This window comes from Lygodium microphyllum, chromosome 22 (assembly GCF_053477565.2).
Source record: "Lygodium microphyllum isolate KBCC chromosome 22, Lygodium_microphyllum_v1.1.10, whole genome shotgun sequence".
In the NCBI taxonomy this organism is placed as follows: domain Eukaryota; kingdom Viridiplantae; phylum Streptophyta; class Polypodiopsida; order Schizaeales; family Lygodiaceae; genus Lygodium; species Lygodium microphyllum.
This window is the reverse complement of record NC_141156.1, coordinates 116529375-116650823: the sequence shown is the minus strand read 5'-3', so window position 1 is coordinate 116650823 and position 121449 is coordinate 116529375. Positions and strand designations below refer to the sequence as shown.

The 121449-nt window shown below is 41.1% G+C and overlaps 1 protein-coding gene across 6 annotated transcripts; it reads right to left on the bottom strand.

Moving 5' to 3' along the window:
- Positions 1 to 8520: 8520 nt before the first annotated feature.
- Positions 8521 to 94752, bottom strand: LOC148017535 (uncharacterized). 6 transcript variants are annotated; one of them, XM_087663157.1, is made up of 7 exons: positions 94404 to 94745; positions 93803 to 93971; positions 93451 to 93707; positions 19269 to 19492; positions 10781 to 10915; positions 10432 to 10656; positions 8522 to 10359 (listed from the first exon to the last, which is right to left on the bottom strand). In XM_087663157.1, the coding sequence occupies exons 1-7, from the start codon at positions 94659 to 94661 to the stop codon at positions 10107 to 10109; spliced, it is 1521 nt and encodes a 506-aa protein (XP_087519283.1). In that variant the 5' UTR covers positions 94662 to 94745; the 3' UTR covers positions 8522 to 10106. The 6 variants fall into 6 exon arrangements, with proteins under 6 accessions (XP_087519287.1, XP_087519283.1, XP_087519284.1 ...); XM_087663158.1 differs by having other exon boundaries at positions 93451 to 93695; XM_087663162.1 differs by having other exon boundaries at positions 93803 to 94003; positions 94404 to 94539.
- Positions 94753 to 121449: the final 26697 nt, after the last annotated feature.

Here is a 121449-nt window from a genome sequence, read left to right as displayed (position 1 = left end):
AACAATCGAGGAACTAGAAGAGTTGAAACGGTAAGTCTGACTCTTCCTTTCTGCAAAAATGATATGCTCTACATCTCCAATGGGAACAAGAGGACTGCCAAGTTATGACCAACATTGAGTAGAGACACACAATCAAAACCTCTGTACAATCTGACCTATGTGGCTCCTGCCTTGTTCAACGTATTGGCCATAACACGTAAACAACCTTTGGAGAAACATGTTATGGGCCATCCCTATTTAGATCGACTTCTAACTAAGAAGAACTGCACGTCACCAATAGGATGAACTGAGGAGACTTCCTAACTGACATCCTGTCCTACATTGCACACATAGGCATTAGGCCTCAAAACATGGACCATCATGCCCACTTAGAGTATAACCCACAGTTCTATGCTTGGCTCATGAAGAAATAAAGCATAACAAGCAAGTGCTTCACACCCTTAACCTTTCACCCTCCAATCTTAGGAAGGATTTTCATCATTCTCAAGGGGGGGGGGGGGGGGGGGGGGTTAAGGTGGAAAAGAAAATACGACTTAAACTTCAGAACTTCAAACCGAAATTCACAAGCAAAAAGGACGAATAAAGAGAATCGGTACTTGAAAAAAAATATTTTATGGAATTCGTGTTTGGAATGTGTGGATTGCTTGAAGTATAAAAAGTTCTCATTCCTTACTGGAACATCGTACCATTCCATTATGTTTGATCTTATACTTTTCTTTTTCGCAAAAGGTACTCTCAAATGAGCTAATTGTAAGTTGTTGTGCCATAACAGGAACTCAAGATGGTAGGCCAACTTCCATTCTTAGAGGAAGAGCACAACAGGTACTAACTGGCCACACTAAAATACAAGTCCACAACGAGCTAAAGTATTGCAACATCAATGATTTGGAAGAGCTGGTGAACAAGAAAGGCATGGTGAGACAAATAGTTGACCAATGCAGAAAATTGACCATGATAGGTGCACATAGTTCCTGCGAATGTTTGATATGCAAGAAAGAACAGTGGCACGATGACCATCGAGAAGGAAGGCTCACACAAAAGGATAGAGGTTGTGCTCAATCTTGAAATAGTGGAGAAGGCTTCAAGGTTGGCCAACACACAAGGGAAGAGACCAAAGAGGGATGTCTATGGCATGTTGAAGACAAAGGTGCACACTAACAATGGGATTGGTCTAGCAAACATCCTTGACCCTGTGCAATTATCTTAGGGTACTTAGGATTTTTCTCAAACAAAAGCCCACAGCGGAAGAGGCTCGAAACTTGCCACTCTTTTTTTATTTAAAATGTAGGAATTTATAGCTGTACGATGGTCTGTCTAATGATGAGGGCCACGCTCCACCGGCCTTCTTTTTGCATGGCCATCCTGGAAGATATGAATGATAGCCACTTCACCAGATGCAACCACCCCTTCTTATCAACAACACCTCTGAATGTAGGTGTTAACATAAAGGGCTACCTACATAGTAGACCCTTCCTTACGAAGTCCCTTAGGCCCCCTTGTAGTACACCTGAAGAGCATAGGGATGATGTCGTACTCCCTCTCCATGTATTAAGTGTCGAAAAAAAGGGGAAAAAAAGAGAGAAAGAAATTTAAAAAAAAAAGAAAATGATGAAATGAAATTCTCATGAAATGGGACTCATCACAAGAAAATGCCAAAATGGGATTCTCATATACCATCAGAGTGCCATAAACATTGCACCTAGGGGTTAGGGACAATTATATCCCTAGCCCCTTCCCCCCACTTCACATACTTAGGGCACATCAAGGGGGCATGACACACCTAGGGAACTCACTCGCCTACGAGACCTATCTCCCTAAGTCACACCCACAACACCTCCCCTTGTATATGGACTAGGTCCTCAAGTGTGGGACAACACCACAGGCTTGCCTAAGGTTCACAACCCAACTCCCAGTTCCATTGACACAGACACCATGCAGTGCACAGTGAGGTAGACACGCCCCCAGATAGTGCACTTCCTTTTTCTTTTTAGGTATATTCAGCAACCCATGATCAACCACCAGTATCTGAGGCCCCCATTGCCCACTCAATCTATCCTTAGCCTCCACAACCTCTCATCCATTTTGTTATACTTCTTTTCCACATCCAATCTCCCCAAAGCCCCATCATCAATCCACATGGAAAATCTTCAACCACCCGAGCCCCCACCAACAAGTGCGATGGAAATGGCACTTGGCTAAGAGAGGGACAATGTTAACCTCGGTGCAAAGAAAGCAAAGAAAATTAAAAAGACACAGAGGATAGAGCAAAAAAAGGTGGTCCAATGAAAAAAAATAGGAGAAAAAGAGCCAAAAGCGTAAGAAGCAAACTCAAAAGTCCAAGGCAAGTGCAAAAGGGAAAGCCACATTTTACATATTAAAGCACACCCTAAATCCTTATAAAAGAGTGCCGTGCTCCCTCTTCTACAACTTGTAAATGTAAACGGGCATGGGTGAAAGAAGTAATAGGAAGGGAATAAGGAAAGAGGACCTAGACTAAAATGGCCAGTCATGTTACCAAAGAGGAGTAGGGCATGTATAAAAAGGCAGAAAGTGAATGAAGAAGCTAATTCTTTCGTGTAGCCAAAACTAGCTCTCTTCTTCTTCTTCTTCTTCTTCTTCTTCTTCTTCTTCTTGCTTGTGCTTGAGAGAGGGAATACGAGGGAGTGAGAGAGTGAATGTATGAGGGTGAGGGACCGTGGTGCAAGAGAAGCTCTCCATCTTCTCCTCTCTTCTTCTTCTCTTCTTTTCTCTTCTCTTGTCTCACGTACAGCAATGGAGCTTGGAGCTTGGAACTTGAGGATCAAGCTTGCTTGAGCTTGCACCTTGGATCGTGAAGCTACTTGAGAACTTGTTGAGGGAGGAGGCAACTCGATTGGGCATGAAGGTAAGCTCACTACACTCGTAGGTATGAGAGCGTGCACGACTATGTGAGAGGTAACCATTGTACTTGGCTTGAAACACTTGAAATAATAAGCTATCCATGGGTCTTAGTGGCTAAGTGAGAAGCTCCCACAACAAATAAAAGAGTGAAGTGCCCAATGATAATGCAAATAGTCATGATACTTACCAAGGATGGAAGCTTGATAACTATAACTTGAGGATAAAGTGATTTATAGATACGATGGTATATGGGCACTATGGAGAGGAGCGAGGATTGAATCAGGTAATGGGAGGCCAAAGAGGAGAAAGGTGGTTGGCAAGAGTTGGTGGTGAAGTTTGGCTTTTAGATGCTGGATGATAGTTCTTCTTATTCCTCCATTCTCTATCCTCGATTGCCAATTGGGCTAGCTATAGTAGACCCCACATTAACTTTAAACACCTTCTTTGTTTGCCCATCATTTCTTATAAAACCTTAAAAACTTATCATGATGTTTGTTCAAAAATGCATAACTTTAGTTTTTAGACATATAATGCTTTTCAAATATGAAGAAAGGAGGAATTGAATTGCTAAAAATGTGTACCTTGGAGGTTTTTTTTAATGTATCACTTGAACACACATGAAATAAGATGCCTCAATAGTGGATCCCTTGAGAAGCACTTAAGGGTTGTTTGTCGTGATGCTTCAACTTAAACTCCAAAATGTAGTGAATTTGAGATTGCACTGGATAATAACAAAGGAGATAGATGGCGGCAACAACATAAACAAAGCCCATCAATGGGGATAGGATCTATTTGAGTGTTGAATCATATGTAGGCAAGAATGAGCATCAAGGGTCACAAATAAAAGAGTGAAGTGACCAATGATAACATAGGTAGTGTCTTCTCACCAAGGATAAGAGCTTGAAAATAATAACTTGAGGATGAGGTGATCTATGATACAATGATACATGGGCATCGTGAAGGGGTGATGATTGAAGTGGATCAATGGGAGGATATAGATGAGAAAAGTGGTTGCCAAGAATTGGTGATGAAGTTTGACTTGTAGATGCTAAATGTAGTTCTTCTCATTCCCCCTTTCTTTATATTGGATTGCCAATTGGGCTAGGTAGAGTCGATTCAATCCCCACATTGACTTTAAACACATTCTTTGTGTCAAAACTTTCTTATATAATCTTGAGAACTTATCAAAATGGTTGCTGCAAAATACATGACCATATTGGTGAGACTTATCAATTTTTCAAATACGCATACTTAAATCTATAAGTGGGGTGATTTAAAACACTTTTGTCAAAGCATGTAAGTTAATGAAAAAATGGAGGCATTTTATCAATAAAAGTATGTATCCTTCAAGGGGTTCTTATTTGCCACTTAAACACGCATGAAATAGGATGTCTCAATAGTGGATCTCTTGAGAAGCATTTAAAGGTTGTTTGTCATGACTATTCAACTTGCTAGCTTTGAAGTGTTATGAATTTGAGATTACACTTGATAACACCAAAGCTCAAGAATCGTCACCTTGATGAGCACTTTTTGAACCACTTAGAGCTTGAAATATTCTTTCAGTTGAACCCTTGAAGCACTTCAAGTATACCCATTCATTATGAGAATCTTGTTTCAAATGTTAACAAAGGTAGTGACTCACAAGTTTGATTAGGTGGATGTAGTTGTTGTCGTGTTTTCTAGCTTCTAGCTATAGCTAACTCATTGATGAATAGATGAATAACTAATCAACAAGTTGTGTAGGATAAGGACACTTGAGTAATTTAAGCATATCATGCTATTAGTCTAGGTGCTAAAGACGCTAACATTATAAACAACATATTGCTATGTAAATAGTTATATGGCTAGTGAAGATAATAGGAGGATATGGCATAAGCCAAAAAGATAATGAAGAAGAGTTCTAATGACACTTGATACCATGTGAAAATTTGGTGAAAATAGTAAAAATGTTAAAGAAAGAAAAAAATAGACAATGGATTATACAATTGTATTATACATACATATGTAAGAGGTTATAGATGTGGCCTGGGGGATCCACTAAGGTTTACCGTATGGTACCAGGTGAGTGTAAGGGAGGGGGGTTATTTAAGGAAAGGAATGTATATTTTATAAGATAAGGTCCCATAAATAAGGGGTAGATAAGGGGTATTTTCATATATTTCTTGCACGCAGGTGACATCGCCTTATTACTGCTAGTGAATCACCTGTGAGATGTGGTGGATGAGATAGGTGAGTCCACTTAACAAAGATATAATCAGGTGCAAATATGTAAACCTCATAAACTCTAAACTAGATCATTATGGATGATCTTTTAACAATTATCACTTATGCTCAACATGTTCTAAATCCTAGACCCTAGAGTCTATACCATAATATATGGATCCTACCCCTAAATGTGAGATTCTATATTTTAAGCCCTTACCCTAGAAGTAGACCTTAGAGCTTTAGAGCTTAGCCAAGCTTCAGAACATAAACCCTAACACCTTGATTCCAAACCCTAAACCCTTAATGCTAAAGTACTATTGAAACAAATGCAATAAAACAAAAATTACCTCATCAAGTCCCATTCCTAATCTGTCACAAAAAAACTTTAGGTAGCTTGAAAAACTAAAGACGTCTTTCAAAACACTCCACAAACCATTGAATTTTTTAAAATCAACAACTAAACTATAAACTTTACATCTTATATGCTAAACCCAAGATCCCAAGCCTTTCTTTCTATGCAATAGAATCTAGACCCTAGATCATTTAATATAAACCCTAGACCATATACTCTAAACCCCAAACCATAAGCCTAAATTGCAAATAGTAGACCCTAAACATTGAAACCTAGACTTAAACACAAAACTTTACTCCTTATGCCTAAAAAGATGAAACAAATGCTTCAACCCCTAAACCATAAGCAATAGAGCCTATACCCTACACCTTAGATTTATATCCTAAAACCTAAACCCTAGATGTTCTAACAACTTAGGGGGTTAATTTTTTACTCAAGTGTCCATAGTTTAAGCTGAGTGGTAGAAGATTTTGGGAAATTTTTACATTCAAGTGAGTGACCACAATCTTAAACAAGCAAGAAAACCTTCTTTGAAACTCTTGGAAATTTAGGTGAGTGGCCACAATCATAAAGAAGCAACAAAACCTTTTTTGAAAACTCTTGGCAATTTACATGAGCAGAATTACATGGGTAGATATATATTTGGGACAACATTTTGAGTGATCCTCATGGAAATATGTGTTTAGGGTTAGGTCACTTTGAGTGGCCACCACAAACATTGTTAGCGTTGCTCTTGTATGCTTACAAGGCCACACGACCCAACATTCTCAGTAGAATTCACTTTGATAGAATCCACCTTTGAAGAATTGATGTTCCTAGAGCACAACCCCATGAAGGATTGGCATGCATTAATAAGTTCATATCCACCTTTGTCCTAAGTGGAGGTAACGGTATGTACATAAGATATGAGAAAGAAGACATGTACAACTTCTTAAAGGTCACACCACCACCTGAACAAGTTGTTGGACCATAAATATTGTCTACCCAACACACCTCTAAGGTTACTATAGAGTCACAAATGGCCCCTTTAACAATGTTAACTCCCTCTCCTCCTAAAAAATGGGGTCATATTAAAAATTTTGCAAACAAACTCAATATTTGGTACTTATTTCACATCACTTGAAGATTTAAACACATCAAAGGGTCACATCAATTTGAAATCTTCTCAAACATGAAAATGTCATGGTGTGATGTAGATTAGTAGAGAGCTTGAATATTCTAATTGTTGAAGAAGTGCCAAACAAATATTCTATGCTTCTTTCACACATCAAAAGGGTCACATCAATTTGAAATCTCTTCAAACATAAACATGTCATGGTGTGATGTATATTAGTAGAGAGCTTGAAGTTTCTAATTGTTGAAGAAGTGCCAAACACCATGTTTGTTTGCAAAAATCTCTCGTGGTCCTATTTTTAGGAGACAGGGGAATCCTTAAGGACCATTTTTTACTCTAAATTTTAACTTATGCACATAAACAAGTTATGCATCGGTTAACCATAATTCAAGCATAACGGAAGAATAAGATTTGACTAAATTGCAAAAATGACATGACCATTAATCATCTACTTTTTACACAAACTAAAAGATGCTTGTCTCCAAACTTAGCAAAATCAAAATCACAATTGTACAACTTGTTTGGATCTCTCACTACTATTAATGTTTTTCTTTTAGGTGAAACTTCACTTTTTAGGCTAAAAACATGAATCCCTAAACAAATTAGGCAAAAAAAAAAAGACTTTTAAGCCCCCAAAATCATAATGAATGCCTAAAATTGAAAATTTTGACATAAAATTTTAAATTTTAATCGACTAAGGTGCCTATATTTGTAAAGAAAAAGTATGAATATCCATAATCATCCATACAAAAGTATATATCAATACATGATAAGACCCCTCTCAAATTGAGGATTTTGTTGCCAAATAATAATCAATTTTCAAATAGATGTCTTTGAAAAAAAACAATCACAAATTTTTATCTTATCCCTAAACTCTTTCTCTAGTTTGCTTTTATTTTGGTAGCATGTTAGTACATAAAATTGTAACACATAATAAGTTGTACATTTTCCTACAATCTATTGAGCACAGAATAATATATTTCTCTCTAGTTTGATTACCTAAGTGCCTCTAAAGATAATTCCCGCTATACTTATTTTGTACTATACATGTAACACACAATAAGTTGTACATTTCCCTACAATCTATTGAGCACAAAATAACATAGTTCTCTCTAGTTCAATTACCTAAGTACCTCTAAAGATAATTACCTCTATACTAATTTTGTACTATACATGTTGTGCACTTTCAAACCCATATTATTTCTTCATATGTTGGTTCTTGAATGGTGGTCCAATCCTTTAAAATCACATTTCATTCTTTTTTGGTCAAGAAAGGAAAACCAAATAGCGTGTGGTAATAGGTTATAAAAATCTCTATATGCCCCAATATCTTTGAAAGTATTAAAAAAGTATTATCCTCCAAGCTATATCTCTAATACCAAGATTGCTCCCTTTAAACTAAAATTACAATTTGGCATTTGCTCCATTAATTCAAAATCCTTTCAAGTTTGCCTAAAACTTACAACTATGTATCTACCATTCAATAAGAAATATTTAGTTGGTTTTTGTTTAAGACAAAGCATGACAATATGATTAATGCTTCTTATGGCATCCATTCCCTTCATCCAAAATCCTTCCAAGTTTTTTAAAATAGTGACTCTACATTACTATTCAATGACACATGCTCATTTTTCTTTTGATTCAAGCATATTACATATGGAAGTAGGTAATCTATTTGAGACAAAGTAATCATGGAAATTTGGATCTCACTTCTTTCAACATACCTTCCATTTATCCAAACTTGTTTAAAATAGTGATACTACAATATCATATGATAACATGTTCTCAATTTTCTTGAGTAAGGAATATTACATATGGAAGATCACATTCTATTATGCCATTTATAAATTCACAAATTTGTTTATGAACCAAGTAAAAGCATAAAGAATAACCAATGAGTTGCAAGTGGTTAGATCTCCCCCGCAAAAAAGTGGGCTTATGCAAAATGAAAATCCATATTTTTGTACAAGGCAGACAAAAAAACTTTTTACACTTTCCCATAAAAAACACAAATTTTTTACCCTCCAAATTTACAGAGTTAAGTTTATTTCTCGTCATTTTGAGAAATTACATGGCGCATCGAATAGAATCTGAGAAAGAGAGAGAGCACACAACAGATAAGAGGAGAATTAAAAAATTTCTTTAGCTTCAAACAACTGATACAAAGACGGGTTTGTCCACCCGTGCGCTTCCACTGTGAAGCTCAGATGACGATCTAGACAGAAAATAGGTGAAGAGCTTAAAGCTAGCTAGAACAACTCCGATTGGGTAAAAGATAGATGATCAATGTCTGTTAAGGGGTTTAGCTTTTATAGCTCGGAAATATTCCAAGGATTTGTCCAAAAATCACGCACATAGTGATACTAGATGGGTGCACCAAACATCCAATGTTTCACGCGCACATCAAACTATAGAGATCTAGTATCACTATGTGCGTGATTTGATGGAGGATGAAATAGTGGAACTGGTCTACTGTCCAACAGAGGAGAATGGAGCGGATATATTCACCAAGGTACTTACAAAGGATCTGCTTCAAGTTCATATTCAGAGACTTGACATTGGATCAAGGAGATAGTTCATCTATGGTGGACATTGAGGAGGGAATGTTAGATATGCTCAATGTCCCATCCTCATAAGGTACGACCAATGATCCATGGTGCTCAAAGTTGTAAGGCCCCCATTATGAGGAGAAGCCAAATGTGAGCCCAGATATTGATTAAGTCCTGACTTGTATATCAGATGAGATCTATGCGACCGGATGGCAAAAAGATGGCCATTGTGGGTCTAATCTTTGGGTTGGACTGAGTAGTTAAGCTAGTAGCAACTCGAGGCACATTGCATCGGGTTGTGAGGTAAGGGAGTTAAAAGAGGCCTCTATTTCGGGGTCCGAGGGCCACAAAACCAACCCTTGGCTGGGGGGGACCAACGGCCCCCTTAGCGGGGATTTGAGGGTAGCGCCCTCAGTCTGACGGTAAAGGGAATATTCCCTAGAATATTCCTTGGCCAACTAGTAGAGGTTCATATGGTAGGTCGGTCACGCCGACCTAACCGCCTTCGTGGGCTATAAAAGCTAAACCCCTTCACAGTCATTGATCATCTATCTTTCACCCAGTCAGAGTTGTTCCAACTAGCCTTAAGCTCTTCACGTATCTTCTATCTGGATTGCCATCTAAGCTTCACAATGAAAGCGCACGGGTAGACAAAGCCATCTCTCTATCAGTTGTTTGAAGCTAAAGAAATTTTCTAATTCTCCTCTTATTTGTTGTGTACTCTCTATCTCTATCTCTTTCTCAGATTCTGTTCGCTACGCCGTGTAATTTTTACAGTTTTTACATCCCCAAAATTACTGGTAAAATTAGATATAAAATTTGGGGAATTTGACATTGTTAATACATACAAAATCCTCAAACCCCCAAAACAACTTTAACCAGGTGAAATAGTTAGGGTGAAAATACTTGCATCCATTGTGAAAAAAACTGTAAGATGTTTTACCCCCTCGATCCTTTCAAGGCTTTCAAAAGCCCCGATGACCCAAAGTGCCTTGAAACCCTCAAATCAATGTTTGAATATAGAACTTAATTTCCTCTCCAACAGCTGATTTTCAGCTACTACAGCATTAATGTCAGCCTGTACTTTGTCCAGATCCACAGGGAATTTCTCCAAGGTCTCTAAGCTTGCCTGTAATTCCTCAAGTTCACGATGGACTTTATCAATCGAAAAAACTCTCTCATAACAATCCGCAAAATTCTCATGGATGCTGCTCAACAACCTGTAAGCTTGGCGGCACATTGGATCCCTTTTTGCATCCCTACATGTGCACTGGCTATGTGTTAGTTCTCACTGTGATTAAAAAACCAGAAGATCAAAAGAATACCCTTACCTAAAGATCAGTTCATCCACAAGAGCATGTGTTCGCTTTAAGCGTCCCTGGTTAGCATTACTCTCACGTTGCAAATCATGCAGCTCATCAATAATGTGTGCAATATCATTTTCTTGTTTTTTGCTGTTTTTTGTCAACTCTGTGATGCGCAGCACATATGTACTTCTAGAGGGTCCCTTCATAACAGTCTCCAGATCCATAGATAATGCAGCAACTTGCTCTTCCCTAATAAGAGAGTTCAGAGATGTAAGTTAGCCATTGCCCCTTAGTTTTGACATTGATGCTGAAGGAATGGGAGAAAAATTCAAAGTTGCTTATTTTTTATTCTTTTGTTCATGTTGAAGAGGACCTGCACTTCAGCTCAGAAGAAACATCCTTGATCTGCTGTTGTACTTCTTTCAGCTGTTTCAATTTTGTTTGCAGTTCACCTTTTTCACTTTGAGAGGCTGTCTCAGACAAAGACTTCTTTTCCTCTGCTTCTTCACTAAACGATTCCTTATGAATAACACACATTCCCACAAATTATGTTGATTTTGTAGGTGAAATAAAGCTGTAAGAAAGGGTGCCAAAATCACAGTTGTGTAGCAGTGTGCATGAAAATTTCCAAATTATTAATTTTACGTATAGCTAAACATCCTAGCATATGTAAATGTCCAGAAAATAAGTTGAATAACTCAGCACAGACAGCAAAGTATAACCCTTACCTTACAAAACATAACAAAATGAGTGAAGAACTTTCCTGTGATGTTGCTGTACCAGTTCATCACCACCTCATGTATGTTGTTCTTCCTGCATGCACAAATCCCTTCTCCTAGGAAGAGGAGGGGATCTAGTCTGATCCTTTTCACCCACACCATAGTTCACGACGAGGAGATGCAGGATGAAGATGATCTTCCCGTTGACAAAGTCTATGTCAAGAACAAGCTGATCAATGTCCATTGTCATCACACCCAGTCATGTCACAATTGACCATCGATCCTCTCCAAAAGCGCCCCACAACCATTCCAATCCGTCATTACATATGTTTTTGTTTGTTTTAAGAAAAAATAAACGACATAGAAAGATTTTGAAGGAAATCGGTACTCCAGCTGGTGGTAGCATCTAAAATGACTTGCATTTGCTTTCTATTCCCAACCCTAGTTCATTCCAAGGGCCTTTACCTTAAGAGGGGTACACAACTAGCATAACCTCTAAGATAAGTCTAGTATCTATCTTTACAATGCTAGTCTCTCAATCATGTTATGGACAATTTCATGTGCCCAACTTCATTCATTTAAAGTCTCCAAATAGTGACCAGGTGTAAATAGATTAGACATTGATCCTAAAGTAGTGTAAGACCTTCCCTCTTGCATTTTCATCCTTAGTTGGAATAAGACCATTTGATATTCAAGTAAGATCTTCCCATATGTTTTTGTATTACTATTCCATGCCATAGGTTCAGTCACCTATGGCTCAAAAGGAGATTTGTTAGATCTTGATTCTCCACCATGGGAACACACTTTAAAAATGTACACGAGCAGCAAAGCTGCACTATCTCCTGCACACTGAGTATTGAGCTCGATACTCTACCTTTGTCGATGAAAAAGTAACGGTAGGATATGTTAGGTTAGGATTCAGCAACAAGCACATACTTACACACACTCACAATGAATAAGTGAACATCAAGAGAAAAGAGAGTTGTTGGAATATCACATCCACTATGTGAGAATGATCATGAAAGTACAATCCCTAAGGTATTAAAGTACCACACCCACCAACAGGTGTTCAAAAAGGAGACAAACCCTTCTCTAGCTAGAAGATGAAAAGTGGCCATGGATAAGGAGCATTCATACTAGAACTATGGAGGAACGTGATAAGTGTAACAAACCCCCCTCGAGTGAATGATGTGAGTATATATAGGGAATTGATAGATCAATCCCCACACGGTAATAAACCTAAATGCTTGTCAAAGTCCTTCAACTTTTCTCTAGAGAGAATTTTTGTAAACACATATGCCAAGTTGTCCTATATGTAGGGACATAAACCAAGTAAATCTTCCTTGCATGGAGCCTCTCTTTAGCATAATGATAATGCACCTCAATGTGCTTAGCACGAGCAAGACAAAACAAATTCCTCGCAATTGCCATGGCACTCTAGTTGTCTATAAGGGTAGGAAAGATGGTGAAATTCACCTCGATTTTGATTATTAGGACAAATTTCACAAAACCGTGCCTTTTCTTTTACAAAATTTGATGAAATTTAGGCTCGAATGTGAAAGCCCCAAGTTTTTAAATTGAAATCAAGCAATCTTCAGCTCCGAATTGAAAATCCCCAAAATTCCAATGAAACTTGATGGTTGAGTGAGAAAGCCCCAAACTTTGGGTCGATTCAAATGAAGGATTTAGTGCAAATGTTTCGATCCGTGTGTGTGTCGCATAAACAATGGCTTATTGGTGGAAATAATGCAAACTAAGAATAAAAAGGAATAGAAGTAACATTAAATGTTACTTGTGAAGTATCAAGAGCTATCGAGTCTTTGTCAGATTGGCATGACATGATTGGTGGTTGCAGGTCAACATGACATGGATACAAACGCAATGCAGATAGAGTGACATGGTTCACAAATAGTTGCCGACCGGGTGCGAAGTGGACCACGCCTTTTGCATAGAGCAAACAAAGCATCAAATGGAGCAACTGTAAAGCGCCAAGCTTGCAAACAAAACGAGCAAATGCTAACAAGGCCAAAACAAGCGTGAACAGGTTTTAGCTATCAAAAATAAGTAAATGGCAAGAAGGCTGAAGCAAGCACTAAATAGGCAAGTCCAAGACTTGATGCACCTGAGGCAGTAGAAACTTGCAAGTTGACCGACATGTGAAAAAGAGGTATTGCTCTAATATTGCTATTAGGTTAGGATTTAGCAACAAGCACACACTCACAATGCACAAGTGAACAACAAGACAGAGGACAGTTGTTTGAAGGTCACATCCAATGAGGTACTAAAGTACCACACCCACTAATGGGTGTTCACACCACAAAAAAAATCCCTTCTGCAACTAGAATATAATAAGTGTTTGAGGATAAGGGAGCATTCACACAAAGCTATGGAGGAACATGATAATTGTGACAACCTGCTTCTTGTTGCTCTGTGAAATGGCATCAAATCCAAGAGATGGAGCATTTTTTATGATACATCTTTGAGTGCAACGTCACCAGCCAAATCTAATCACTCCATCAAATGAGAGCAGCTCTCTCTCAAACAAAACCCTGTAGGAACAAGTCCCGTGTTAGTACCACAATACACGGCCCAATTTGATCACTCCCTCAAATGAGAGTAGCCTGTCTCTCAAACAAAATCCCAGAGGAATGAGTCCCTTGCAAGTACTACAAGATGAAGAGAGTGGATTGCTAGCGAGCCTAAAGGGGTGTCCTCATGAATGAAGACTGTAAGGCTACCCCTTAAGCAATCCCCAAGGTGATGGCCTAGAAAACATCAATTGGGCTCACAATAGTAAGGTTGTGGGTTCAAGTTTCATTAGGTGCATCACTTGGCTAGACACCTATATTCACATGGCATGTTCATATAAGACTAGGCTCTTACCCACTCAAACACTTGGTTGGTCCGCAATAGGCTCATGGAGGAGGAGAGTCCTAGTGTGATCAAGCTCCAAGTGTTCATTAAATGTGTATGCTATTCTATCTACACATGGAAAAAATACCAATGTGGCTCTTAACCGCTTCAACTAATATATGAAGAGGAGACCACACCCCCCATATCCATTTTTGCATACACGTGTGTGTGTGTGTGTTATCTCAAAAAAAAGGCTACCACATAAAAGATATAGGGGCATGTACAGATGAGCCATATGAGAGACCCAACAAAGTTCTAATAGCAAGTAGCATCCACCTATTGAGAAATTAAGTTGATTGTATTCCATCAGTTCCTATTTTGCTCTCCATTTACAGCCCCAAAAAGGCTTTATTTGTAGCATTTATTAGTGTCTAGACGCCATTTTGAGAGAGTCCCTGGACAATTAAGTGACTCATGTGCTTATAAATAGGGCATGGCCATTCATCCATCTACACTTACTCTCTTTTTCATTCTTCATCATTCCCCCATCACACCTTCAACCTCATCCCTCTACCACTATTGTCCACACCCCTATCCCAGCAAATATCTTAGTTCGTGGTGTTGTCCAACTGATCATGATGCCCTACCAATAGACATTTTCATTCTGGAAGTCTTTTCACATCACCATCAGCTACAGACACTCCAAATTGCTGCATTTTGAGTCCACACAGCCTAGGGGACCTATTCTTCGTCATTTTCACTGCTGCGTTTGCTGGTTTCACTCCTCTCTAAACTGGTACAGCAGATCATCGTCATCAATATTGTCTATTTTCAACTCCTACTACCACCCAACTCCCAAGCGATACTTCCCAACCATCACCCACTTTATGGAGGCTACATTTGCAGTAGATTCAAGCCGTCTACAGCAGATTACACCCTCTTTATCAGCTCTATGTTAGATACTTGATTTTTTGTGTTTTCTTCACTCGTAAAGGGCTGCCCAACAGTCATCTCGACATCAACCATCATCTCAGAGGAATTTCAGCATGTTCTTCATCTGCAAAAGCTCTTGAGGACTACATTTCACTCCCTTGGTATCATTTTCCAATGTCTACTCCAACATTCCACTGCTCAAAGGACTGCATTTTCACTCCCTCCATAGAGCAACTCTTTTCCTCATCATCAACCCCTTTGCCCAAGAGACTGTGCTTCACTCCTTCATAGTGCAGATCCCTTCCAAGTGCTGCCACCTTATCAGCCAATGCAATATTTATTAGTTTTTTGTCTCAATGTTTGCCATGCACTCTGTGTTCCTCCCTACGAATCCCACCATTTCTCAACATGACATCAACGCATACCCTTCCATCTCTCAAAACCACCAATGTAGAATCACCTACAAAAGACAATCACATTCTAGGTCCACACGGCATCAAATAGCATTGCATGAAATGAAGCCATGCCAAACTCTATGAGAAGCTCAGCTATGTATCAATGCTGAGAATTGACAGCACTCTGAGATAGTTAGAAAACCTTGAGACTAAAGAGAATAGTTGGAACCATCCAAACATTCTTCTCAAGAAGAGAAGGAAGCATGGGTACTTGAACAAATGGTGCTATAATAGCTAAGCAAGGTCCCTTGGGTCCTCGAAGGGGAGAAATATGAAGAGATTGGGATGGTGTGGAGCTTGATCATGGTCCAAAGTACACTTTGATTTTTAGTGTCTTTCCAATCTTTGCTTTTATCTTTGCAATGATCCTCTTGATTCCATCAATCTTGACAATCTTCACAACAATCATCTCAATCTTGGCAGTTGAAAAGCCGGTCTTCACAATTACAATCATTCCTATGTCATTCCTCACATTCACTGTTAGAGACAATCTGTCCAATCTTGCCAATCATACCAGATAGCCGTTGTCCCTCACAAAAACCTAAAAAAACGCAAATGGACACCTTAAAAATGCTATGTTTTGATGAGGGGAACTCTTGAAAGTGAAGTCTTCTACATAGGCTGAGAAAAGAGGGCAGCCAGTTTTAAATGGTTCATCAGGGCCCGAGGGGTCAAAATCATGACCAAAAAACTTGCATTTTGATGTTTGCCTTGATGTAGAAAGCTATAAACGCAGCAAATCAGGCTTTAAAATAGACATTCAGTGTAGTCTCTCCTTGGAGGCCACTTCGATTCCTCTTATTTGACGGCAATACCATGTGAGAGTGCACAATGGAAGAGAATCATGAATACAGAGAGTAGGAAAGACAGTAACAAGATGAATGCAGAGAATGAGGGAATGGAACTGCATTCATCTGAAAAACAAAGCTGAATAAAAGGCTGCACTGATCAGCCCTGCACACTGCTGGTATGCATCAGTGAGGTCACTGGAACAAGCAGAAGTATGGTAGGCTGAAAGCAGGAGTGGAGGCAACTGAAGCAATGTGTATGTAGGCTGAATATCAGCAGCTATAAATAGCTAAAACTCCAAAACTGGCCAACCAGCTGATAAAATGGCTGCCCAGCCTGCCACGTGGCAAAATCCCAATGCACTCAGCCTATACAATGTGAACACAGCTTCAAACTAACTGATCGAGCTGGAAACTGAAGTGTAAATGCATGGAAGGTTATCAGAGCTCACCTGTCTCCATCAAGCTCTGATGAAGCTCATAACCAAAGGACCACCAGAATGAATACAAGTGCTAACATGAATATATGTTTCAGATAATGGTGTATGGTTTCCCTCATTCAGTGAAAGGGGACCATTTACCTCTGATTCTTGCTTGCAAGAATTCTTGTGTGACATGGATTTTGGGAAAAGTTCATGCTCATGTTCAACACTATTTTCAAAAAGCTTTTGCAACAACTGAAATTAAAGGCTAAGAAATTTTAGGAGAATGTCCCAATAAGTCATGACAAGGCCTGGTCATGGAAGTGTTAATACTCATATCCAGTGATTTGGCAGGCATCTCTGAAAAGAAGATCCAATTTAGTGGTGGACAGGGTTGATTCTCCTTTTAAAGATCTTTCTGTGGCTTGTCATAGGGAACTCAGTATGAATAAATTAATGCCCCTCTCTCACACAATAGTTGTACTAGAGGATTTGAATGACTGCAAAGATAAACCTTGCTACTTTGGTTTGATGTAGAGGCACTCTAGAAAGTTTGCTCTTCTCCTCTCGTACTACTACAATCCTCAAAGTAAAAGATAGAAAGCTTGAGAATATCCAGGTTTAGAATATGCTTTCGAGTCCCTTTAGTATTGTATCTTCTAATAGTTATAGAAGACCTTATAGATGGGCTTGGAAGCTTGAAGGAATTTGTTAGAAATGAGGAAAGAAAGGTGGATCATAGAGCAGCTTTATTTCTTGAAGGACATTTTTCCTTGGATGAATTAGAGGCGGACTTCGGTTGTCTTCATCCCAAGAAGAACAAGGCAACAAGGAGGGATGGTGATCTATTGGAACAAGGAGCCCCGGGTTTGGTCAATTTGTTCCCCAAGCCATTGGTGAATTCTACTTGGAGGCCTATTTCTCATATGGAAGTTTCTTACAAGTTTTTTACAAAAATGTTGGCTATTAGGTTGAAGGAAGTTCTTCCAAGTATCATTCATCCCAAGCAGAATGTGTTTATGAAGAGTATAATGCAATATTGAATGTTCTATTTGCTAGCTCAGACCTAGCAATGAGGATTTAGACAAACTAGTAAGAGAGACTTTTACTAGTTGACATTGATGCTTGAGGCTAGGGATAAGATCTCTAACAGCTGCACAGCATTATCCAAATTAGCACTATCAACATGCAGCAACAAATAAGTGCTATAGCAAGAGCTTCCTCAATAGTGTCTACTTCTAATGTCTAACCCCTTAATATCCCTGCTCTAAGCAGCCCTCTCAAAGGAACAGAGAAGAGGATGAATTGCAATTGCAAAGCGGAGAGGGCTAAGAGGACACCCCAGCCTCACTGCTCTATGAAATGAAATCCCCAAAAACATTTGCCATTCATTTGAAACAACACCACTAGCCTCATGTGATAATTAAAAAATCATTTAGAAAGCCTGAACCCAAAACCCTAAAGCCAACATGACTTGCTGAATCCAGTGCCATTGAAAATAATCAAATGCATTCTCCAAATCAAGCTGTCCCAAAACTCTAACCTAAGCAGGATCAGATGCAAACTGCACTGCCATATGTGGCCACTCCTAAAACTCCTGGGACATTGGTATATTGAATCTGGAGTCTCATTTATATTGTAGAGAACACAGATAGGAGCAGCAAGCATCAAGATCCAAAGAGACATTTTCTTGTTTCTTCCTGAAATGACCAAATATAAAACGCCCTTCCGTCCCTGTATTTACTACAATTCAGTTATTGTTGAATGAACTATGGTTACATTGATAAAGCCAGGCCTCCCTGAAGTTGCAACAAAATATAGACTATGGTCACAAAACAGAACAAGTACGTAGTTATCACTCTAAATGCTACTCTGAGAATATTGCTGAGAAGTGGGTGGCCAAACAGACAAAGATCAGTAAGCATAACATGCAGATTTGCTATCAGCTTTTGGTGATGAAGTGGTTAGCTAGGAGAGCTGCCAAGATATGGGGGACTGCTTTTGTTGAAAGCAAATGGGCCTCATTATTGAAGGATATATGGAAGACTGCTATAAGTTGAAGTTATTTATGTGGAAGATGTCAGTTGGGCCTTGCCTTCTAGGGTCATGCTCGCAAACTCATCCTAAAAAAGCATCCTAAAAATTCCAAGCACATCTCTCCAGTCGTTCATACAGTGAGGCTTCATGGAGTAACCGTCTGCTGTTTCTCAATAGAGGCTTTAGGTTGAGGCTAACTCCTATGAAGGCAGTTCTGGGCCTCTTTTATTTTCTTTGGATAAAGATGTTGGCATTATGCTAGTCTCTATGGCCTGATAGAAATGTTGATGCATTCCAAGGATTACTTTGTCCCACTCCTTAGGTCAAGCATTCACTTTTTGAGGCTTGTTTTACAGTTGACTGGCCTAGAACTTATCAAAAAGGGGCGCGTGTATTGAGAAGCTAATGATTCTACAGGTTTGATGAAACATTTCACTTATTGCTCCTGAGTATATAAGGGAGTTCTTCTGTAGACTGTTGGAATATTCTAATATAGCTTGTTTTTGGTTTTTTGTTTAATAAATACAACCTTTAGTTAAAAAGTATGGGCAGAAAATCAAGTAATCATCAAACTGAAGCACATTGCAAAAGGTTCATAAAGGTATCAAAGTTAAAGTGAAAGATTAAGTATTAGATCATTAAGGGTGCACTTACCGTTCAAGTTTCAATCTATCTAATTGTTCCTGACTTGCTCCAACTGCAAGCTTTAGCTTTTCAAATTTGGACTGTTCAGAAAGAGACGAGTCAAGAGCAATGTCGGCAGCAACTTTCAGGCTTGCATATTCTCGATTCAATGCTTTCAACTGCTCGGATGAAGTTTGAGTATCTGCCTCCATCAATTTGGTTCTGGCTTCCAAGTCGGTGGCATCTCCTTCAAGCTGGTTACCAAGAAAAACCTCAAGCATCAGCAAACCTGATTAGCTGTTTAGTCAGCCCTTGTGTTGTGCTCTTTTTTCATCTTTGATATAATTTTGTAAATTGAAGTCCTGTACCAGGTTTATCTTTGCAGCTTTGCCTCAGGAAGGCTTTCTGTGAGACACTTCTTTTTTCGTGTGTGTGTGTGTTTTTTTTTTTTTTTTTTGGGGGGGGGGGGGGGGGGAGGTAGTGTTATCCATGGTCCCATCCATACATTGTAATGATGTGGGCTGGAACACCATCCTTCGCAGCAGGAGTTTGGCTCTCAACGGGATATCCCCACTAGAATCCATGCCATGTACATATGATTTACATTCTGCTGTCCCCTCTTTTATTACTTGTACTGAAGTCCAAATTATGGGAATAAGTTACCATAGAGACCCAACCCATACCAATATGTGAATATGAGAAGAGATGGGTCTAGAGGTAGAAAGACAAAATTATCTTCTCAAACACATGCTTATTCTAACATTCGCTCATGCACCTATTCCAAATCACACCACACCAAGGGTTATTATTCCGTTAGACATATACCCCATAGGTTCTATCCCTATCACACCGGGTGATGAAGGTGTTAAAGTGCAACATTGCAGAAGTAAATGCACAGGCTGAATGAGAGAGATGAATGCAGAAATAGAGAGAAAGACATATATATATATATATATATAGAGAGAGAGAGAGAGAAGAAAATATATCAATGTCTAGTAAAGACCAAATCATCCTATGAGACAGATCCATGTACAAAGGAACATCCTCATGATGCCATGAAAGTGTGAAAATGAAAAATGAAAAATCCTATCTAAATCTGCAATAAGCGTAGGTATCATCATCTAGGCAAGCCCTCAATGTATACAAGTATGTCCATCTAGAAGCATGAAGCTATGTGCATGTGAGATACAACGATGCCATGCAAATCTAACACCATCTAGTGATTATAGGGGGATGTTAAATACGATAATTGTGTGTGGGCTCTTGGAACAAGCTCCAGAGTAGCCTCTAGGGGCCACACTAGATCGGTGGGCCAGGTATGTCTCATGCCCCTATCCAATCTAGATGATCTCTCACTGGTGGAAGTATGGTCTCCTCCTGCTAAATGCAAATCTTGTTGCGGAGAACTTGTGGGACTATGTAATAGATGATTTGCAACAACCACAAGATATTACACCTCAAACACCTCAGGGTAATGCTGAAGCATAGGTTGCTACTGTTGTTGTTACTGCCCCTCCTATGGAGAATCGAAGGAAATGGGATTCGAAGGATGCATAGGCTCTTTCTTTGATTGCCTTGTCAATTTGAAAAGGGCAATTATTCAACACATTCGGTCTTGTAAGACCTCAAAATCAGCATGGGATATACTTGAGCGTATGTTTGCACCACGCATGAGGCTAAGATATTCTATCTCCATAGAGAGTTGGCCAATGTAAACATGCATAAGGGTGATAGCATGACAAATCACCTCACTCACATACAGGATTTGCATGAGTAGCTACTCAATGTTGATGAGGTTATTCAAGATGCTGAATTGGTGAACATCACATTGAACTCTCTTCCAGAGTCATATCTTGGTTTCCACACCTCTTTGATGTTGACTTTGGTGGGGGGGGAGCAACTACCCCTTGCATTTGTGGAGTTGGAAGGCCTCCTATTGCAAGAGGAATAGACTCGGAAAAATGTTGCATTAGTTCACGTGATGTGGCTATGCTTTCCAAGTTCAAAGGCAAAGGAAAAGTCGGACAAAATGTAAAAGATCAGCAAAAGGGTGATGATGGACAGCCATCAAATAAGGCTATCCAAGACACAGAAAAAGTCTATAAAAAGAAAGGGAAATGTCATTATTGCAAGAAGCCCTATCACTATATTGATGAACGCAAAAAGAGATTAGCCAAAGAGAAGGAGGACTCCAATTTAGCTGTTCAAGAAACAACAGACAACAAATCTATTGATGATGATGCTTCAACAAACTTTGTGGAGGAGGACTACACATTTCTCACATGCAATTATGATCCTTCAATGGCTGATTCAGCATTTAATGCTGAATCAACCTTTGAATGCTGCTGAAATGCAACAAACATGGTATTTTGAAGGTGGGGCGTCAAAGCATAGCAGCTCTAGGAAGTGTTTGTTTACCTCTTTGCATTCAGCCCCTGCTATTGGGAAGTGTGTTACATGTGCAAACAGCAGCAATTATGATGTATGTGGCATTGGGACAATCACCATTAATGCTGCAAATGGTTCTGATTTCATGCTTCTAGATGTCTTGTTTGTGCCTCGCATTACAAAGAACTTGTCGTCTATCTTTGCTTTTAATAAGAATGGCTTTCAAGTCATCTTTGAGAATGACAAATGTATTATGAGAGACAAAGAGATGGATTATGCACTCACGCTGTCCGACTGTAGGCCATCTTGTGGGCTACCCATTGATGCCCTTTGATCCATGATCCGAGCTCCCTAGGTATTTAAACTATCATTAAATGCAATTGTTGCCCCTAGTGTAACCTTCCAACTAGAAAAGACAAGGAAAATGATGATATTCATAATGAAAATGATGGTATTGAAAGAGGTCTTGAAGGCAAGAGAGGGTGATGAGAATATGCAGGATTTGTATATGAGGAAGAAAGGGAAAGCCACATAGCATTAGAGCAACTATATGCCTTTAACTCCAAAGAAAAAAAAATGCCTGAAATTAGAAAACAAAGAGTTGAAACAACAAAGGAATGAGTTGAGAAAATAGCTACATGCCAAAAAGATGCAAAGAGATAAAGAGGCTATGAAGAAGATGGTGGAGCTGTAGAATCAACTTCAGCAACACTCCATGAGCATGCCATTCCTAAAGGAGTAGGTGGAACGCGAAGGCCAAGACAAAGGGAAGATGCATTTGATATGGAAAGAACAAGAGAAACGGATAATCATCCTCTCACGAGAGCAAAACCAAAGTCTTGAATAGATGAAAGAGAAAGCTAAAGGATGGGTAGAAAGGAATGGTTCTAGAATCAAGGATTTAGTAAAGTGCCTAGGTGCTATCAAAAAGCAAGTGTATAATGGCTGAAGGAAAAGCAGAAGTAATAGAGAAGGGGATGCTAGCACAACAACATGCTCTCTTAAAACTGTGCTGAATATCACTCAAGTAAAAGGAGAAGACATAATTGATGGGCTCTAACGGAAATTAGAACTCACATGGAGAGCATTAAGATATGGTAGGGTTTCATATTTTATTATTTAAAGATACTTTGTGCCTCATTTTGCACAAGAGTGGTATTATTAAGTGTGATTGCCTAGAGCATTGTACTCTCTCTCTCACTCGTTAATTCATTACTTCTCATTCGTGATCGAGTATTGTTGTGCATCGATCAATTCTTTCATTCTCATTCATTTTCCATTTAATTAATTGCACAATCACTCCACACCTGGGCCAACAGTGGTATCAGAGTGAAGTTTCATAATCGCCCTTGCCATTGCTCATGACCATTTTTTCCCACAGCCATTGCCATTGAGTGTCACACCTCGGTCGGCTGCCATACGAGCCATTTCCCCCATGCCAGCTCTATTTTCTTCACTAGCGATCGCCACCTTTGCCCACTGTCACTCGTGTCTTCATCTCATGCGCCTATCTCGCACCTTGACAATTTTACAATCTTTCTCATTTCGTGTGCAACCTGGAGCCTATGTATGGACACTCTCTAACTCTAGAATTTTAGAGTGTTGTCCTGTCTTTGCTGAGTCACTGGCCAACAGCGGTGACAATTTGAATGTAGTGCTTTTGCCATCCAACACCACTTCTGCCCCTTGCCCGTGAGCCAATTCCCTGTGCATCACCTTTGGCTGGTGACTTGTTCACCTACACGGCATGAGCTGGTCCGCCAACCACCTGACTGGACACGCTGCTGCTGCCAATCAGCCCACACTTGTTCACCTACACGGCACAAGCTGGTGCACCGACCACCTGACGGAACACGCTGCTGCTGCCGATCAGCCCACGTCAACACACCCTGCCCTTCAGACTCGTTGCCAGCCCCTCACTCCTAAAGTGCCACCTATCCATCTTGTCACCAGCCTGGACACGCAAAACTGTCATCTCTGCCCGTCACACCTTGTCACTGACAATCAATCGACAGGGTGCCACATCAACTCGGCGGCTGCCGCCTTTCCACCGACACACCTTCCACGTGGACACAGCAGTCTTGCCACCTTGGAGCTGACACACGTTTTTTTTTTCAAAGCAATTGTCTATTTTTCAAATTGTTATTTCATTTCAAAAAGGCCTCTGTTCACACGCCAGCCCCTCTTAAGCACGATTTAGGGCCGAATTTAGGGGTTATTTAACAAATTCACCCAATTTGGTCCAACTTTCAATAAAATTCGGGGATCCTCCATCAATTTCACCAAATTATTCATCAAATTGACGAAATTCCGCAGTTTCATCAACAAAAATTGAGACTTTCCAACAAATTGATCGAATTTCACTCCAATTTTGCCACTAAATTTGAGTCTTTTTGAGAATTCAGCATTCTTCATTGACATTGAGGCAAAATTCATCATTAGGTGAGGCATTCGACACCTTTTGGGTAAAAATTTTACAAAATTACCAAATTTCTCTTCAATTTCCCTATAAAATTTAGGGCTTTTTGTCATTCAAGACCAATTTCACTCCAATTTCATCAAAAACTTTAGGGCTTTTTTGAAAATCATTAAATTTCATCAATATTGAGGCTTCATTAAGCTTAAGGCACAGCATTCGGTATCAATTGGATAAAAATTTTACCCAATTTCTTCAATTTTCGGGTAAATTTTGGGGCTTTTGCCCAATTCCACCACCGAGGTGCCCAAAAGTTGGGGCTTTCGACTCAGTTCATTTTCTTGGCCCTCGAAGTGCTCCAAAATCATACTATTTGGCTGCTGGCCCTGTTCTTTCCTTATATTGAAGACAAATCTGATCATTTTGGAATATTATTAAGTGAATTTTCAGTATATTATACTGTTGTCCGCATTATTCAAGCATTTCCAGCCTTTAATCTCTGATTTCAGCATATTGCTGATCACTGCCTTAATCGTGTAATATTTATTTCTAAAATTAATTATTTTCAGCACATTTCTCTCCTCAACAGAAAAAACAATTATTATTATTTATATTATTCGACTTCATTGAGGCATAAAAGATCTTATTGAGTAAGTATTAAGTATTGATGAAGAAGTTTCTAATAACCAACTTGTCTCCATCAATCTTAATGGTCTTCCAGAGTCATATCAAGGTTTTGCTACCACCTTGCGGTCGGTAACTATGGGCAAACAAGCTACCTACAACTTCGACCAACTTGTGTCTCTTTTGTTATAGGAGGAGCAAAGCCGTCTCAACCGCAATGCTACCATGGCAACCGAACAAGCCTTTTCTACCCATCATCGTGGAAAAACCAAACCCAAGCTAAAAAACAAGGTGGTTGTTCAAAAAACAGCAGACTTTCATGCTGGTCATCCTTCTTTCTCCACCCCTTCTACATTAAAGACACCCTTCCATGCTGGTCCATCCTCTTCCAATCCCTCCAAGGGTCCAGTCAACAAAGCTAAGAGGTGTAATTATTGCCGGAAAACAAGGCACAACATCACTGAATGGCGTAAGCCCATTGCATCAGAGAAGAAAAAGGAGTCCGGTCTTGCTCTTACACATGAGACCGCAAACTATTCTCAATTTAAGGATTTATACATTTTTCATTTAGTGTCAATATAATCCTTCTATTCATGATGCTTGTTTTTCTATTATTGATAGGGCTTCTACTTGGTATTTCAATAGTGGTGCATCTAAGCATATCACCTCTTGCCAAACATTATTTTCATCTCTCTTTAATGTACCTAAGGGGCGTATAGTTATGTGTGCTAACAATGCCTCTTATGCAGTTAAAGGCATTGGACATGTACAGGTTGTCTCTGTCTTGGGCACTCCTCTGGCATTGCATGATGTTCTCTTTGTGTCTGGCATCAAGAAGAACCTTATCTCCATTTCAGCTATTGCTACTTTCGAGCTTCGCATTATTTTTTCTGGCCCCCGATGTGTAGTACATGATGATCATATTTCTTCTTTCATTGACTTGACAGCCACCCTCACTAAATATCTCTATTGTCTTGATACTTATGGTCAGCAAGTTGCTGAAAATCCTATTGACAATGCCTAATTTACAAAAGGAATCTTTTCATGGTACACATTTATGGCATCAGAGGCTTGGTCACATAAACTATCGAGCATTGATGAAGCTCAAGTCAAAGGATATGGTCAAAGATCTTCCAAAAATTCACTTGCCATCAAATCACATTTGTGAAGGTTGTTTACTTGGTAAGATGCATCGATTCTCCTTTCCTAAGGATTCTCATGTTCATTCAAAATCTATTTTGCATCTCCTTCAAAATGATGTTTGTGGTCCTATGCCAACCAAATCCATTGGTGGATTTTTATGTTTTGTCACCTTCATAGATGACAAATCCCAATTTACTTGGGTATATGGGCTGAAATCTAAGTCTGAAGTCTTCTCTTGCTTCAAGAATGTTATTGCTATGGTGGAAAACCAAAGTAGCTTTTGCATTCGGACCCTTTGCACTAACAAGGGGGGTGAATATCTTTCCAAACACTTTTCAAAGTATCTTGCATCTCAAGGAATCCATCATCAATGCACCATTTCTTACTCCCCACAACAAAATGGAGTAGCGGAGTGGAAGAATAGGCCACTCATGGAGATGACAAAATGCATGCTGAAGAGTAAGAATTTACGTAATTCCTTTTGGTTCAATGCTATTCTAAGTGCCGCTTATGTTTTGAACAGGTGTCCCACAAGAGCTTTACGCACCGTCACTTCTTATGAGGCACGAACTGGTTCCAAGCCTTCTCTCTCTCATATAAGGACTTTATGATCATTGGCATATGCTCATGTGCTTTCTTAGAAAAGGCATAAGCTGGATGATAAGGCTGTTCACTACATATTTATTGGATATAGTCCTAAAAGTAAAGGGTACTATCTTTATCAACCCTCTACAAGCAAGGTTATTGTCAGTTGAGATGTTATCTTTGCTGAAAATGCTTCTCACCCCTTGCTGGACTATCAAAAACAGCCTACTATTGATGCTTTAGACATCTTTAACAGCTTACTACCGCTTTTTTCATAATGGTCCCACAGCTAATCCTTCTTCTCAGCCTTCACAGGCTACTATTGATGCTTCAAACATCTTTGACAGCTTACTACCGCTTTTTCATAATGGTCACATAGCTAATCCTTCTTCTCAACCTTCATTTCCACCATCTACAAATACATTACAGCAGTCTATTCAACCTGATTTACAGCAACAGCAGCATCATGATACCTTGTCAAAAGAGCAGCACCCCCGTTTTGGATCAATTGGAGCATAGAAGGGCCGAAATTCAGCAGCCTAAAAGAGTCCCTTGCTGGCTGTTAGACACTCTTCAAGACAGCAAACAGCCTCTTCCTTTGGCTGCCCGCACACAAGCCTCAAACACAAGGATCAAGGTAATCTTCTTACATGTGCATTGGTGGCTGCAGCATGCAATGAAGAACCTCTATGTTATAAAGATGCTTTCTCAAATGATCGTTGGGTGGAAGCATTGAAGGTAGAGATTGATTCCATCCATCAAAATGACACTGGGGAGCTATGTGACTTGCCTCATGGCAAGCGTGCCATTGGTACCAAATGGGTTTACAAAATTAAAAGAAATTTAAATGGTTCTATTGACAAGTACAAAGCCCACCTTGTTGCCAAGGGCTATGCAACAAGGAATTGACTTTACTCAACTTCGCAACTGGAAGTAGCGATTGTAGTTTGTTTCTTGCTGAACCAAGAAATGAGATGTATCCAATAAGAAGCAGTTGCCACTATGAGAGAGACGAGAATTTGAACATCTAGCCCAATCACTATTTGAATATCCATGCAAAGAGAGTGAAGAATCAACCTTGTAGAAAAGGATAAGATCCTAGGTGCCTTTAAGATACCGAAAGACACGCTTCACTGCTAACCAATGAAGATCTATCATGGCAAGTGTTTGTTGTAAATTAGCCTTCAATGCTACAATTTGACTAGCATTGGTCCCAGTGACAAGCATGTCATCAACATAAAGCACAAAAATAATAAAATCAAATCCCTGATGTCAAATGTAAAGATTAGCCTCGGTAGGACTATTCTCAAATCCAAGATGCAATAGATGAGAATGTATGCAAGCATACCAAGCTCGTGGAGCTTTCTTTAAACCATATAGAGCCTTCTGGAGACGACAGACTTTGTGCTCAGAGCCTTTAAGTGCAAATCTTGGAGGCTAGGAAACATATACCTCTTCAGTGAGATATCCATAGAGAAATGCTGTCTTGATGTCCAACTGATGAACAATGGTGTGTTTGGCTCCACAAGTTACTTGCACATCTTCATGTGCACCAAATGGCTCCGACACTTATCTATACTGACAGCCAAAGTGCTTTGGCCATTGCACGGAGCCCAATGTTCCATGCCCACACAAAGCATATAGAAGCTTATTATCATTATGTTCATGAGTGGATGTCAGCTAGACAAATAGAGTTGTCTTACATACCCACTGAAGACAACTTGGCATATTTTTTCATAAGGACTCTTCCTCAACCAAAGTTGCAGGCTTTTCGGCAAGCCTTGAAATTGATTCCATTTGTTCCATGATCTATCATGCTCTATATTAACATAGGTTGCTATATCCACTTGGAAGAACTTGTGCAACCATGACCTTATATTTTCCTTCATTTTCTAGGATTTTGCTATTTTTTTCCTAGATCAGTTTGGCCATTTTATGAAGAGGGGTTTGTAGGCCATCTTGTGGGCTACGCATCGATGCCCTTTGATCCATGATCCGGGCTCCCTAGGGATTTAAATTGTCATTAAATGCACTAAGTGACACTAGGGTTAGGGTTTCCTATGACAGTTAAGCCGTTAGGGTTTCATATTTTATTATTTAAAGACACTTCATGCCTCATTTTGCATGTGTGGCATTATTCAATGTAATCACCTAGAGCATTGTACTCTCTCTCACTCATTAATTCATTACTTCTCATTCATAATCCAGTATTGTTGTGCATTGATTAATTCTTTCATTCTCATTCATTTTCCATTAAATTAATCGCACAATCACTCCACGCTTGGGCCAACACCGACACCTTGTGTAAGGGTTTATTTTTGTTAGATACTTATGATAGATAGTCTCAAGATGCGTTGGCAATCACTACTCTTTCATGCACTATGCAAAATGCACAGCTATGGTATACCCGCTATGAACATTTGAGTTTTGGGAGTTTGATGACCCTTTAGAGGTATCATATGGTAGATGCATTGCCTCTAGTAAAAACCCCTCCTCATGCATGTCAGGAATGTACTTTGGGCAAAATGCATAGGTTTGCCTTCAAAAAGGATGGTGCAATATGTGCCGTCCGAAATTTGCAGCTTATTCACTTTGATGTTTGTGGTCCCATAAGGACACATGCAGTTGGGAATCATCTTTACTTTGTCACATTTACTGATGGCTACACTCGATATACATGTATGTATGGGCTGAAGGCAAAATCTGATGTATTCATGTATTTAAAATATGTGGCAAAGCTTGAGGCTGAAACTGGCTTAAAAGCGCAAATACTTCGCATGGATAGAGGGGGGAAGTACATGTCTCGTGCTTTTGAGACATGTTTGCTTCATCATGGGATTATGCACCAAGCCACCATTAGGATGACCCCTCAACAAAATGATATTGCTGAAAGGAAGAATCACACTCTCATGGAGATGACTCGTTGTATGTTAAAAAGCAAGGGGCTGCCTCATAAATTTTGGCTAGAAGGCCTTCAATGTGCAAATCATGTATTGAATCCTACACCCACTAAAGCATTGAAGACAATCACACCGTTCAAAGCTTGGCATGGCAAGAAACCCAAAGTTGACTACTTTTAGGTATTTGGATGCATAGCCTATCCACAATGGTGTGCATAAACCACTCATACAGAAATCCTTCTGTTGGGGCCCTATTGAACATGGAAGCAATGAATGGTGCAAGAACCTTGACTGCATATATGAGATGCTCCCACTCGATATCTATGTAATCGAGTGTCTGTCCATGCTATAGCCTCCTAATAGACTGCTCCATCATGCTACTAATGAAGAAAGTCAATGATATGGGGTATGGCTCGGATGGCTGTGGTATGAGGCTGATATGGTACATCATATAGTCGCTCTCTATAAGCCGCCCATGTCCCTAGGTCCTCGATACTTGTCTGTAGTTTGGGCTTTCTAAAGCTCCTCCACGCTACAACGATATCTCTACTTCTAAATAGTAGACAAAGGTCCCAATAGTGTGTCTCCTCATACTCTCACCATTTTCGACAAGTAAAGCAGTGCCGCTCTCTCTAAGCCTCACTCTCTATGATCTACGCAAGTGCAATTTGCATCCGAAGCTATCTATACTATGCCTTGCACTCATCGTACCAAGTGTTTTGAGGGGTAATCCCAAACCTTGTAATGTGTGTTGATTGTATGCGATGGGAAAAGCTCAAGGTGGTTGTTGAGTATAGAACCAAGGTAAGCTATGAGGTGAGTGTAGCCAGTGATGCTTATGGATCCAACTCAAGCAATCCCTCATATACGTATCAACATGATTGTAAGGTATATGTGGCCCACTTCTAAGCCACATTGGTATGTAAAAAGAAGAGACTCTCTCCATGAAAGGGTTGGATCCTAATATATAGTCCACCATACTAGATCTTGTGGGCTAGAAATATATCACTGCTCCTAATGAAGGACACCTCTCCATCCCATTATAAATAATGAGGTAATGTCTTGCTCTCAGCTATCATAAGGACGTGAAATGTTATTGCTTTGCTTAGCATTTGATTAAAAGTTAATCAAATCTGCTAATCTAAACTTGCACATGCAAGATGCAAGTTAACTATTTCACAATATGGGACTAGGACCCTGAAATATCAATTGGTGCCAAAGGCAAAAGTTGTAACAAGTTATGCTTAACAAGTACTAGGTTGTACCCCCTGTTAAATTTGGACCTAGACCAATTTATTGGCTACTAATGTCAATGGTAACATTAGAGACTAGGGATTAATTAATTAATTAATGCCAGTCTAAGAGTCAATAATTGATCACGTATACTTGGAAGAAAATTGGCCCATCCAATTTAATTATTGGCTGGTGGACTAAGCACTAGAATAATTATTAGATTAATTTTCAAAATTAATATTCAAAAATTTAATTCAATAAGTTGGATAATCCTAGAAAATGAGATTAGAAGCCTGCCACTTAGCAAAACTTACCCATGCAAGTAGGAAAAACGTTTTTGGGGACTGGTGGAAGGCTATTCCAACCATTGCCAAAGACAAGAATGTTGTGAGAGAGCAAGGAGATGCTACTGATATAATTTGCAACCACCAAGTGTGAGAGTGCAGAACAGAAAGAGAAAAGTGAACCCGGAAAGGAGACAAAGAGAATGCAGGAGAGAGAAGACCAATGTGACTGCAATGGCTAAAGATACAAGGCTACAACGATCAGCCCCAACATACAACTCTACCCATTAGTGTGGACGCTAGACGGAGGATAAGAGAATGAGAAGGGTTGGTTGATAACAAAGAATCAATGATGGATAATGAGTAGAAGGGCAAGCCGCCTATAGAATCAAAACCCTAAAAATAACCAAAAGTACCCAAAAAGAAATACCCTAATGCACCCTCCATCTAAAGTGTCTAGAACACAAAATGACAGACAAATACAATGTTAGAGCTCCTAATGTCCTCGTCTGACTCAACTGAGGCTCATAAGCAAGAGATGACCACACAAGTCACATATGACCCCTAACATCCCCTCTCAAATCTTGGATGTAGCAAAAGGCCAAAGGAGGTGCAGATTCGATGAAACCAACCTTCCTTCTTGGAATGGGTGGTGATAACCTGATTTAAGAGTTAATTACAACAATAAATAAATGCACATAAAATGAAATACACACTTTACCATAACATTCTTGGACAATAGACACCCTGTTGGTCCCAAAATTCGCGCCCCTTGCGGTATTTCTTTAGCTTTCATTCAATTGGAAGGAGTACAACTCGAGATTCTTCAATCTCCTCCTCCTAACCAATTGCTCTTACTATCATAAATGACCAGCAAGCCTTTTGGGTCATTTGCCCCTTGATTCACCCAGGACTTCTTCTCCAATTCGACCCTTGGCTAGCCAAATGCTGCCCCAAATCAATTTGGAATGGACTGGCTCTTGAAATCCCTTGATAATCTTCAATTATCAGCTACTGATTTCAGTCCCTTGAACCTTCAAACTTTGGCACGGATCCCAAGGTGGCTGCTAAACCCTAATTTCTGATGTAAATTAGGGTTTACTGCAGAAATTACAGATCAGCCCACCAAAAATGACTGAGATCTCCTCCGAATGGCTAAGAATTACTGAGAATGGCTGAGCATAGGCTGAAGGAGATAAGAGAATGCCGTAGAGAGAAAATTCTGAGATTTGTCGCGAAGAACTGATCAAAATCAGCTGCTGCCCTGTTGTACCAGCCCCAAACGGATGCACCAACAACAATAGGAGCAACAGACACTATGATCTTCAAGAGAAAGTGCATCAGCAACAATTGCCAGCTTCCCAAGGTCAAGAATATGCAATCTCCATCACCAAAATGGTCTTCAATGGCTGGGAAATGGCCCCAAAAGCTAGCAACAACAGTCCAACACCTCTTCCCAACAGCTCCAAAATTAAAAAACGAGATTTCCCTCTTCCTTCAGCCCTATTTAGCCTTTCTCCCACTTGCATGGGAAAGTTTTGCCAAGTGGCAGCTTTCTTAATCCATTTTCAGTAATTTCCAGCCATTTAATTAATTTTCAGAATTAATTAATTCTGAAAATTAATTCAGCCCTTAATCCATGCCCAGAAAATTGACCTTGCCCATCCAAAAATTAATTGGCTAGGCCTTTTGCAACCCAAAGTGGTCCCATGCATTAATTGACCCTTGAACAAGCATTAGTGTCACCACTGACACTTAATGGCCAATTAATGGTCCTAGGGACAAACTAACACCAAAATTCACCTAGAATCTAACAAGTGTAACTTGTCACAACTTTTGCCTTTGACACCCATCTTTTACACAAGGTCCTTCAGCCTTCAACTGTGAAAAAGTAGCTTGCACCTCACATGTGCATCTTTTAATTGCACATTTGATTAATCCTTTAATGAAATGTCAATTAAACATAAGCAAAGCATCAAATTTTCACGTCCTCGTGACATTTGAGGGTGGCAAGAAGAGTGTCAATGCCAATGAAGTCCCTCAATGAAGAATGCCACCAAGGAGCAAGACTCCATCTCCATATCATAGTTGTTAAGTACGAAGGCACAATATGGTATGGTACGATAAAATACAGTACTAAATGGTACCTTAAGATTTTATAAGATACAATACGATATTAGTACGAAAAAAAAAAATAACTTGATTATTTTCAACTAAAGATAATAGAATAGATGTTTCATGCTTAAATAGCAATGCTATTAGAGTATATAAGATGAATACTTAAGGGCAACATGCCAAAACCTAATGCTGCATGCGCAACATGCGCTACTACTACCTAGAGCTTACAACTACATAGATGGGAGTGGATACTCATACATGAATGATCATATAAATAAGAGAAGTCTGAGCTTGAGAGAGAGAAGGTTGAGAGAGAGAGAGAGAGAGAGAGAGAGAGAGAGGCTAGAAAGAAAGATATATTAACGCCTACATAAGGCCAATGTGGCCTATGAGACAAAATCCAGAGTACATCCATGTCTAATGTCATCTCATCAGTAAGATAAAGATAACATTACAAATAAGTGGGTGGCCTATAAAACAATACTTAAAATAACTGTACGATGGGACTATACTAGGGTTGAACCATGTGTAGTGTTGTTTCATTGATAGAAAAGGAAAGGAAAGCAAAGGAGACCTAGATCTAATAGAACCGTGTACAAAAGTGTGGTAGAGACTATGGGCTGTAGCTGATCTCAAGATCTGCACATGATCTCAACTATGATGCAGTCCCTAGCTACCTAACTGATATGCCTAGTGGTGAGTCTTCGGTGTCTCGTGATAATGGCTCTAATCCGACTGTGGTGTGGCCTCCTCGGACGTAGTCCAAGTAGACATGGTCATAGTGCTCGATGAAGGGAAATGGCTCTATCCAATGTGACTCCATGGTGTGGCCTTGTAAGGTGTCTGACAGGGTGGCTTTGTCTCTGCTAGGCCGATAGTGTCAGTAGGGTCGGCTCTGTAGAAGAGAAGTCTATCACTGCTCTCTGTGTATGTCCCTCTAGGTGAGCTGGCCTCCTATCTCGCGGTAGTGCAGTTCGGCGCCTCTCGAGCTCCAAGAGGAAAAGACCTAGGCATCTCTAGTCCTCGTACTCCATGATGCGACGAAGGGGTCCAAATCCATCATAGAAGAGGCAATGGTACCATCCTCGTATGTCATAGTATATTGTGCATCTACATATGTAGTGCTCTTCCGTCTCAGACTCTCAACCACAAAGCTGGAAAGTCCTATCCTCTGCTAGGGTATTTGTCCATCTGCATGTCTCCATCTAAAGCCTATGCGAGAACGTGTGAATCTGTCCGATGGCAACCCATACACTATGGGAGAGATGGATGTTCATATATATTGGCCAAATAGTGAAACCATCATCAGAGAGACACAAGAAATGACTCTTGTAGAACTCCATCCTCGATCCTAGAGGGAGCGGTGGATGGATCCATGTCCTTGCTATTTCAATCCTCAAGATATCAACTCTGATCACCTGGTTCAACTCTGATCGGCTGAGAGAAAGTGTAGGAAAGTCAAGGCTATAATCTAGAGGTGGAAGACGGTCAATATCGATCAATATCCAAGCCATGTAGGCTCATCCAAGTAGCCATCTGTGAAAACCAACAGTTCTTTTCGCCTCTTGCTGCTAGTTGCCTAGATGAGGTTGGTACCAATCTAGAGTATCTATTGCATGGAAGTTCCCATAGTCTGTGCCAAAAGGTCACTGCCCTGAAGAGTGCCTCCGTAATTATAGGTGTTGCCCCTAGTTCTGCTCTGACAATGGGATGTGGGGTGGAGGGCTTACTCCTAATCATACATGCTATCATCATGATCAATGGCCTTTCCATGCTATCCGAAACATCATAATAATTCCTCTCTACTCTAATCTGATCAGTGAGTGGGCTAAGACGCATGTGGTACAAGCTGCAACCCCATACCTCTGCTCCATATAGTAATGTAGATGTGACTAGGGTGCCAAACAACCAGAGTTTGGTGCGGGCCTCCTGGAACTGTACACGAGCACATTGACTCTCGAGTGCCCCTAGTGTTACATATCCACGTGCTAGACGTACCTCTGATGCCTCTCTCAACAAAAAACGTGGGCCAAAGAAGGTGACTCCCAAATAGACATATTCCCTCACATGCTCCAGCATGTCTCCTCCAAATGTGAACTGGTACACAGATCTAGTCACCCATGTTGCTGAACTATTGAAAACCATGGTTTTGGTCTTCCCAAGGTTCACTGTGAGGGAGAGAGAGAGAAGGTTGAGACAGGGGGGGGGGGGGGGGGGAGAGAGAGAGAGAGAGAGAGAGAGAGAGAGAGAGATGAGAGACTTGAGAGAAAAAGAGGGTGTGAGAAGCTTGAGAGAGAGAGAGAGAGAGGGAGGCTTGAGGGAGAGAGAAATAAGAAAGAAATAAGAAAAAAAAAATTGTAGGCTTGAAGGTGAGTGGCCAAAAAGAGCCTATTTTTTCATACTGAATCGTACGAATATGTATCGTACCATACCGATCAATCCGTACTACATACGAAGACAACCCTATTCCATATAAAAATCCAATCAAATGTAATGCCACCAAAGGGCAATGGAAATGGAGAGACCTTGAACAAATCACTCTTGAAAACATCAATCAAGAATGTGAAGAAATACCATATCGTAGAAACATAAACTAAAGCATACAACAAAGCATAAACTCAAAAAAACACAGTTAGGGTTTGGATAACATAGAGACAATGAACACAATGAATCTGAATGAATGAATAACTATTGACTATACAATGCTCATGTAGCAAACAAACCATGCAAGAATGAAAATTGTACCCCGAACTCTCGTGTCTCGAGAACCAAGGCAAAGGTGCTGAGTGAAAGAGTGTGTTGTACTTCGAACAGATCCCAAAATGCAGCAAAGGCAGCCTTCGAGAGTCAAAACACCAGTAAACGCAACCACAAAAGGCTTGATCTGATGCACACAAGCAGCGAGGAGAGAGAAAGACAAAAAACGCAAGTACCTAAGGAGAGAAAAACTGGGCGACATCTGGAGAGTAAAGGTGGCTATGCAGGGAGCGTAGGCAACAATCGGCTAGATGAGAGAGATACTCAACAAACACAAAGTTTGGATGATGGCTACAATGTCTAGATGATAGTGACAACTCCAGCAAGTGATGTCAACAATAAACATAGCTCCAAAGGACCACACAACAACTCTAGGATGATAGCGATAGCCAACAAGTTGAGATAGAAACTAGAATCATGCGATAGATGGTGGCATACAGCAAGGGGAAGGTCTGACCGCGATGTCCTCCACGAACAAGGTGTGGGTAGCAAAGACACAATACATGAAACCTACAAAAACGACATTGAGATTGAATGGAGTGCAAGTAGTCTATTTATAAAAAGTTTTGGAACCTCGTACCGCGCACCATTTTACATCTCTCTCGAACCACGCACCAATTTAGAGATTTAATTAAGCACTTTTGGGGCTGTTTAAGAGGCCGATTCAGCATGTAATGCTTATTTTAGCTTCAACACGGAATGGATGAACCAAGCCTCTAACCCAACTATGGGACGATATCAAGAAACTACTGCGAGCACCATAAGCTACATAAAAACAACACGGACCAAGGGCCGCGGACCAAGGGCCAAACAGCAAGGAATGGTGGCTTGATGACAAAGAAAAGAAGTTGCAGCATAAAAAAAGGTCCAAAGCAAACCGGAAGCCCTAAAGTAACTCCTCATGATCCTAGGAAGCCCCCCTGAAACAGAAAGAGCTAGGAAATCCACAGCCGCATCACCAATATTGATCCCCTCTAAAAGGGATAGGCGACACGAGGAAACCACCAAAGGAGATGGTGGGGGATGGGATGGGGTCTGTGGGATAAATGATGCACAATCAGAAACGGGTGCAGCAATAGAAAGTTGCCTTGAAGGGCCCTGCACAATGAAAGGGAAGTGGAGCATAGATAGCTCCCTCTCCAACCAAATTGTTACAAAACTAGCTCTTATGAAAGAATCCTCGACAAAGACGACAGGCTCGGCAAAAACTACACAAGTCTCGAGTCTAAAAAGGCCATAAATTGAGAGGAGAGAGAAGCCCAAGTCCAGAACATGTAGGGCCACTAATAGGTCCCAAAGAGATGTCATGAGAAACAACGATACCCTCTAATAGACGGAGATCTTGCAACAAATCACCTTGGGCAGTCATATGACTCAATGCATCATTATCAATGAGCCAAGGCTACTCCAAAGTCAAGACAGTCGAAGAAGGCTCCTCCACCTAATAAATTATTTATATAGAAACATAGACTCAGTGGTGATAGTGGGTGATGAAGTAGAGGTAGATAAAGACTCCGACATAGTTCCACCATTTGCTCCCAGACAAAGGTGAGCGTATATCCTTAGCACTTTTTCTCAAGGTGCAAGGTCTTCCCACAATGAGGACACGTGGAATATCCTTAAAGCTTCCTCACAAAATCTATATCAAAGTCAAAAGATGATTCCAACTTTTTCCTTTGTCCTATACCTAGAGATAAGGACGAATAAGCATGGCCATGTGCACAAGCTTTGCAAGAAACTTGCTCAAGCACCAATGGGACTAGCTCCTCCCAAGTGAGAGTCTCTCAGCTGCAACAAGTGAGAAGATTCGTGTAAAACACATCATAAGTTGGTGACAAAAGCTATGAGAAAAGTGTCATAGCTAGATCCTCCAAAGAAATTTCCATACCAAGGGATACAAACTCATCCCGAAGCTCCTTCATCCCGTGGATGTAATCCCTTATCGTAGGGAAATCTGTGACAAAAAACTATCATAGCTTCAACTCAAGAGATAATTGATACTCAAATGTCCGTATCTAAAAGAGAGACGCCAATCTCCTCCTCTAAATCTCTACAGCGGTGCAAATACATCTAACATGCATGAGCACAAAATCTATACAACTCTAAAGGAGAAAAGAGCAAGCTCTAGCATTCAACTGATCCCATAGAGCTGTCGAATCTACAGTCACACTGTCATGAGGATCCATAGTAGGTTGAGATATAGGGACAGAAATGAAATCCCAAAGGTCGCAATCGTTGGGGAGACACTCCATGTGGCATGACCATACAAGGTAGTTCATCCCATCCAGCTTATCAAATGCAAGTAAAGAGGATAGGATTGGCACCTACTCAAGAGATGCCATCAATGCCAATCAAGGACTAGAAACCCTAGAAGAATAGAGTGGGAAAGTGTGATAGGATAGAGAGAGAGAGAGAGAGAGAGATCTGATTAATATAAGCTTTATGCAGCAATAAACCAAGCATTGAGACAACCCATTGATCCATCAGATCCTCTTTTGATTAGTACAAGCTTAAGATTAATCCATAGGCCTTCTGATTCGAGCCTCTCTCTCTCTCTCTCTCTCTCTAAACAACCTGTTAGCCAGCTAAGAAAGGGGCTACCTAGCAAAGAAAGTGACCGTCCCAATAAAAACACAGCAAAAACATAAATCTAACCACCTAAGAGTAGGCCACCCACTCTGTAAACTGTGTCACCCAGACTGCTGAGGTGCCACCCACCAAGAAACCAACTGCCCAAGGTAAATAACACAGATCAAAGAGAACTATCTACTGTGCCGAGTGTCACTCTCCTCAGGGAGAAGAGCCCGGCTGCACAAATGCAAGCAGGAAATGAACGACATGTGTATCCTGATAAAACGCAGATTGGCAATGGAGAAAACAATCACCAGACCAGATCTGGACACCACCCAACACTGGAGAAGATGCTGCACAAGAAAACATAAAGATAAATGGGCTGCCTGAATGAAAACGCAGGCCTGTTCCTGCACAAGTGGTGCTGCTCCAAATGCAAGGTCTGCAGCACATGAGGATGACGCGTGGCAAATTTCGTCATAGACAACATGCTTCTCTTCAAGATCTTCAGCTCCCATGTGTGTCTCTAATACCATGTGAGAGAGCAGAACGGAAAAAGAGAAGTGAACACGGAGAGAAGAAGAAGAGAAAGAGAGAATGCAGGAGAGAGAAGAACCAATGTGACTGCAATGGTTGAAAGTACAAGGTTGCAATGGTCAGCCCCAACATGCAGCTCTACGCACCAGACAATAGCAAGGGGATGAGAGAATCAGGAGGGCTGGCTGATCACGAAGTATCAATGATAAATAATGACGGTGGTAGGGAAAGCCACCTATATATAGGCAAAAAGTGGCAAAACTCTAAATAGGGTCAAAACCCTAAAAATGGCCAAAGGTGCCCAAAAAGAAATGCACTAATGTGCCCTCCATCTAAAGTGTCTAAAACACATAAAATGAAAAACAAATACAATGTCAGAGCTCCTAATGTCCTCATCTAACGCAAAATGAACTCACAAGCAAGAGATGACCACACGAGACACACATGACTACTAACACCAGGGACCAGTCCTACAACAGGTGATAGCAATTTAGAGCCCTCCAAGGGCAGGTGATAGCAGTCCAAGGTCCTTCAGTGCAAGTGACAACATACAGCATTAGGCAGCAACCTTTCTAGGGACCTAAGCAATAGGTGGCAGCTTCCATGGCTGTTTGGGCAGGGCAACAACATTTTTTCAACATTTCTCATGATGAGACTCTGAAATTTCTCTCTACAACATTCTCTCTCATCCTATCACTATCCCTCAAAGTTATCTCAACAAAATCCAGCCATTTGAGTCATCTATTGTAAACCCTAATTGACAACTACCTCAAGATACATGCTCAGAATTGACGGCCTAGGACTTGAATTCTAGCAACCGAAATTGAATAATTTCAAGGAGGTCCAAGATGGCAGCCTGCCCATATCAGATTTGGGGCTTAATATGTTTTTCAAAAAGCAAGGTGAAGGCCAATCCCCAAGCAAACCTAAGGACAGCATACAACATTGGGCAACAGCCTTTTCGGAGATCCTAAGCAGTAGGTGATAGCTTCCACTATTTGAACAAGGCAACAACATTTTTTCAGCCTTTCTCGCAATGAAACTCTGAAATTTCTCTCTCCACAACATTCTCTCTCGTCCTACCGCCATCTCTCAAGTTATCTCAGTAAAATCCAACCATTTGAGTCATCTACTATTAACCCTAATTGACAACCACCTCAAGATGCATGCTTACAATTGAGGGCCTAGGGCTTGAATTCTAGCAGTTGAAATTAAATCATTTCAAGGAGATCCAAGAGGGCAACCATCCCATATGAGATTTGGGGCTTAATATGTCTTTCAAGAAGCAAGGTGACGACCAATCCCCAAGCAAGCCAACATGCACATTGGTTTGAAAGCTTGTTGGTTAGTTTTGACAACAAGAGGCATTTGGATTACAAAGGAGTTCGAAGAATCTCAATTATCATCCATCCATTTGCAATAAAAGTTAAAGAAATACCGCAAGGGGCACCAGTTTTGAAACCAACAAACTATCCATTCTCCAAGATTAAGCAGCAATGTGCATTTTAATTTATGTGAATTTTATACTTGCCTTAATTGTTGATTAATCAGGTCATTACCACTCTCTCCCAGATGAAAGGCTAGTTTCAAGGTTCCATTGCCGGGATACTATCAACTCCCTTGGAATTGGTGGGCCCGAGAAACATAATTGAAGATCTGAAGCTTTGCTCTAGTATTGAAATTGTATTCAACTAAGCATTGCAGCAAGAATGTCTTTAGATAGTGAGATGGGATCAAGCAAGGATGATGCCTCTCAATCTGAAAATTCAGACAATGATCAGGGAAATATAATGTCTGGTCTTGGACAAGGTATGCAGCATGGGCAACAAGTTGATAATGTTGGTTTATACCAAAATGTGGGTCCTTTAGGTCTCTTGAAGCTAATGACCTGCAAGGGGAAGAGAAATTTGATGGCCAATTTAAATATCAGCTCAGAACAATACTAAAACGTATGTGCAATTGACAAATGATCCTTAGTTCATGTGCTTTTTGAACCCCTTAAAGGAGGGCAAGAAAGACAAGAGGAGAAAATCATCTTCAAGAGCTTTGGGATAGCAAGATGCACCGAAGGAATAGCCAATACAGCAGCAACATGAAAAGCATAAGCAAATGATGCCAATCAAGCAATTGATACATATGCAAGGTCAACTTGGAAACACCTGTTGAGCTAAAATATGCATTACTTGCTGATTATTTCTTAAACAATCCCAAAACACACTAAAAATGCTCTTTTAGAGTAAAAACCCTAAAACGGGAAGCGGTTCGAGAGAGTTTTGTGGAAACCCTAACTTTTGGGGCGCCCTTCCACATCTATAAATAAACACGCTGCCCCCATTCAGCCTCATTCCGTCTATGCAGGTTTATCACTCCATATGCAGATTTCAGCCATCAGCCTCCTCCCACGTGGCTGTTCAGCCCTCGAGACTGCTGCCACTCCATCCCTGTTTGCTCTTGCTGCTAGCGCCTTAATTCATACAAACGTCAGCTACTGGCGACATCATCATCTGTTGTGATCTGATCATCCAGACATCGCCAGCTACATTAGACATTGTTTCAGCTTGCTGTTTACACTAGACTGTGCACAGTTTCTAGCCTCCGATCGACAGTACATTGCTGCATTTACCAGTTTTCCAGCCTCCAGACTGCTGCATTTTGGTGATCATCCTGCTGCCATTCACTATTCAGCACTCCTACACTCCGACTGGTGGTCACAGACTTGGGATCCATCTCCAGTGGACATCGCACTCCAACATTGCTCTGCCCTTGAGCACATTGTACACTCTTACATTCATTTACAACATTCATTCACTTCAGAGTTGTGTTCTCTCTCTCCCTTCTTCTGTTTGTGTTTGAGTTTCTGTGTTTGAGTTTTGAGTTTTGAGTTTTGCGTTTAGGGTTTGAGTTTTTAAGCTTTACGTTTAGGGTTTAAGTTTTGCCCTCTGTGTCTGTATATCTCTCTTTGTGTTTCTGTCATGGTCATACATTGTGTGTCCTTAGTGCAAACCCTAGCAAAATTCTTCACAGCACCATCCAATGCTTTTGGGACAAAAGGGCATACATACAATGATGGGATAGCCATGCTAGTTTGGTGGTGGCACTAGTTTCCATGCTATAGTGGATCAAGAACTACATAGAGATGTATAATAAAACTCCTTATGTTATGCAGCAACCAATGCGTGGAGTGCAAGGCCCAATGTATCTACGTATGGCCAATGATATGCATAATAAAACCGACCTTTGAAAGCCCAAAGGACAGTAGACACTTTTTGGCAAACACTTAATTTAGCTTACTAATAAAATCAGCAAGAAAACTTTATACATAACTAGACCTAGAGAGCTCCTACACCACACATTGACACTTGTTGGCCCCAAAGCTTAGCACCCCTTTCAGTTTTTCTTTAGATTACTAAAATATGCTTGAAATTGGTTACAATGGTTGTATTTCAGCAATTTCTCGAGACATAACTAATCCACGGGTGCACAATGGCCCTAACACCTCCATTGTTGATCTCAAACCAACTATAGAGTGTTCACATACCAAACCCCAAAAATGACAGCAAGCATTTAAACGAAGCATTTGCTAAGATAACTTTCTTGCATAGTCTCCATGCAGTCTCACATTGTTCCTCTCACAAATAAGGGGGATTTCTCACGATAAAACTGTGAGAATGTCGCTTTTTTCACAACAAAAGAGCCCAAAAAGTGCACTAGGCTTGAGATCTCAAAGAAGAACGGATCTCATCCCATAGTGTTGTCATAACCTATTTTTCTAATATTTAGCTCAAAAACAGCAACATACCTTGCCGTAAATGGAGTTATGAGACTGCCCAATGGAATCCCCATGACTGTTGTCCACACTCCATCTATGTTGTAAACTCATTCCATGGCTGAAATCTACAATTTTCTACAACAAGAAAAAAAAGAGTGGCTGTCTCCAAACTTGAGTTGCTCCAAATGAGAGAGAAGAAGACCCAAATAGCCAAGATAAGCTTTCCAAATGAGTAATCAACTGCTCTTTAATCATATCACATATTTTATTAAGGGCTAATTTAATCATAAGTGAACTGCTTGTTGGACAAAACTTTAGCCCAAGGCTTGCTTAATAATGTAAGTATCCTAAATGTGCTACTTACTAGGCGAAACATTCAATATAACTCAACTCTAAAGTGCAAACTGTTGAGAAACCCTTCACCCGCAATTTGCGTTTTTATGTTTTTAAGTTTTGCATTTAAGGTTTGCAGCCCCAAAAAGGGGCGCTACCCTAGACTAACTGTACCTATTTATAGGCCACTCTCTCATTTATTCGTTTCAACTGATTCATTTAGTCCATCACCTCTTCTCTCCGGCCTCTCCACTACCCTCACAGCCCTTCAAGAGAACATTGCGGTTTGTGGTTCATGGTTGTCTTCATCGTCTTCCTTGTGCTACGGCACTCTTGTTCCCTTGTATCACAATCATTTCATTCATCAAAGTTTCTTCTCTTTTCCTCTCTTCTCAGTGTTTCCTAAGTTCACTCTGTGTTTCTCCCCACAAACCCTACTGTCTCACTGGTGCATCCTCTTCTGATACAAACTTTCAATGTAATTAAAGTTTCACATTGCACCTCGTTTCTTTAGCCCCAACCATGTACCACATGGCCCGCACACTTGTCTACCACATGCCCCAGTGTCAAATCCTTCACCAGATACTAGGGCGGCACAAAGTGGCAAGTTTGGCAATACATATATACAACCCACTATACTTGGAACTCATTCTCTTATACTCTATCCCTCTTCTCTTATGCAGGATCCTCTGAGACAATTGTCTATTGCTACACCCGTTTCCGCTTGTGCACCATCTATTCCATAGGTTCCTTCCTATTCCCCATCATCTCCTCCAGTGGTTCCATCGTTATTCCCATTCCTTTTAGCGGGGGGGCCATCTCGGCGATGCGGTTATGGATTCCCTAGCCCCTAGTGCTTTAGAGAGTTTCCCAAGATCATAAGAAGCTTCTTCATCAACAGTCTACATCGACCAATTTTATCAACATTGGCATTCCTCTTGCCATCCCAGGATCCGTTTCTTCCTTGCCTTCAGTCACATCCAAGATCTAAGGGGGAATGTTAGCAGTCATGTTTGTCATGCTTTATTATCTCTTGCCTGTCAACCTCAATCTAAGTCAGACGAGGACTTTGGAGCTGTAACATGTCTATCATGTGTTTTGATGGGGAAGGCTATTCACTCTAGAGTGGCTCTCTAAGTGCATTTCTATGCATTTCCTTTGTTTGCCGGGTTTCAATGCGTTTTCCATGGGTAGTTTATGCATTTCCCAAGCTGTCCACATTGTCCTTGCCAATCAAGATTTTCGATGGCCATCTAGCATTTTTCAAGCATTTATTGTGCCACAACCAGCATTAAATATTGGTCAACCGATATTTATGACATTTCCAACAACAAGTCGGCCACTTTAGGGATTTTATGGCTATTTATAGATGTCCCCCACTTAGCAATCATTCATCTCAATTAGTCATCTTCCTCTCTAGCAGGAGTACACTCCAACACTCCGTCTTCTCCATGCTTGGTGATGTCATCGTCATCAGCATGATCTGGTGCCCTCACTAACGTTGTGGGCTGTGTGTAAGGACTGGTCAGTCTTTGCTTTTCTGTTTGTATCAACATTCTTTTTTGTGTAGTGCAGATTTCATTCTTCTTTTCTTGCAGTCCCTCACTGTTCCTTTGTCTCTGTGTTTCCATTCCTTTCCATTGTGCACTCTCACAAAAGGAAGAAAACGAATGAGATTTATAACTCATTTCTTCTTCTTGTCTTATAAGCTTTCTTTTAAATGGCTTTGAACACAGACCTGTCCTATTGTTTTAACAGAACTATTCCCCCCCCCCCTCCCCCCGAAACAAAAAAAAGGACTAAAAGGATCTGAATCGGAATCATGTTGATCATGAGTAGAAGGAAGAAGAATCGGATGCGATTTATATCTCATTTCTTCGTCTTTTCTTACAACCTCTCTTTTAAACGGTTTTGAAAACAGACTTGTCCTACTGTTTGAACAGAGCTGCCCCCCTACTTGCCACCCAAAAAAAAGAACTGGACAGATTTGCATTAAATGCAATATGCTTGCAATCCTGTACTCAAATCTACCCTATCTCTCTTTAAATTCTAATCAGCATATACTCTCTCACGTTCTTTCAACCTTTTTATTTTCTTTTGCTTTATGAATTCTCTCTTAGTATTATGACTTCCCATAGTGTATTCCTTTCAATGCGCCCATTCCTACTGAATCTCAACACATGGAGGATGCCCATACCCACAGGCAGCATCCTGAAGTTTCTTCTTCTTTGAAATCCAATGGACATTTGTCGCTTGTGGTGATTCCCCAAGCTTCGATCAAGGAAATACAATGGTAGTTGGCTGAGCTATGCACTCCTCATTTCCATTCATGTTTGCAGCCATGAGGACGTTCCCTCTTCAATTTCAACCCGATCCCTTTGAAGGGGAAAAGAAGGAATATGATGAGATGAACATCGATTCCTAGCTATCCAAATGGATGGAATATTGTGATGTATATCAATTCAATAACACTCAGTGCATTGAGCAAATACAAATCATGTTGCAAGGGAAAGCATATGCCTGGTGGACCGGGCTACGCTCCAAGCCGGTGACATGGGCTAATTTTCAATTTGTTTTTTGAAAATGTTTTGCAACTAATTATCAAATTGAAGTTTTTCAAAATTTATTTGAGCTAGATATGGAAAAGAAGAACTTGGATACATATTCAAATAAGAGTAAAGATATGTTGCATACTTTACATGAGATACCTTTTCATATTACCAAGACCAGGTGCTCCGCAATAGGCGTCACTCACTTCAGAACATCTACATGTATCCAAAGAATTTGGATAATACTTTGGCTACGAGTAGGGGCAACTAGTCGAAGGTTAATTCCTATTGAGCGACTTCTATCTTTGAGTCAAGGAAGTCATCTACCCAGCAGCAACTTGCCAGCTATCTTAGGAGTTGCATAAAAAGGGATGATAAGTGCAAGGTCACTCACAGCAAGGATTACCTAAAGGACCGTTGCTTCTCTTACCCTCAGACAGCTCACTCATAACAAGGATTACTCAAAGGGCCGTTGCTTCTCTTGCCGGACGGGTCACTATTGCAGCAATTGAGTGTCTCAAAACAAGAAGGCAAAGTCTCCTAAGACTTCAATAAATACTCTTAAAGCTCCAAATATATCTTTCGAAATTTTACTCAAATATTGTTTTGTTAATGCTCATGATAGCAATGGTAATTTCATTAATAAAAATGTATTTGGTCTGTATGACCTTTTAAAGATCATTGGGTATATAGATGGCCAAAAAGGTTACACTTTTGTTTAATTATTGTTCTATTCATAATGTCATTTCTTTTCAGTTGTAAAGACTGTTGCTCCACACGATACCCACTGACCAAAGTCATCATGTCCCATGTGCAAAGGGCCCTATTGTGGATTGTTGAAATCTAATGGTACTAGATATGGATCTTTCAATCCAACAATACCATCAACTTATGGATTTCGAACTTATGAGCCTTAACCATGTCGATGTCATTCTTCGCATACCGTGGTTCTCTCATAAATATTCCTCCTTATATATTAACTATTAAAATCATGTATTTCCTTTTAAGCTTGATGGTCATTTCTATGTGATCAAGGGTTATTTATTCTCCAAGATCACAAAAATAATGTACATATGATTTCAACAACGCAATTTAGTAAATGTTTTTTTGATCCAAGTGTTACTACTTATATTTGTTTCAAATGTAAGTAAGTATTTGGATCTAATATTACATGAGTATGCTCCTGTCTTTCAGTCTAAATTAGCTAACAAACTCCACCATCTCACAAAACCTTAGACCATAGGATTGAAACATTGTCCAATAGCCATCTCATCTCTCAATAACTTTATATGTGAAGCTCAAAAGAGAGACGAGATAGCTAGGCAACTTCAAGACTATTTAGCTAAGGGTTTTATTGAGTCCAAAAAATCCCCATGGGGTATGTCAATTCTTCTTGCCAAAAAGAATAATGACATGATGTATTTCTGTGTCGATTACAAAGGTCTCAATGAGGTGACTATTAATAATAAGTATCCATTATCTACAATATCACCGAAATCGATCATAGGTTTGATTATCATCAAATATGAATAGCTCTAGAGGATGTCCTAAAACTACATTTCAAATACGGTATGGACATTATCAATTCTTGGTCCTACCTTTTTGGATTGACCAATGCTTCCGTAACTTTCTAACAAATGATGAATGACTTGATTCATCCGTATCTCGAAAAGTGAAGTGTCTTTTTTCTCAACGATATCTTTATTTATAGCAAGTCATTGGAGGAACATGCAAAATATTTACACATCATCTTACATCACTTAAGACGAGAGCAATTGCTTGCAAAACTATCCAAGTAATAATTTTTTCGCACGAAGCTGCTATATCTTGGTCATATCATCTCAATTGATGGCACTTAGATTAATCCCAAAAAGATTCGAGTGGTGCTTGATTGGTCTATTATAGGGCCATAACGCAAGTAAAATTCTTTTTAGATTTTACTCGGTTTTTTAAAAGTTCATAAAGAACTATGCTGATATTACTAAATCCTTGACATATTTACCTAAGGGTATCTAAAGTAAGAAGAAGCACTTTAGTCCAGTGGTTGTTTTGGACTAGAGCTTGATCAATGTTCTCAAACATTGAAATGGCTTGTTATAATACAACGATGTTGCACATTATCAATCCAAATGCACCTTTTGAGTTTCATATGAATGTGATTGATTATACTTTAGGTGATGTCCTTTATCAAGATAGCCAACCTATTATATTTGAGAGTCATAATCTCACTAATGCTCAAACACATTATACCACCAAAGAGAAGGAATTATTTGCAATCATCCATGTGCTCAAAATATGGCATCATTATTTATACAACACCCAATTTATTATTTAGAGAGAGCATCATTTATTAAAACATCCTTATGATCAATCTGATCTTATTGGCCACAAGGCGAGATAGGTAAAGCTTACGTAAGAGTTTGACTTCGAAATTTGCTACAGAAAGGGCGTAACTAATATGGTTGCCAATGCTCTTAGTCGAATCCTGAAGTTAATGCCTTATCCTTCTCCAAAATCTCGACTAATGTCCATCTTTCTCTTAAGAGGTGTTGCCAAAAGGATCTTCACTTTGGTAAGATGTGGCAACCAATTCAAGAGAAACCCAGCAACCTAAGAAGCTTCGGTACTCCGGACAACCAAAGGCTGGCTCTACTGAGAGAATGATGGCAAAGAAGTATTCCATCCATATAATGGATTACTTTTCAGACAAGTCAAAGTATGTGTACTTGATGATCAAGATATCCATAATAAAATTTTATACAAGTATCACAATGGACCGAGCAATGGACACCCTAGCATATACCAGACTTTGGCCTCACTACTTTTATTGGTCACATATTAAGACTATGGTTGGTGGTTGGGTCTTATGTACGTAAGTCCATAGTGTCAGCTTAATAAAGCTGAACGGTACGGACAAGCAGGGATACTCTATCCTTTACAAATTCCCGATAGAAAGTAAAGTAGTATTTCTATGGATTTTGTGGTAGGATTGCCACGGACGAATCGAAATCATGACGCAATCTAGACTGTGATCGATCGATTGACGTCGATTCATTCCTACAAAGACAACCATGAAAACCCACAAGTTGGCTAGTCTCTTTGTCGGACATCTTTATAGACTTTATGGTTTGACCAATAAAATAGTCGAAAGACACGGATCCTAAGTTCACAAGCCATTTCTGCTAAATGGTTTTCCAAAAATTGAAAACTTGATTATCCATGTCGCCCTTGGAACATCCTGAAACTGATGGACAAACCGGACAAACAAATCAAACCATAAAGGATATGCTGCATTGTGAGAAGAAGGCAAGATCGAAGCTCAGCACAGAAACTCAGTAGATAGTGTGAGAGTGAAGCACGACACCCAATGAAATAGACTGAAAGAGTGTAAGCTGAAAGTACAAGGTATAACCCTTAAACCTTAGGATTGTGGGGGGTGTTCACACCCGAACACGCTAAGTGCCCGTAAGTGTGTGTCATAAGCACATACGAAATAATACCATAAGTCTGGGGGAAAAAACCTCTCCTACCGAGAGTAAAAAGTGCCCCAGTGTCCTACTGATCAACGACACTCCTATGTGAACGTAGATGTAAGTGAGACATGAGTGAAATACCCAACAAACCCCCCTAGAGTGAAGAGTGATCAAGAGTACAAGGATCATCCGCCACCAAAGAATATCAAATTTAAAGCATAGAGAAATGCTTCAAATTTTTCATGAGTAAGAGCTTTGGTGAAGATGTCTGCCACATTACTGGTAGTAGGACAATAGACAAGGCTGATATCCCGTGTATGTAGCCTCTCTCTGACAAAGTGATAATGTATCTCAATGTGTTTCATGCATTTATGAAAGACTTGGTTCCGCGCCACTGCAATGGCACTTTGACTGTCAGTGAATAAAGGAGTAGACTCCGTAACAGATACATCCAGATTAGCTAGCAAGCGTCTAATCCATATGCATTCAACTGTGGTAGTGAAAGCTACCTTGTATTCAGCTTCACATGACGATGTGGCAACAGTGGACCGTTTCTTGCTAAGCCAAGATATGCAAGACAAGCCAAGAAAGAAACAATTGCCACTAGTGGAGTGACGTGAATCATAATCACCAGCCCAATCAGAATCACTGTAAGCATGTAGTTGCAGTGGTCCCCCCTTAGCATAAAGCAATCCAAGAGATCTAGTACCCTGCAAGTAACGGAAGAAACACTTAGCAGCTTGCCAATGTGACATGTGGCTGAAGGGCTGAAACTGCAAACTGTATATCCGGCCTAGCGTTGCATAGGTAAATAAGGCATCCAACTACTAGAGCATATGTGTGTATATCAAACAAATCACTATCATCATATAATGACAGCTTTAGTCCAGGTTCCATTGGTGTACACACTAGCTTGCAATCTTGTAAACCAAACTTCTCAAGAAGTTTACCAATGTATCTTGACTGTGATAACCCAATACCTCTAGCATCATGTATAAACTGAATGCCCAAGTAATAATGCAAAGACCCCAAGTCTGACATGTCAAAAGTTTGCTGCAAATTTTGTTTAAATGCTAAAATCTGATTAGCATGTGTCCCTGTAAGCAAGAGATCATCAACATAAAGACAAATGATCAATATGGATCCCCCCTCTTTACATACATAAAGGGTAGACTCAAATAAGCTGTTTATGAACCCTTGGCTAAGCAAGAAAGCATCTATCTTTACATACCAAGCTCTAGGAGCTTGTTTCAAACCATATAAAGCTTTTTCAACTTGCAAACCAAGTGTTCCAAGCCCTCAACTGCAAAACCAATGGGTTGTTGTACATATAAAACGAATTCAACATAGAGGACATATATTCCCTCCCTCGGTCCGAACGGAGAGTCTTAATTTTACAACTAGACTAGTTTTCGACAAGTGCAATAAAAGCCAAGAATGCATCATATACTTCTGACTTTTTGACCAAAGAGTAGACCCAACATAAGCGAGTAAAGTCATCAATAAAAGTCACAAAATAGTAACATCCTCCCAATGACTTTGTCTGCATAGGCCCACATACATCTGAATGCACTAACTGCAACCTGATTGTTGCTCTAAAAGCAACATCATGGAGAAACGAAAAACAATGCATTTTTCCCAAAATACATCCTTCGCACAAGTGCTTCGGAGGTCTCTCCAGTAGAGGTAATCCATCTAGCATCTGCGTACGCTGTAAGAGCATCAAGCTGCCAAAGTTCACATGCCCCATCCTAGCATGCCATAACTCTGCATGTATCATAGCATGAGTAAGAGTGGATGCCAAAGTACGCTAACTGATCAACTGAAAGAGCATCCAACTCGTATAACCCATGACATAAAGTGCCTGTCAAGACCAAAGTCATGTGTTCTTTGTCTCTCACCATGCATCTATCATCATCAAATGTGACCTGCAATTCACAACGTGCCAAAGAAGAAATTGAGAGCAAATTCTTCTTTATGCCCGGCACAAATATAGCATCCTATAGGCGGAGAATACTTGCCAAGTCATCTAGATAGCTAGCATTACCAGGGGATATTGAGTGTTGGAATGCTCGAACAAAGGCATGGTTACGGCTGCATAAATTACACATGGATCACCTTCCACCACTACAATATAGCTTGGATTGCCCTCACTTGGAGCTCAGTCGAGAGGAGCTAAATTGCATCATCAAGATGGACATTATTCAAATACACACAACCAAGATATGGGTGACACCTACTAAGGACCTAGGGACGAAGATGGCTTTCTACCGAAAGCATCTTCTGCAAGAGTCCCTCAATGGCTTTGTTATCTACTCGAGATACATCGATATGCACGTGTCTCATGGTGTACGATGTGCCATTGGATAGGTCCATACATCCTCACACCCTTTATGGATTGACAAAGATAGGTATGGCATAGACTCCCTCCCCCCTATCAACAAGATTTTCCAACTCTATCGGCTTGAGTCAAAGACAAAGAAGCATTACTTATACAGATGTCCAATATATGACGAGATCAAACGATGCTTCTATTGCCTATTTAGAGAGGGTTTTGTTAGTGATGATGGACAGTAGCTTAGCTTGAGAGAGTATGCACAACAATAGAGAGACTGCGTATGGTCTTTGTTCAGTTCAACATTTGATGATTGAAAAGTGAGATTCAAAGTACAAAGTACAACCCTTAGACTTTAGGATTGTGTAAGAGACTTAAAAGTGTGTTCACACATAGATGTGTGTAATGTGCGATAAGTGATCCAAATGTGTAACATAAATACACAGATGAAAAATAATGTGACTGGGGGAAAAAACCTCTCTTACGGAGAGTAAAAAGTACCCTAGTGTCCTACGTGTGGATTGCCTCGCACTCTTGTATGAGCATAGGCATGAGTAAAATCCAACAAACCCCCCAGGAGTGATAAGTGAAGAATCATCCACCAAAGGAGATAAAATTTAAAGCATTGCGAAATGCTTCAAATTTATTGCGAGGAAGAGCTTTGGTGAAGATGTTTGCCACATTGTTGTTGATAGGATAGTAGACAAGGATGATCTCTCTTAAATGGATCCTCTCTCTGACACAATGATAATGTGTCTCATGCGTGCATGAAACACTCAGTTGTGTGCCATTGCAATGGCATTCTAATTATCACGAAAGAAAGGAGTAAGCTCCATGACAAATATATCAAGATCAGTCAACAAGCGTCTCAGCTATACACATTTAACTATAGTAGTGAAAGCTACATTATATTCAGCTTTACAAGATGATTTGGCAACAATGAATTGTTTCTTGCTAAGCCAAGAAATGCAAGAAGAGCCAAGAAAGAAACAATTTCCACTTGTAGAGTGACCAAAATCAAAATTTCCATCCCAATCAGAATCACTATAAGCACGTAACTGAAGTGGCCTTCCCTTGGCATAAAGCAATCCAAGAGTCCTAGTGCCCTACAAGCAACAGTAAACATGCTTCACAGCTTGCCAATGAGACATGCATGGGCTGTGCATATATTTGCTCAAGGATAAAACTGGAAACTAAATATCTGGCCATGTGTTGCATAAATAAATAAGGCATCCAACTGCTAGAGCATAAGTATAAATGTCAAACATATCATTGTCATCATGCAAAGACAGCTTAAGTCCAATCTCAATCGATGTGCTTACTAGCTTGCAAACCTTGAAAAAAAAATCTCTCAAGGAGTTTACTAATATATTTGGGTTGTAACAATCCAATGCCTCTCGTATCATGAATAAACTGAATGCCCAAATAGTAATGCGAAGGCCCCAAATCTGACATATCAAAAGTTCCTTGCAAATTTTTCTTAAATGTTGATATTTGACCAACATATGGCCTTATGAGCAAAAGATCATCCACATAAAGACAAATGACTAGCAAGGATCTGTCACAGTGAAGCAATGCAGAAGCTAATGACCAAGACAAAGAGTGGACAAAAGAGAGAGAGAGAGAAAGAGAGAGAGAGAGAGAGTGTGTGTGAGTGAAAAGCAGAAAATCTACAGTGAAGAGTGTTGTATAAGGATGCAGAAATATACAAGGTGCAAAGAGAATGTCTACATATATCTCCACCTCGAAGATCTCAATCTCTGTCAGCCCCGAGGGTAGTCTCCATGGTCTGCAATCTAAAATCTATGAGCACAACTACGAAAGACTGCTGAAATCAAAGCCAATAAATAGGCCAGAAGGAAATAATGGAAAAGACTAGATCGGCTGCACTAAATAATACAGCTAACTAATAGCAATGCTGTCCGACCAACTTGTCCGTCCGACCAGGCTGCCACGTGTCACCTACTCCTGTCCCCGACCTACCACGTGTCATTTGCACCTATTGTACCTGCCACATGTCATCTGCACTAACTGCTTCTGTTGCTCTTGCATATCCAAGGAATGATCAACTGTCCAGCTCTAACAAGATCCCCCCTCTTTGCATATGTAAAGAGTAGACTCTAATGGACTGTTAATGAACCCTTGGCTAAGTAGGAAGGAATCAATTTTGACATACCAAGCTCATGGAGCTTGTTTCAAACCATACAAAGCCTTATTCGACTTGCATACGAAGTGTTCGGATCCTTAAACTGCAAAACCCATGGGCTACTTAACATACACTTCTTCTTGAAGTTCCCCATGTAAAAATGCAGTTTTAATGTCAACTTGGTGCACAATCCAACCATAATGGGCAGCCAATGCAATCATACAGGAGTAAATGTCTCCTCATAATCAATGCCTTTCTTTTGCGCATAGCCTTTTGCCACAAGCCTAGCCTTGTACTAATCAATGGATCCATCCGCTTTTCATTTCAGCTTACATACCCATTTAATAACTTTCCAACAGGCAATGTAACTAAATCCCATGTTTGACTCTTCATTATAGAATCATATTCAGCTTGCATTGTTGCCATCCAATGCACACTTTGTTGTTCATCCTCAAAAGAATCAGGCTCATCATTATCAAGTGTGTTTGCTGCCATAACAAACTCTATAGCATTAGCATGATCATGCAAACGTATTTGTTTTCGACTATAAGCAGCAAGAGGAGCATCCAAATGACTATCTTGTAGAATCTGCAAGTACCATCCAGATATACTCCTGAGTATGTACATGCTCTTAATGAGTTTGATGTTCAACATGTTGCTGAATATTCAGATCAGCCATAGGCTGAATTTCTGCATTATTTAACGCAAGAGTTGGCTGAACATTTTGTTCATTTAATGAAGCTCCAACTATATCATCAAAAGAAATAGGCAGCAGCCCTTCAAACACATCTTTTGCAGCCCAATATGTGTCATAACTAGCACGAGATAATTCTAATTTTTCTTCAAAAATCACATCTCTAGTGACGAAAACTTTCTTCAAAACAGGATCGTACAATCTATACCCTTTGCTTTCACTTCTATACCATACAAATATGCACTTGACAACCTTATTGTCCAACTTTTTTCTCAATACTTTGGGATATAAGCATATACAATACACCCAAAAGGACAAGAGTGACCAACTGAAGGTTTATGGCTATTCCAAGCCCTCAAAAGGCGTTATATTTTTCAATGCCTTGGTAGGGCACCTATTCAAAACATGGCAGGCACACATAATTGCTTCCATCCAAAATCCATGTGGCAATTTTTTAGCTTTCAGCATGCATCTGGCCATCTCCACGAGAGACCAATTCTTCTTTTTTGCAACCCCATTTAGCTATGAAGTATATGCAGTAGTATATTGATATGCAATGCCTTTTTGCTTCAAAAAATTATTCAACAAGGAAGACATATATTCCCCCCTAGGTCCGAGCAGAGAGTCTTAATCTGACAGCCAGATTGACTTTCCACAAGTGTAGTAAAAGCCAAAAATGCATCATACACTTCTAACTTTTTAACCAATGAACAAACCCAACAAATCATGTAAAGGCATCAATGAAGGTGACGAAGTAATAACATCCGCCCAATGACTTCGTTTGCATGGGTCCATATACATCTAAATGCACAATCTGCAACCTCGCCGTAGCTTTAAAGGCAACATCACAAGGAAAAGAAAACAGATGCATTTTTCCGAAAATGCATCCCTCACAAATGTGCTCAAGAGGTCTCTCCAAGAGAGGTAAGCCTTCCAACATCTAAGTGCATTGCATAAGCATCAAACTGTCATAATTCACGTGCCCCATATGAGCATCCATAACTCTGCCTATACTATAGCAAGAGTAAGAGTAGATGTCAAATAAATTGACTGATCAACAAAGTGAGCATCTAGCTCATAAAGTCCATGACATAATGTGCCAGTGAGTACCAAAGTCAAAAATTCCTCATCCCTGACCATGCATTTATCATCATCAAAAGTGACTTGCATTCCACATTCTGCTAAAGAATAAATGGACAGCAAATTCTATCCCTGGCACATATAAAGTATCCTGCAAACTAAAAATAGAGCCATCAATGGCTTTCAAAACAATCTCTCCAACACCTTTAATAGGATAAGACGCATAGTTGACACATTGCACTGATTTGCCAACAGGAGCTTCAACAACAAAAGTAAACAAATCCCTGCAAGATTTAATGTGCTTAGAAGCACAATTGTCAAAGAACCAAGTGCTAGCATCCTCTATAGAGTTGAATGCTCTATCTACCCAAGAAGAACCATAATTGCAAGTATAAAAACAACAGTCAGTCAACGACAAACAACACAAACTCTGTAGCAGTAGCACCAGTGGAAGGTGCATCTGAAACCACCATCCCAAACTCCTTTTTCTCCTTGGCAATGTATTTCTTGCATTTTGTGATATAATGACCTGGCTTTTTATAGTAATGGCACTTGCCCTTCTTGGCTTGTGTGCTCCCCTGCTTCTTGATGTTCTATGATGTTCCAAAACTTCCAAAACTCTGCAGATCATTCTTGGATTGATTGCCCTTCCCCTTTTATCTTGCCATTAAAGCTTCTTCAGAAGCTACAACATCCACCCCATTGTTCTTCTTTGTTTGTTCTTCTTGCAACAATAGACTAACCAACTCAAGAAAACTAAGTGGCTACATAGAAACCCACATTGTAAGATTCAATGCCATATGAAAGGCCAAATAAGAAGGTGGCGAAGAGTTCAAAGTCCTAGAAAATCATCTGAGCATCAGAATAATACTCATCTACATTCGTCAACTGTTCATGCAAGTCTTGAATTTTATTAAGGTGATCTTGCACAGCATCACCTTCTACCATCTTTACATTTTCAAGCTCCTCCTCCAAAAAAGAAATTCAAGTATCATTTTTTCCAACAAACATATGCTCAAGCATAAGCTATGCTACTCGTGAAGTAGCAACAAAACGGATATGTGAGATTATTAACTGCTAAATTGCCAATGTAATAAGTGGTGGTGCTTGGGCATCCCTAGTGTCCCAAACCGTCTATGCAACTATTGTCTAGGGTGGTGGCTGAACAGCAACTTGCCTTTGACCATGATGACCTTGTGGAGGAGTGGCAAGAGCCAAATCACCAGGATGTACTTTTTCTCGGGGAATTTAAAAAAGCAAGCCTCCGATTTGGCACAAAAATTTCCAAAACTTGGAGTTTTTCAATATATTTGCCAAAACTTGGAGTTTTTCACAAAATTTGTAACTTTATGAGGGATAATCTTGTTACCTATATTAAAAATTTATATTAAACAAGCTATTCAAGGAACCATTTTCTCAAACACTCAAAATATACCAAAGAGAGAAAAATGAACAAAATTGGGTTTCTACCACACATCTCAAAAAGTATCCTTATCAATCAAACTAATCTCTAAAATAATGAGTCGATCTAAACAAAACACAAAAAGAACTCAATATAGAAAAAGATAATTATTTCTCTTGCAACTATTTAAGCAAATTATGAAAGCCACTTATATATAACCATTATATAGTATCGATATGTGGACTTGGCAACAACTTGTTACAACTTTTGCCTTTGACACCCATCTTTTCCATAAGGTCCTTCGGCCTTCAACTGTGAAAAAAGTAGCTTGCACCTCACATGTGCAACACATGTGCATCTTTTAATTGCACATTTGATTAATCCTTTAATCAAATGTCAATTAAACATAAGCAAAGCATCAAATTTTTACGTCCTCGTGACAGGTCAATATCTTCTTTACTAATCACTCCAAGGCTTTTCATCTATGCAATGGTTGTAGGGAGCTTTAACTCTAATATATCTAGAAGGAATATATCTAGAAGGGATATAGACAACCCTCAAAGGGGAATCAAAACGAAGTGATCAACAAGCTTTATGGAACAAAAACGAGATTACCTTGAGAAAAAAATTGTCACAACTAGCAAAAATGAACTTGGAGCATCAAAACTAAGAAAAATGAAATTTCTTTGCACACAAAACAAGCATGATTTATAATGAAATCCATCACCTACAAATAGGAAGTCCCCCTCAGTGAATACCAAGCTTTATGGATGTGTTCTTCATAGCAAAAGGCAAACAATAAACTTGCATACTTTTCATAATAGGAGCAAAGGAGGAGCAAGATCTAGATTACCTTGAAAAAAGATTCGGCTCAAGGAACAAAAACGAAGTTGGAGCATCAAAATCAAGAAAAATGAAATTACTTTGCATACTAAATAAACATAGTTTACAAAGAGATCCCTAATCTATAAATAGACAGTCTCCCTTAATAAATCAAAAAAGCATAATCAATAATTGCACTTTTAGATCCTTGTCCAATCATATCCACAAATGGATAACTAGTCCATGATTAATAATGTCTACTTTTACTTAAGTTCTCATTATGCTCAAAAAGAAAAATACCAAATATATAGTCCCTTCACATCATGTATCCAAAATAAACATCCGCCTCCACTTTTTCATATGCCCTTTAAATCTTCCATTCACTAGGACCATGCATTGAACAATAGCCAAAATAAAACTCTCAAATCTTTGATTTGCATTTTATGCATCGAGGAAGGGAAAGCATAAAATTTAAATCAATTTGCTTTACGAAATGTCTATGTATCATCATATGTTGATTTTTGTCCATCCCAAGCACATGAATCTAGACATAATACATGTGCTTATAGGCCAAGAAGGATTTACTTTCCAACTCTCTCTTTTGAAAGTCAAAACGCGTATAGAAGGGCTCGAGATTAGCATGCACCTCATACAAATTGTAACCAGCCTTCCTTTTTGGAATAGGTGGTAATAACGTGATTTAATAGTTAATTACAACAATAAATAAATGCACATAAAATGAAATACACACTTTACCATAACATTCTTGGACAGTAGACACCCTGTTGGCCCCAAAATTTGCACCCCTTACGGTATTTCTTTAGCTTTCATTCAATTGGAAGGAGTACAACTCGAGATTCTTCAATCTCCTCCTGCTAACCAATTGCTCTTGCTGTCATAAATGACCAGCAAGCCTTTTGGGTCATTTGCCCCTTGATTCACCCAAGACTTCTTCTCCAATTTGACCCTTGGCTGGCCAAATGCTACCCCAAATTAATTCGGGATGGGTTGGCTCCTAAAATCCCTTGATAATCTTCAATTATCAGCTGCTGATTTTAGTCCCTTAAGCCTTCAATCTCTGGCATGGATCCTAAGGTGGCTGCTAAACCCTAATTTCTGCTGTAAATTAGGGTTTACTGCAGAAATTACAGACCAGCCCACCAAAAATGGCTGAGATCTCCTCCGAATGGCTAAGAATTGCTGAGAATGGCTGAGCATAGGCCGAAGGAGATGAGAGAATGCTGTAGAGAGAGAAAATTCTGAGATTTGTTGCAAACTGATCAAAATCAGTTGCTGCCCTATTGTACCAGCCCCAAACAGATGCACCAACAACAATAGAAGCATCAAAGACTGTGATCTTCAAGAGAAAGTGCATCAACAACAATTGTCAGCTTCCCAAGGTCAAGAATATGCAATCTCCATCACCAAAATGGTCTCCAATGGCTGGGAATTTGCCCCAAAAGCTGGTAGCAACACTCCAATACCTCTTCCCAAAAGGTCCAAAATGAAAAAACGAGATTTCCCTCTCCCTTCAGCCCTATTTAGCCTTTCCCCCACTTGCATGGGAAAGTTTTACCAAGTGGCAGCTTTCTTAATCCATTTTCAGCAATTTCCAACCATTTAATTAATTTTCAGAATTAATTAATTCTGAAAATTAATTCAGCCCTTGATCCATGCCCAAAAAATTGACATTGCCCATCCAAAAATTAATTGGCTAGACCACTTGCAACCCAAAGTGATTCCATGCATTAATTGACCCTTGGACAAGCATTAATCCATTAATTAATGCCTAGTTCCTAGTGTCACCACTGACACTTAATGGCCAATTAATGGTCCTAGGAAAAAACTGACACCAAAATTCACCTAGAATCTAACAAGTGTAACTTGTTACAACTTTTGCCTTTAACACCCATCTTTTTCACAGGGTCCTTCGACCTTCAACTGTGAGAAAGTAGCTTACCCCTCACATGTGCAACACATGTGCATCTTTTAATTGCACATTTGACTAATCCTTTAATTAAATGTCAATTAAACATAAGCAAAGCATCAATTTTTCACGTCCTCATGACACAAATGCTTTGGCATAACATAAAATATGACTTTCTCATTTGCCACCACTACTTTCTCTTTCATGAAAACTACATCCAACGTCTCAGCCAATGCAATTTTTCTTTCTGCATCCTTAGAAATACCATGTCTCCATTTTTTGGTAAACTTGCCACTTGAAGAGACAAGTGGTCATGTCTCATGGGTCATAGTATTTTTGGGGATAAGTGGAATGCCATCATGCTTAAATGCAAAACCTCCTTTTATAAGAATTGAAATCTCCTCTACAGAAGCATTGGTACCCTTGTCAATAGACCAAATCCTTGGTCGCAAGAAGGGCACATGCTTAACTTACTTATCAACATCCCATGTATGCTCCAGATCATGACTGCAAAACCAAAACCATTGTGCAATAGGCTTACCTTGAAATTTCCTCTCTGACCAAAATGAAAGGCATAGTAACCTAGGTAATCTACTTTCTATCACATTGCAGCACTTCTTTCTATGTATAATACCAAAACATTTTCGTTTGCAATGAACGTGCATTCTCCGGATGGCCCACAAACTTCTATGCATTTCCTCCTCTAAGACAATATTAGTTGGGAGATCCATTTCAATTGGAACTCCATGCACCTCATGGTCGAAGCCTACTTCTGTAGCTTGGTTATTTCTATTTTGAAAATTTATCTTACGTGGTCGTTCTTTTTGTTTTCTATCTCTTAACTCCATTGCATAGCCAGGTTTATGAGAGCTACAACCATCTAGAGCTCTTTTTTTCCTTTGAACTATTTCTTTGTTCCCAAAAATGAAAGGCACTCCATACATGGAGGTGCCAAGAACTGCTCCTTGAACTGTTCGAGCTATGAACACTGGTAAAGGGGTGTCTCTTACAACCACCCTATTAATAAGAGCATCCATGTCAAGACCACTTTCAGAGTATCTTCCGGTTGTAAAGGCCAGTTGCCTTGAACATTGAATATATGAGTTGATCAAGTCAGTGACGCATGCATCATACAAACAAATTTTCTTCTTTTCATACTCCCCTGCTAACCAACTTGCATGCACGCTCTCAAAAAGATTTGTGTTGGGAATACAAGCCCTCTCCCAAGGACTCAAGAAAGCCTGCAACCTAATAAAAAAGTCAGTAATTCCTTTTACATGTCTATTTTGTTCTCGTACTTGGGTATTCCCACCCCAATGATATCAGTATATGTGCATGTAACAAATAGAAACAAATAAAAACATTTACATGTATAGTACTACCCCAATGGTCTATCCTATTCTCCCACCATTTGATCCATCTCTTCAATGCTACGGCACTATCTCGAGGTAGTCCTACTTGCTGCCACCAATTTTGTCTACCTGTAGCATTCCTCTTGTCCTCTTCAATGGATTTTGAAAGGCATCACCGGCGTCCACACTCAAGCATCACATTATTAAAGCATCTCCAAAAGATAATTTGTGTTTCTGTATGCTCTTTCTTTGTATCACAAATAGCAATCACCATAATCCCCTTCAAGCTGCAATAAAAAATACAGTGATTAGCAACTAAAATATGTAAACGAAAATTGATAACAAGTAAGGTTCTCGAAACGAACTATGGATCGTACACAAAACAAAACATTGTTGACCAATCATCTATTCTATATGTAAAGTCAAAGTGAACCCAAGACTTACAAAGATCTCCATTTCCTCAGCGTCGCATTTGATTTACCAATTCCACTCTAGAGCCAAGTTCTTTAGTAGACATCTTGAAAATGTAACTTTTTTTATCCATCTCTCCTTGCCCATGAAGAAAAGGAAACATGCATCTTTTTTTCAACTCCAAAATGTTATCAAAGCCATCTCCAACAACATACGTTACTTTTTTTCTGGCATGTAACGATACTATTGAACCTGAAGCCTCAACAAAAGAAAGTTTGTTAAACCAATAACAATGCTACAAACCATAATTTGTAGACTTAAATAACCAAAAATAAACTTTGACTTTGAACCAATAGCATCTACTTCTCCAAAAAGTTTGTAAGCTATTGTTTTCCCTCTACCTTTGAACCATTAGTTGTCAAAGATTCAATGATAATTTGTTTTGCTACAATAATTTGAATCTTCCTAACACCACAGTGTCAATTCACTCGCAAAATCGAGTAAACTAGAGATCTAATTTTTTTAATTGCAACCATTGAAGTCCCTGGTTGAACATTGTGTGTGTGTGAGTGCCTACATGAAGCATCAATCTCTCCATGCTTATGTCCTTTGGCAAAATGTAATTAACTTTGCAATTACAAGTTATATAAGAAGTGACAACTTTACTACAATAGTGACAAGTGATTGAATGTTTTTCTTCACTTGTTGCAAATAGCCCCTTGCTCCCTGTGCTATTGAGATAACCATGAAAATACATTTTATTATGTTGATTGTTGCTCTCATAGTAAGGGTGATTGACTCAATGACATTGCAAATCTCCAAGGCAATGGCTAATTCTTGAAGTAGCATAAAGGAAGATATTAGTTGGATGGGGTCTTGTCCAGACATGACCATCATATTGTTGTTGCATCCCATCCAAGTTTGAAGATGTGTCATATGTAGACAGAAAAACAAAAGCAACAAAACCATTATACTCTCTTGGAATCTCACTAACAAAGAAAGAGCCTTCAGTCATCTACAATAAAGCCTTCAAGTTCTTTTCTCTAGGGCTGTTAGCAATCCAAGGTAAAATCTCTTTCTTTATTGGTGGAAATAAATGAGAACTATTAAGTCAATCATTCAACTCTAAGTCAATAGCCCGAGTTGATATGGATACACTAAAAGCATTTGTTATAAGGGACAAAGAAGTTTGAGATTATGTTTTTGCGAAGGAATCGGATGAAATATCTACCACAGGTCTTGAAAGTGAATGAGCTTGTTTACTATTTTCTATAGTGTATAGTCATTCACCTTGGTCCATTGTGAATGTGGTATCACAATATACTATTTTATACTTACATGAAAGAGAAAAATCGAGCAAAAATTGCTCCGCACCATTGATATCCAGTTAGCCATGAACCGCGATCTCTTCACTGTAAGCGTCAAGTTCGAAAATAACATGCAAACCTGCCAGCTTCCAATCAAGGGATATTAGTGATTGAAGAAAATAAGAGCTCACAAGAATCTTTTTATCCCTTGCAGGCACAATATGTTCCAGTGATTGGGAGTAGATTGACCATTAAAGAGTAACTTCTGTCATTGTCTCTCACAAAAGCCAGTTTAAAACTCAACAAACAATGGAGCTGGGTGAAATATTATATCTAATATTATGCATATTATTTATTAATTTCTTTAAACGTAAAAATAATAGTCTATTATCTCCACCAAATATAGATTAAATGAGCTCTTACTCTATGGGCAGGTTCTTTGTGACTCTTGAAATTGTGAATCAGTCCATTAATGAACCAGATCATTAAAAAAAGTCTACATATTGAGAAATCACAAAAGTTAGTTAAATAACTATTGTTTAAATCATGTATTCTCGAAAATCAATTTAGCAAGTATTTATAAATTATTTTCGAGGTCATGATATAGCATAGATATTTATTAACACGTTTTATTTTATCAGATATCACACACCGTTCTCATTTTAGTAAATAATTTTTCAGTATTCAAGAGAAACATTCTCTCATTATGGATGTTTAATAGGCACCTACCTCTTGCCATTGGAAGTTGTATATAATAGTTTAAACATATCTTCTTTTTTGTCTTATGTTTTATTGCTTCCTCCTCCTAGTTCATCTTCTTATTCTTCATCTTCTTCTTCTTTTTTTCTTTCTTTTCTTTTTTGTTTTCCTCTTTTTCTCTCCCATTGCAAGTTAGCCATGGGGATGAAGTGTGGAGTTTACCGGGTGAGTTTGATGGAGAAAGAGAGCAACAAACTCAAACAAGACCAACATTCTCCATCAAACTCACCTGGTAAACTCCACACTTCATCCCCATGGCTGAAAATCTATATTTCAAGTTTCATTTTTTCTTCATGGCTAAAAAAATGGAAGAGGAGGTAGACAATGAAAGGACAAAAATTGGAGGAAAGAGAATAAACGGGGAGGTAGAGAAGGAAATGATAAACTAAAAAAATGGGAGGGAGAAGACCTTTGGGACACCCAGGGCTATCTATGTCAACGCAAACAACTATCGGGGATTGGGCGCAGCCCCCTTTGGAGGAAGAATGAGAAGAAAGAGAAGGCGGGGACGGGAAACCCTCAGCACCCCTTGACTCTCTATCTGCAAGATACTGTTGGTGTATTTCGAGAAGTTGTTAGTTTAAGGCCGTGGTGGTATCCGCAAGATACTGTTGGTGCATTTCGGGAAGTTATTAGTTTAAGGCTGTGGTGGTTGTAAGAGGTAGAGAGGGGCAAACAAGCCAGTGCTCTCATGTGAAAGTAAAGGCGAAAGAATAGACTGTTGTTTTGAGATCTATGTTAGAGGCCTCGTAAAGATGTAAGGCCACGGCACAGTTGCAAGCAGCGTTCTCTATATGCCATGTTGCCTAGGCAGCATTTTTAAGGTTATATGCTCCTGAAGTCGTCTACAAATCTGAGCAACAGCTTTGGAGGGTTTAAGAATTGCCATCTATCACCATCACATATCTAGGCTGCAGCCCCTCCTCCTTAAACCATTCCCCTCTCAGCCCCTCCTTCCTAAACCACCCCTAAACTACTAAGTTATTGTTTGCAGATTTTTCTAAATCTTTGCTTGTTGTTGGCCTTGAGACATAAGGTATATGTCCTTGCATTAGTTTAGTTTATAAACTCGTAATATTGAATGGTCTTATACATCTTTATATTTGAAAGGGATTCCCGAATGGAATACATTTTCTAGTGCACTTGTCAAAGGTGTCATGGACTTAGCCCATATATTCTTGGCAGATGGAGGATTGTGGGTGACTTTGGGACTTGCACAATACTTTGAAAAAGTGCTTAGAGAAGCTCGTACCATTGAATTGAAGCTCCATCGCACATGGACTCTCTCATTTGAGAATGGATATAGACACCCTCATACTCAAGAGGAGGTAAGTGTGCTAAGGATAAAACTGTAACTTTTTAAAATAAATGTTTAAGTAGCTAACAAGATGATTGTGTATTGCTAGGTCATGCGCCTTACTATTGGCTTATTTTATTAAGGGATGCATGTTCCTTCATATGATAGAGAGGCTGGCGAGAGGGTTAACCCAAACAGGTTTCCTGCCTCTCGTAGCTTCCTCTTCGAGAAAGACCTCCAAGGGCACATCATTTGAGCACACTTATGTGGATGGTGTAGAGATTCGAGGGAATGCAGAAAGATCACTAGCTTTTTATAGATGTGTTATACACACTTAGATTGGTCTATACTTTGCATTGAGATACATCATGCTTTTGTCATGGATGTTACTAAATTGTTTTTTTTTGTAGGTAGTTCCTTACTACATTCACAAAAGATCTCGACTATGTGCTGGATATTTTAAGGGGTCGTTTAGGGAGAAGCAGTAGTTTAGGGAGGAGGGGCTGAGAGGGGAATGGTTTAAGGAGGAGGGGTTGTCGCCTAGATATGTAATGGTGATGGATGGCCATTCTTAAACCCTCCAAAGCTATTGCTTAGATCTGTAGGAGACTTCAGGAGCATACGACCTCAAAAATGTTACCTAGGCAACGTGGCAAATAAAGAACGATACCTGTAACTGTGTCGTGGCCTTACTTCTTTACGAGGCCTCCAACATAGAGGTCTCAAAACAGCTGCGCCTCCTTTCGTCTTTACTTCCACATGAGAGCACTGGCTTGTTTGTCTCCTCTACCTCCTACGGCCACCACGGCCTCAAACCAATAACTCCCTAAAATGCACCAACACTACCCTACAAACAAAGAGCCGAGAGGTGCTGAGGGTTCCCCCTCCCTGCCTTCTCTCTCTTCTCCTCCTCCCTCTAAAGCGAGCTGCACCCAACCCCCAATAGTTGTCAACGTTAACGCACATAGCCCCAAGTGTCCCAAAGGTCTTCTCCCCTCCCATTTTTTCAATTTACCGTCTCCTTCTCTATCTCCCCTTTCATTCTCTCCCCTCTCATTTTTATCCTCTCATTGTCCACCTTCTCTTCCATTTTTTTCAGCCATGAAGGAAAATGAAACTTGAAATATAGATTTTCAGCCATAGGGATGAAGTGTGGAGCTTACCCGGTGAGTTTGATGGAGAATGTTGGTCTTGTTTGAGTTTATTGCAGGGGTTGCTCTCTTTCATGCTTCTTCTTTGTGCATTGCAACTTGCAATGGAAGAAAAGAAGAGAAAAGCAAAATAGAAAATGAAGAAAAAGAAAAAGAAAAAGGAGGAGGAGGAGGAGAAAGTAATAAAACATAAGACAAAAAGAGAAGATATGTTTAAATTGTTACACACAACTTCCAATGGCAAGAGATAGGTGCATATTGAACATCCATCATGAGAGAATGTTTCTCTCGAACACTAAAAAATTATTTACTAAATATGTATATGATAACGGCACCTTACATCTGACAAAATAAAACGTACTAATAAAAATCTGTGCTATATCATCATGGCCTCGAAAATAATTTATAAATACTTGCTAAATTTATTTTTAAGAATATATAATTTTTTAAAAAAAAATTATTTAACTAACTCTTGTAATTTTTCAATATGTATATTTTTTTAATGATTTGGTTCATTAATAGACTGATTTACAACTTCAACCATCACTAAGAACTTGCCCATGGAGTAAGAGCTCAACTAATCTATATTTGGTAGGGATAACAGACTATTATTTTTACATTTAAAGAAATTAATAAACAATAGGTATACTATTAGATATAATATTTCGCCTTTATAGCTCTGTTATTTGATGAGTTTCAAACCGGCTTTTATGAGAGACAATGGCAAAAGTTACTCTTCAATGGCCAATTGGTTCCCAATCATTGGAACGTATTGTGCCCCTGAAGGATGGAAAGATTTTTGTGAGCTTTTATTTTCTTCAATCACTTCTACCCCTTGACTGGAAGTTGGTAGGTTTACATGCTATTTTTCAACTTGACGCCTACAGTGAAGAGATCGCAGTTCATGGCCAACCAAATATCAATGGTGTGGAGCAATTTTTGCTTAATTCTTCTCATTCATGTAAGTTTAAAACAGTACATTGCATTACCACCTTCACAATGGACCAAGGTGAAGGTAGGACATTGTGATACCACTTTCATAATGGACCAAGGTAAAAAACTATACACTCTAGAAAATAGCAAACAAACTCATTCACTTTCAGGACCCATCGTAGACATTTTATCCGATTCCTTCACAAAGACGTCATCTCAAACTTCTTCGCCACTTATAATAAATGCTTTTTGTGCACTCGTATCAACTCTGACTATTGACTTAGAGTTGAATGATAAACTTGATAGTTCTCATTCATTTTCACCAATAAAGAAAGAGATTTTACCTTGGATTACTAACAACCCCAAAGAAAAGAACTTGAAGGCTTTATTGCAGATGACTGAAGACCCTTTCTTTGTTAGTGACATTCCAAGAGAGTACAATGGTTTTGTTGCTTTCATTCCTCTGTCTATATATATCACATCTTCAAACATGAATGGGATGCACCAACAATATGATGGTCATGTCTGGACAAGACCCCATCCAACTAATATATTTCCTTATGCTACTTCAAGAATTAGCCATTGCCTTGGAGATTTGCAACGTCATCGAGTCAATCGCCCTTACTATGAGAACAACAATCAATATAATAAAATGTATTTTCATGGTTATCTCAACAGCACAGTAAGTAAGGGGCTATTTGCAAGTGAAAAAAACATTCAATCACTTGTCACTATTGCAGTAAAGTTGTCACTTGTTATACGACTTGTAATTGCAAACTTAATTACATTTTGCCAAAGGACACAAGCATGGAGAGATTGATGCTTCATGTAAGTACTCGCGCACACACAATGTGCAACCAGGGACTTCAATGGCTACAATTAAAAATTTAGATCTCTAGTTTACTCGATTTTGCAAGTGAATCGACAATGTGGTGCTAGGAAGATTCAAATGATTCTAGCAAAACAAATTATCATTGAATCTTTGACAACTAATGATTCAAAGTTAGAGTGAAAACAAGAGCTTACAAACTTTTTGGAGCAGTAGATACCATTGGTTCAAAATCACAGGTTAGTTTTGGTTATTCAAGTCTGCAAACTATGGTTTGTAACATTATTATTGGTTTAACAAATTTCCTTTTATTGAGGTTGCAGGTTCAATAGTATCGTCATATGCTAGAAAAAAAAAAGAAATATATGTTGTTGGAGATAGCTTTGATAACATTCTAGAGTTGAAAAAAAGACACATGTTTCCTTTTTTTCATGGCAATAGATTTCCAAGGCAAGGACGGGTGGATTAAAAAAGTTGCATTTTCAAGATGTCTACTAAAGCACACAACAAAATGCGTGCCTTCAAACCTTTGAAAGCATCACTTGAATTTATGTGAGAGTTGGTGCCTTTCAAAATCCATTGAAGAGGGCAAGAGGAATGCCACAGCTATACAAAATAAATCTTTCTAAGTACGTGCATGCAAGTTGGTTGGTAGGGAAGGATGGACAAAAGAAAATTTGTTTGTATGATGCATGTGTCACTAACTTCATCAACTCATATATTCAATGTTCAAAGCAACTGGCCTTCACAACTGGAAGATACTCTGGAAGTAGTCTCAACATGGATGCTCTTATTAATAGGATGGTTGTAAGAAACACCCCTTCACCAGCGTTCATAGCTCGAACAGTTCAAGAAGCAATTCTTGGCACCCCCATGTATAGAGAGTCTTTCATTTCTAGGAACAAAGAAACAATTCAAAGGAAAAAAATAGCTCTAGATGGTTGTAGCTTGTTAGCGATGTCAGATTCTGGTCTAGCCACAGTCGGACTGCCACGTGGCAGTCCGACTGTACTGCACCAGTCGGCTGCATTTAATGCAGCCGACCTGCCTATTTATGGCGCCTATTTTCTGGCTATTTATAGCCAATGTCCGGCACTGCTTCTCCCACTTCTGATTGCAGGTTTCAAGCTGGAGACTCGTGCAGATTACATCTCTGTTTGCAGATTTCAGGTTGGAGATCGTGCAGACTGCAACGGACTTCGAGGTGAACAGCAGGTTGCATCATCGAGGTGGAGACACGCAGTCCCGCGCACTGCGCCCGTATACATATCTGCATATCTTTGTATACAGCACACTTTATACAGCAGATCTTCATCTTCCACTATCTCTTTCTCTCTCTTCTCTCTGCGTTCTCTCTCTCTCAGTCTCGGTCCCACGCTTCCGCATCGCTGCAGTCAGTATCAGAGCAATGTAGAAGGGCTGACTGAGTGAAGAACCAACCTGAAGAGGAGATTCCATCGCGACACAAGGCTGAGTTTCCAACGTTCGAGGGCAAGCGGGAGGGCTGCGCATCGGAACAAGGCTGAAGCGAGCGTGGGCACGCGAGAAAGGAGTCCAGTTGGTGGATTTGCTGCTGTTTATTGCTGTTTGAAGAGAAGGAAGGCTGAGTTTTCAGTCTTCAAGTGCAGGTTTTGCTTTTTCATCGCCTCCAGCGGGTGAAGAAGGTTCGGGACGCGGAAGAAAGAGCCCTAGTAGGCTGCGTTTTCACAGTCAGAGGGGGCTGCTTTTGCGTTTGTGAAAGCATTACAGGTGAAGATGTCTACAGAGAGTGACTTGGAGTTCCAGATGATCATGGCCCGCAGATCAAAAGCTCGATGGCGACAATTACCGCATCTGGCGCGTGATGATGTTGGACATCCTTGAGTCTTACGATTTGGCGGAGCTTGTACAGGAGGAGATCGACCGGCCCTCAGTGAGAGATAAGTCCAAACTCTCTTCCGATGCTCGTGCGGAGTTGGCCAAGGCACAGTCTCACTGGGACAAACTGAATGCCCGGATTCGTTCTTTTCTTTTTCTGTCTTGTACTACAGCCGTGATAGCCCATATTGAGCACTTGACAGTGGCTTGGGAGATATGGCCGGAGCTTCATCAGAAGTATACCGGGATGACCCTTCTGAAGCGGGTTTCTTTGGAGGTGCAGATGCGGACCTTGTCTATAAACAAGTCTTCTTCGTTGCGGGAGCACATCAACAAGCTTAGACAGCTTCAGATGCAGGTTCAGAATGCGGGGAAGCTGATTTCCTCCGAAGACACGGCGATCACACTCTTGTCCCAGTTGCCACCACGATTCGATGCTTTCTACTCCGCCCTTATTGCTTCGGGGCGTGAGTCTACTCTTCGGTGGGAAGAGCTGGTTCCTATGGTCTTGGACCAAGAGGAACAACTGAAGGGACAGCATGCTTCCAAGTCGGAAGCCTTGACAGGTCAAGCCTCTCAGAAGAAGGGGAAGGACCAAAAGAAGAAGAAGGAGGACAACAAGTCAAAAAAGGACAAGGACAAAGAATCCACATGCCATATTTGTGGAAAGACTGGCCATTGGAAGAAGGATTGCCTTGACAAAGACAAGAAGGACATCAACAAGAAGGACACGAAGGATTCTGGAGAGGTGGCTGCACCCTCATCAGCTGCGTTTCTTCATCTAGCTGTCATTGAGGACTCTACACTGAATACTTCTGATGCTGCGATGTCAGCTCCCCAGGCTTGAGAGTGGATTGTTGATAGTGGTGCCTCCGGGCACGACTCCTTCATCAGTTGGTGTTGCCCAGCTGCGACCTTCGCGTGGGCAGATTCTCATTGGCGATAGCTCTTCGGTGTCTATTGCAGGACGGGGTGAGATGCAGCTTATCAGAGGGGGATTTTCATCTCAACAGAGATATGTACAGGAGCTCTTAGTTTCTTTTGCGATGAAGGATTGTTAGACCATTTCTACTCCTATGGATCCGAACTGGAAGGCCACTTCACATTCAGATTCTCCCTTGGCGGATGCTTCCCGCTACCGTCAGTTGATTGGATCATTGATTTGGCTCCTCAACACTCGTGTTGATCTTTGTTTTGCTGTTGGTCTCTTGGCGGGGTTCATGAGTGAACCTCAAACGGTGCATTGGCAGGCTACCCAGAGGATACTTCGGTATTTGAGGGGGACATCTGATTTAGGGATTCATTATCCAGCAGGCATATGTGGTTCAGATCTTGTCCTTGCAGGTTGGAGCGACTCGGATTGGACTAGTGATGTGGACCACAGGAGGTCTACTTCAGGTTACTATTTTACCTTGGGTGCAGGTGTTATCTCATGGAGTAGCAAGAAGCAGCCCACGGTAGCCCTTTCGTCTACTGAGGCGGAGTATCGGGCCGCGTCTTCCACCACATGTGAGGCTGTGTGGCTTCGGAGATTGTTGGAGGAGCTTGGCTACCCCCAGACTCGTCCTACTTTGCTGCAATGCGACAATGAGAGTTGCCTTGCCTTGGCACGGAATCCTGTTTTCCATGCCCGGACGAAGCACATAGAAATCTAGTACCACTTCATCAGAGAGAAGCTTCTGGATGAGACCATTGCTGTGGAGTACTGCAAGATGGAGGACAATCTTGCAGATTTGTTTACGAAGGCGCTTCCCCAGGCTCTACTTCGGAGACATGCCAAATCCCTTAGGCTTCTGCCCTGCCCAGGCTCTGAGAGGGGGTGTTAGTGATGTCAGATTCTAGTCTGGCCACAGTCGACGAACTGACCAGTCGGACTGCCACGTGGCAGTCCGACTGTACTGCACCAGTCAGCTGCATTTAATGCAGCCGACCTGCCTATTTCTGGAGCCTATTTTCTGGCTATTTATAGCCGATGTCCAGCACTGCTTCTCCCACTTCTGATTGCAGATTTCAGGCTGGAGACTCGTGCAGATTACATCTCTGTTTGCAGATTTCAGGTTGGAGATCGTGCAAACTGCAGCGGACTTCGAGGTGAATAACAAGTTGCATCATCGAGGTGCAGACATGCAGTCCTGCGCACTGCACCCGTGTACATATCTGCATATCTTTGTATACAGCACACTTTATACAGCAGATCTTCATCTTCCACTATCTCTCTCTCTCTTCTCTCTGCGTTCTCTCTCTCTCTGTCTTGATCCCATGCTTCCGCATCGCTGCACTCTGACATAGCTCTCATAAACCTTGCTATGCAATGGAGTCAAGGGATAGAAAACAAAAAGAACGACCACGTAAGATAAATTTTCAAAATAGAAATGACCAAGCTACAAAAGTAGGCTTGGACCATGAGATGCATGCAGTGCCAATTGAAATGGATCTCCCAACTAATATTGTCTAGAGGAGGAAATACATAGAAGTTTGTGGGCCATCTAGAAAATGCACATTTATTGCAAACGAAAATGTTTTGGTATTATATATAAAAAGAAATACTGCAATGTGATAGAAAGTAGATCACCTAGGTTACTATGCCTTTCATTTTGGTCAGAGAGGGAATTTCAAGGTAAGCCTATTGCACAATGGTTCTAGTTTTACAGTCATGATCTGGAGCATACATGAGATGTTGATAAACAAGTTAAGCATGTGCCCTTGCAACCAAGGATTTGGTCTATTGACAAGGGTACCAATGCTTTTGAAAGGAGATTTCAATTATTGTAAAAGAAAGTTTTGCATTTAAGCATGATGGTATTCCACTTACCCCTAAAAATACTACGACGCATGGGACAGAACCACTTATCTCTTCAAGTGACAAGCGAAGCAAAAAATGGAGACACGGTATTTCTAAGGATGCAAAAAGAAAAATTGCATTGGCTGAGGTATTAGATGTAGTTTTCATGAAAGAGAAAGTAGTGGTGGCAAATGAGAAAGTCATATTTTATGTTATGCCAGAGCATTTATATGAGGTGCATATCAATCTTGAGCACTTCTACACATGTCCTGACTTTCAAAAGAGAGTTGGAAAGTAAACCCTTCTTGGCCTATAAGCACATGTATTATGTCTACATTCATGTGCTTGGGATCAATAACCTTCCCTAAAGCAAACTAATTTAAATTTTATACTTGCGCTTTTCCAACGCATAAAATGCAAATCAAAGATTTAAGAGTTTTATTTTGACTACTGTTCAATGCATGGTCCTAGTGAATGGAAGATTTAAAGGGCATATGAAGAAGTGAAGGTAGACGTTCATTTTGGATACATGATGTGAAGGGACCACATATTTTGTATTTTTTTTTTAGCATAATGAGAACTCTAGTAAAAGTAGACATTATTAATCATGGATCAGTTGTCCATTTGTGGATATGATTGGACAAGGATCTAAAAGTGGAATTATTAATCATGCTTTTTGATTCATTAAGGGGGCCATCTATTTATAGGTTAGGGATCTCTTTGTAAACTATGCTTATTTAGTATGTAAAGTAATTTCATTTTTCTTGATTTTGACGCTTCAACTTTATTTTTGTTCCTTGAGCCAATTTTTTTTCAAGGTAAATCTAGATCTTGCTCCTTTACTCCTATTATGAAAAGTACACAAGTTTATTATTTACCTTTTGCTATGAAGAATACATCCATAAAGCTTGGTATTCACTAAGGGAAACTACCTATCTGTAGGTGATAAATCTCATTATAATCATGCTTGTTTTGTGTGCAAAGAAATTTCATTTTCCTTAGTTTTAATACTCCAAGTTCATTTTTGCTAGTTATGACAATTTTTTTCTCAAAGTAATCTCGATTTTGTTCCATAAATCTTGTTGATCACTTCGTTTTAATTCCCCTTTGAGGATTGTCTATATCCCTTCTAGATATGTTAGAATTAAAGCTCCCTACAACCATTGCATATACAAAAAGCTTTGGAGTAATTAGTGAAGAAGATGAGGAAGATATTGATCTAGTTGTATTATTTTTAATACGATGGCTTGTATTGGTAGTGCATGCCATGGGGCTTGATGATGCTTGGGAATGATGTATGACTCTATGGATTTTGGATCTCACTTAAAGTGGGATTAAAATTATGCTAAAATTTCATGCTTTAGAAGTAGTTGCGTACTTATTTTTTGTTGGAGATCAAAGCATTCAAGAGTTTGCGATTAGTTTGCAATTCAACATCCTAACATAAGTTATTTAATTAGTTTGCAATTGCAAAATAATTAAACTCAAAGCGATAACATAATCAAACAAAAAGCTCCATAAAATAACCCAAAAAATCCAAGTGAGATGACCAAAAAGCTTCAAGAAGCATCTAAAAAGCTCCAAATGAAGAGCTTGCTAAATAATAGCACTCCTTCCCCACTCACATAATCCCAAATATTTTTTGTAGCAAGCACATTCTTCATCATGAAGGACCACAGAGAATAGTTGTTGCCATCCAATCTATCCTGTTGTGATACATAAGTGAACACATCACTCTAATTTGCCATGATAAATATCACTCTTTCAAATGCACAAGAGCAATAACAAAAGCTAGAAATCCTCAAATTTCCAGAAATTACAGCAAATGTCAAGCTGTAATCAAGTAAATCATGTCACAGTTGACCACTAATGCCTCAATGTGCTGAAATTTGAAGCAACATGCTGCCCAATGCAATAAAGTCTTCAACAGCACTTAAAACACAAAAGCCCCAAAATTTGACCCCATCCAGTAAGTGTAATTTCAGTCAATTTCAGACTAAAGCATGTGGCATATATACATCTAGGTATCCAAGTCTCTCAATGAAGCCATCCCTTGTAGTCTTCATGAAGTGGTCTCTATAGTAAGACATCTTCGAGGGAAGGGGCTACATGGGTGATAGCCATGTGTGCTATAACTCGTAGAGATCTTGTTGCATGACCAAGTTCCTCTCTGTGTGGGAGAGGTGTATGAAGGGGGAGAGGGGGGGAGATGGTCCATATCATCCCATTTCTTGTGAGCCACTGTGTGCTATATGTACAACTAGTAGAGATCTTGTTGCATGACCAAGTTCCTCTATGTGTGGGAGAGGTGTATGAAGGGGAAGTTGGGATCATACTGAAAGGAGGGAAGATGGTTCATATCATCCCATTTCTTGTAAGCCACTACTCGACCTGTGCATACCATGAAGTCTCCTACCCTACCTGAGCTACCTGCCTAGAGGCCTCAAAGGCCCCCCTAGGTCTCTAGATCACTCATGGGTGCGGGGTGACGAGGCTCCCACAATTTGCGCCATGTTGTGGCTACATCTCCGCTCATGAATAAATGGTATAGAACCCAATATTATGACTCCTAATATGCTCGTCCTTTACAACAAGTACATTTGACTCTTTTCACTCAAATAGTCATGATAATTGCCAACCCCACACTATTTAACGCATGATGATCATCCCTCACAAACTGGATAACTAAAGGAGGGTAATTCATCAATGATGGTGATGGCGAGGTCTCTATAGGAGTCATCAAAAACAGCTTGAGGTGTTTGAACAAGGAAGGAAAGGGAAGAGTTGTGTGGTCTAATAAGGCATGCAACCTCGATTAGTTCATGAACCTGCAAGGAGTGAGTATGACCCTCAGAGTTTGCAGATGCCATCACCTTCTCCTCTTTACTTGTCTCCAAACCTTTTTTTAGCCATGACCATTTTTCATTGAGATAGGAATATCAAGGTAGATGAAACGCAATGTTTCCCATGAATAGCCCACATGTTCATATGCTCATGGATGGAGTCCTGAATCCAAAACCTCCTCGTTATGTTGGTGAACAACAAATGGAATGCAAGGAACCCGAGAACTTCACATGGAGTGATCAAATATGTATGGAGGGGATACAATTTACCACATAGTGTGCTCTCCATCTGGTAGAGAACTTTACATTCCACAATATACGTGGCATAGTTGAGACTTTTGCACTTTCCAAATGAGCTACATGCTTCTTGAGACACACATATCTCACTCTTTATGGAGTTCTAAAGTTAGAGAGTCTTAAAGCATAAATAAACAAAGCCCATGTGTCCTATCTAAATAGCCAGAAGTAATAATGTGCATACAACAATTACCGACTCATAACCCTTGGGATTTTGTTATAACTTATCTCCTTTGCTTGACCACCATGTGGCCCTCCATGGCCTTCTTCAAGCCGTCAAGCATGTTTTTAGTCTTAGTCTGCACTAACCAATAGGTCTTTTTTTCGAAAGAGGTGCTTTGTCTCTTAGTGAGGCGTGAACATTTGCATCAAATATGAAGTTAATGCAAGTAACAATATATATGCAAGCGTGCTTCCATTGTATTACTTTGGAGACTACACAAAAGAAAACCTAAACCTTGACATGTTATAAGTTGTTATGACATACCCATTTCCCTATAGACCCAACAACATGGATCATGGAACTCTAGTGCCTTGTTAAACGGAAGTGGAATCGCTTCTCTGTATCCCGGCAGCCTACAAAGTCTCTTCTCATCGTCCTCTAGAGAGCTTCCACTTGTTTCCTCAATGCCTGTGAGGCATTGCATGCTTGCTTCAACCTCTCCTCCTCTTATGGTGTTGTTTATGATCATGCAATATTCTTTTCACTTGTCTTCTTTCACCTCCTTTTTTACATGTTTCTTCACCATCTCCACCCAACCTTGCTGTTTGGAAAGCTAACCTTCCAACTTCTTGCTCATTTCTTCTTTCAATGTTGTGATGACCTCCCCTAATATTTCCTTGTCCTCGAGACAGCTCTTGAGTGTAGATACCTCCTCTTTTAATTGTTGAATGTCTGCTGTAATTTCAGTCCCTATGAGTTGCCCTCTAGTGAAAGCACCAGAGAGGCAATCCTCTCTTCCTCAAGCTCCTGAACAAGTACGTGGATCGGTTGCCTTTCTCTAACTTTCTTAGAGAAAGGCACCGACTTGCATACATTGAAATTGCAAGCACAGTGATTCAATGCAATCTTGCATTCAATGTCCTAAAGCAAGAGGAAAGAAAGAAGATGGTAAAAGCCATTGCCAATGTGAGTCCACATGAAAGATGGACCGATATCACATACAACGACATGAGGATGAGAAAGATTGATGAAGAGAAGGAGAGGATTGATAAAGCCCTTGATTCTATTTGGGTCACATGGATAAAATATGGTTGCTCCATTCTCACCAATGGATGGAGTGATCATAAGAAATAGGGTATTATCAACATACTCGTCTCATGTCCACTCAGCGCTTACTTTTTGAGGGCCCGGGTCTATAGGCACCAACAAGAGGGGGAGAAAAACCATGGGTGCCTTCATCTATCGTCACATTCAGCAAGCTATCATTGAGGTATGCATTGTCTCTTAAATTTGTTTCTTTTATTATTTATGATTATGTATCTCCCTATTCTCTCTAATATCTATCTCAATTCTCCCTTCCCCCGAAACCTCTCTCTCTCTCTCTCTCTCTCTCTCTCTCTCTCTCTCTCATTTGTGGTTATAGGTGGGCTTTTCGAATGCAATGCAAGTTGTTACTGACAATGCATTGAATTGTCGGCGCATGGGCCGTTTGCTTGAGACTAAGTTCCTCACAATTGTGTGGACTCCATATACAGGTCATTGTTTGGACTTGCTCATGGATGACATTGGGAAGCTCAAGTGGGTGAAGAGGGTCGTCCGCAAAGCCACATCAATTGTCACATGGGTCTGTCTTTGAGAAGAACTGAAGAAAGTTTATCATTTACTATTGCTGCCCTATCTCAACAGCTTATAGATGCAAAGAGCTGAAGAAAATCAATCATTTACTGTTGCTGCCCTGTCTCAACAGCCCGTAGATGTTGTCACCTACTGTTGATTGGTCTTCTCCTGCCCATGGCTACCTCAAAAAGTCCTCCAATAGCTGCAAATCAGACCAGCAGCATCTCCTCTTTCTCTCTTGCAGGCTGAATACACTAAAAATGCCTCTCTCCAGCCTCTAAAGACGTTTTTCAATCTTGCATGGGCATTTTTGACAAGTCGCAGCCTTCCCAAATGGTTTTTTCAACATTTTCAATAATTAAATATTAATTTTCAATCTTTCAATACTGAAAATTAATCTAATAATTATTTCGATGAACTGAAAAATAATCTAACTCGCCAATAATTAAATTGGCTAGGCAACTTCCATTCCCGAGTGTCTTTGCGCCATCTTTGACCATCAGATTGGCGTTAGGTACCATTAAATGCCACTTCTCTAGTGTCACCAACTAACACTTATGGCCAAATGAATGACCTAGGCTAGCAACTAACACCGAATACCACCAAGTACATGTGCGGCATAACTTATAGCAAATTTTACCTTTGACATCCCGTAATTTCCTCGGGTCCTGGGCTCGTAAATTTACTCTAACCCCAGTTACACCTCACATGTGCAACATTTACTTAACCATGTGATTAAAAATTAATCCACATGTTAAGTGAGGTTTCAAAAATACGTGTCCTCGTAATAGCCCTCCCCCTTAAAATCCTTGCAATCGTCCATGATTGCACTGTCAAATGCACCAAAAGCAAAATAGTGGATAGAAATTTCCACAAGGCATTATAGTTAACACAACATTGTGCACTATTGCTCAACACATGCTGAAAATTACCAGCCAATCATAACATACCATAAGACTCACAAATAATCTTTTTAAAAAAAACATTGCCAGATTATCATGTGGCATGTCTATTTCTCATGAGCTCAACTCATCTAGCAAAACCAAACCATAACATAGCATAACCAAGCATAAACCATGGCTAAAACATCAATGACATCATAACATATACTATTGTCCATGGAACCAGATGTAAACCATTGAAAACTGAGTATAACCCGATCATAAACTGATCACTTACTGAGTTTAACCCGATCATAAACTGATCACAAACTACAACAAATGTGACCCCAAACTGATCACAAACTCATTGCAAAAATTGACTAGCAATCAATGCAACAACTGGTGCAAAACTGATCCAAAAAGTGACCATAAATGGTTCTCAAGCTGATCAAAAACTAAGCTGAAATTGATTAGAATTTTTATCTCAAAATTTAGGCAAATTTCATGCCAAATTGATTATAAGATGATGCAAAAGTATAGTTCCAACGCCTGGGTGAAACTCATACTTATCTGCATACATCTCACAGTGACTAGTACACTAAGTAGTGACCTCATGGCAAATATATTGTCAATGCAGTACCTTGAATGCATGCTGAATACGTTCGAAATCCATTACATACGAGAGATGTCCATAATTGGAGGAGTGAACGTGCTACCTTCCCCTTGAGCATCATGCAATACTCCGGACCCTTACTCTGCTAAACCTGATTGTGACATTAATATGACATTAAAGTGATATTTAATGTGACATTAAGGTCACAAACATTGAATGTGACATTAAAGTGACATTTAATATGACATTAAGGTAAATCAAGGGAAACATGCACGAGGATGACCATCCGGGCTCTTGGGTGCCCGAACGGGGTTAAGGGGAGCCTAGAACTGAAGAAAGTCCAAGAATAGTAGGACTCACCAAGGTTTGACGGCTGGCAATCGGATCACGATGGTCTGGCCAGCAATATACTAGGCAAGGCTGGGAGGTGAAAGGAATCACTCGTACTCATCCATCCCGACTGTTTTCTTCTGGCTTCATAGTCTTCTTCTGAGTCATCTGTCATTGGAATTGCCCTCAAAAGAAAAAGGGGAAAGACAAAGGAAAGGATAAGGACAAGGGCAAGGGAAAAGAAAAACAAATCCATGTAGTGCAAACCTTAGAATTAAAGGGGAGCCTAGAACTGAAGAGAGTCCAAGAATAGTAGGACTCACCAAGGTTTGACGGTTGGCAATCGGATCACGATGGTCTCTTTCTGTACAGAACACTTTTACTTTCTGTAATATAAAGCAACAATTTTCTTATGTTTGTGAGTTGAATGTTAATAATGAATTCAGTAGTTTGTTAGATGATTTTAAAGATGTGTTTCCTTCTGATTTACCAAGTGGCCTTCCACCAGATAGGGGTGATATAAATCACCCAATTGACATAAATAAAGATACACACCCTATTTCTAAACCACCGTATAGGTTAAGTGAAACACACCATCATGAAGTTGAAAGACAAATTAAGGATTACCTTGATAAAGGGTTTATACAACCCAGTAATTCACCTTGGGCTTCACCAATTTTATTAGTAAAGAAAAAAGATGGTTCTATGCGACTTTGTGTTGACTATAGAGCACTTAATAAAATAACGGTGAAGAATAAATTTCCTATGCCCAGAATGGAAGATTTTTTTGATCAATTGCAAGGGGCAAAATTCTTCACAAAGATAGATTTAAGATCAAGTTATCACCAAGTAAGAATTAAGGCACAAGATGTTCCCAAGACAGCATTTCGTACTAGATACGGGCATTATGATTTTTTGGTGATGCCTTTTGGCCTCACTAATGCACCAGCTACCTTTATGAAGCTGATGAATAGTGTTTTACGGCCCTATCTAGGACATTTTGTAGTAGTCTTCTTGGAAGATATCTTGATCTTTAGTAAATCAAGAGAAGAACATTTGGAACACTTACAATTAGTATTCCAACTGTTAAGAACACATTCCCTTTATGCGAAGAAAAGTAAATGTGAATTCTTTGCACAAGAGGTCAAATATTTGGGGCATATTATCTCGAAACAGGGAATCAACATGGATCCAGAAAAAGTAAGGGCAATTATTGAATGGCCATCTCCAAGCAACCTGGAAGAGCTGCAGATCTTCCTAGGTTTATCTGGATTTTATCGTAGATTCATTCGAGATTATGCCAAAATAGCTGTTCCAATGACTGACCAACTTAAAGGGAAAGGAAAAAGTTTTAATTGGGGAACAAACCAAAATTAAAGTTTTCAAAAACTTAAGGTAGCTATTGCTACAGCTTCAATATTATTAATAGTGGATCCCAATAAACCATTTGTGGTTGAAGCTGATGCCAGTGATAAGGCGATAGGTGCGGTCTTATTACAAGAAGGTCGACCAGTTGCTTTTGAAAGCAAGAAATTAGATCGTGCAAAACAGAATTATTCTGTTTATGAGAGGGAGCTCTATGCAATAGTACATGCAATGAAGAAATGGAGGCACTATCTGTACGGTGCCAAACTTTTGATTTTATCGGATCATGAAAGCATTAAGTGGCTTAATGATCAACCGGATTTACACGGGCGTAAAGCCAGACGGGCCAAACTCCTCCAAGAGTTCGACTACGAGATAAGATATAGAAAAGGAAAGTACAATATAGTAGCTGATGCACTCAGCAAAATGCCCATCATTAATGAATTAAGTTTTACTCAGTTCACTTCCAACTTGCTTGAAGCTTTAAAAGAGAAATGCCAAGTTGATCCGGCATATTCCAACATATGGGAAGCAATAAAAAATGGGGATCCAAATGAAAATGCTTCTACTGAGGAAGGAATATCTGATGATGTTCAACAAGGAAATGGAGCATCAGGGATTGCTCAAACCGGATTCAAGTGGAAGAATTTTACCATTGAAAATGCTTATTTACTCTACAAGGGTAGGGTATGTGTCCCAAAAGATACAGAAATAAGGCGCCAGATACTCTTTGAGTGTCATGATACCCCTAGCGCGGGACATCCAAGAGTTAATAAGACTTATAGTCTTATTAAAAGGCAGTTCTATTGGCCTGGAATGAATAAGGACATCCTTGACTATGTGGTCAAATGTAATAAATACCAGGTTAATAAAACTGAAAGATTAAAAATGGGAGGACTTCTCCATCCACTAGAGATTTCTTCGGGAAAATGGGAGAGTATCTCCATGGACTTTATTGTTGCTTTACCCAAAACGCAGAGGGGGCATGACTTTGTGTAGGTGATTGTGGATAGGTTAACCAAAATGGCTAGGTTCATTCCAACTTCAACTGATGTTAAAACACCAGAATTCGCTAGATTGTTCGTAGAGAACATATACCGATCGTATGGCCTTCCGGCAAATATAGTTTCTAATCGGGATAGTCAATTTTGGCGTGCGGTATTTAGGAAGTTGGATACTAAACTTAGCATGAGTACAACGGATCACCCGCAAACTGATGGGCAAACTGAAAGGGTTAACCAAATTCTTGAAGATATGCTTAGGGCATATGTAAGTAAAAGGCAAACTAATTGGGAAGAGTATCTACCAATAGCAGAGTTTGCATATAACAGTGCCAAGCACTCTTCCACTGGATATAGTCCATTTATGTTAATGTATGGGTTTCGGCCCAGAGCTCCTTTTGCAGTAGGACTGCATAAGGAAAAGGTTCAGGCAGCTAAAGATTTTTTGGAGGATATGAATAGTATGTTAAAATTTGCTCAAGAAAATATTAAAAAGGCTCAAAATCGAGCTAGAGCATATGCAGATCCTCACCGAAGAGATATCTCCTTTGAAGAAGGAGAATTGGTCTATCTTAAGGTGCCTGAACAAACTAAAACTATGAAAAAGGGACAATGTCCAAAGCTTTCACCAAGGTATTGTGGTCCTTTCATAATACTTAAAAAGGTGGGAGAATTGGCTTACAAGCTCCAACTACCTACTGGTAGTAAAATACATCCAGTTTTTCATGTAAGTAAATTAAGGAAGAAGCTGGGTGATTTGGATAATCTAATCTTAAATGATGATATTGAGGAGCTATTAAATGACCAATCTAATCCACATGAACCAAAAAGAATATTAAATGTCCGTAATAGACGAACAAGGAATACTATTTATCAAGAATGTTTGGTTAAGTGGAAAGATTGTTCAGAAGAAAGCTCAATATGGGAGCGAGTAAGTACTTTAAAGAAAAGGTTTCCCGATTTACAGTTAGACCTTCCAAGTATCGTTTTCGAGGACGAAACCGATTCTTAAGGGGAAGGAAATGTGACATTAATGTGACATTAAAGTGATATTTAATGTGACATTAAGGTCACAAACATTGAATGTGACATTAAAGTGACATTTAATGTGACATTAAGGTGACATTTAATGTGACATTAAGGTAAATCAAGGGGAACATGCACGAGGATGACCATCCGGGCTCTTGGGCGGCCGAACGGGGTTAAGGGGAGCCTAGAACTAAAGAGAGTCCAAGAATAGTAGGACTCACCAAGGTTTGACGGCTGGCAATCGGATCACGATGGTCTGGCCAGCAATATACTAGGCAAGGCTAGGAGATGAAAGGAATCACTCATGCTCATCCATCCCAACTATTTTCTCATGGCTTCATAGTCTTCTTCTGAGTGATCTGTCACTGATGCAGCCCGAACTAAAGTCAGCTCTAACTGAAAGGCATCTAATCTAGGTAAAGTTGCAACAATTGAGGATGGTCTATCAAGTCATCCTCTTTCATCCATTTGGCATCCATTGGTGAATAATTTTGAAATTTCACAAAGTATCACTTGGAAACTTTACCTTTGACCTTTCTTTTCTTATATACCAAAATCTACTCAAGTATTAAGATTCAAAATCTCATCCAACTCCTCAACCTCAGGCTGAATTTCAGCAGATATATCCTCTAGCACATCACAATGAAAAGGCCTCAACAAACTGACATGAAAGGCATTGTGTATCCACCAATGTGGAGGAAATTTCAGCCAATATGCCACATCGCTGATCTTCTCCAACACTTGGAAGGACCCATAGTATCTCATACTCAACTTCAGATACAATCTTTCTCTTCCTTTCATCTTTTTCAACCTTGCCTTTTCAAAACACAGCAATACATAATCACCCTCCACAAACTGCAAAGCACGTCTGCGACGATTAGCTGCCCTCTTTTGCTTTTCTTGCAATCTCTTAAGTGTATATTTTATCTTTGCATAGGCTACATCCAAGATTTCCACATAACAATCAGCCTCAAAGATCTTATCCTTAGTTTGCAGAATAGGTGGTACCTTCTTGCCACCCTTAACCACCTCAAATGGAGCTTTGCCCATAGAACTATGCACTCTGTTATTGTAGGCTCAACCAAGGGCAAATACTGCTCCCACTGTGTCTTGTGGTCGAAAACATAGCATCTCAAAAGATCTAACACTGTGGAATTTGCTTTCTTAGACTGACCAGCTGTCTGCGAATGGAAGGATGATGAGAATTTCAACATGATATCCATATTCTCAAACAAGCCCTTTCAAAATAAACTGGTCATCCGAGGGTCTCAATCACTAATGATCGACTCTCGAATATCACAATACTTAAAGATGTTTTGCAAAAACAATCATACCATATAATCAACCTTTATTTTCTTCCTCACTGGAATGAAATGGGCTTGTTTGCTAAACCTACCAATGATAGTCCATATCCCATCATTCCCTCTAGGTGTCTTAGGAAGCTCAAAAATAAAGTCCATTGCAATGATCTGCCAAGGCCTATCTGGAATAGGCAAGGGCTACAAAAAACCCAGCATCTTTTGCCTATCATGCTTTACCTTCTGGCATACGATGCATGTTTTAACAAACTGTTCTACATCATGCCTCAAAGCTGGCCAATAAAAGAAATGCTCCACTACCTTGACCGCGGCGTCAATACCTCTATGTCCTACATATGGAGGAGCATGACTTTCAGTGATAACTCTAGGCCTTAACTGCTTTGTGACACACAGTCGTCCATGCATCATTAGAAATCTATCTCTTAGCACAAAGTGTTTATGCCTTTGGCCATTGCAAAACTTATCATAAACATTAGCAAAGTCCGAATCAATAACATATAGCTCTTTCATGGCATTCAACTCAGTGTGATAAACCATGCTAACGGCTGAAATTTGTGGCTTACGTGACAATGCATTAGCCACAGCATTCTTTTTACCATCAATATGTACAATCTGAAAACAAAACATAGAGAGAAAATTTGCCCATCTCATATACTTCTCTGACAACTTTGTCTGCATACCTCAAAATTTTATGGTCTGTTTGCATTGTAAAATCAGCCCCCAATAAATAATGTTTCCACATAGATAGTGTATGAATTACAGCCAAGAGCTCTTTCTCATAGACCTGCAAATTCTTTTCTACAACATGGAGAATTCAGCTCTCATAAGCCACAACTCAGCCGTCCAGCATAAGAACAGCTCCAATGTTGTTACCACATGCATCACATCAAAACCAACACTAAATGGAGCATTTGCATGACCAATATTCATTCCTTCAGCCCCATAAGCATTCAGGGGTACAGATGCAGTACCAAACATGCTACTTTGTGCCCCACACATCAAGCCAATGCTGCCATACATAGGGTTTTGCATATTTCTAGCCATACCTAAATACATTGGGCCTTGCACACCATGCATTGGCTGCCGCATACCATTGGGATTTGTGCCATACATTCCAGTATGCGGTCCTTGTCCAACCATAGCATGAAAAATCGTGCTCCCACCAAAATATCATGGCTGCCCCATCATAGCATCCATGCCAACTGTCCAAAATCCATTGGATTAGCACTTCCGTAATGGCCTCGCATTTGCATTCCTTGCCCCGCAGGTACCAACTGTTTTATTTCATTAGCATCTTGGGGAGCTTTAAATGAAGGGTTTGGCATTATCTTTGGTGCATCTTGCTGTTCCTAAAGGTATAGAAGACATCTTCTTCTTCTTACCTTTGTTGTCCTTCTTTGGAGCATTCAAAAATCAAGTAAATTGAGGATCCTTTGCCAATTCAGTAAAGAGATTTGCTGCTGTCCTCATCTGATTCTTAAATTGGTCATCAAATTCCTCTTCACTTTGCGGTCATCAACCTTCTTATGCCCTAAAGGCCGTGCATCTTGCCCAGCAGCAACATTTTCAGCTTGATGTCCATAGTCTGAGTCTTGTCCAAGGTCAAGTATTGCATTTCCTTCATTCCCATGTGAATGTTCATACTGAGAGGTTCATACTGAGAGGCATCATCACTGCTTAAGTCCATCTCACTGTCTGAAGACATATTGCTGTAATTTCTTAGCTGACAGCAAAAATCAGCACTAGCACAAAGCTTTGGCTTGCAATCAAGTGCCTTGGGCCCACCAAATCAAGAGATTGAGTGGTATCCCGGCAACGGAACCATGTAGCCAACCTTCCTCCTCGGATAGAGTGGTTAATAACCTAATTAAGCACTATTTATAACAATTAACAAATTCACAAAACTAGAAAGTACACTTTACCATGTAATCTTGGACATTGGACACCCTATTGGCCCCAAAATTGGCGCCCCTTTCGGTATTTCTTTAACTTAATTGAAAAAGAAGAAGATGTACAATAGGATTCTCCCAATCCCTTTCAATATTTCAACTCCCCTTGCTGTACAAAAAGGCCAGCAAGTCTTTAATCTAATTTGCCCCTTAATTCGGGCAATCAATTGGCCTACACCCGCTTTGATGAAGATGGAAAATGCCCCAAATTCAGTTATTTGCTAGTCCTCCACTTGAATAGGCTAAAAACAGCTTCAGCCTTGTTGAATCCAAGTCTTGGAGCTTCCAATTTCTGGCATGCTTCCCGAGGCTGCTGGTAAACCCTAATTTCTGCTGCATATTAGAGTTTACAATAGAGAAATCCAACCTCAATGCTGCAATCTTTGGAGCAAGGCTGTAGAAAGGCTAGGGGATGAGAGTAAATGTTGAGGAGAGAGAAAATTCAAAATTTCTTTGCGAAGAACTAAATAAAACCTGTCATTTATTGCTACTGCCCTATCTCAACAGCTTGTAGATGCAAAAAACTAAAAAAAATCAATCATTTACTGCTGCTGCCCTGTCTCAACAACCTATAGATATTGTCACCTGCTGTTGATTGGTCTTCTCCTGCCCCTAGCTGCCTCAAAAGGTCCTCCAATGGCTGCAAATCAGACCAACAGCATCTCCTCCCTCTCTCTTGCAAGCTAAATACACAAAAAATGCCTCTCCTGCCTTTATAGACGTTTTTCAATCTTGCATGGGCATTTTTGACAAGTCGCAACCTTCCCAAATGGTTTTTCTAGTATTATCCATAATTAAATATTAATTTTCAATTTTTCAATACTGAAAATTAATCTAATAATTATTTTGATGCCCTGAAAAATAATCTAACTCGCCAAAAATTAAATTGGCTAGGCAACTTCCATTCCCGAGTGTCTCTGCGCCATTCTTAACCATCAGATTGGCGTTAGGTACCATTAAACACGACTTCTCTCTAGTGTCACCAACTGACACTTATGGCCAAATGAATGACCTAGGCCAACAACTAGCACCAGATACCACCAAGTACCTGTGCGGCATAACTTATAGCAACTTTTGCATTTGACATCCCGTGATTACATCAGGTCCTAGACTCGTAAATTTACTCTAACCCCAGTTACACCTCACATGTGCAACATTTACTTAACCATGTGATTAAAAATTAATCCACATGTTAAGTGAGGTTTCAAAAATACATGTCCTCATGACAACAACCATAATCGATGTACCATATGCCTAGACTGGTCTAGTGATTGCTCATAGCAAGATACAACACACCGGCCTCTATATGATAACCCATTTCCTCTCCCAACCAACTATCAAGAGCTCTGAGTTGCACCGGTTTCACGCCCTACCTTCTACTCTGGAACTGACAAAAATAAAGAGAGTCTCTGGCATTTCCACTTAGGGCACCTCGGATATGACTCTCTAAAGCTATCACATCAAATAGTGAGCAACCTTCCACACCTAAAACTATCCAAGGATATCTGTAAAGCTTGTCAGCTTGGGAAACAACACCACACTCCATTTCCTCAGTAGACCACTCATAGAGCTAAAGGGCCTCTTAGGTTGATTCATCCACACCTTTGTGAGCAAACATCAACTACAGCCATTAATAGTGCATTATATTTTTGTAGATGACTTTTCAAGATATAAGGGGGTATACTTCTTAAAGCATAGATATGACGCCTTTGCATATGAGTTCGTCTCTCACGAGTTTTCCAAGATCTTACAAGAACATGGCATTTCCCAACTCTACCAACTCCACCTTTTATAATGGAGTCATAGAGTATAGCAACCGGATAGTGACAAACATGGCACACTCTATGCCGTCCATAACAGAGCTCCCTAAGTGCCCATGGAGGGTTGAGACTGTTAACACTTCCATGTATATTTGATGCTCAACAACAATGGTCCCTCAAAAGATTGCATTCTTGAACGGAGGAGCAAAAGTCTCTTTTAGGCCAAGGAACCAACATCCAATGGTTGTCCTACATCTAACTTAGCATCCATAACAAAACATCCAGAGTCCAAACTTAAGAGTCTCATCTATGCAAACTACATCTAGGACATAAGGGAAAAGTCAATGAATTGCTTCCCCTCGTGTATCCATAGTTTCTTTTGGAGATGAGTCAAATGTTGTGATATGCTCACATAAGGCCATTCAATTAACTCTTGCAAATTCAAGTAGAAAAACATCAAATATAGCCCACTAAATACTAGCTTCTCTTGTCAAGAATCCAATGGTGAAGATAAAGTAATGTCACTTGTGTCATCCTTATCTAAAAAATCATCATGTTCAAGAAGAGGGATAGCAAGGGAAGGGATGGGAAGGTGGTACAAGAGTAGAGCAAGAATGGCTAACATAGGACCTAGTGAAGGGGAGAGAGAGCGCAATGGAGTTTTAGAGCGAGGCGCGAGCTGCAGAGCTGAGAGTTCGAGAGAGTGAACACAGAGATAGGCGTACCAGATCGTGATAGTACACAAAGAATAAAATAATGTATTTATATGTTGGGGTACAATAAGGGTGTGTTCACACCCGTAAGACTATTTACACAAAGACAAAGAGACTTTACACCCAACAACCTCCCACTTAAAAGCCCGAAGTGGTACCTTTAAGCTAACCAACACCCGCTAAACGAATGCAATACTCATGCTGAGCCTTTGCAAGACACTTAGTGGGAACATCTGCAAGGTTATCTTGGGTTTTAACCTTAGTCAGTGTGACAAGACCATCATCCAAGACCTGTTGAATAAAGTGATACTGAACATCTATGTGTTTGGTACATGCATGGAACATGGCATCCTTAGCCAAACACACTACACTCTAGCTATCACAACTAAGCATTGGAGTATGTGAAAAAAGACCAAAATCCTTGACCAGACGGCCAAACCAAATAGCTTCTTTAGAAGCTTCGGTGGCTGAAATATATTCAACTTCTGTAGTACTCGCTGCCACAATTTTCTGCAATCTTGAACACCAAGAGATAGCCCCACCAGCCAAAGTAAAAACATACCCATTGGTAGATTTCCTAGTGTCAAGATCTCTTGCCATGTCCGAATCACAAAATCCTTGCAACTCTAGTGTACCCTTTCCATAGTATACACACTTTTCTTGTGTACCTTTCAAGTATCTAAAGATACATTTCACTGCTTCCCAATGTGGCTTGCCAAGGTTAGACATGAATCTGCATGAGCAATGTCAGGGCGAGTTGCAACCATGGCATACATCAAAGATCCACAAGCTGATGCATAAGGTATACCCTTCATGGCACTAGCAACTGCATCATCCTTAGGGCAATCAACTTTGCTAAGCTTTGTATGTGGCGGTGAAGCCACACCAAGAGGCTTAGCATCAACCATATTACACCTGTCAAGTACTTTGTTGATGTACTTGTCTTGTGAGAGAAACAACAAACGTTGCTCTCTATCTCTTTTAATGCGCATGCCCAAAATGTGTTCAGCTGCCCCCAAATCTTTCATGGAGAAGGCTAAACTCAATTGCCTTTTAAGAGCATTCAAAATACTCTTATGATGTCCTGCAATCAACATGTCATCCACATATATAAGCAGCACAATAAGGCTTCCATCATCAGCCTTTTTAGTATGTAAACAATGATTTGCATAGCTGCATTTAAATCCATGGCTGAGCATAAAGGCATCAAATTTTTTGTACCATTGTCTAGGGACTTGTTTTAGCGCATATAGGATGTGTTTCAGCTTACAAACCAAATGCTCTTTTCCTGGAATAACAAATCCTTATGGCTGCTTCATGTACAGCTCTTCATCCAAGTCACCATGAAGAAAAGCAATCTTCACATCCATCTGATCCAACTCCAAATCCAAGGATGCAGTGAGAGCAAACAAAACACGGAGCGTAGTCATCTTCACGACAGGTGAAAGGACCTCCTGGAAGTCTATGCCTTCCTTCTGTGTATAGCCCTTAGCAATCAGCCGTACCTTGTACTTGGGCTTCCCATCAATACATTTCACTTTGTAAACCCATTTATTAGGAATAGCTTTCCTATCCTTGGGCAAAGGTACAAGCTCCCATGTGTTATTTGCATATAGAGATTTCATCTCTTCCTGCATAGCAAGCTCCCACTTTCCCTTGTTTTCACATGACTGTGCCTCTTTAAATGTTAGAGGCTCACCCTCATCAGTCAACAAAATGCAATCCAAAGATGGTTGAAACCTTTGTGGCTGCCTTCTGACACATGTAGACCTTCTTACCCAATGATCTGTATTATCAGGCAATGGGCCTACATACTGAGGAATGTGCACACCATCACCAAGAGGCTGATTTTTAGCATTTTCTTGCTACTGTAATCTGTTTTCAGCATGTTCTTTTCATCCTATGCATCTATTTGCTGTCCATGATCTTATGGCTATAGCACAATAGGTTGCTGCTCATTTTCAGTATCAAAAGGGACAGAACTTTCAACTAATGGCTGCTAAATGGCTGGCTGTTCATGCTGAAATTCGACCTTCTTTTTGTCAAGATCACCATGTGTATCATTTTTCAGCAACTTTGCCTCATTAAATACTACGTCTCGGCTGCGTACTATCTTCCTGCCCTAAGGAAGACAAACTCTATAACCCATCTCTCTCTCATCTCCATATCATGAAGATGCCCTTGATGGATCTCATGTCTAGTTTGGTCCTCTCTTCTACAAGTACATGCACAAAGGCATCACAACCGAAGACACACAAATGGTTATATGAAGTAGATTTGCCAGACCAAACCTCTTCAGGAATGCCATTTTCCAATGCACGATTGGGAGAGCGATTGTATACATGAACTGCAGTTTTAAGAGCCTCTCCCCAAAATTGCTATGGGAGATTAGTTGTGGACAGCATGCATTTGACTCTCTCACAAAGTGTGCGATTAAATCTTTTAGCCACGCCATTTGATGCAGGATTATAAGGGGTTGTGTGACATTAATGTGACATTAAATGTGACATTAAGGTAAATCAAGGGAAACATGCACGAGGATGACCGTCCGGGGTCTTGGGCGCCCAAACGGGGTTTAGAGGAGCCTAGAACCAAAGAGAGTCCAAGAATAGTAGGACTCACCAAGGTTTGACGGCTGGCAATCGGATCACGATGGGTCTGGCCAGCAATAAACTAGGCAAGGCTGGGAGGTGAAGGGATCGCTCGTGCTCATTAGAATCGAATGACTTTTTCTCTGTTCTAGATCGTCTTCTCGAGAGCCTCCTGTCAAGGTCGTGGCCTGCGTGGTCTTACATTGGTATCAAAGCATATGGTTCGACGGACATGACATGTCATCCGCCAGGTCGCCCGTCGTTCGCCAAGTCGCCCGTCATCCGCCAGTCGATTAAGGTCGCCCGTCATCCGTCAGTCGTCGAAGACTTTTATACGAAGTGGTAACTTGTGGTTGTGCCACGTCACGTAAGTGTGACACATAGCAAACAGAAGAAAAGGTAAGGCAGACTGAGGCGATGGTCGACTGTGTTGGCCGTGAGGAAAGGCGCCAGAAATGTGAGGCGACTGCTGTGGGACGGACGGAAAAACGTCAGATAATACACGACTGAAGTCAGGAAACTTCATTTCCAGTATAACTGCTTCACTGTTTTAGTCCGGGAAGGCAAAATTTGTTCCTCACTCTTCGGGCTTACTAATAAATCCAGCAGCAACTGCCCTGTCATTAAAACCAGGGAAGTACTTTACTTTGTATGCAAATTTCTTATCTTTGCTTTCCAATTCCAGTGTATTAATGGCAGAAAAAGGGAAAGAGGGAGTAATGGAAGGTTCTAGTTCTGGGGACCACCCTATGGTAGATCCCCATGAACCAAAGATGCAAGAAGAACAGTGGGAAGAATTTTTTTGCTACACAAGAACAATTTGATGATCTTACTGCTCGTGTACAGGCTCAGGGGGTTCAAATGGAATTTTTAACTCAAACACTCACGGAAATAAAATCTAATTAACTTTATTTTTAGAAAGAGATAAAAATAAGATAGAAACCTCGGATGTCCCATCTTCATGGAAAGATTTAGATGTGACTATGCGAGATCCTAAGGAACCCCACCACAAGTTGAGGGATAATCCAGTTCTAAAGGATATGAAACCCCCTCAGTTTCACGGGGAGGAAAAAGATAAAAATAAAGATACAATCTTTAATTTCCTCCAAAAATGGGAAGATTTACATAAACTTAAAAATACCCCTCCACATCTCCAAGCACTGGAGGCTAGTTTAACTTTGGGGCCCAAAGTATATAAATGGTGGCGAACTTTAAAGGAGGCAAATAAAATACTTGAAACTTGGGCTCGATTTGAATCCGTCTTTTTGAAAGAATTCCTTCCTGAAAATGAAATAGAAAGAAAATGAACCCACTTTATTTCCCACTTTCATACCCATCACAAATCCTTTTGGGCTCCCACCTATCCCACCCTCACATTCTACTACACCTTCGTTTTAGCTGTGCATCACATGCTCCACCACATAGCACCTTGGGGGGTTCCGCACACTTAGGCACAGCCTTTAGGACACCTCCCTATCCAAGCAGCATTCCCATGATGGAGACTCGGCCTCTCCTCTCCTCCCCCCCCCCCCCCCCAACACACATCCACTTTCTGGGTATCCCTTTGGGAGCGCATCCCAAATATATAAGAGTGTCTTCCAGTTGATACCACAGTTTGCCTCCATGGCCTTACCTAGTGGTGCGACTGGTCATTCTTCCATTCCCCAACCAACATTTGGACAAGGCTTACGTGTCCCGGTGCCTCCACCTCCCCCATTGGCACCTCATGGAAACATTCATGTTCTGGTACCTCTGCATCAATCGGCAGGCATTGCACATTCCCAACCTATTTCTGTCTACCCCTCTCCTCCTTGCCACTGACAAAGAAAATGCTGGCGCAAATGTCTTGCAGGCCGCCCCCGACTCTGGCCACTAAAGAGGCTGTCCAGCCCACTGAAAAAGGAATGCAGCATGGCTGGAACCAGTGTTAAACACAGCCTAAACACGCTGAAAAAGAAATGCAGACAGAAATAATGGGCTGAAACAGTTAGACCTCCTATGACTCTGACAAAACTCACACAACTAAGACTTGACAAATTGAAAAGATACACACTAACATTGTTTGTGTAGGTCTAATCCATAGGTTTGACTAATGAACACTCACTGAAATTCTTCTACAATCAACCCAACCTTTGAGGCTAGAAGATAAGGCAATTGAAATTCATACAAAACTTTAATTTTGAGATACAATACTATAATTATGCGATTCCAAATTTGTCAATACTTTTAGTAGAATCTCCAAATTTAATCATTCATCATTTTCAAAAACTTCGACTGGCTTCTATCTTTTCCTGAAGAGAGAGCATCCAGCAAATCCTCGCTTTGGTAGGACTTGCATCTGCCCAAGGTGGCACTCATCCTCAAGAAGTGTAGAAAGCCCGGAAAACACCAATAAAAGATACTTAGAAGACTTCAAAATAATAAACACAAGAGTGGAGCTTCATCCCAATCTCTTCTCCTAAAGTAGTGGGTGTATGGGAGTTATTTATAGAGTAAACAACTAATCATGAACTTTGGTTAACTACCAAAGCACATCCCTAATTTTCAAAACATGATGGAAATAATGATAAAAGACAATGGTCATATTACCATTAGGAAAAACTTGAATAAGGATCCCTTATGCTAGATTACAAATTTCAGATTTGTATCTGAATGGTCAACCTTTAATATCAAGCCAGAAAGTTATTTCTTGCAACAATTACTAAGTTAATGGTGCCGCAATCCCAATATACCTCACGCCACTAGTGGTGAATTCTCTGGTATCTTAAGTACCAACACTGCTTTGGATACCTTTAGTGGTATCGTTGTAGTACATAGCCAGTTCTGCCTCTCCCATGTACCGAGACTATAATGAGGCAGCACTACTTACAACAATAATGCATGCTAGCAATAGTAAATTGAGGATCAAAATTGATTTTAAGCTCTAGCATTTTCTTTTTGACTGGACCATAATGAAAAAAGTACATGAATTCAGTACCTTTGTTCTGTCAAGCAAAATACCGCTGAGCTTTTCTTCAAGCATGATTAGGTCTGCTTGCTGAGGATTGTTTTCTGCAGTCAAGGAATTCATTGTTGGCCCCTGTTCTGATGTGCTTACGTTTGCCTCTTCTTGCACAACTTTGTCTTGCATAAGCTCAAAAGTGCCTTTTGGAACAAGCTTGGGATCCTCAATCACACCATATGTAACATCTTGTAGGCATCGAGCAAGAGAAAGCTTGTCACCTAGCGAAGTGACTACAATAAAGTGATTGCATTGAGCTTTACAACTAAAGGTATCAAGCGTGCTTTTGGTTTAGCAGCCTACGTTAACGAAGCAGGAGTCTTCTTACCACAATCAACATGGGAACTTGCAGCTGGTGAAATGACAATATCTTCCTGTGCAGCCTTCTCGAAAGAACCTCTTTGGCTGCTGCGACCCTTGATAGAGGAAGCATTAGTAAGGTTGTCAAGTAGAAACCGAAGTAAGTTGTGTGTTTCCTCCTCTGAAGGGTAGAGGAACTGCATGATGCCGAGTACCAAGTGTCATCAACCTGCATATGCACTTTTACTTCAAAACCTAATATCAGAAAACTTTGTGAAAGATGGTATTTTTCTTATTGTGCTGTAATAGTGAGAGAATTGTTCATCGTGTGCCGTATCTAAGACGATAGGCGGAGGTGTTAAGACAATTGTCATTATGTACCAAAACCCCCCCACCCCCCCCCCCCCCCCCCAAAAAAAGCAGGATAGTGAGACGATTGTTTGTCCTTAATTTGCATGTGATCTTGAGACAATTGTTCATCGTATGCGAAAATGAAAAACATTGGCAAGCATTGGGCTATATGGCTGCGGGTATCCTGTTCTTCTTTCACCTCCCAACCGCTTGCATGGAAAGAACGAAGGCATTCGATAGAACACACACGAGCTAAAGAAGGTACTAAAAAACTTTGCCTGGTGAAAGCCGAGATCTCCTGTAAATCCAAGCTCCTTAACGGAAGAAGCTAGGTCGCTGCAGATGCGAAATCGTTCAGGCATGGACTCTGGCAGAGAAGAGGGAAAAGAGGAGCCACGGATGAGAGCGAGGGCCTGGCTGCACATATAGACCAAGGAGGAAGCGGATACGTCCTGCACGCTGCTGTCTACGCCCGGAGGTAGTGCAACCCCAGCCTGCTCGAGCGTTCGGAGAAGTATCTGCTTAGCATCGTCCATGGCGACTACGGCGTCCTGCTTACCGATACGATTATTTGGTTCCCTTAATAAGCTGAGTGCCAAGCCGTCATTTTATTGGGTGCATTTTATACCCCTCTCCCTCTCAATTACACCCTTTTCTTGTGGGTGTGTAATCAACACGAGTGGCGGCGGCCACCCTCCGAAAGGGAAATTCGGAAGTTCTTATTACATTACAATTAATATATAATATACTATTGACTACAATTGAAATTTTGTTGCATCAATACAAATTAGCTATACTAACACACGAATAAAAATTAGTTACACTAATACACAAAGTATTGCACATGTAACAAAGCCTCCAATATTGAGCTTGCAAGGAATTGAACCTTGCACAGTAGCACATTCTCACCACTGTCATCCAAGAAGACCCCCCCTCTCACCCTCGATTTATGTACGCTCAACAAGAGTGCAATGAAAAAAAAAAACCACACAAATATGTACGCATCCTAGAAAGAAAAATGAATTGTCTCCCCCATCTCTAGCTTCCCACTCTCCTCGGCCCTCCTCCCTCCCTTCCCACACCCAAAATTTATCCATGCTCCAATTTGTGTCACCATCCATGCACCTATCTACATATGTGTCATGCAAGACAAGAATCTACAAGTGCATACATTTGATAGTGCGTACATGTGATAGTACATCCTCTTCATCAATCATCCTCCAGCAAAATGAGTAGACCTATCTCAATCCACATGTGCTTGTCAAAGTTGCAATTACAATGCAAATATTATTTATATGCCAAATAGACACGCATACCAAGACAATCGTTCCCTCGGAGAGACTCTGGATAAAGTCCTCATACAACCCCATCCTCATCATAGAGGCCTATAGCCCTCTGTCTGCTCATCGCCTGCCACCTTAATGCGGTCTTTCTATCCAAGCGTGGATCTTCTTGCTCAGAAGGCTTGGCCTCCCCTCTAATTTGCATGTAGTTGTGTAAAACACAACACGCAGCAACCACCTTTGGAGGGGATGGCAGTGACACATTCAACTCCTTGAGAATCCTCCAATGATTTTTCAAAATACCAAAAGCATTTTCAACCTTCACTCTACCTCTAGTGATTTGCTTGTCAAACTTGTTTTCTTAACTGAGATCATGGCCTACTTTCAACTCAAATGCCTCCAACAATAAAACTAGTTGGCTTACAAGCAAAGTCTCCCAGAAGGTATGGCCTAATTTCGTGGTTTTGCGATTGTATGATTGATTCACCAATGACCTCACAGAACTTCATTTGCTGAAACATTTTTGAGCCCTTGAAGTTGGTGGAGTCATGTGTCCCGCTAGGCGAAACACACACTACATTCCAAAATAACTTTCTAGAACATACCACTCCTTACCATAACAATGAGTGAAACCCATGCCTACAAACATTTTGTGCTGGGAAGTGTTTTTGCTTAGGTTTTCTTTGCAAGCGAATGTGGGTGCCATCAATGGTTGTACACATGTTTGGAAGACATGTGAGCTCCTCAGACTCCACCATTATAGTCCTTAAGTGTTCACCGATCGTGGTGTGGTTATCAAGTTCCTAACAAGCATAGATGGGGTACATAATATGTTGACTACTAGCTCCACATATTTTCTAATTGTTGAGTCACCTATCCCCAATAGTCATGCCATGGTCTTTGTGGATGATCCGTGCATTAGATGCCATAAGACACATGTTAAAGCTAGATCCACTTCTATAGGGTCTTTAATAGGCGTCTTTCAGTTTAAACATGGCAAATGTGGCTGAATCCAGCTTTTCAACTCATGAAATGCTTTGTACGATATGTGGTGGTATGTCACATTGCCATGCCACTATGCAGATACAGTGTGAAAAACCTTGGAGTGCATCATCATTCGAATTTATTATTGATCTAGAGAGTCAATGGCATCTTAGTCATTAGTGCTAGTCTCCATAGTATAGTTAGTTCCAAAATATAGGATTTTTTGACAAGTTTAGACTATTTTTTATATTTTGGATATTATTTCTTGTAAATATCCTTAAAACTTGTAGAAAACTAATAGAATAGAGTGACACGTAAAAAAAAAAGTGGCTTTTTTAGGCCAATTTGGGAGATTTCATGCAAAACGAAGGGCTTCCAAAATCGTGTGGGTGCGATCGCAGTTTACAAGTAGCAAACAGCACTTTGAATAAGGAGAAGAAGAAGGAGTGATCTGGAAGAATCCTGATCAAGTACCCTAGAGTTTTATGTCCCTTTCGAAGCCAACGGAACCATCAATTTTGTGGTTTGAGCAGTAGAGAAAAGCTAGTGTTTGATACATATTTTTGGTCTAGAAGGGAGCTCCAGGAGATCTAATGCTTGGAGATTGCTTCTGAGTAGTACCAAACAAGGAAATTTTTTATCTTCTTAGGTTCTATCAATACATAGTGCTTTGATTCATTGTGCTTTGTCTTTACCTTGTGTACCTCTTGTCTATTCTTTTTCTTCTCTTCTATCTTATATTCTCTTCTTCCTTCTTTTGATCCCTAGTGGATACGATCTTTCAACTAAAACCCCTCCAACAACGTATTGATGTTGATTCTCTAACCATGCATTAGATCAATTTTGAGAATGGATGCCATTCTAGAAGGCAATCTACCTTGGAAAGCACCACCATATGCGCAAGGAGTACTTTATGACACCATCCTCCACTAACACAAACAATGAGGCCCAATGATAAACAAACCACATCATCAATAAGATCTCATCATCTACTTTGTCTACACTGAGCTTCCAACTCATTCTACTGAAAGGGAGCTATGGTTGGAGAGCAACAGCAAGAAAGGGAGAGACTAGAAATGGGAACTCCAACAGTCACAATGTGTGACCGGGCCCTCCTTTATTCAAACTGTCACTAAAAGAATAAACAATAAAGTGACGATGGTGGGTGCCCGCCACCTGCAGTGTGTAGTGGCGGTGACTGTCAATGTAGAAATACACAGGCAGCTAGGCAGAAGCGCCTTTACCCCCAACAAGCTCCCACTTAAAGGCGAATCTGCTCTAGTGAGGAGTGAAAATAACAAGAAAAAAGACAGTACAACATGTACACATGTACAATAGGATGAGGAAAGACGTCATCTCATCCCACGCCCATCAACCTCCTTAGGAAGGCAAAGCGCTTTGTAGAGAGGCTTTTCGTGAGCAGATCTGCAGGATTCTGGTTAGTCGAGATCTTGACAAGATCAACAAACTTGTCCTCAACGACCCCACGTATGAAGTGATACCTCACCTCAATGTGTTTCGTCTTCGCATGGAAGACCAGATTCTTGGCTAACTGAATAGCACTCATAGAATCTGAATGCAGTGTAGGGATAGCATCAATACCAAGGTCAGCAAACTAAATGCCCCAACAAAATGGCCTCCTTGCAAGCCTCACATACTCGGCCTCTGTAGTAGAAAGGGTCGTGCATTTCTGCACCCTGGACATCCAAGAAACATCACCTCTAGCATAGGTGAATACATAGTCGGAAGTGGACTTCCTACTATTTGCATGTCCTGCATAATTAAAGTCAATGTACCCCACGACTCCTGTATCCTAGCTGCCATAGCATATGCACATATCTGCAGTGCCCTTCAGGTACCTCATGATACCCTTCACGGCATCCCAATGCTTCTTGCCAGGTGCAGCCATATAGTGTGCAACAACACCAATTGCAAAGGCAATATCTGGACGAGTGGCTATCATGGCATACATAAGACTACCCACTGTAGATGCATAGAAAATCTTGGCCATCTCGGCTCTCTACTCAGCTATCTGTAGACAATCAGCTTGTGATACCTTCACATAAGAAGGCAATGGATAGCCAATAGGCTTTACGTCCTGCATGCGGAAGCACTCAAGGACTTTATGAATGTACTTCCTCTATGACAAGTAGAGGAGTCCCCTGTCACGTCTAATGCGCATACAAAGTATGTGAGCGGCCTGTCCTAGATCTTTCATCTCAAAGCTCTTCTTGAGCTCAGCCTTAAGAGCATCTAGCTCATCATGAGCTTTCCCTGCTATTAGCATATCATCCACATAGAGTACCAAAATCAATAAAAAACCATCATGGGCTTTCTTCGTGTAAAGACACGGATCCATAGCACTCCAGCTGTAGCCCTGTGACTGCATAAAGGCATCAAACTTATGATATCACTCCCTAGGTGCCTGTTTCAAGCCATAAAGACTTTTCTTCAATTTGCACACTAGGTGCTGCCTGCCAGGTTCTCCAAAGCCCTTAGGCTGCTCCATATAAATCTCATCATGCAAGTCCCCATGTAAGAAAGCCGTCTTGACATCCATCTGGTATAAATCCAAGTCAAGTTGAGCAATCAAAGCCAAGACTAATTGCAAGGTGTTCATCTTAACCACAGGAGAAAAGACATCGTCAAAGTCCACACCATGCTCTTGCTTAAAACCCTTTGCTACCAATCTAGCCTTATATGCCGGCTTGGGGTGTCCAGGGGTACTTTTTAGCTTGTACACCCACTTGCATGGCAAAGCCTTCTTGCCGGTAGGCAAGGAAACCAAATCCCAAGTGTCATTCTTATACAGGGAGTCTATCTCAGACTGCATAGTCCTCTCCCAGGAGTGACTGCCACCCCTACGCATAGCCTCATCATAGGTGAAAGGCTCTCCTGCATCTGTAACCAAGACGTAATGCATCGAGGGCTGAAATCTATTAGGTAGACGTCTGTCTCTAGCAGACCGTCTCACAGCAGGCTCTGCTGCCTGCCTGCCCAGCTGCCTGTCCAATACCCTGACCATGAGCATCTGCTGTAGCTATAGGCTCTCCAACTGGCTGTGCGGGAGCTCTCGGCTCCTCCTGAAATATGACCCTGCGGATCTCAACAACTCTCTCAGGCTGCCTATGCATTTTGTCTTCATGGAAGACTATATCATGACTGCGGATGACTTTCCTTTCCTGCAGATCCCGAAGACGGTAACCCGTCTCACATGCATCCCCATAACCAAGGAAAATGCATTTGACACTCTTGGGATCCAGCTTACTTCTCTTGTCCCAGGGCACATTGCAAAATGCCTCACATCCAAAGACACGGAGATGCGCATAAGAGGGAGGTTTTCCAATCCATACCTCCTCTACAACCTGGAAATCCAAACCACTAGAGGGTGATCTATTTATGGCATGCACAGTTGTACTAAATGCCTCAGCACAAAAGCTCTGTGGTAGGCCTGCATGGCTAAGCATACTGCATACACGCTCCTGGATGGTTCTATTTATCCACTTAGCCAAACCATTCTGGGGGGGGGGGGGGGGGGGTTGTAGGGGGCGATCAACTGACACTTATCTGTCCTTAGGCATTTTAGCCTATACCTAGACTAGTTCTCAACCAATGCAAGCCATCTCTGAAACATAGCCAAGACATCGGATTTCAGCTTAATGGGATAAGCCCAAACTTTTCATGAAAAATCATCTATGAACGTAACAAAATACTTTGCACCACCCATAGACTGACAAGGCATGGGCCCACAAACATCCGAATGTACCAATACCAAGGGCTCACTCATGCGTGGCCTACTAGACTTCTTATGCGTAGACCTAGTCTGCCTGCCATAAAGATAATGCTCACATGAATCAAAACATGCATAATCAAGGGACGGTAAGTACTACAAATCAGAAAGCATTTTCATTCCCTTCAAAGACATATGGCCCAAAGGGGCATGCCAAAGAGATACATGTGGGATAGAACCCACAGACAAAACATGATCAAGGAAAGAAGCTGATACAATCAAGGGGTAGAGACTACCAGCCTTGGCACCTCTCGCAATCACAAGTCTGCCACGAGTGATCTTCCATGCAGAGTCTCCAAAACATACATGATATCCTACGTCATCAAGCTGTCCAGCTGACATGAAACTACGTGTTAAAGCAGGTACATGACGTACATCCTGCATAACAAAACTGCTGCTAGAAGGAAACTGCAGCCTAACATCACCAATGCCCACAATATCAAGAGAGCTGTCATCACCCAAGCGCACAGAACCCGAAACAATACGGTATGAATGAAACCACTCTCGGCAAGGTGTCACATGAAAGGACACACCTAAGTCCAAGAGCCAACATTGTGCATACATAGAGTGTATCTCTATCATCTGCGAAGCACTAGAAGAAGCTGCTAGGATATAATCATCATCATCAACATTCTCAGGCTGCATAACATTGATCTCTTCAATTTTAACACTGGACTTTGCAGGTACTATGCTGCGATCAGAAGACTTATCCTGCACTTTGTCTTTCCCCTTATCTTTGTGCCTTTCATTGCGCAATTCATAGCATTGTGGCCTAATATGACGCTTTTTCCCACAATGGTGACAAGTAACATTTGCATTCCTGCCACAGGATTTGCTACGTGGCTTCCCACAAGACTTGGACCGAGATTTTTAAGAATCTCGTCCACGGCCACTACCACTGCCATGCTTTCCATATCCATCATTCCTGCCTCTAATTGTCATAGCATGAGACACATGAGAGGCATCCAAATTCTTACGGTTAACCTCTTCCTATAGAAGAGCACTCTCAACATCAGATAATTTCAAGGTAGCAGTAGAGGCACATAATGCAGTGCGGAATACATCCCATGACTCATTAAGAGTACCAAGCAAGAAAAGAGGAGTGATATCCTCTGCAAAAGTGATGTCCTGCGAAGTCAAGTTCTTGAGTATAGCATGGAACTAGCTCAAGTGAGCAGACATAATCACATTTTCCTTCATGCGCAGATCCATAAGCTGCTTCAGCCAATACATCTAACTCGTTGGACTTTTCTTGTCATAGAGATTTTGATCTTTTCCCACAAATGCCATGCACTCTGTTCTTCCTCAAAGACATTATAGTGAACCTGTTTTGTGAGAGACAATACAATAGTGGACTTGCATAACTCATCAAGCTCAAGCCATTCCTCATCTAGCATAGTTGCAGGCAGATGCCTGCTTAACCTCAAAGGTTTGATCTGCGATTTCTGCACCAACACCTGCCAAATCTGGCTCTTCCAATAAGAGTAATTTGTACCATCAAGCTTAGTGATGTTGAAAATAGCATGATGAGTGGACAAACTCGCCATAATGCAGGCTGGAAGACTGTAGACAGTTCAAAACTGCTTGCTGTTTACTACAGAAAACGACCAAAAAATCACCAAAATCAAGGAAAAATGGCGAAGAAAGTGGAACCAAAGCTGTTGTCCACCAAGTACTAGTGAAAGTACATCATTTTAGAGTGTTTCAGCATGAAAAATCCATGTCAGTCCATACATATATGCTTGCTATAATAAATTTCAGATTTCAGTAAAAGAGAGCTAATAGTGCCAAAATCGGATCCCAAGGCAATCATATACTGCCAAGACCAAAGCCGGCATCATGCAGGCATAGCATAAGCATATGACGGTCGATAAGCATGAATCCAATACCCAAGTATGTTATACAAACATCTGCCAGTGAGTAGGCACACCCCCCAGGCAATGGGGCAAAGTGTTCCTGCTACTACAAAAAACTTGACACAATTAGGTGTTAGTTTACAAAGATACGGATCCAAAACTGAGACTTAGCTCATAAGCATACAGTGAACCAAGACATATGATGTATCATCCCAAAAGGTAAGAAGTCCCAAAGTCTCAAGTGTCTATAACTTCTCAATAGCATGTAACGGCTCAATGCATAAAAGTACCACCTACTCAATGTCTGATAAGCATTCAAGAATGCTCCCACTAGCACAAAAGCCTTATGTACGAGCTCAAGAGCTCAAGCCAAGGCAAGACACAGTACCAATAACATAAGTCTAAGACAATACATCAATAGTACACGCCGAACATGTAGGCGGTAGAGCATTCGTATGTAGCATCCATAAGCATGTAAGACATCAAGTACATCCCAAGATACAACTCTGGTAAGCCAATAAATAGCTCAAGTAAGCTCCGAGAATCCAAGGTCAAGCCAAGACCGAGCTCCAGTAGCAATAGGCTCCAAACAATGTAACTAGCATGTACTAATGGCATAGGCTAAGCATGTCAAGACTGGTCAAACATAAGCAACATACATGCCATAAGTACATCTAAGACGGAGCATCCAAATGCTTTGCAAAGAAATCTCAAGCTCAACCAACGATTCCGAATCAAAACCAAGCTCTATGTCAAGCCCCAAGTGTCAATACATCACCATATATGCTCGAAACACAGCCCGAAAAGCATAGGCATAAGTATACATGAGTAAAATGACTTCAGCCCAACTGTGTACAGCAGTGATTTAGTGTCCAAAACTGAGAATTTCAGCACCAAAATCAGCTCCAAATGGTTGCCAAACAATAGACATACATTCCCCTAACATCCGGGCATCAAACGGGACCAACCGGACATCAAATGACAATGCCAAACAAGTTGTAGCATCAAATGTCATTGTAACACTATCATAAACTGCCCGTGGATTGTTATGACAGTCCCAAAACAGTGTTAAATTAGTCCAAATTCTATGCCAACACATCAACCATCAAAACCAAGCATCAAAGCATGTTCATATACCCGAAATGGAGCCTTTCCAAGTGCCAATGGAGGGGGAGAGCTGCTGTTGTGACTGTCAATGCTGAAGACACATATGGGAGGGATGCGTGATTCTGCCAACTGTAAATGCTGGTCTTGGGGCTGCAAAAAATGGTGGCTAAGCTTCAGAGGGGTCCGGTTAAAGCCAAGGAAGGCCTCAAACAAGCTCCAGCAAGTCTTGTTCAAAGGCAAGTGAGATATGCCCCAATCTTGTTTACAGCCTGTGAACCCTGAGAACTGAAGTAAACCTTGAAGAAAATGATCAAATACCTTTGATGTAATACCTAAAGGTGCCCAACAATGCCGGGAAGGTGCTCGGGAAGCCGGGGAGTGACGGGAGCTTGAAGGAGTCGGATATGGCTGCCGGGAAAGGAGACCCAATGCAAGTAGGGAGTCGATGGGATGCTGAGAATGCCACGAACCAAGCTCAAGAGTCAGAAAGCAAAGCTCTGATACCAGTTGAAAGGGAGCAACGAATCAAAGGTCGAACTCGAGAGCTATGGCCGGAGAGCAGGAGCAAGAAAGGGAGAGACTAGAAATGGGAACTCTAACAGCCACAATGTGTGATCAGGCCTTCCTTTATTCAAACCATCACTAAAAGAATAAAGAATAAAGTGACTGTGGCGGGTGCCCGCCACCTGCAGTGTGCAGGGGCGATGATTGTCAGTGTAGTAATACACGAGCGACTAGGTAGAGTCGCCTTTACCCCCAACATCTACTATGCATGCCTCGATTACATTTGTAAAGCATAGAGCCTAAGAGTAACAATGTTGTAACATTATTCATCCTACATATACAATAAATAGCACATATCTTACCAGTGCTTACACACACACACACACACACACACACACACACACACACACACATTTTTGTGAGTACAATGCATTGCAACATTACCTTTAGTTTGGTGAAAAGCTTTGTGAGATCCAACTACATCTTCATGTGCATCTCCATCCACCTTGTCTCTTCATCCAATTGCATTCAGTGCATCCCTTCATCATGTTGTCACATTGCTCTTTCAATTCTCATTCATGTGCCACCCAAGCCTTGGCCATGCTGGGCATAATTGCACACACATGTTCCTTCCCCTCGCCTAGTGCCTTCAAGATCGAGGTGAGGGAACCCTTCTTACTCTCTTTTACTTTTTGCCCCTTCGCACCCTTTCTTGGTTGGAGCATATTCTTCTATTTGTCTGCATGTGTTCCTTTGTCTTTTACCTTTTCGAGTGCTGGGGTGTCATTTGTGATCTCGTGTGTAGTGATAGTAATGTTATTAACACCCCCTAGGACTCCAACACAATGAAGGGTGTGCAACCAAAGACTATCTAGTAGATCGAAGTACTACAATGTAGAGGGAACATCATTTGATGCTATGGACTTGTTCTCCTCCTTCTTGTACTTTTTGTGTAGGGTGTCCATCCTATTGTTGACATGATCAACCGCAAAAGCGTTGCCTATCTCCTCATTGACATTGTCTATTATAGCATCCCAATCCTTTAGTCTAAAGTTTCCTTTGTACACATGTGTCCAATGCCCCTTGTAGTGCTTCAATAGTACTCTTGTCTCTATCTCTCTCCAAAGTTGGCCTTTTTTTATTGTTGGTGTCGCTGTCATCAATTGGAGAAGAGGAAGTTGTCTTAACATGTTATGATGGGGCTAATGGGGGTGGTGGATTTACATCAATATATATAGTTGGAGTTGGCAAATGTGGCCACTTTTTGCCCCTCTTTTTAGTTAATTGTGTCTCCAAGGACAACACATGCATGGAATGCTCAGGTGGAGAGGTTGTATGTAAGCTTTGCAAGGCCCAATGTGTTGGATGTGTCAATGGGTGGACATGTGTTGTGGTCATAACAAGGGACATTGTTGGACACGTGTGAATTGGGTAGAGGGGGACATAGTCCATTGTGTCATTGTTAATATATTGGCCCACATTGCTAGGTGATGGTGGTGCACCAAGAACACAAGATGGCAAGGTATTGTTAAACTCATCCATCTCTACAAATAGAATGAGTGCAATCTCAAATGTGAACCTTTGATAACCTAGTTTTACATAATTAAAGAATTGGAGACAAATAAGTGGTTGAGGATGACAAGTTCAAGATGTCATCTATGTATATATTGTGGAGGTTACAATAATCAATAAATTTCACACATTGGTTGAAGTACGTATTGCAACAATATCACAATAAACCACAAAGGAGCTCATGGAGTAACAAATATAAATGAGCTCATAAAGCAACACTATAAGATATAGGCCTTATACCGACGTTAAAAGCGACGAAAATGTTCATAAAGAAAATTTCCCCCGTCATCGCAAAAAGTGTCGTTATTGGCGATGCCATAGAATAATCGGTATCAGCATTGTTATCAACGTCGCTATTTGCGTCGGTATCAGCGTCGCATATCTATTTGTGTTGGTATCAACGTCACATTTGCGACACTGATACCGACGCAAACAGCGACGCGTGCAGTAAATTTGCGACGCTAATAGTGACGGTAACATGGAAAAAAATTGTGGCAGGGCAGCAAATGTGACGCTGATACCGACACTAATAGCGATGGTAACATGGGAAAAAAATTTGTGGCAGGACAACTTGATATAGCACTATGTGCTTTATTTGGGCCATACAAAATAGTTTCAGTAATGTGTACAATGCTCGTGTAAATAAAGACAAAGTGTACTTAAATTATAACATTGATACATGAAATAACTACATGATCACATAATGAAAGCGATCGATACAATCATTGCAAGATACTACTACTACATAGAAAATGTCTACACAGATCACGTGACAAAAAAAGAAGGGTATGTGAGCTCCGGGGATCCAAGGGCGAGCTATAGATCCTCGCCATCCGAAACCTCGTCCCGCCGCAAAGGAGCATCGAATGGACTTTGCAAAAAAAGAAACAACTACACATTAGTCCACCATACAATAATGCATTCTAATTAAACATAGTAACTATAGACAAGAAAGATGAGTGACTTACAAGGCCGCCGCGTCCATACAATCGGTCGATCAATGCAGTGAGACCGTGCCTCTCTGCATATCGAGTCTCAAGGCCGGTGGGATCGCGATTTGTAATGGACTGCTGCAAAGAAAACAAAATACAACTATTAGAAACACGATTGTCAGTACAAAGGATATTGCAAAAAAATAAGCAAGCAAAACAAAATAAAAACTTACAAAGTCCTCAAGATATGTCCTGTGGCCGCTACTCCCAAGATGATGGACCACTCTAGCCTCTAGTCGTGCCCTTGCCGCCTCGCACTGCCATCTTCAACGTCTTGGAGAATCTGTAGCCTCCTCCCTGAGTCGGCACCAGTCATCCGCGTCTAGCCACTTGGGCTTTGAAGCCCCACTCTTGAGTGCCTTGCGTGCGTCCGATCGTTTGTGTGACATATATGCATGCATGCACTCCATCATCCAGCCTGTAGAAAACCTATCTGCTGCGGCTCGTACCGGAAACTCCTCATGCAAGGATGCTACTATGTAGTCCTTGCTCCCCTCTGGTATGTTCTTCCAATGATCTAAGATGTTGTGCCAAAAAACTTGTTGGCACAACTCTCTCATGCGAGCCATCACCCTCCTTTCCTTATCATTCATGATGATGGCTCCTAACCTATCATCTACAAGGTAGGCATACCCCTCTGGGGTATGCCTAAGATGGGTCCTCTCCCACCTGTGACCACCCTCCTGGGCATATCCAGGACACCCCTGTACATCTAGTGTACCTATCGGGGTAGTATCTATCGGAGTAGCACCCATAGGGATGCCACCTGCTGCGGATGGCTGAGCAAAAGTGGAGTGAGTGGAGTAGACATTCCCACAGATGTGACAAATCCCGGAGATGACGCAACTCCAGCAGAACGACGAGACGTAGACAGTGCGCCCATACCTCCAAAGCAACCACCTGAGCCACGCTCTCTTGAACCACTACAAGAGCGATGAGTAGCATCTGTATCTCGAGTCGACCGTGGGCTCACTGCATTTGGATCTTTGCAACATCCCCCTGAACCACTCCCTCCGCTGGCCTAAGTCTGGAGCGTCAACCTTGTTAACCGGTAGATGAACAAGGTGGAAAATCTAGAAAAGCTAAAGCAGAAGACAAAGGCCAAGGTTGAAAGGTGATAAGGATCGAAGCTTGCACGCAAGCTATGGCGGGAGAGCAAGAGCAAGAAAGAGAGAGACAAGAAATGGGAACTCCAACAGTCACAATGTGTGATCAGGCCTTCCTTTATTTACTAGTCACTAAAATGAATGTAAAGAATAAAGTGATGTGACGGGCGCCCACCACCTGCAGTGTGCAGTGGCGGGTATTGTCAGTGTAGTAATACACGGGGCGGCACGGTGGAGGCGCCTTTACCCCAATAACCTCCCACTTAAAGGCGAATCTGCCCCAGTGAGAGAGCATGTCCTGCATAATCGGAGTCAGTGTACCCCACGACCCCTGTATCCTGGCTACCATAGCAAATACACATATCTGTTGTGCCCTTCAGGTACCTCATGATACCCTTCACGGCATCCTAATGTTTCCTGCCAGGTGTAGCCATATAGCGTGCCACAACACCAACTGCAAAGGCAATATTTGGATGAGTGGCTATCATGGCATACATCAAACTACCCACGGCTAAAGCATAAGGGATCTGGGCCATCTCGGCCCTCTGCTCATCTGTCTGCGGACAATCGGCCTGTGATACCTTCACATAAGAAGGCAATGGACAGCCAGTAGACTTTACGTCCTGCATGCGGAAGTGCTCAAGGACTTTATGAATATACTCCCTCTGTGACAAGTAGAGGAGTCCCTGATGCCGGTCGCGTCTAATGCACATACCAAGAACGTGAGAGGCTTGTCCCAAATCCTTCATCTCAAAGCTCTTCTTTAGCTGAGATTTAAGAGCATCTAGCTCATCATGAGCTTTCCTTGCTATCAGCATATCATCCACATAGAGTACCAAAATAAGCAATGAACCATCACAGACTTTCTTTGTGTAAAGACACGGATCCATAGCACTTCTGCTGTAGCCCTGTGACTGCATAAAGGCATCAAACTTATGATACCATTCCCTAGGTGCCTGTTTCAAGCCATAAAGACTTTTCTTTAACTTGCACACTAGGTGCTCCCTGCCAGGTTTTGCAAAGCTCTTAGGCTGCTCCATATAGATCTCATCATGCAAGTCCCCATGTAAGAAAGCCGTCTTGACATCCATCTGATATAGATCTAAGTCAAGCTGAGCAACCAAAGCCAAGACCTAGCGCAGGGTGGTCATCTTAACCACAGGAGAAAAGACCTCATCAAAGTCTACACCATGCTCTTGCTTAAAACCCTTTGCTACCAATCTAGCCTTGTATGCCGGCTTGGGGTGTCCAGGGGTACTTTTCAGCTTGTACACCCACTTGCATGGCAAAGCCTTCTTGCCCTTAGGCAAGGCAACCAAATCCCAAGTCTCATTCTTATGCAAGGAGTCGATCTCAGACTACATAGCCCTCTCCCAGGAGTGACTGTCACCCCTGCGTATAGCCTCATCATAAGTGAAAGGCTCTCCTGCATCTGTAACCAAAACATAATGCATAGAGGGTTGAAATCTATCAGGTAGACGTCTGTCTCTAGCAGATCGTCTCACTGCAGGCTCTGCTGCCTGTCCAGGACCCTGACCATGAGCATCTGCTGCAGCTGTAGGCTGTCCAACTGGCTGTGCAAGAGCTCTAGGCTCCTCCTGAAAGATCACTTTGCAGATCTCAACCACCTTCTCAGGCTGCCTATGCATCTTGTCTTCATGGAAGACTACATCTGGCTGTGTACTAGTTTCCGTGCCTGCGGATCCCATAGGTGATAGCCCATCTCTCCTGAATCACCATAACTAAGAAAGATGCATTTAATGCTCTTTGGATCCAACTTACTCCTCTTGTCCTTGGGCACATGGCAGAATGCCTCATATCCAAAGACACGGAGATGCGCATAAGAGGGTGGCTTACCAGCCCAAACTTCCTCTGCAACCTGGAAATCCAATCCATTAGAAGGCGATTGGTTTATGACATGCACTACCGTACTAACTGCCTCAGCCCAAAAGCTCTGTGGTAGGCCTGCATGGCTAAGCATAGAGCGGACACGCTCCTGAATAGTCCTCTTCATGCGCTCAGCCAAACCATTCTGGCCGGGGGTGTAATGGGCGGTCAACTCACGCTTAATACCCCTGTCATCACAAAACTGCTCAAAAGAACGTGAGACATATTCTCCCCCATTGTCAGTCCTAAGGCATTTCAGCCTATACCTAGTCTAGTTCTCAACAAGAGCAAGCCAATGCTGAAAGACTGCCAAGACATCGGACTTTTGCTTTATGGGATAAGCCCACACTTTCCTAGAAAAATCATCAATGAAGGTAACAAAGTACTTTGCGTCACCCATAGACATACACGGCATGGACCCACAAACATCTAAATGCACCAAAGCCAAGGACTCACTCACGCATGGCCTACCCGATTTCTTATGCGTAGACCTATTCTGCTTACCATAAAGACAATGATCACACGGGTCAAAATGTGCATAGTCCAAAGGCGGAAGATACTGCAAACCAGATAACATTTTCATTCCCTTCAAAGACATATGCCCCAAATGGGCATGCCAAAGTGATACATGTGGGATAGAGCCCACTGCCAAAACATGGTCTACAGAAGACCCATATACAACAAGAGAATAGAGGCTGCCAGCCTTGGCGCCTCTAGCAAGCACAAGTCTGCCTCTGGTAATCTTCCAGGAGAATCCCCAAAACAGACATGAAACCCTGCATCATCCAACTGTCCTGCAGACATAAGACCGCACGTAAGGGCAAGTACATCACGTACATCCCTGAGCAAAAAGGAACTGCCAGTGGAAAACTGAAAACCGAATATCTCCACAGCCCACAATATCAAGAGACCTGTCATCTCCAAGTCTGACTGATCTAGATACAGTACGGTAAGAGTGAAACCACTCACGGTAAGGCGTCGCATGGAAGGACACACCTGAATCCAATAACCTGCACTGTGCATACATACTAGGTGTCTTAGTCAAGTGTGAGGCATCAGAAGAACTAGCTGCAAGTATGAACTCAACACTACCATCGGAATCCTCGGTCTGCGTGACATTAATTTCTTCAATCTTGACGCTGGACTTTGCAGGTACTATGCTGCGATCAGAGAACTTCTCCTGCACTTTCTCTTTCCCCTTATCCTTGCGCTTCTCATTGCGCAACTCATGACATTGTGGTCTGATATGGCCCTTTTTCCCACAATGATGACAAGTGACATTAGCATTGCGCCCATGCGACTTGCTACGCGACTTTCCACAAGATTTAGACCGACCCTTCTGAGAGTCATGGCCACGGCCATTCCCATGTTCATTCCTGTCATTCCTGCCTCTAACTGTCAAAGCATGTGAAATACGAGAGGCATCCAAGTTTTTGCGATTAACCTCTTCCTGGCAGAAGAGCACTCACAACATCATTCAATTTCAGAGTAGCACTAGAGGAACATAGGGCAGTGCGGAATACATCCCATGACTCATTCAAAGTCCCAAGCAAGAAAAGAGGAGTTACTTCCTCTCCAAAGGTGATATCCTGCGAAGTCAGGTTTTTTAGTATAGCATGGAACTGGCTCAAGTGAGCAGCCATAGTCGCATTATCCTTTATGCGCAGATCCATAAGCTGCTTCAACCAGTACATCTGACTCACCGGACTTTTCTTATCATAAAGATTCTTGATCTTATTCCATAGATCCCATGCACTATGTGCTTCCTCAAATACATTATAATGTACCTATTCAGTGAGAGACAATACAATCGTGGACTTGCATAGCTCATCAAGTTCAAGCCAGTCGTCATTGTTCATAGTTTCAGGCTGCTCCCCGCTCAACCGAAGTGGCTTAATCTGAGATTTCTGCACCAAGACCTGCCAAATTTGACTCTTCCAATAAGAATAGTTGGTACCATCCAGCTTTGTGATGTTAAATATGGCATTATCAGTCGAAGAGGATGCCATAATGCAGGCTGGAAATGCACAGACAATGTAAAACTGCTGGCTGTTTTACTACAGAAAATGCCCAAAATCCACTGAAATGAGCTCCAAATAGCAAGAAAAGTGTGCCAAAAGATGCTGCCCACTTAGTACTAGGTGCGGTACACCAAATCAGGATATTTTAGCATAAAAAATACTGCTCAGTCCACCAATAAATGCTTGCTGTAATAAATTTCAGAACTACAATAATGAGAGCAAACTGTCCCAAAACTAGATCTAATGTCAACTAAACAATGCTAGGTCCAAAGCTGGCATAAAGAGGACAAAGCAAAGCCAAATGACAGTGAAAATACATGAGCATAACACCGAGAGATGTCAAATAGCATCTGCGAGTAAGAGGCACACCCCCAGACAATCCAGGCAAAATGTACATGCAATTGCCAAAACCTGACACAAATAGGTGTCTGCTCAAAGGAAAGCGGATCCAAAACTAAGACTCAGCTCATAAGCATCTTGTGAACCAAGACATATACTCAATGCAACATCCAATTGTTGGAGTATAATCCCAAAGTCTCAATACATATGTAACTGCTCAATGACATAGACTGCTCAAATACATGTAACTGCTCCAATAGCATGTAATCCCTGCTCAAGGTCAAGTAAGCATGCAAGATGCTCCCACTGGCACAAAAGGCGTACAAACAAGCTCAAGGGCTTAAGCAACCCAAGACAAAGTACCAGTGACAAGTGACCAAGTCAATGCGTCATAGGCATCCCAAGAGCATGACATACATGAAGCAACTGATGGAAGGAACCAAGTAAATGATCAAACTGAGTTGAAAATGCTCAAATACATCCAAGGCAAGGCTCCCAATGTTGGTAAAGCATAGACGAACCAAGCGGCATATATCACGAACCAAAGCATGTAATGTATGAAGCCTAACTGTCAAGCATAGACATGAGGCATAAGCGGTCCAAGAGCATGCCAAGTCGGTCCAAATACCAGTGAATACCAACCAAGACGGAGCTTATGCATAGCTCAAATACATTCCATGGATTCAAACATGAGCTCAAAGTCGTTCCCAAATGTCAGATACATGATGGCAAATCCCAAAGCATACACCTGGTACTAATAGGTAAGTAACAAAGCATCCAAAGTACCTTCAGCCCACTGTTATTACAGCCAAGTTTGACTGTCAAAACTGAGAAATTTCAGCCAATATTTCAGGCCAAAATCATGGAATAATCGGGTGCATACATTCCCAAGGCACTAGGCATCATGTAGGCCGCATACAGGCATCAAACAAGGTAATCGGAGTAGAGTATAAGCATCAAATGCCAATGCCAAGTGTGGCTGCCATGTTTCCAGCACTGTATAACAGTAAATGATAGTCTTAAATCAGCCAATATTTCAGGTCAAAATCATGGCATAATCATGTGCATACATTCACAAGGCATTCGGGCATCAAGTAGACCGCATATGGGCATCAAATAGCACAACCGGAATGGAGTGTAAGCAACAAATGCTAATGCCAATGGTGTTGCCCTGTTTTCAGCCTGTTATGATAGTTTATGACAGTCCCAAATCTGAAGAAATCAGCCCCGAATGATCAAGACCAATGCCCAAAGCTTGAAAGACATCAAACATGAAGTCTAGTAGCCCTCTTGATCAAGGTAGACAGCAAGAAGCAATGGCCAAGTGTGGAGCTGAAGTAGATGAGTGCTAACAGCTTGGAAAAAATGGCGCAATCTGCCCTGTTGGTGCTAAACTTGCTACTGCTCCACATGGGCTGAAAGGGGGTAATGGGAGGCTCAAGAAGGGCCTATCAAAGGCCTATGACAAGCCTCTTTGAGCCTTGATAAGTGTAAGGCACAATATGAGGGGAATAAGCTTCAAGGGTTTGAAGCCATGGTTGCCCTTGCTATTTGCAACCTGTAGATTGAAATAAAACCATGAAAGAATGATCAAATACCTCAGTACCAATGCCTTGAAGGTGCCTCAATAGGCCGAGAAGGTGCTCAGGAAGCCGGGGAGTGACGGGAGCTTGGGGAGATCGGATATGGCTGCTGGGATGGAGATCCAATGCGTGAAGGGAGTCGATGGGAAGGTAGAGAAGCACCGAGTTGAGCTCGAGCAAGAGGAAGCCAAGCTCTAATACCAGTTGAAAGGCGATAAGGATCGAAGCTTGCACGCGAGCTATGGCGGGAGAGCAAGAGCAAGAAAGGGAGAGACAAGAAATGGGAACTCCAACAGTCACAATGTGTGACCGGGCCTTCCTTTATTTACTAGTCACTAAAATGAATGTAAAGAATAAAGTGACGTGACGGGCGCCCACCACCCGCAGTGTGCAGTGGCGGGTACTGTCAGTGTAGTAATACATGGGGCGGCACGGCGGAGGCGCCTTTACCCTAACAAAGGCAAAGTGAAACTAAAGAGAAAGGCGCACAAGGAAAAGCATAAGTCAATACTTTTGTAAAAGAGCGCAAGCGCATCATGATTTACTTGAAGGAGCACTGGACCCATGCAATTTGTAAAGGTAGACGGGCGGTGGAAAGGAAGCTAGGAAGATAGAAGAACAATGGGAAAAAGGGCATAGGCCACTGCCGACCATGTAAAAAAGGGGATAAGGGGATGACCGCCCAAAAGGGATTTAGGGTTTTGTATATAAAGGGGATAAGGGGATGACCGGCCATGTAAAAAAGGAGATGACCGCCCAAAAGGGATTTAGGGTTTTGTATATAAAGTTGAAAAGTGAATGAGAAGCTCATTCTTGTGTGTGGCCAAAAGTGGCTCTCCTATTCTTCTTCTTCTTCTTCTTCTTCTTCTTCTTCTTGCTTACTTGAGCTTGTGATTGAGAGAGGTAGTGTGAGAGTGTGAGGGTGAGGGACCGGGGAGGAGAAGCTCTCCATCTTCTCCTCTCTTCTTCTCTTCTCCTCTCTTCTCTTCTCTTACTTGCAACGATGGAGCTTGGAGCATGGAGCTTGCTTGAAGCTTGCACTTGGATCATAGAGCTATCAGAGTGCGCGGGAGAGGAGGTAACTCGATCGACATAGAGGTAAGCTCACTACACCCGTAAGGTAGGCATTATACGTCGGCTATGTGAGAGGTAGCCATGGCCAATCGGCTTGAAACGATTGATCAATAAGCAGTCCGTAGGTCTCGGGGTAGAGCTCCGTAGCTCCCCTCCATTTTGGTTCCGTTGTTGGGACCGACAGAATCGAGGCTTGAGTGCCATGCGCATCGAATCGAGCATAGAAGTAGGGTTTGCAACCTGAACCGGTGCTCGATATAGTTAGGAGATTTAGGAGGTTTTAATCCCTAGAGCAAGTAAGTATTTTGATTTGTTGTTGAATATTAGAGTAGGACCATCCATCCCCATCTCTGGTTTTGATTTTTGTTGCAGTAGAAGGATAGGAAAAAGAAGGAAAATAGAAGGGTTCTGCTACTACTGGAAACAAGGAAATAGGGGCATAGATTCAGATTTCTGGCTGGAAGAGTGTGCGGGATTAACTTCTGAGGTTGCAGCAGGCTGGGGTGGGGCAATAAGAGGCCCAGGGAACCAGGAAAGACCACATTTGACATTCTATCTTGTGAGAAGAGAGTGAGCTAGAGAGCTAGGGAGAGAGAGATAGCAACGGGGAGACCTCTGAAGTGCTGATCGATTCGAGTGCCACAGTGATTCAAGGTATGCATGGTAGTTCCTTGTATTGTTTTGCATCTATTTGGAAGGCACGGGACGATTCCAGGGAGTAAGCATTGACTTGGAAGCATCGCGCGCAACCCGCGGGCCGTCGTCCACGCCATCGGACCAGGCCGTCTGAGTCCCATAATAGGACTGCTTGATTTGTGAAGTCGGATCGTCCAACTCCAAAAATTGGACCACTTTTCCGATCCGAGTCCCAGAATCGGACTAGTTCGAAAATCGGATCACTTTTTCGACTCGACTCCCAGAATTGGATCACTTCGAAAATCGAACCACTTTGAAAATCAGACCACCCCTGTCCAACTAGGGAAATCAGACCAAAGTAGAAATCGAACTATCCGAGTCCCACAATCGGACCACCCTGTCCGATTTTCACAATTAGACCACTTGTAGAGTGTGAGACCTTGAAACTGACCGAGAGACCATGTAGAGCCGAAACCATATCATAGATCGATTACTGGGCTGAAATTTAGAGCAAGTAGTTCAAAATTTGGCTATAAACGGTCTTTCAATTCACGTATGGCATTTACCGTAATGGCCCTACGGGCCGGGGAGACTGCCCTCCTCCCCCTTGAATCCCCGCAAAGGGGGCTCTGCCCCCTCTGCACCTCCCCCAAGTAGGTTGGAGAGAAAACATGCATCGTGACAGGTCCTAAAAATTGGATCCTAGTGTAGTAATGGCTCTACACGAGCATGGATTCTCACTTGCAAAAGAGCAACCAAAAGCCCATACCCCAACAGAGAGAAACAGAGACCCTAGAACATCAATGGGCCAATCTAGCCAACAAGGGCAAAAAGGCCACACTGCAAAAACACATACGTGTTGCATTTGGACTGCATCTAGTCAAAGCGGAAAGCAACAACATCAAGCTACAACAACGAGAATGACTAGTTGTGACAGTCCTAACGATAGATGCTCCTTGAATAGCACTGCACCGACGATCCACGACATCAGTGGAGAATCCACATCTGGTCGTGCGGTTGGGGACTCAAGGGCATTTGTCAAAAGGCTTAAATTTACAAGCTAAGACCCGGAAGACGAAGACATAGTACCACCTGCTTATCTTAGGGTCAAACTCACTCCAAAAAGAGAGCATACTATCGATGCTCTGATTGATGAAGGAGCAGATTTTAATATCTTGACCTATGAATCATGGACCCTACTAGGCCAACTAGAGCTCACACCGACTAATGTAACTCTTAGCCCTTATAGGGAACACCCACAAGCACTCATAGGGAAGTGCAAAATCCTTGCAACAATTGAAACTGAAAGCTTGCCTATCCTATTTCATGTTCCTCCAAATAGTGCTAATTATGGGAAGGAAACCCTCCTAGGAAGACCCTTTAAAAGGGCAATCAAGTGTGAGGCCAACTATGTAGCACGAAGGATACACCTGACACTACCGCGAGTGAGGATAGTCACAACCTTTAGAAAGGGTGACCTCATTGAATCTCGAGGGAAAGGCAAGGAAGATGCTGACATAATAGTCAAGCCTACTAACGAGGGCAAGGACTTGTTTGAAGAGTTGATACAAGTACATGTCAAACAACGAGAACCAGTGAGTAAGGCCATGTCTGAAACAAGAAGGTCAGGAGACAATGCCAAGGATGGGCTTTGGACTTACAAATATCGTAGAAGACCCCAAAAGAAGCCCAAGCCTTATAGACAAAGGCATCGATGGAGGGTCAGCACAACACCGCGATGGATATCCAAAGCATTGCTACATGCTCAAGGGTATTATGCAGGTAACCGATGGATTTGGGTACCAAAACCCCTTGCTAAACCACCTCTATCAGCTAAAGGCCAGATTGCATCAAAAGCAATGAAGCACAAGAGGAAATCTAAGAGAAACTCTAGGTCTCGAGGTAAGAAACCAAACATGAGTGTTCGAAAGAAAGAGCCTCAACCTAGCATGCTTAATAAGCATATGTCATATGTGACCATTGAGCGTGCACAAAGACCACTAGTGCTCAAGGTGCTTTTGACTTTCCAAGAGGATAATGAGCACCAGAGGCACACTGCTGCTTGTAAGAAGGCTGATTGCTCAACAAAGAAAATGGCACAATCATCTAATAGCCTTGAGCAAATCATTCACCCAGTGCCAAGTCCACCTAAGAGTCCTAGATCTCCTACAACCTCTTTTCCCAAATGGACACAGGAAGCACAATAGCAATCATCAAGGGTGGCTACTCAATCCCAATCTCAATATCCATCTAAGCTTCCAAACGTCCAAGAGGTGGGACATGACACCATTCGTAGCTCTCGACCCAAGGATATGCCTGTGCAACCTAATGTGACTAGATCAACTCATGCTCGATCTACACAAGTGAATGTTCAAAGGAAAACAAAAGACACAGCCACTTTCGATCACCCTAGGGACTTGATATTGCAAGCCACCAAGATTCACAAGCCCACTGGACTAGCTGCTACCACTTCCAATTAGGGATCACAGCAATCACAGCCCTTGGCCATGACAACGACCCTTGCGGAACATGTCCTTAGCAGTTCACCTGTGGAGGAGGTGCCGCAACCAACATCCAATCACTTCCGATTGCCCTAGGGACTTGACATCTCAATCCACCAAGATTAACAAGCCCACTGGACTAGCCGCTACTACTTCCAATCAGGGATCACATCAGTCACAGCCCTTGGCCATGACAACGACCCTTGCAGAACGTGTCCTTAGCAGTTCACCTGTGGAGGAGATGCCACAACCAACATCCTCAACAACTCTAGCACTTTTTTCAAAGTGCTTAAAGCCTAAGCTAGAGGAGTTAAACAGAAGGGAATTGATTGAAGAGCTAGACTCTCCAAAAAGAGAGGCAATTGTACCCTCACAACCTAGCGAGGCTATTCAACAGGCCATGGCTATGTCCCATGAGGACACACTAGAGAAAGAGAATGATGAGGCCCAACCAAGCACATCAATGGTTGACCTAGTCCAGGGTCCTGAGTCATTGAGAGATGCACCTTCACCAACCAAGAAAAAGAGGAGAAAACAATGAAAACAACAACAATTACAGGTGGTTGTGGACCCCAAGAACATTGACACCAAGAGCGCTAGAGAGCTGAGGAATAAAGCATCGAGTCCATCCACCAATGACTTCATTGATGACTCTCCTAGTAGCGGTGAAACCTCAGACACATCCGTGTGCTTTGAAAAATCAAAGCAGTTGTTACCATTAACGGTTGCTTGTAACACTCAATCCACCGACAAGAGAACTTGCGTTGACCAATCAAGAGTGGATACAACGCTGTCACAATAGGGTGACAAATTTATACTAGTCATATCCAAGGAGAATCATGAAGCAATAACAAAGCCTCAGGAGAAACATGGAAACCCCAAGAGCATAAGAAATCCTAACGTTGACCAATCTTGCTCATCTAGGCCTGAGCCCCCAGCTATGCTAAAGCCTAGGCAAACTCCTAGAACGTTGCATGAGATAGCAACCGAGCAAGCCCCTGTTGAACATAGAAGTGTCCCAGAATGCTTAACCGAGTTGGATGCTAAGCTCAAAGAGTTCGCATGTGTCTATGTCCTGGTAGACATGGGTGCATTCCCTAAAGAGTAGCTTGAAGAATACTTGCCATTTCCCTTATCCTGGGAAGAGCAAGAACATCTTGACAAGCACTATAACAGGCTCTTGTATGAACGCATGCGACTCATCTCTGACGAGGAAGCTACACTTAACTGTAACATTCAATGATGTGCTCTGCCAACCAACTTTCTTAGAAATAGAGCAACTAAAGCGACAATCAGAGAGTCGAAGTCAATTTGAACAACGTTGGTGTGAAAACCGCATTGCAATGGCCGAACTAGGAGCTCAGATCATGACAGTCTCAGAGGAGTGATTGGCCAAATGGCAGTCTCAAAGAGACCCAACCTATGTGGCACCAACTTCCTTTCGAGTGTGCTGACTACCATTCGAGGTACGGACTTAGCTGAAACTAGCCAAGAGAACTCTCTGTCTGATAAGGTTCTCACCGAGGAGGAGTTACATGTTGCCAGTAGACTCGGACAAGGTTCCATGCTACTCGATGTTGCAAAATATCTATCAGTATTGAGTAAGCTGCCACGAGTACTAGATATGTGTGCCACACTCCAGTACAATCCGGAGTTCTACAATTGACTTTAATCCTCGTGAAGTGATATGGATTTATAGATAGGTATATAAATAAACAATGACTTTTGTGACCCTGTATAGACAATATCAACACACACAAGCAATGATAATCAAGCGCAGGGAAAAGAGTTGGGTTCAACAGGCTAAGCTCCTCAGGTCCTCCTCTCACCACACATTTAGAATTTGTGTGACCATTTTCGCCTCCAGGTGGAGGACATGCAACCCTCATTACCACCATAGGAAGCCCTGACCAACATCTCTGATGGTGTAGACATGGTATCGTCCCTTTCTATACACCTTTCCCCCTTTCCGGCCTATCCTTCCAAGGATGAGCCCTGCCCCACTCCATGACAATCAATCCACACAACTTAGCATGAGCCAAGATCTGCTAATGGCTGGAGGCCAAATGAACATTATCATGGTAGCCATCCCTCTACAACAAACACTACATGCCTCACCTCTCCCCTTCTTGTCATGTGCACTCGATAACCCACTGTATAATCCCTTCCATGAGAACAGTTTTATCCTGCCTCAAGGCCTAATCCTTGATTCGCACATTGCAGGTCCCCTACAGTAGCTGACATGGAGCACCTAGTGCAGCTGGCTTGCAAGGACGCTATTCGTCGAAGGGAGCATGTAGCACAAGCTCCTCCGCCGAAACGCTACGTACCTACCCTTAAAAGGTATGCAAAGAAATGAGGCCCCAAGCAACACCGCCCTGAACGTAGGCCAAAAAATCCCAAGGCCAGGGAAACAGAAGCTCAAGGGAGCACATGGGGCATGACAACACCGGTCGTGCAGGCTCCCACCAGACACTCGAGTACCAGGTGCTCAAAAGAGGAGAGGACAGCTCAAGACAAGTAGGAATTTGACGCATTGTTTAAAAGCATTCTGGAAATAGTTGCAGGCAGGGACTACACCATTCAGGTCCCGGCCGACATTTTCCCCGCCTAGCCTCATAGGAGCCCCTCACTAGCACAGCCTCAGTCGTCCGACCACCCAGACTCGCCCCGCCTCGTACAAATAGAGTAGCCCCATGTTGTATAAAAGGCTTATCAAATGCTACATGGCCATGACTTTTTGTCTTTAAATGGTTAAGTGCTGACATATTCCCTGATTGTACAAACTTTTCATAATTACATTTAATATATTTCACGTCTTTAGCAAAAGAAAAAGCTAATCAAGCGCAAGTGATAAGTATCTAAGTCAACACCATGGAATTCAGATAAGTGATGTCTCCTTGCATTGCACTAGCTTATTATAGTTGCGGCATATGCCGTGCATGTACTCTCATGAAGTGACAAGTGGATGCAGGATGACATAGGTCTTTATGCAAAAGTGTTCAATGCCCAAGTCACCGCAAGACCATTGACCCCACAAAGAGCCGTGACAAAGCCACGCTGTCGAAGGAAAAAATCACCCATGTGAGTGCCCACATCGCATGGCCCAAAGCATAATCTTAACTACTTCCTCTTTCTGTGTTACACTCTGCACCGGGCACTCACGACAGCTGTTACCCCAATTGTACCAACATTGCATGTTCCAAAGAGGGTTGCAATATCTCAAGTGTATCTCCCCATCTCAACGACTGCTTCTCTAATAACGAGGCTAGGGCACAATCATCACTGTAATATCCATTTTCTAACCCTTCAAGGCTTGACATTCCCCAACCCATTGAAAGGCTAATAGCCTCAACATATTCCAATGGTTGTACTTAGGCAAGTCCAAAAAAGAAAAAAGAAAGAAAAAAAATCACAAGAAAAAGAAAACGGAAAAGAAAAAAAAAAGAAAAAAAAAGAAAAATATACAAAGCACCCACAATCACAACACAGCACCTAGGGGTTCTCAAATTAGGCACGTCCAGTGACCTTGGTCGGCTGGCTCTGTCCCTAGTCCCCTAGCCCTTTAGCATCACCCACAATTGTTTGGGGCACATCAAGGGTAGGACATACCTTGGGAGCTTGCCTCGCCTATGGTTAGACCTATCACCCTGACCCATTCGCACGATTCCCTCTTGCACTCTGTCTTAATACCATTGTAATCAATTGTGGTAAGCACCGCACGAATGGCCATGAAAAGTACACCGTCCTCATCAAGTAAGTCCAATAGCTCCCAGCTTACCGAAAGTGTGGTGTCCCTGTGTTCAATTATGCTATGTCGTGCAGTCACAATGCAAAGGATGTCTCATACACCTTCATGTGTACTTCTTCTCAATATGGACAACTTTGCTTTATCCACACATTGTTACAAGAAACCAGCTCGCGGTCTTCTAACTACGTAATATCTAAGTATGCACAAGTACTCACATAATATCGGCACCGAAATATATGCACAGTTTGGGTTCTCAAGTGCATGACAATACTCTCAGCTTGCTTAGAGTTCAACCTGTCTCCCAAACTAATTGAACTATGTCTTGTGCATGATAGAGA

Excerpts from the sequence above, each read along its gene's own strand:
- LOC148017535 (XM_087663157.1), bottom strand. The coding sequence starts at position 94,661 with ATGGACGATGCTAAGCAGATACTTCTCCGAACGCTCGAGCAGGCTGGG. Across the intron at positions 93,708-93,802 it reads AAGTTCCCATGTTGATTGTG|TCACTTCGCTAGGTGACAAG; the intron begins GTAAGAAGACTC and ends ACTTTATTGTAG. Across the intron at positions 10,360-10,431 it reads GTGGATGAACTGATCTTTAG|GGATGCAAAAAGGGATCCAA; the intron begins GTAAGGGTATTC and ends GTGCACATGTAG.